The sequence below is a fragment of the Macaca fascicularis genome, chromosome 16, assembly GCF_037993035.2.
Source record: "Macaca fascicularis isolate 582-1 chromosome 16, T2T-MFA8v1.1".
Lineage (NCBI taxonomy): Eukaryota > Metazoa > Chordata > Mammalia > Primates > Cercopithecidae > Macaca > Macaca fascicularis.
The window spans coordinates 15,472,819-15,584,140 of record NC_088390.1 but is presented as its reverse complement, the minus strand read 5'-3'; the positions used below and the strand labels follow the sequence as shown (position 1 = coordinate 15,584,140).

At 45.4% G+C, this 111,322-nt stretch overlaps 2 protein-coding genes and 1 pseudogene across 5 annotated transcripts; 1 reads left to right on the top strand and 2 right to left on the bottom strand.

Annotated features, from left to right (window-relative positions):
• Positions 1-22,770: 22,770 nt before the first annotated feature.
• On the bottom strand, positions 22,771-24,841 carry LOC141408886 (uncharacterized). Its single transcript, XM_074021143.1, has 3 exons — positions 24,642-24,841; positions 23,551-23,695; positions 22,771-23,382 (listed from the first exon to the last, which is right to left on the bottom strand). The coding sequence occupies exons 1-3, from the start codon at positions 24,839-24,841 to the stop codon at positions 22,771-22,773; spliced, it is 957 nt and encodes a 318-aa protein (XP_073877244.1).
• A 1,482-nt stretch (positions 24,842-26,323) lies between these two features.
• On the top strand, positions 26,324-100,559 carry CDRT4 (CMT1A duplicated region transcript 4). Of its 4 annotated transcripts, none has more exons than XM_015437672.4 (4): positions 26,324-26,451; positions 82,688-82,772; positions 96,514-96,588; positions 98,154-100,559. In XM_015437672.4, the coding sequence occupies exons 2-4, from the start codon at positions 82,700-82,702 to the stop codon at positions 98,579-98,581; spliced, it is 576 nt and encodes a 191-aa protein (XP_015293158.3). In that variant the 5' UTR covers positions 26,324-26,451; positions 82,688-82,699; the 3' UTR covers positions 98,582-100,559. The 4 variants fall into 4 exon arrangements, with proteins under 4 accessions (XP_015293158.3, XP_045231254.2, XP_065388877.1 ...); XM_045375319.3 differs by having other exon boundaries at positions 26,324-26,647; XM_065532805.2 differs by lacking the exon at positions 96,514-96,588.
• On the bottom strand, positions 92,546-93,365 carry LOC102136920 (large ribosomal subunit protein uL6 pseudogene; annotated as a pseudogene).
• Positions 100,560-111,322: the final 10,763 nt, after the last annotated feature.

Genomic DNA, 111,322 nt, shown 5'->3' with positions numbered 1-111,322 from the left:
ACAAAAGCTGACAAAACTAAACGATTTAATAATTATTAACAATTAATTTACTTTTTTTTTTGAGATGGCGTCTCTTATCACCCAGGCTGGAGCGTAGTGGCGCTATCTCAGCTCACTGTGACCACCCGTTCCCATGCTCAAGCAATTCTCCTGCCTTAGCCTCCTGAATAGCTGGGATTACAGGCCTGCACCATCACACCAGGCTAATTTTTGTATTTTTAGTAGAGATGGGATTTCACCATGTTGGCCAGGCTGATCTCAAACTCCTGACCTCAAGTGAGCTGTCTGCTTTAGCTTCCCAAAGTGCTGGGATTACAGGCATGAGCTTCTGAGCCTGGCATAACAATATACTCTTAATAATTATTAATAACTAAATGAGATAATCCATGTGAAAGAGTCAGCATAGTCCCAGGTACATGGTAAGCACTTGATAATGATAATTCTTATTTAGAAAGAAAAACTGAGTTTCTTTGCTAGTTAAAGGTAAAGAAGTCAGAAAATCTAACAATAGTGGCTGCAGACATCAACACTTCATTTATAATAATGCATAGAAGTAGGCAGATGATCAACTAGGAAAAAGACGATTCAACAGCACTATAAACAAACTAAATCTGCTGGGCACGGTGGCTCATGTCTGTAATCCCAGCACTTTGGGAGGCTGGAGTGGGCAAGTCACTTGAGGTCAGGAGTTCGAGACCAGCCTGGCCAACATGGTAAAACCCCGTCTCTGCGAAAAATACAAAAATTAGCCGGGTGTGGTGGTGCATGCCTGTAATCCCAGCTACTCGGGAAGCTGAGGCAGGAGAATCACTTGAACTTGGGAGGCGGAAGATTCGGTGAGCCAAGATCACGCCACGGCACTCCAGCCTGGGTAACAAAGTGAGAGTCTGTCTCAAAAAACAAGCAAACAAACAAACAAAAACCAAACAGACATCTGTAGAGACTCTGTCCAACAATAGGATACACATTCTACTCAAATGCACATGGAACATTCTCCACGATAGATTGCATGTTAGGCCATAAAACAGGCTTCGATAAATTTAAAATAATTGAAGTCATAACAAAGTATGGCTAAATTTATTGAAGTCATACAAAGTATGGCTTCAATAAATTTAAAATAATTGAAGTCATACAAAGTATAATCTTTGGTCAAAATGGAATTAAATTAGAAATGAATAACACAAGGGAATTTGGGAAATTCACAAAGATGAGAAAATTAAACAACATACTGCTAAATAATCAATGGGTCAAAGAAGAAATCACAAGGGAAATTAGAAAGTATTTTGAGAGTAATGAAAATGGAAACACAACATACCAACACTTATGGGATGCAGCTATAACAGTGTTTATAGAGAAATCTGTAACTGTAAAGTTTGTTTTTTTTTTTTTTAAAGAAGAGATCTCAAATCAACAGTCTCACCTTTCATCTTAAGAAACTAGAAGATGACCATAGTAAATCAAAGTAAGCAGAAGGAAGGAAATAATAGATTAGAAAGGAAATAAAAAACATAAAGACTGGAAAAACAATAGAGAAAATCAACAAAACTAGAAGTTGGTTATTTGAAGAAAAGATTAACAAAATTGACAAACCTGGAATCAGATTGAAAGAGAAGATACCACTACTGTTTACTGAAAAAGCAACCCTTACTGAATGCTTTTGTAAAGTGATTGGTTATCCCAGTAGAATATACACCACTTTACACCTATTTTTTGTGTGAACATTCCGTTATGAAAGCATTCAAACGTTGTTGTGTTATGCCCAGACCGTTTATTCCCCAAAGAAGACCACCAGAGTCCAGAGTCAAAGCTAAGCAGCAAGGATCTTTATTACAGGTTCGAACCTGGAACTCTCCCTCGCTCGTGAAACGAGACGGGCAGGAGAGCTCCCCCACTGAGCTCTGAGCAGTGTTATACAGTCTAAGAAAAGTGGGCATAGAGTTATTATACAAATCAGATATATGATTGGCTAGTGTTTGAACAAGGCGATTTGGCTAACTATGATTGGTTCCCGCCATTTCTGATATTTTGGTTCAAACTTTGAGGCGGGAGAGCAGGTTTATGGCAGCAAGAGTTTATCTTACTTAAACACGTCTTGTGACCTTGCCTCAGAACTTACAAAATCTCTGGTATGTGCAAAACAAAATCTCTGGTACATGCAGAAAACCAGGTACTCACAGAACTTACGAAATCTCTGGTATGTGCAAAGATTAGAGAGCAGAACAAGGGTGTAGCGGGTGGGGGGCGGGTACACATCTATCTTTGTGTCCTTTCAGTTGTTTCTCCAAAAAGTGCTTTCCACGAATTGTTTCATCCTTGTGACTTTCTTAGAATGCAGAAGCTGTTGTGTTTAGTAAACTAATCATTAAGATCTTGTATTTGATTCAGGCAGATCTGAGTTGTGGATCCAGTTCAATATCCTTTTTTAGACTTTGAGAAAGTCACTTACCCCATTTTTACAGATGAGGCTGCAGGCTCAGAGTCATAAGCACAAATAAATACCCTCGAGATGGGAGGAGCTTGTGAGGATTAAATGAGATAACTCATGTAAAATGTTCAGTATAGTCCCAAGCTCACAGTAAGCACTCGATAATAGTAACTTGCTCAGGTGGAAAACCGAATTACTAAGCTAAAGGTGGAGCAGTCAGGAGACCTAACCCCTAGTTAAGTGGTTCCTCTTTAATTTAGATTCTCATCTAGTATATGGCATGGATAATCCAAAAGTAGCAAAGCAGTCAATTACAGGAAAGAATGCTGATTTTATTTTATTTTTTATTTTGTTTAGAACAAGTTAGAGATGATAGAAGAAAAACTTTAAACAAAATAAATTTAACGGAGCAAAGAATGATTCATGGGAGTTGGGCTTTGCTCTGAAACATGTGCAATGAGTATTTACAGGCAGAAAAAGGCTGAAGAATGCAGAAACAAAGAACACAAAGTGGATTGGTTGTTTCAAAATTACTTTCCTGGTAAAGGTTAAAGTAGAGGGGACTTCCTTATCAGGCAGGCTAAAACTGGCTGTTTGGAGATGTGGCTATTATCTCCCTCTCCTGATTTCTTGGAAGGTCAGGTAAACAACGTAGTTTTGGCTTGGTGGCTGGGAACTTTACCGTGAGTAACTCCATTTTGGTTTGGTCTACTGCGGCCTAGTGCAGGACTTAGTTCAAACCAATGACCTCCTATAAATTTTATTTAACAGAGATCATAAGTTTATGAGCCGGTAACTTACTATAGCATTCATTTCTAATTTATAGTTAAAACACATTCTGTTATTTATTTTTTTCACATAATTGTTGAAATCCAAACTGCTGCGGATGAGTCTTAATGTTTTTTAAACATTTCTTCTAGGATGTTTGCCTTTCTGCACAAGACCCAGTTCCCTCTTGCTTGTAACTTGCACTTAGTCCTCTAGATGGCAATATAGGAACATATGATGTAAATGAAATAAACGCGTACTGGAGCACCCAATATACTCAGTTTAGTAAGAAATGATGGTTTTCCTACAAGTGGTGGGTTAGGACTACATTCATGCATCTTATTGTGAAATTAGTCAAAATCAGTGCCAGGGAATGAATAGATGCTGAATAAATAAGTACAATAAAATACCCACAATGTACCAGACATCAAGACAGGTACTGTAGACCCAGAGAGACGTAAGAACTATGTGTGATACGTGTCTACTTTCCTGATCTCAGCAAACCCTGCCATTTAACAAGTGAGGAAACTGAGCATTGGGGTTTAGTAGCTTTCCCGGGGTCGTGTAACTAGAGAGAGGTGAAGCCAGGACTTGTCAATGGTGAGGCTTCGATGATGAGCTTGAATTTAAGATATGTCAGATTTGAAGCCAATGGATCATATCAAAGTAGCAAAGTGCAGTGGAAACCTGGAACTCAACCTTAGGATTAGGCTAAAGATATACATTTAAGAGGCATCTCTGTGGTGCAGAGTGGAAGCTGTAACAATGTAGGAGTGGTCTACGGCAACTGTGTCTGTTAAAGAACTGATAGCTGAAGTGTAATTCCCAAAGAGGAAGGTGATATGGCAGAGGGTAAAGGGCATACACAGTACACAGACAAGCCTGAGTTTAAATCCTGGCTTCATACTTACTTGCTGTGCTGTTCATGGGCATTTAACTTCTTAAATATCACAAGGTACTTAATCTCTTTGACTCTTTGCCATAACCCTACGAGGGAGATATTATCTCCATTTTACAGATGAGGAAACTGAGGGTTAGAGAATGTAGCAGTTGACCCAAGGTCATGGTGCATCTAGTACATGATGGATCCAAGGTTCCGATCTGGACAGTCTGCCTTAGGCTCACAGTGCTAAGTACCACACGCAGTTTGCCCAGTCATACCCCTTAGGACACCACCTTTGTATGTGGGTCTCCTTGTGCCAGAGATGAATGCGGGCACGTGCAGGCACGTGTGCACACACGCACACACACACACAGACAGATTTATTTATTTCAAGGAGCTGGATTACGTGGTTGTGGGAACTGACAAGTCCAGATTCAGTAGGGCAGGTCAGCAGGCTGGAACTCTCAGCAAGAGCTGATGTTGCAATCTTGAGGTCAACTTGCTACTTCCTCAGGGATATCTTAGTTTTGTTCATAAGGCCTTTAACTGACTGGATGAGACATTCCCACACAGTAAAAGGGCAATCGATTTTACTTAATGTTAACAGATTGTAGATGTTAGCCACATCCATAAAATAGCTTCAAAACAAACAACACCTACATCAGTGTTTGATTAAATAACTCAGTACTAGCCAAGTTGATGCAAAAAATTTACTATCACACGCCTCCAGTTGTCTGTAAACACTACGACAGCAGGAAGCCTATCTTTCTCATTCGCCTTCACATTGTCAGTGCATGGCCCAGTGCCAGGCACCTAATGGCACTCAATAAACATTTATTGGGCATGTACCCACCTTTTAACAGTATAGGTGAAAGTCACTGTATACATGCTGTTTTCAGCTACTGACCTGGGCTAGGTACAGATTTTCAGTGTGTTCAACTCACACATTACTTTGAAGGATTGATCTCAAAGCAGGAGACAGATACACCTCCTTCCTGGAGATCTGGCTTGGCCAACTGGGTAGTTTTCCTTTTCAGAAGATGAAGCAATGGTCATTGCCAGCAGCCATGAGGAGGGCTGCCGCTGCCAAGAGCCGAGTGGTGGTCCTGGTAGGACACTGCTCATACACTGTGTCTGTTCTTAGGTTTCAGCTGGCATCTGTTTCCAGCTCTTGGTGCTATTTGCAACTTTGTATCTTAGGATGAAGGCATAAAGGTTTTTCAAGCAGCAAAACCTTCCAGCGTTAGATAAGAGTGTTTCACTGTGGATCTGTGAGCATCTATAGCCACTGTGTGCATCCTTCTGGGACCCCAGCAGCTGCTTCTGAGAAAACAGAGGGATGGAGAAGAGGATGCCACCCAGATGGTGGAAACATCTATCAAAAGTTAGGATGTCCTCTCTCCTTCCTCATCAAAGAGAATGGCATCACCACCTCCTATTTGATGAGAATTTAAACACATCTAGAACATGTGCTTTTCTTTTCTCCTCTCTCTGGGATCACGTCATACTGCCTCCCAGAATCCTGTCCTTAACCCCCTTCCTTAGAATTTACAGCATAGCCTGGCAACAACCTTCTAAAGTACCTAGGACAGAGCTGGATATGTGACAGATGCTCAAAGGCTGTTTAATCAAACAGGAAAAACCCATATTGGGAGTAGGGAGTAGTGGGAGGCAAAATGGTACTCTCAGTGAATTATAATATTTTAAAATTTGTCTAATAGAGAATATAAAACAAACCAGAGAAGCATAAAGGAAGGTCATGCTAATTTTCATGAGGTATTTTCTAACTCCAGGAACAAAATGGTGAAAGGGCATTCTAAGTCAAAGGAATTTATTATGTAAAGATGTGAGAGTAACACACACACACACGCACACACCCCACTCTGTGCTACAACCGCAAGAAACACTTTGTTCTTCAAATGCACCAAGCTCTCTTCAGCAGCGTTTTGTACTGGGTATAGGACACCTTTGAAAAATTCTGGATATTTATCCTTTGTCTTCTTGGCATGTTAAAAATACCTTCTGGCGGCCGGGCGTGGTGGCTCACGCCTGTAATCCCAGCACTTTGGGAGGCCGAGGCGGGTGAATCATGAGGTCAGGAGATTGAGACCATCCTGGCTACCACGGTGAAACCCCATCTCTACTAAAAATACATAAAACAAAATTAGGCGGGTGTGGCGGTGGGCGCCTGTAGTCCCAGCTACTAGGGAGGCTGAGGCAGGAGAATGGCGGGAACCCGGGAGGTGGAGCTTGCAGTGAGCTGAGATCCGGCCACTGACTGCACTCCAGCCTGGGAGGCAGAGCGAGACTCTGTCTCAAAACAAACAAACAAACAAACAAAAAAACCAAAAAAACAAAACAAAACAAAAAAATTCTTCCGGCCAGGTGCGGTGGCTAATGCCTGTAATCTCAGCACTTTGGGAGGCCGAGGCGGGTGGATCACCTGAGGTCAAGAGTTCAAGACTAGCCCGGCCAACATGGTGAAACCCTGTCTCTACAAAAATACAAAAATTAGCTGGGTGTGGTGGCAGGCACCTGTAATCCCAGCTTCTTGGGAGGATGAAGTGGGAGAATCTCTTGAGCCCGGGAGGCGGAGTTTGCAGTGAGCCGAGATTGTGCCATTGCACTCCAGCCTGGCGACAGAGTGAGACTCTGTCTCAAAAACAAACAAACAAACAAACACACACACACAAAAGGCCAGGCAGCGTGGCTCACGCCTGTAATCCTAGCACTTTGGGAGGCCGAGGCGGGCGGACTTCCTGAGCTCAGGCATTGGAGACCAGCCTGGGCAACACAGTGAAACTCCGTCTATTAAAATACCAAAAATTAGCCTGGCGGCGGGCGCCTATAGTTCTAGCTACTCGGGAGGCTGAGGCAGGAGAATCGCTTGAACCCGGGAGGGGGAAGTTGCAGTTGAGCCGAGATCGCTCCACTGCACTCCAGCCTGGGCGACAGAGCGGGACTACGTCTCCAAAAACAAACAAACAAACAAAAAACAAACAACAAAAAAAATTTCTGCTCTATAACTTCACTTTTAACATTGTTTAGGGAGTTTTGTGTTTGTTCGGTTTGTTCTTTTTAGAGGGAATCTTGCTCTGGTGGTGCACAGGTGTAAACCACCATGCCCGGCTAATTTTTGTATTTTTGTAGAGAGGGGGTTTCACCATGTTGGTCAGGCTGGTTTGAAACTCTTGACCTCAGGTGATCTGCCCGCCTTGGCCTCCCAAAGTGCTGGGATTACAGGCGTGAGCCACCATGCTTGGCCAGGAGTCTTTGGACTTATATGTTTTAAAAACTTATATGTTTTTAAAAAATGTAGCCAAACTTACCAACTTTTATGACTTACTTGTCTTTTCAATATTCATTTAAAACACTCTTTCCTTATCAATGTAAAATGATACTCTACATTTTCTTTTAAAGTTATAAAATGCTGCTTTTCATATTTAGCTTTTAAAATTATTTAGAATTTATCTTGGCATATAGAGTGAAGTAGGGATCTCATTTTATCTTTCCCCATGTAGACAGCCAGTTGTATCAGCACCCTGTACTGAATAATCCAGATTTTCCTCACTGATTTGTGATGCCATTCTGCCAAATACCAAGTTCCTAGTGTGAATAGGTCTATTTTTTCCTTGTTTATTTATAGGGGTACTTTGTGTTTCCTGAATGCTAATTCTTTGCTGCTGATATATATTGTGAATGTCTTATCTCACTTTGATTTTCTCATGAATAGCAGCTCTTAAATAAGATTACCAATCTTTTATAGCTTCTGTTTTATGTTTCATATTTGTGAATCTCTTTCTTACCCTAAGAACATAAAGATATTCTCCTATATTCTCTTAAATGTTTCATAAGTTATGTCTTTAAGCCTCCTCAAATTGATTCTTTTGGTATGGTGTGAGTTAGCATCTGTAGTAATTTGTATTATTTGCTCACAATTCTTTCTTTCCTTCCTGCCTGTGCCATGATTCATTTTGGGCAGAATATACTCCACTTCCCCACTGTCTTTGAGCTTAACCACGTGACTTGTTTTGGTAATTAGAATGTGAGCAGATATAATGTATGTCCCACACAATAGGAAACTTTAAATGTGTGGTTTGATTTACTCTCGTGTATTCCTTACCTGCAACATGAGAAGTGCATGCCCCAGGTAGCCACATTCCTTCAGCTTGGGTCAGAGAATGAGAGACATGTGGAGTAGACCTGATCTGACCTGCAGTATGCCACAACTGACTTATAGACCTCTGTGTGACAAATATATGTTTGTTGTTATATGCTACTGAGATTTGGGAAGTTGTTACACAGCATAATTGCAGCAACATGGCTGACTAACACATAATCACATTCCTTTTTATTTCCCATATGGCTAACCAATTATTGAAATACCTGTCCCGTTCACATTGATCTCCAATACCAACTCTATCATAAACTAAGTTTCTCTACATATGTGGTTCTCTTTTATGCCTCTCTTTTCAGTTATATTTCTCTATTTGAATATCCCTACACCAATACCCATGAACTTAATTAGTATAAATTATAATAATTTTATAATCAACTTGTTAAGTACCAAAAAAGCTCTGCTGGAATTTTGATCATAACTCCATTGAAACCATATATCAAGTAGGGGGAATTCTCATCTTTGCAATACTGAATCTTCTGATCCATGAACATTGTATGTCTCTTAAGTCCTTGATTTCTTCAAGTAAAGTTTTTATAATTTTCTCTATAGAGGTCTTTTCCATTTGTGGCTAGCTTTATTTTTGGGTGCTTCACATTTTTTGTTGCTTTCATTAGCAGTATTTTATGCAATCACATTTTTTAAAGGTTCATTTTAAATGTATATACTTTAGGATTTTTGTGTAGATATTTTGGGATTTTTATCTAGACAAACATGAAACTGCAAATGATGACAGATTCTTTTCCTTCATTTCCAATCTTTGTATTTTTTTATGCCTTACTGCTTTCCCTAGGTACTCCAGTATAATTTTGTAAAGACATGGTGGTATCAAGCACCCCTGCTTGCCCCCAATATTAAGGGTAACGTTTATAATATCACATTTAATGGTAAAATATTGAAAGCTTTGTTTGAATATGTGTGGATGTCCAGTTTCAGCCATAATGTGATAACAAGAACTTCCCACTTATCCTCCCACTGTAAGTAACTAGAAAGTGGACAAGATACATAAAATAACTTATTTCAGGAAGTATATGATTGTGATCCCTGGGAAAATGGACATAAGTGAAATGAACTCTATAATTGCCTTGGCTTTCTACCTGGAGGCAATTTCTGACAAGAGGAAAAGGGAGGAGGAATCTAAACAGAGCCTGAAATCCTCTCTGAGTTGAGAAGATCAAAGATGACCCAAAAAAGGGAGCCCAGGGGAGGCTGGGTGATCTGAAACCATGTCATCTGGAAAATAGTTAGAAGTCTGGGGCTGTTTAACTGGCAGTAGAGGAGACTGAGGGGCAATATGAAAACCACCTATAGAGATTAGAAAAACTGTCATGTTGAACAGGGGTTGTTTGTGTTCTGTATGGCCCTGAAAGACAGAGTTTAGGACAGCTGGATGGAAATGAGAGGAAGAAGATTTTGGTGAAGTCCAAGGAAACACTTTCCAGCAATCATGGTTGATCAGGCTGGAGTGGGCAGCCTTCCTCAGCTGGTAGATGAAGGCACTGAGCAAGCATGCTGGGTTGTTGCTGAAGGAGCTTCCATAGTGGCAAGTGACCAAGCTAAATGGCATCCAGGGTCCCTTTTACTCTTAAAGTTTTTCATAGTTTGGTTTGCCTAGCTTGGCCTCCATAAAAGGCAGCTGTCACCAACTGACAGTACTTTTTTTTGTTTGTTTGAGACAGAGTCTTGCTCTGTCGCCCAGGCTGGGGTGCAGTGGCATGACCTCAGCTCACTGCAAGTTCTGCCTCCCGGATTCACGCCATTCTCCTGCCTCAGCCTTCCGAGTAGCTGGGACTACAGGTGCCTGCCACTACGCCCAGCTAATTTTTTGTATTTTTTAGTAGGGACGGGGTTTCACCATGTTAGCCAGGATGGTCTTGATGTTCTGACCTTGTGATCCACCCACCTCGGTCTCCCAAAGTGCTGGGATTACAGGTGTGAGCCACCACGCCCGGCCACTGACTGACAGTACTTTTAAGGCATGTTGAGAAAAATGAGTCCTTGAAGACCCCAACCTTTATAAAACTGAGTAGGCAGGGTTTTAAAAGAGAATTTTCCCCATGCTTACCACATAATTTGTGTGCGTGTGTGTGTGTGTGTGTATATATATATATTTGAGATGGGATCATTACTCTGTCACCCAGGCTGGAATACAGTGTCATGATCATGGGTCACTGCAGCCTCGAACTCCTGGGCTCAAGTGATCCTCCTGCCTCACCCTTCCAAAGTGCTGGTATTACAGGCAGCAGCCTCCGTGCTTGGCTTGTATTTATATTTTTGTTTAGTTTCTTACCTTTGTGTGTCTTTTCTTGAAGGCAGGGATCATGTCATATACATGTTTTCATGTTCTAGTATGGTAGTATGTGGATACCAGGTGCTTCTTCAATACCTAAGTGAATTAAAAGTATATTAGTCTGTTTTCACACTGCTGTAAAGAACCACCTGAGACTGGGTAATTTATAAAGAGAAGAGGTTTAATGGACAGTTCTGCATGGCTGGGGAGGCCTCAGGAAACTTACAGTCATGTGAAGGGAAAGCAAGGCACGTTTTACATGGTGGCAGGAGAGTGAGAGAGAGTGGGGAACTGCTACACACCTTTAAACAATTAGATCTTGTGAGAACTCACTCACTATCACCAGAACAGTATGGGGGAAACCACTCCCATGATCCAGTTGCCCTCACCAGGTCCCTTCCTCAACACGTAGGGATTACAATTTAAGATGAGAGTTGAATGAGGTCACAGAGCCAAACCATATCACAAGGTGATTTGGCCTGAGGAGGGATTGGAAAACCTTCATCTAGTGTTCTCCTCTCCCTCTTGTATCCCGGGCAGACATCACTAGTCAATCATGGAGCTCTTCTCTACTGAGCCCAGTCTTAGCCATGGAATTCTTTGGAAAACACAGATTCTAGACAGTCACTTTTAATTAATTAGAGTTAGCACAGACACTGTCTGTTTGTCATCCCAGAGCTAAAGGAATGGGAATGCTTAGGATTCTCTAAGGCACAGTGACAACCTGTCCTAGTCACAGTCTACTTTGTTGACCAGCTGCTGAGAGCCCAACTGTCATCTGCTTTCCAGATGTAGGAGTTACATGGGTATTGCTGGCATGCTGATGGTTCGCCAAGGGGGACATTTTGGGCTCCTGAATGCTAGGGATGCCTTCTGGATGATGCACATGAAAAGCTTTTTAGCTTGGATATGCTGTTGACACAGTATGCAGCATTGCAACCATATAGAGTAGGATTTGGGACATGATCACATCTCTGAACCCCCTTATATTTGGGTAGATCTTGATGCTGTATTGGCTTCACCTCCTGACTCTTAATGCCCATGGGGTTCTCTGTGACAGGCTGGGAACATTCTTTTTTTTTTTTTTTTTTGAGACAGAGTATTGCTCTGTCACCTAGGCTGGAGTGCAGTGGTGCGATCTTGGCTCACTGCAACCTCTGCCTCCTGGGTGCAAGGATTCTCCTGCTTCAGCCTCCTGAGTAGCTGGGACTACAGGCACGTGCCACCACACCCAGCTAATTTTTAAAAATACTTTTAGTAGAGACAGGGTTTCACAGTGTTAGCCAGGATTGTCTCAATCTCCTGACCTCGTGATCCACCCACCTTGGCCTCCCAAAGTACTGGGATTACAGGTGTGAACCACCATGTCCAGCTGAGGCTGGTAACATTCTTGAGTGAGAATTCTCTTATGGTGCAGTGGGAAGAGAATGGGCGTGGGACTCAGCCCTTCTGAGCTCACCTTCTGTCTCTGCTGCCTGCCAGCTGTGTAGTCATCTGGATGTTACTTACCTTCATCGGATGTGGCTTCCTTCTCTTTAGGGTGGGATGGCAACATCCACCTCAAACCATTGTTTGGAGGTTTAATGAGACAACCTAGGTAATGTGTCAAGCACATGATGGATATAAACAATTCCCAGCACTCATATAGGTTGACTGTGCACCGAGTGCTACTCTAAGCCCTCTACATATATTAAGTCCTTTAATGCTCACAACAACTTCATGAGGTGGATGATAAAAGTAATTATCACTCTTATTGGATAAGATGAGGAAACTGAGGCACGGAGTAGCTAATTCTACTCAGGGACGGTCACACACCTAATACTTGGTAAAGACAAGATGCAGATCATGGAAGTCTGTGCTCTTAACTACTGTGAACCTGTAAGAGATCAGTACCCACTTCTCTGCATAACTATTGATGCATATTTATTGACCCCTGCTCCCTGAAAGAAACTGTGTTAGATGCTGGGGAAGATACACGTATTAGTTAGGTACATTTAGGACTGAATGAAAAGAGCTATGAGATTGAGTGGGACACAGTCCCAGGCCACAGAAAGTTTACTACCAGTTGGGGAGTGACAGGGAGGTGGAAAGGGTAGACAGCAAAGTAGTCCATGGAAAGGTGTGACCTATGGAAATGACTGGTGTGCATTATCCTGCCAGGAATCTCTGTGGGTAAATTATTAAATAGACAGTCTCATTTATAAAGCAGCCTCTTTGGGGTTTGCTCGGCAAGGGAACTGACTGATGGGGGGCTTGTTCAGCACTTGAATAGATACAGTTGAGTTTCTGAGCTTGCAAACCTGGGGTGAGTTGCCATGCCTGTGTTTTCCCAGACAGCACACACCGTGGGATGCCCTGCTGAAGTAGGGCAAGCAAGCAGGATCTTCTAGTCTCCTGTAGCCAAGGCCTCTCTCCTGAAGTTTATGCCCAGGTCTGTGATACACCTGCTGGATGTTCATACTTGGGATGTGTGGCCATCCCCTCAAATGGAGTCTTTCTGGAATCAAACCCACCATAATATTGCTAACTTTTAAGGGATGAATTGTCCACCCCCACCCCCAAATTCATATGTTGAAGTCCTAACCCCACATTACTTTTCAAGGTGACTATTTTGAGACAGGATCTTTAAAGAGGTGATTAAGATAAAATGAGGTCATATGGGTAGGCCTTAATTCAGTCTGCCTGGTGTTCCATAAGAAGAGGATATTAGGACACACTTACACACAGAGGAAGGACCATGTGAAGACAAAGGGAGAAGATGCCATCCACAAGCCAAGGAGAGAGAGGCCTTAGAGGAAACCAGCCCTGCTGACACCTTGATCTTGGGCTTCCAGTCTCCAGAACTGTGAGTAACACATTTCTGTTGTTTAATCCACTCAGTCTAGGGAACATTGTTATGACAGCCTGGGCTGACTAATGTACTAACCGTCTCTTCCTTCTCCCTGTCACATCCGTTACCAAGTCCCCTAGATTTCCTTCACAACCAACACCTGTATTTCTTCTCCATTCTTGCTGTTGTCTCCTGTCTGGGCACTGCGGCAGGAAGCCTTTGGCCTTGCTGTGTGTATTAGTCTGTTCTCTCATTGCTCTAAAGAAATACCTGAGACTGGGTAATTTACAAAGAAAAGAGGTTTACTTGACTCACGGTTCTGTAGGCTGTACAGGAAGCATGGGAACATCTGCTTCTGGGGAGGCCTCAGGGAGCTTTTACTCATGGCAGAAGGCAAAAGGGGAGCAGGCATCCTACTTGGCAGGAGAAGGACCAAGAGAGGGGGTGGAGGTGCCACATACTTTTAAAACAACCAGATCTTGTGATAACTCTATCAGGGGAACAGCACTAGGGGATGGTGCTAAACCATTCATGAGAAGCCACCCTCATGATCCAGTCACCTGATACCAGGCCCCACCTCCATCTTTAGGGATTACATTTCAACATGAGACAGGCAGGGACACAGATCTAAACTCTATCACTGTGCCTGTCATTCACTCATCTTGCTCAGGTCTGCAATCCACCCAGAAGACATTTGGAGACCCTGGGGCAAGGGAAGGGCATGGTAAAAGCTGGGGTTTAGGATCATTAGGGTCTCCATTCCTTGAGTGTGGCATTCAGAGACTTGTCCTCTATCACCTGGCCTTCCTAGGTTCTGATTCTCCACTAATAAAAACAATTTATAACGATACCCATATTCGCACTCTCCTCTGAATCCAAAATACTTTTTCGGCATGAAAATCGTATCTCGTGTAGTTCAATTTTCATTGCTCACGTCTCAGGCTCCCAACTGGGCGTGTATGTTTCCTGAGTGGAGGGAGGATTCCCCTCTGAGGGGTTAATTCCCCAACAGTGTCTGGCCCGGTGCCTGGTTCACATGGATGCTTGTCTCAGGTCAGGTCCTCAGGACCAGATGCTTACATGAGGATTCCTACACAAATGATTCATTTCTGGTTCCAGGGGAATAGAGTTGAGTCGGAGGAGCATTAGGTAGGAGGGGGTCTAATTTTAGATTAAGTTCCAGGGAGTTCCAGGCTAAGTTCTGGATTGCACAGGTGGACTCTGGAGTGTACGTTATACCTTTGCACATTTTTCCTTTGTCCCTGGGACTCAGGGAGCAGGGCTTTCTTGCTCTCACATCTGTCAGTCATTGACTCAGGGCCACGCCCACTGTGGGTATGGGCACTTCTAGCCACTTCTGGCTTATGTATTCTGGCAGCTGTGTTTCTAATACAATCCCAAAGACAATCTTTGAAAAAGGAGTTGCACTTCTGGGTTGTTGGAAACCTAAAGCACACTGAAGCTGGCGAAAGGTGCCCCTAACCTGTAAAAGGGATCCGCGGGGACCTGGGTGGCACGCTCCTGGTGTCCGCTGCAGCCATGTGTAAGTCCCTGTCGTCTCATCCACCAGAGAAGGGGCTCAGGTTGGATCCCATTGCTCAGTTTTGCACTTGTGTTGTCCTCTGTGGCTTTTTGTTTCATGTGTATTTCCTGTAAGTAGCCCTTGTAACAGGAGAGGTCTCAAGTGCTGAGTAGTGAACCCTTTTTGACATGGCAAGATTTTGTGTTATTTTATGTGTTTAATCTTTGCCCCCAACCGTTTACATTGTAGAACTCTCTCCGTTTTGCCAGTTTTGCCATAAATTGCCTACATTATACTCCGCCACACTGATGTCAGCTTGCCTATTTCCCTGACCTTTGGAATATTGTGCTCCTTATTTCCATTTATTCCTTTCTTTCATGCTGTTTGTTTTCTATCACATACAGTTTAGCCGTTTTGTCATTCTTAAAAGTCATAAATAAATGCCAGAGCGTGCACGCACTTCTTTAACCATGTAAAGAAATCAGACAGCTATATAGGTCTTACAAACATTTTAACATGCTGTACTAAGTTGAAAAGAGGTAACGTGTTTAATGTTACAACAGAAATCCTAATATTTATTTTTAAAGATTGAGTGTCTGTTTATAAACATTTCCTATTCTTTTGAAGTGACCCTACTTAATTGTCGTTTGACTTGTTTAAGCCACCCAGGCTATGGTATTTCGTTATGTCCCAGCTGAGGCAGGACAGTTGAAAAGGCTGCTCCAAGCTGAAAAAAGATTCTTAGCTTTAAAAAGGGTGTTTGCTGCCGGATTGATGGGCCATATTCACCTTGAGAGTCCAGCATCCTCTCCTAAGCAGGTAGCCCAGAGTAAATGGCTGCACCCCACAAACGGTGATAAAAACGTTCTCTTGGAACGTGCGGAGGATGCTTCTCAATGCTGTGGTTTTCTGGTTAGTGACAGGCCCTGGGTCTCTGGGCCTCCCTCACTGTCCGCCCCTGCATTCAGAGCACGCTTGAGAAAATCATGGAAAGCACTTTCTATATCCAGCTTCTTCTGCTCTATGCTGAGATTCAGACAGTAGCTTTCCTTCACTGCCTTTTTTATGTTTCTGTATTACTTTAGAGTGAATTAGGGAAAGGTTGCACGGAGCCAGTGGGGTGGTGATAGTTAGGGACTCAGATATCCATTTTACTGGATGTTTCAGACCGTTTACAGATCTGCTGCTCATGTCTTGCTGGGGAAAGCCAGGCAATGCTAAGAGCTAAGCATTTGGCAGATACTAACCTCCTGGTTGAAAAGAACCCTTTGTCCTGCTATTTGATGCTATGAAAGAGAATCCTGAAACTGTCAGAAAGAAAAGAGAAAGCATTTTACCTCTTCGCTTTGAAAATGTAAATTGCTTGAGAGATTTAAAGTTATAAATCTTCGTCCCTTGCTATCGACGCTAGGACTGGACAGCCCTTGAACCATGACGTTCAATTCCCCATCTCAGGCTGGAGCTTCCTCTGTACTTACCAATTCCAGTTGTGAAAATCGAAGTAAAGAAAATGGATAACTGTTTTAAAGAAGAAATACTCAATTGTTTTCACATAGAAAGTTTTTTAAAGCCTAGTTTAAAATTCAGTCCACTTTCAGGGTATTTTTAGTCTCTTGAGAATGTTCCAGATCGCTGACTCAGTAAGCCCAGGCTCTTAAAAATGCATGTTTTTAAACTCCACAATGTGACATTGTCTAAGCTCCTTGCCATTTGAGTCTGACCGTATATTCTGAAGTCTGCCTTGGCTTCGTAAGGACTGTTCCTGGCCTTCTGGAGCCCCCAAACTCCCCCACTCAAATCTGATGATGGGGCAAGTTCCTTGCATAGTACAAAGAGAAGGGGCCCAGGAGTGGCATGCAAAAGAACAGAAAGTTACTGTGTTTACGGCCGTCGGAACCAAAAGTGCTTCTGAGAGAATGAAATCTAGCTTTCTAGAAGAAGAAATTAAAGCCCAGAGAGGAGAGGGGATTTGCCTAACGTCCTACATAGCCCATCTGTGCCATGTCCTCAGCCTTCCCAAGCAGGAGGGGACTCCATGGGGGTGGGTGTGTTATCTCTCTTTTGATTTGACATAGTCCTTAATCAGGCATCTTTCTTTGGCCCAATTAAGTTTGGTCATGGTAGTAGGATTGGCTTGCTTGAAATAAAATGGTTACTTTAGGAGTTGGTAACTTAGTATTTCCTGATCTGAACTATATATCTGTAATAAAGATATATCAATTATCTTCTATGGGCTATTTAAAATTTACATAGATATATACACACATATGTATAATATGTATATATATGATGTTCGTGCAGCCAGCAATATGCAAAGCAGAGAGCATGGCTTCTAGTAGTTTGGGGATTGTAGCAACAGAGATTGCTTTCCACTTGGGGACTGGATGCCACCAGATGGGACAACAGACTCTCCCTTCTTATGAACCTTTGAACGTTGCAGGGATTGTTTGGGTGTTGTCATAATTACCGGAACTGGTGACTTGCCCCTGTAGCCTTGTCCCCTTTGTTTCTTCTTCTTTTTTTTTTTTTTTTTTTTTTTTTGAGACGGAGTCTCGCTCTGTCGCCCAGGCTGGAGCGCAGTGGAGTGATCTCGGCTCACTGCAAGCTCCGCCTCCCGGGTTCACGTCATTCTCCTGCCTCAGCCTCCCGAGTAACTGGGACTACAGGTGCCCGCCACCACGCCTGGATAATTTTTTTGTATTTTTAGTAGAGACGGGGTTTCCCGTGTCAGCCAGGATGGTCTCGGTCTCCTGACCTCGTGATCCACCCACCTCGGCCTCCCAAAGTGCCCGGGTAACAGGCCTGAGCCACCGCGCCAGGCCCCCTTTGTTTCTTCTTATGGAAGGTCCTTTTGGGATCCCAGGGTGATATAGAGAGAGTTAGAGTCTGGTCTTGCCAGAAGGACTTTAGATCTCATGATTTCTTGCTCATGAGATAAAGCCTGGATTAAAGAAGGAAACTCTGGCAAAGATTTTAAAAACGAAACCTGTCATCCTGGCTTACAGTCTCTCCCAGTCACTTCCTAACCCCACCCACTTCAACACCAGAGCAACCCACATCCCAAGAAAGACAAAAGAGGAGGCTTCTGTGGTTTGTCTTTCTTGGCCCTTCCAATAACCATGTAAATAAGTGGATCTCAAGGGTGGTCCCAGGACGAGCAGCCTTCACCATTCCCTGGGAGTTATTAAAGGTTATTAAAAGTGCAAATCATGCTGTCCCACCTGGATCTACTGACTCAGCAACTGGGGAGATGAGACCCAGCAGCTTGTGTTTCAGCAAGTTGTCCAGGTGATTTTTGAGAAGAGCTGTTCTAAGTAACCACTAATTAAACCCTAATTTCTAATTCCTTGAGTCTTCCTGGGACTTCTGTAATTAATTTGTCTGCTAGTAAACATTAAAAATATCAGATTACTTAATTTTACATATTAGATATTGAAAATAATATGAAACTCTCATGAGATCATATCATATTAGATATTGAAAGTATCCAGTATTTTTCCAGAGTCACAAAACAAAATTGAAAGGAAAAAAAGAATATAACAGTGGTATTCTTGAGCCATTAAGTGGGGACAAGGGAAGCCCATTCCATAAACTTGGGGACATTTTGATTGAAGGAAGCATATGGACTGGAACAATTCTTGGATTAGAATAAAAAGAACTGGGAAAATGGAACCAATTAAAAAATCATCTGTCTTTCAGTTTCTTAACCATGTAGAGACCTAAACTTGTAGGACTACCAGAAACTCTATTAGTACTTTAAATTTCTTAATGATTCCAATTCTTTAGGACCTAAAACCAGTTGTTTGGATTCCTGGAAATGGCAGGAACTTTTAGGATGCTGCTCTATTAATGAATTACAATTTTAACATTTTCCGAAGGCTTCCAGTGGGGCAAAATTGATGCCTTTGAAATCAGGGACTCTGTCTTTATTATGGTGACACATGGGAGTGAAATAGAGCCCTTGTTCTTGATGGCACTGAGCACTTTCACTTCTGTAATGTCATTGTTTGCTCATAATAACCTCTCACATTTGTCTGGCTCTGTGGTTTTTAAAGCTCTTTGAATTTGGTCTTGTATTTTATTTTCATAAAACCTCTCTACTGTGGGTACCTGTGATTAACATTTATGATCCTGTTTCCTTAGCTATGAAATGCAGGAAGGGGCTTGTCCAAGATCCCATGACCTGTGGGTGACTGCCTCTTCCATTATCTTTCTTTTTTATTTTTTGAGATGGAGTCTTGCCCTGTCACTCAGGCTGGAGTGCAATGGCGCGATCTCAGCTCACTGCAACCTCTGCCTCCCAGGTTCAAATGATTCTCCTGCCTCTGCCTTCCAAGTAGCTGGGATTACAGGCGCCTGCCACCACGTCCAGTTAATTTTTGTATTTTTATTATTATTTTTTTTCTTTGAGACGGAGTCTCGTTCTTTCACCCAGGCCGGAGTGCAATGGCATGATCTCAGCTCACTGCAAGCTCCGCCTCCTGGGTTCATGCCATTCTCCTGCCTCAGCCTCCCTAGTAGCTGGGACTACAGGCACCTACAACCACGCCCGGCTAAGTTTTTGTATTTTTTAGTAGAGATCGGGTTTCACCATGTTAGCCAGGATGGTCTCGATCTCCTGACCTCATGATCTGCCCGCCTCGGTCTCCTAAAGTGCTGGGATTACAGGCGTGAGTCACCGCGCCTGGCCTAATTTTTGTATTTTTAGAGATGGAGTTTCATCATGTTGGCCAGGCTGGTCTCGAACTCTTGACCTTGTGATCTGCCTGCCTTGGCCTCCCAAAGTGCTGGGATTACAGGCATAAGCCACTGCACCCGGCCCCATTATCTTTTTAAAAATAAAAAGGGCCAGTGATACTGCTTTTCTGCTTTTTAAAGAAAATACATGGATATGTATAAAAGCATTGACATATTGCTAGAACTTGGTAAATGGTAGTTATTCTTATCCTATTGTCTCATTTAATATGGGGAATCTTAGAGGAATTAGTGGCTTTTGGTGACATACAGGCCATTGCAGAGTTGAAACTATGACTAAGGTGACTGGGCTCTTAGCCAGCTGTTCTCACCAGTCGTGTATAAGCATTCCCTTTTTTCCATAGACTGGCCAACATCTGGTATTTTTTGACTTAATAGTAGCCATTCTGACTGGTGTGAGATGGTATCTCATTGGTTTTGACTTGCATCTCTTTGATAATTAGTGATATTGAGCATTTTCTCATGTTTATTGGCTGCTTGTACGTCTTGTCTTGATAAGTGTCTGTTTGTGTCCTTGGCCCGCTTTTTATGTGGTTGTTTGCTTTTTTCTCGTTGATTTGTTTGTTAGCTCAAGTCTTAGTCCCTCAGGTCTCACCATCATCTTCCTCCAGCCCAGCTCTCCTCTCTACTTCCTCCTCTGGAACTCCTCACTAGAACCCCGAAAAAAGCAAACAGAAACATTTCCTGAATGCTTGCTGCAAATCAAACGCAATTCTAGACATGGGCGATGCAGAGACACAGGCCAGCTGGCCACCACATGTCATTCATTCTAAGTAGCACTTTTGCTGTTTTTAAAAACATGTCAAGGTCTCCGAAATCAGAGTATGTCTTACCACTCATAGCCCATTGGCAGGTTCTTTTCTTTCTTATAGGTACATAAAACAATGATGCATTTTACAACCATGGTATCTTAGGTTTGCTGAAATATAATAGTTTCTCCCTTCAAGGAACTTACAGACTGCCTTCAGGGTGAGGCAAGAGCACAGTAAGAGCTAAGTGAGGGCATGCCATGTGAGCCAGGGAAGGAGCACTTCCTTCTAACCTGGAGCATCAGCGGGTTCTCCCTGATAGGGGAGGATCTGAGCTAGAGCTTGAAGGAGGAGTGGATTTTTCTGTTTTTTCTCCCTTGCTCTGTCGCTCAGGCTGGAGTGCAGTGGCACAATCATGGCTCACTGCAGCCTCCATCTCCTGGGCTTAAGCGATCCTCTCACCTTGGCCTCCCAAAGTGCTGGGACTACAGGTGTGAACTGTGCCCAGCCAGATGAGTGGAATTTTAATAGGCAGAGGAAAGGTGGAAGGGCATTTTACTCTCAGGAATCTGTATAAGCAAAGACCAAGAAACTCGTAAAGGTGCAGGTGGTAGGAATCACCACTTGGAAGGAAGGTGCGGTCAGCGCTGATATTCAGCACTCCTGGCTGTCAACTTTCTAAAGTATTTCCTGACTAGTTGTAACCAGCAGCTGCTCCAGGCCTCCCAAGTGCATCCTGTCACCTGGGCTGTCCCCCTGCCATCTCCCCTCAGTCCAGCAACTAAGGGATTTACGTGGGCTGAGCCCGGAGCCTCCAGGTCCCTCTGATTGGTTGGTTGGTGCCAGGCACTTCCCTCTGTTAGAGGTTGTGCCTATTACTCTGGTTGGAGAACAACTCTGGGAGCTGATATAGCAAGGAAACCTCCCTGAAGCCAGATCAGAGAATGACAGACGGGTGCTGTGGGCCAGGACACTGGCCGCCAAATCTTTAAAATTGTGCCCTTCCACATTTGCTCATGCATCCTCAGTAACTGCGTATTTATTTATTAATGTAAACAGCTATTACTGTGCCATTATGTAAATCTAAAACATACCCCAAAATAGAAGTTAAAAAATGAGATAAATAACAATTGAACATTTTCTGTCCCCAGTGCAGGGACTCATCGGGGTCTCTCTGCCTGGCAAGTGCCCCCAGTTTACCAGGGGGTAAACACTGGAGAGGCTGGGGCTGCAGTGAAATTACCCTTCATGTTAGAGGCACGAGGAACACAGGGAAGGAAATAGCGATAAGAGACAAGACCAAGAAGTAGATCCAGAAATACCCAGCAGTGTTTTTAAACATTACAACCATATCTTGGCCAGTGCTTGTTGGTAAGCTCTATTAGTGGGTCATTTTCCTGGCCCCAGAGCAGCACCGCATAATGTAAATGCATGACTCAGTAAGGTGGTGGAGATTTGGGTATGGTGAGAAGCACCAGCGAAGCCACAGGGAGGGGAGCGAAGGCATGTGAGTCTCAACGGAAGAACGACTGGAAGTTGGGACTCCCTAGTTCCCTGAGAAACAGGAGGAGCGCTCCTGGCCAGGTGGGGGCAGGGTGTGTGAGTACCTACAGGATCTGAGCGGGATGCTGCCTACCTTGGTCCATTTTGGCCGGGCAATTACATGGGGTCTGGGTGGAGAGCCTCAGCCTTTGATCTCTCTCTATTCCTTCCAGAGGGCTTTGAGGACACGACAAAGACCACAGCAGCCCAGCTCTGTTTTTCCTTCCTTTCTCATCTGCAATGAGGGGCAAGTGGGGTGGCTGTTACAGGGAAGTGGGCAGGAGAATCAGAGTACCCCAGGGTGGGTGGAGGTCATTGGAGCCAGTCCTCACCAACTGAGAGATGCCTTCAACCCAGCAGAAGAGTACCTCCTAGGGATGCAGTCAGTCCATGGGACACGTGTGCAGCTTGGCCTCTGGGTTTATCTGACTGAATGGTCAGACCACAAGTGTTTACAAAGGTCCTGAGCCTGCCTATGTCAAGAGATGGTTCTCTTTGCCTGTCTAGTAACTAGCACTTAATAAACATTACAATAAGGCAGTCACTGCACTAACACTTTCACCTACTCATTCATTTACTCCTTACATGAACTCGAAAGAAGTGGTACTACTTTTATCCCCACTGTACAGATAAGAAGAGGGGGCATAAGAAGATAAAGGCTTTCTTTTTTTTTGTTATTTAATTTTTATTTCATAATAATAAACTTAACTCTGCAATCCAGCTAGGCATGGAAGGGAGCAAGGAAACATGGAACCCAAAGGGAACTGCAGTGAGAACACAAAGATGACAGGATAGTGCGAGCAAATGGGATGAAGGGTGCTCCCCTGAGCTACAGAAGGAATGGTCTGGTGGTTAAGATAAAACACAAGTGAAACTTATTAGAGTTGTCCACAGTCAGCTGGACAACTGGTCTCTGACAACTCTTCTTGCTGGTCTTGCCATTCCTGGACCCAAAGCGCCCCATAGCTTCCACAATATTCTTGCCTTCTCTCACCTTGCCAGAGACCACCCATTTCCCATTCAACCACTCTGTCTTGGCAGTGCAGATGAAAAACTGGGAACTGTTTGTATCGGGTTCCGCATTTGCCACGGACAGGATGCCAGGACCTGTATGCTTTAGGATGAAGTCCTCGTCATCAAATTTCTCCCTGTAGATGGACTTGGCACCAGTGCCATTATGGCATGTGAAGTCACCGCCCTGACACATAAACTCTGTAATAATTCTATGAAAGCAGGAACCCTTAAAACCAAATCCTTTCTCTCCAGTGCTCAGAGCATGAAAGTTTTCTGCTGTCTTTGGAACCTTGTCTGCAAACAGCTCAAAGGAGGTGCAGCCCAAGGGCTCGCCGTCGACGGCGATGCTGAAGAACATGGTGGGGTTGACCACGGCTGACAGTATGGGGCTCCTGGCGGTGGCGGCATGTGCAAAAGCCAAGACTTTCTTGAGTTATACAAGAAGGAAGCAACAGTGCTGGGATTTGAACCCAGGAATGTCTCGATCTAGAGGCTGTGCTCTAAACCACTAGGCGTCACTGCCTGAGACTGGTGGGAGAACTGACATGCGCTCCACAGCCTTGTAGGTCCACCAGCAAACTCCCAGCCCACCCACAGGCTCAACAACAGCACCTTGGATCAAAGATTTCCACGAATCTCGGAAAGATATATAGTCCAGATTTTTGCTAAAAACTGACATGCAGGGTTTTGTTGTTGTTGTTTTCGCCTCCTCTGTTTTGCTGTTTTGCTGGATAGGTTTGCTTTAAATATTAAAGGAATAAAACATCTAGGACTATAGCTCCATGGGCTGCCTTCAGTACCACTACCTCTTCAGTGCTGAGAACACACATGCATTGAATGTGTAATCAGAATATAACTGGGGGTCCATGTGGCCTGGGCTATGCGTGATGCTGACTCAAATAAACAGCGATTTTATTGGACCCTGTCCTTCTTCCAGAAGATCAATGGAAAGTACCTTCCAATTTTTGGTCCCTCAAGAAGCCCCCGAAGGTCAGAGGGAGGGGAGGAAAATACCTTCTTGATGCACCAGAAATCACCTTATAAACCTCATCCTCCGTGGGGCACAGTGGCTCACACCTGTAATCTCAGCACTTTGGGAGGCTGAGGAGAGAGGATCATTTGAGGCTAGGAGTTTTGAGATCAAGCTGGGCAAAATAGTGAGACCTTGTCTCTACAAAAAAATTTAAAAAATGAGGTGGGCGTGGTGGTGCGTACCTGTAGTCCCAACTTGAGCCCAAGAGGTTGTGGCTTCAGTGAGCTGTGATTGCCCCATTGCACTTCAGCCTGGATCACAGCACGAGACCCTGTCTCTTAAAATTGTCTTTATTGAAATGATTCTCAGTATCCCCTACGCTACTGCAGCTGATTTCCAAAGCCGCCTCATCTTCCGTGCTCTCAGCTCTTAATAAACCCATCTGAAGTGCAGCTCTTCTCTTCCAGCAACTCCTTGTTTTTATGTTCATATCCAAATGAATCTTAGCTTTGTCCAGAAGCAAAACCCCCATGACCAGGACTCCAATTCTGCCTCTCTTTTCTGGCCACTGCCTCTGTGTCACCAAACCCCAGGGACAAATTGGCAAAGACAAAGGTGGCTCTAAGAGGAAGAGGGAGGGAGAAAGGGAGTGAAAACTCACACATCACAAAGTCTTGTTCCTGTTGAAAATGCAGGAACATCAAGCCCAGTACCAGAGCTTCCCATGATTCAGGCCTAGACCCCTGGTTCCTGGGCTGTCTAGTGGGTGAGGGCCCAGGGCCTGGAGGTGTTTCGGGATCCTCAGGCCTGATTTGGTGGACAGGACCATGTTCAGGGGAAAATGTGGAGTCAGGGCTGCACGCTTGCTCTCAGGAGACTGGGCTCTTTTTTCTGAGCGTCCCTGAGAAACCATCCTTAGGTTTTGGTACTACTCACCGGGTTGTGCCTAGCTTCCTGGCTTTGGAACTTCATTCACTTCCTCCACCCTTCCTAGCCCATCCCTTCCCCCTTCCAACAGGCTGACACCCACTCCTCCTAGAACTCTACCATAACTCACCATCCTACAAGAGCTTCCTTCTGTTTGGGATAGAACTTCGGTGGCCTGCATGCTAGCCATGAAAAGCATTATGATGGCCTTTTCCTAACCCTAACAACTATTGATTTCCACTTGCTTCATTTACTTTACATTTCCCTCTCCTCTATATTAGATTTCACCAAACCATATACTTATAAATTAACTTGCACAGAATATTCTGATAGCTTATTTTGGTGAACATGAAACTGAAGGCAAAAATCTCCATCCTTCAAAGAATTTCACATTCTAATGTCACCAAGTTTTCGACATTCTAATGCCAGTAAATTTTTTTGAAAGTTGAAATAGAACATAATGAGGCAGCCAAACGAGACCAGGAGGGTTCTCTGCACCATGCTCCAACAATCTTCAGTCCCCGTTCACTGTTCATGTCTAGGACTGAGGAGTTCTAAAGCATATCACCTTTTGCCTCAAGGACTTTCTTTGAAACATGATCTTGCTCTGTCGCCCAGGCTGGAGTGCAGTGGCGTGGTCACAGCTCACTGCAGCTTCAACCTCCTGGGCTGAAGCGATCCTCCCATCTTGGCCTCCCAAGTAGCTGAGACCACAGGCGTGCCACTACACCTGGCGAATTTATTTTTATTTTAGTTTTTGTAGAGACAGGGTCTCGCCACATTGCCCAGGCTAGTCTGAAACTCTTGAGTTCAAGAGATCCTCCCGCTTCCGCCTTCCAAAGCGCTGGGATAACAGGCGTGAGCCGCTGCTCTGGCCATCCCTGGAGGATGTTTCATCAGGCAGACATTAATTGTTTCACCAGGATCACGGATCCGGCTCTTTACAGGAAACCTGCGCCCCGCCTTAGTCCTCCACCTCTTCGTGCGGCTCCAGGCAGCTGCCAACAGATGGCGCCCGCCCGCCTATTTCTCTCCCTGCGGCTTTTGGGCCCAGCGGGGAGGTGGGGGGAGTCCCAATTGCAGAGGAACTGGTGAGCCCGGGCCAAAATTTCTTCTGGCATCTGGAATGCATTAAAAACAACCCACAAATCTGAAGCTCCTCTTGGCGGGGGGAGAGAGAGAGAGGAGAGAGAGGAGAGAGGGAAGAGAGAGGAGAGACAGGGAGAGAGAGGGAGGAGAGAGGGAAGAGAGAGAAGACAGGGAGAGAGAGAGGAGAGAGAGAAGAGAGGGGAGAGAGGAGAGAGAGAGAGGAGACAGGGGAGAGAGTAGAGAGAGGAGAGAGAGAGAGAAAGGAGAGAGAGGAGAAAGAGAGAGGAGAGAGAGGAGAGAGGGAAGAGAGAGGAGGGACAGGGAGAGAGGGAGGAGAGAGAGAGAGCGGAGCGAGAGAGAACAAGAAACTTGAAAAACTAAGGGGAAAAGGGCGGAGGAGAGGCAGCAGCGCGGTCCCCGCAAGCGCTCGCTTTCCTGCATTGGCCGAGCAACCCCCAGCACGCCTGGTCTGCGGGGCAGGGCCGTGCGGCCCCAAGGAAGGATGCGGTGAGCCAGAGGGTTCCAGACAAAGGAGGGGATCCCCAAGGCTCCGGGCCAGCCAGTCCCTCTTTTACAGGCACCACAGTCCCTCCTAGGCGGGGACGAAGAGGGAAGGGGTGGAGGCCTCTACCCTCCCCTCTGCGTGTGGCTGTGTCCCTTTACAGAATGACAGGCTCCTACTTCCGAGGGCGGGGACTAATGGGTAAGGCTTAACAGATCCAGTTCCAGAAATTATCTGTGTTTTTTTTCAATCACCCTCTTGTGTCCCTCTCCCCCATTTAATTTCATCTTTTATCTTTTTCTGGGCCTTCGTAATGACAAGTAGTTTTATAGGTTGACCAGTTTTACTACTTAGTGTCTAACAGGCCCAGTGATGACACCGTTGAAGGAGGTCAGGGCGGGAAGGACATGGAGAGAGACTGGGGGGGCGGGTGATGAGGCCTGTGAGCTCCCTCCCGGGCAGTGCCTCAGTGGTGACCCCTCTCAGGCCTGGGGACTGAGATCTGGTTCTCCCTCCTCCTCTTGGAGCCAGGGGGCGCCTTCGTGACTAAGGAGGGAGAGGATCTGGCCTTGTGCAGCTCTGCCCACTGACAGGTCACACCTGTTCTCCAGCTGGGTGGCAGCTCCCTGAATCTGGCCAGTTTCTACTTTTTCACCTAACTCACATGATTTCCACTTCAATCCCACTACTGCTGGCTGCCCCACTGTGGACAACTTCATTAACCTCCGTTGCTCCTAAAGGCAGTCTTTTGATAGAAATGAGTGGCAGAAAAGGCTCAGAGCAACCAGGCCAGTCTCAGCCCACTTACTGCAGTTAGCCTCTCTGTTATGCCTCACTTTCCCCAAGGACTCTCTGAGGGGTGGCTATTAGTACTACAGCTCCTGAGTGAATACTGAGGCCAGTCCCACAAATGTGAGGTTCTCTTCTTTCCTCCGTGAGTCGTTGGGTGAAATAGAACTCTTGCTAATAGCTCACCAAGTCAATTAAAGATTGAGAAGGTAGGCATTGTGAATATGGGATTAAATAATGTCCAAGTGGTAGAATGAACTTCAAGAGAAATAGAGAGGAAAAGGATCTAGTGGTCATAGTGAATCCCAAGTTGAAATGAGTCAACAGGAAGGGACAGTGATGAATAAGAAGGGACAGTGGGAAAACCCTGACAGAAATGCTTTAGCTACATCCTGTACCTTCCCACTCTTATTAGAGGATGCTTGATTTTTGTTCTAAGAAATAGAAGGGAAATACATATTCTAGGTTCAACAAGTTATAAATTCCTTAAGGGCAGAAGTCTTTTGCATCTCTCACAAGGTTTAAAAATTAATAATTGTGGCCCGATGCAGTGGCTCACGCCTGTAATCCTAGCACTTTCGGAGGCCGAAGTGGGTGGATCATGAGGTCAGGAGTCCGAGACCAGCCTGGCCAACATGGCGAAAACCCATCTCTACTAAAAATACAAAGATTAGCCTGGTGTGGTGGCGCACGCCTGTAATCGCAGCTACTTGGGAGGCTGAGGCAGGAGAATTGCTTGAACCTGGGAGGCGGAGGTTGCAGTGAGCCGAGATCATGCCATTGCACTCCAGCTCTGGGCGACAGAGCAAGACTCTGTCTTGGGGTTAAAAAAAAAAAAAGAGCTTACAAGACATTTTCACACATGGTAATTTTTCAGCAAATTCTTAGTGGAAGAACGAATAAGTAAATTATACAATAAAAGTGATCTCACAAGTTCGAAGAGGTCAAATAGCAAGTCTACCATAATAATAAGCATTGCATGCATGGCCTGAATTGTCAAATCTTCCATGGCTGAGATCACTCACTTCCCCTCTTTATTTTCTTCCCATGTAACCTACCTCTCCTTGGCTTATGTAATTTTTCTCTCCTCCTGATGAAGCAGAGTGAGGTGTTAATAGCTGGGATTTGGAGTCAGGCAAGTCCTGACTCCCAGTTCGAATCCCAGTTGCTTCATTGATCTTGACCAAGTTGCTTATGTTCTGTTTTTTGTGCAGCAGTTCTGTTGTCTCTACAATGTTGGGGGGAGTGGGCTCTCCTGGGATAGCTATAAGGGTTAAGTAGGATGTGGGGGTGATAGAGCCTTGCAAAGTGTTCCAGGGTGGGCTGGTCATATTTCATAATATACCGCACAGCTTAACACTTTCTGCCCACCACATCCAATACAAATTGGCTGAAACAGGTGGTAACGTGCTGGGTTGATATGTAGGACAGTTTTTAAAAAATCAGACTGGGCCGGGTGTGGTGGCTCATGCCTGTAATCCCAGCACTTTGGGAGGCCTGGGCGGGCAAATCACGAGGTCAGGAGTTTGAGACCAGCCTGACCAATATGGTGAAACCCCATCTCTACTAAAAATACAAAAATTAGCCCATCGTGGTAGCGTGCACCTGTCATCCCAGCTACTCGCGAGGCTGAGGCAGGAATCGCTTGAACCCAGGAGGTGGAGGTTGCAGTGAACCAAGATTGTGCCACTGTACTCCAGCCTAGGCGACAGAGCGAGATGCCATCTCAGAAAAAAAAAAAAATCAGAATAGAAGCAGAGAAGGCACACAGCTGCTTCTTTCCTGGAGCTGGGACGATAGCCCAGGTTGGATCCCTGAACAAAATGTGGGCTCCGACCAGCAGAGGTTTTTCTCAGGAGAATTAATAGCCACCAGAGCAGGGAAGGTCTGTGACAGGGTTAGGGTGGCCTCTGTGATATTCACAGGCATCCTAGCATGTGGCAGAGACCGGCTTTTCATGTGTTAAAGGAGACCCCTGGGGCACCTGCATCTCTGAGGGCAAATTATAACCCCACATATCCTAGAGGAAGATTCGTCAGGGAGGAAGATTTGTCTGGAAAAAAGACTCAGCCTTGTTGAAGACACACAGAACTACCCAGAATTTCCTTGGGGGCTGGAGTCATAACATTTCTGAGCTACTTTTACTGTGGGGAAACTGAGTCACTGAGTGATTTGCTGGAGATCAAAGTTGTGGCAGGAGCGACACAAGAACACATGATCTGACAGAGTCTGTTTTCTTGCCCATGGACAGACTGTGGTCACGTTCAAAGGGGAGCCAGAACCGAGGTTGTTCACCCACTGGCTTAGAATATGATGCGGTGACAGTGGGGACAGTACCCTGGAGCCACCCACTGAGAGTTTTTCTACCTGGGTAAATTAGGTCCATTTGGCGTGGAGACCAGGACAAGTGGACTCCTTAGAAGGCAGCCCAAGGGGCTAGGGCATCAGAAGGGCCAGAGTGAGCCTGGAGGACCCAGCATACCACGGGGGCTGTTGCAGTGCTGGTGACTCTCGGAACCTGTTTCCAGGGCAGGCGAGTAGCTGAGCTTGTCCTGGGATGAAACAGGCATGAGCTCTGGGAGCAGTTGGGATGTGGGCAGGCCATGGCCATCTCTGTGGGGCTGACTTCTTCCCCGTTGTCATTCCAAGTTTAATCAAGGACAGGGACCAGCGTGAAAGGGGCTTCTCTGGGCATTGGGCGCTACCTGGGGTTTCTGAGTCCTCCATGCAGCAGTTGCTTCCTGAATGGCATGGCTGAGCTCCAATAGCCTGACTCTGCAAGCTCATTTTTCTTCACTCCCTTTTACCTTGTGCCCACCCTTCTATCCTGTCTGACTCTGCTTTCCCTGTACAGCCTCGCTCAGCCCCAGCCTGCTGCTCTTCTGCCCTGTCTTTACCTGGTGTGGAAAGCCTGCAGAGCTGGGAGTTGTCTCCCGTTTTCCCTCTAGGCCCAGCACAAGGTAGTGACGGACAGCACAGATTCTGGAGCCAGTGATGGACATCAAATTCCATATCTGACGCTGTGTGATTTGGGGCAGGTTACTCAGTCTCCGTGGGCTTCAGTTCATTTCCTCATCTGGAAAATGGGGATACTAATAGCATCTACATCACTGAATTTTTGTTGGATTTAATGAGTTAATGCGTGTAAACCGCTTAGCTGGTGCTGGACACAGGGTAAATTGTCAGTAATGCTAGCCCTTATTAACATCTTCCCATCTAGTCCTAAATCTGGCTCTCCTCAGGGAGTCCTGCTCTGTGGGAGAGGAATAGAGGCTGACAGGGTCAGTCTATGCCTAGTCTTCCAGGCTAGTAGTTTCCAAATGGGAAACCTTGCAGGATGCTCAGAAACTTTTCTGGGATATGGGGAGACTTGAATTTCTGTGTCAGGTTCACTAAACCTCATTGCCTTTTCCTCCCAAGCATGAGTTAGACTACATTTCCCAGCCTCCCTTGCTGGGACCACATGACTGCCTTTGGACGAATGGAGTCAGGGCAGCCTTGATGCCATAATGTTGCCCCTTCCAGGTCTAGGTCTTAAGTCCCCTTGCATCATGCAGGCCTCAAGTCTTGCTCTCTTTCTCCATTCTTTGGTTAAAAGAAGAGGATTCCAAGGCCTTAGAGGATGAAAGAGCCATGAGATAGAAAGACCCTGCATCCTCAAATGAATGCAAGGGGCCAACGCCCTCTCTACCAACCCCAACATGAGAAAGAAAGAAACTTTATTCTGTCAAGCCACTGAAATTTGGGAGATGTATTTGCTATAGTGATTCACCTGTACCATGTCACCTTCTATTAAAATTTATTTTAAAGGCCGGGCGCGGTGGCTCACGCCTGTAATCCCAGCACTTTAGGAGTCTGAGGCAGGCGGATCACGAGATCAAGAGATCTAGACCATCCTGGCTAACACGGTGAAACCCCGTCTCTACTAAAAATACAAAAAATTAGCTGGGTGTGGTGGTGGACACCTGTAGTCCCAGCTACTCGGGAGGCTGAGGCAGGAGAATGGCATGAACCCGGGAGGCAGAGCTTGCAGTGAACTGAGATTGCACCACTGCACTCCAGCCTGGGCAACGGAGTAAGACTCCATCTCAAAAAAAAAAAAAAAATTATTTAAAAAATACCATCTTTTAAAATTCCCTATCTTTGGCTATGTTTCTTTCTCTCTCTCTCTATATATATACACACACACACGTATTTTTTTTTATATATATATAGTGATTTCCAAATGTTTTGATCACATGTCATTAAAAAGTTTAACGTTCAAACTTTTTAATAACATGTGATCAAAACATTTGGAAACCACTGCTCCAGACTACTGGAACCAACTTAATTCTTCACTCGGGGGCCAGTGCCCACCTGAAGCCTCTTGTCCACTTACCACCTTCCAACTCACCCTGTTATGTTTTATTTCCTTGCTGTATCCTGCTGTCATATTGGAGAAAGTCAGTACTGGAAAAACAAACAGTGCCACCACTTTTTTTTTTTTTTTTTTTTTTTAAAGAATGATAGCAATGGATAAAAGCGGTCTGCACCAGGAATTAGAAGAACAGAGTTTTATTTTCAGTTTGAATTAACTTGGTAACAATGGGCGGGGCATATTGTCTTTGGGTGTCTGAGTCCTTATCTGCAGAATAAGGTCCCTAGACTGGATAATTTTGGAAGCACTTCTCAGTTCTAACATTTGATGAGCTCTGTAGTTGATTTCTGTGAGTGGGGTGTGTGCTTAATTTTGGGGTAAGCTTTAAAGGATGGCTCTAAAAATGATTGGAATTGTGTAGTTACGCCCTGTCCCCCTTGCCAGTAGAAAAGGACTTGCTTTGACTATAGCTATCACTTGTTGGGATTAACTTGCTGCTTTCTGGGAACTTACATCTGTATGGAAATTTCAAGATAGAACTTGTCTGAAACTGCTTATTTTCTTCTATTGAAAAGGATCCACAGGCTTCTCAGAACTCCATCTTCTTTTAACCACCTCCTCTTTCCAATTCCTGCCTTCACTCTGGTTTTTGTAAAGGAAATTCTAGTGCTTCTGAAGACCCCAACGCCCAAAGGATCTGTTCCAAGGAAATGTTCTGAATTACAGATGTTTGTTCTCAATGCTCTCCAAAAGTCTCTGAGGCCAAAGCACTTCTTGCATAGTCACTGAGCACATGCTTGTATGGTAGTTAGAATGAAAGTCTAGGCAAAAATCACTGTCCTCAGGTTTTGGTTTTTAATTGTCTGATGTTGGTGACTCCAGGGTAAGTATTTGCTCACTTGAGCTTTGCGCAATCTATAGAATAAAAATCCACGTTTTATTTTCAGCCTCTACATTTCTGCACAAATTTGATGTGTAGGGTGGGTGGGCGTGGGCTCGCATTTTCAAGCCTTGTAACTTGGCATTGCAAGAAAGGAAGCTTTGTTTATTATAATCAATATAGTATTACTATCATTGCTAGAGACTAGAGTCTCAATCCTGAGGTTCAGTTTCACCTGATACCAGAAAGCACAGTCTTACCCATTGAGCACTCAGTCACTTCAATACTTTTCTGCGTTTCTTTCTTAAATTTAAGTCTAGAATTCTTCTACCTCCCAGTGTCCTTCAGGAAAGGTATCTGAGTTCAGACACCTATTATCTAACACTGGGGCAGGGGTGGAGTGGGGTAGTGGTGAGAGATGTCAGTCATAGGGATGTAATAAATCTGCACAGGTACCCAGTGATGTGTCCTTATCCCTATCTGGTCTTGAGTCATGTGGTCCCCACTGTGTCTGCTTTGGCATCCTGGCCCTCGCAGCTCCATCCCTGCTCCCCTCTGTGCTACATGGGAGAACAAACATGTGGCTGCTCCCTAACCCTGAAGGGTGTGTGGGACTCTATGAGGTTACTTCAGGTTCAGAAGCCTGGGTACCCCATGCAGGATCGTCTGCTCCACTCTCCTGGTGGCTGGCCTCTTTCCCATTGTGGGGTGGAAATATTCTCACTTGAGATTAGAAGTTTCTTATGGAGGAGAGAAAGATGAAAGGGAAGCAAAACAGTTGTTAAAAGGTAAACTCAGGCAAGTTAAAATGTTAACACAGTTATGTGAGCATTCAGCAGTTCATGAACTGGGCAGCACCAGCACAGCAGGGGCTTCAGGAGAACTTTTCCTAAAGTGTTTAAGAAAGCAAGACGAAGAAAATATTTGATTGGTTAAAGTGGAGAGTCCCTAGATAGAGGTTAGTTGGCTGTTTCTGATTGGTTAGGCTTACATTTTGTTTCACTGCTTGCATTCAGTTGGGTTCTGATTTGCTTAATTAGGAACCCAAGATGCTGCAGCTGCCTCGGGCCTCCCAATTAATTATTTTAACACAGTTAAGCTTTGTTAGAAGGCCCCGCCCACCGCCCTCTCTCACAGGCTTAACTCCAAAGCACAAGGTTGGGAGGTGGATAAGAGAGGCCCAAGTGGCAGCAAGCCCACCTCTGAAGTCTATTCCCTCCCAGTGGGAATGTTGCTTTTGCCTTGAAAAATCCATCTTCAAAATATCAGTGTGGGCCGGGCGTGGTGGCTCACGCCTGTAATCCCAGCACTTTGGGAGGCTGAGGCAGGCGGATCACAAGGTCAGGAGATCGAGACCACGGTGAAACCCCGTCTGTACTAAAAATACAAAAAATTAGCCGGGCGTGGTGGCGGGTGCCTGTGGTCCCAGCTACTCAGGAGGCTGAGGCAGGAGAATGGTGTAAACCCGGGAGGCGGAGCTTGCAGTGAGCCGAGATTGCGCCACCACACTCCAGCCTGGGGGACAGAGCGAGACTCCATCTCAAAAAATAAAATAAAATAAAATAAAATATCAGTGTGATATATCACCCACGTTAAGCTATCTTGAAATGGTAAAAATGGCCTTTCCTGACATAACTTTCATCAAGAAAAAAATTGAACTTGAGTTCTCTTTTCAAAACCCCATGTGAGTACTTTTCCCTTTGAATAACTGCATTCTTCAGAGTGGGAAAGGAGAATCGTGAACTTGGGCTCCTTTCTTCACAAGAGAAATTTAAAAGATGAACTTTCAGTGACCACAATGTGACCGTATTCCCGGTTTTCATGATTTATTTCGACAGTCAGTTGTTGGGCTGACCTCTGCTAATCAAGCAGGCTGCACCAATATCTGGCTCGTCATCTTATGGAGGGCAAGATGCTTTCTGAGCTTCATGAATCAGACAGTAATCATTATCTTAGCTACAACAACCTCTCTTCTTCTACAGCATCAATTTTAAAAGAAAAAAAAGGTCTTCAAGCCCTTCGTTTATCATTTTCCCTCCTCCTCTCCTTTACCCCCCCATCTCTCTTCACACAGCTGATTCATATTCTGTGTATTCCTGGTTGAGATCAGAGTTTCTCACCTTCAGCACCACTGACATTTTGGGTCAGAAAATTCTTTGTGGCGGTTGGCTTTTTCACTGTAGGATTTTAGCAGATTTCCTGGCTTTGACACGCAGACACCAGCAGCACTCTCTTGTCCCTCTTCCTCTTTAGCTATAACAATGAAAAATATTTCTAGATTTAGCCAAATGTCCCCAGGGGGGCAAAATTGACCCCTGTTGAGAAGCACGGGCTTAGACAAATTACAAATGAAAACATCTGTGGTCACTGTCAGTAGTAAGTGCTCTTAGACTGATATTATAGTGTCCAACAATATCATCTGATAAAGGAATTTGCCTGTTAATAAATTAGAATAAAAGCCACCTGCTTTATTCTAAGCTCAACATTTATCACGGAGTCTCTTTTTCTGGCATTTTAGAAACAAGTGTGAACTGTTTTTGCTACTTGGGTATAATTTAGAAGATATGTCTATATTTTGGTCTCTTCTTTCAGTGACCAAATTAACGAGCTTTTTTCCTGGTAAGTATTATTTTGCACTTGTTCTATAGAAAATTAATTGACTTCCCAGGGAGTTATTTAATGGAATTTTTTTTTTTTTTTTTTTTTGAGACGGAGTCTCGCTCTGTCACCCAGGCTGGAGTGCAGTGGCCGGATCTCAGCTCACTGCAAGCTCCGCCTCCCGGGTTTACGCCATTCTCCTGCCTCAGCCTCCCGAGTAGCTGGGACTACAGGCGCCCGCCACCTCGCCCGGCTAGTTTTTTTTTTGTATTTCTTAATAGAGACGGGGTTTCACCATGTTAGTCAGGATGGTCTCGATCTCCTGACCTCGTGATCCGCCCGTCTCGGCCTCCCAAAGTGCTGGGATTACAGGCTTGAGCCACCGCGCCCGGCCTAATGGAATTTTTAAACTAACAATCCACTGGAGATAGGAGTGGATCATTGTTCCAATGATATTCAATCATAAGAGATAAATTGTCATAATTCCTATACAATTTTTTATTTTATTTTTTTGAGACAGAGTCTTGCTGTGTTGCCCAGGCTGGAATGCAGTGGCATAATCTCCTCTCACTGAAAGCTCTGCCTCCCAGGTTCATGCCATTCTCCTGCCTCAGCTTCCCATGTAGCTGAGATTACAGGTGTCTGCCACCACGCCCAGCTAATTTTTTGTATTTTTAGTAGAGATGGGGTTTCACCATGTTAGCCAGGATGGTCTCGATCTCCTGACCTTGTGATCCACCCGCCTCGGACTCCCAAAGTGCTGGGATTACAGGCGTGAGCCACTGTGCCCAGCCCATTCCTATACAATTGTTTTTGGCAGTGTGTAGGAAATTCCAGGACACATAAATTCTCAGTCTGTGTTCCCATGGAGGTCATATGTACCATAATGATTGTTATGTTATTCAAATATGTAGCTTATATTTCTATTATATTTATTGTGGTATTCTGAGTATATACTCTGTCACTGCTTTCATCACTATTTTTTAGTGATATTTAAAATAAAACATTTAAAAACCCATTCATTTTGTGATTTGAGGCTATCCCATGAGACAACAGTAAGTAATAATAACAAAAGAAAATTTAAATAATATAAGCAATAACATGCAAATCAGGAGAAAATGGTGGTTGAGAAATTATACTGTATCAGATGAATGCTGGCCAAGGTGAATAATAATGCAGTTCGTGTAACTTGTGCCGAGGCTTTAGATGTAATAAGTTAGCTTGTAAGAACTACTGGGTGCAGCCGGGTGCGGTGGCTCACGCCTGTAATCCCAGCACTTTGGGAGACCGAGGCGGGCTGATCACGAGGTCAGGAGATCGAGACCACCCTGGCTAACACGGTGATACCCCGTCTCTACTAAAAATACAAAAAAATTAGCCAGGTGTGGTGGTGGGTGCCCGTAGTCCCAGCTACTCGGGAGGCTGAGGCAGGAGAACGGCGTGAACCCAGAACGGCGTGAACCCGGGAGGCAGAGAAAGGAAGGGAGGGAGGGAGAGAGAAAGGGAGGGAAAGAGAAGGGGAGAGAGAGGAAGACAGAGAGGAAGGGAGAGAGGAGGGAGCAAGAAAGGAAGGGAGGGAGGGAGAGAGAGAGTGAAGGATGGAGAGACAGAAAGAAAAAGAGGAAGAGAGGGAGGGAGGGAGGGAGAGAGGAAGGGAGAAATGAGGGAGAGACAGAGGAAGGGAGGGAGGAAAAGAGGAAGAGAGAGAGGGAGACAGGGAGAAAGAGAGAGGGAGGGAGAAAGGAAGAAAAAGAGGAAGAGACGGGGTGGGTGAGGGAGAAAGGGCGGAGTAAGAGAGAGAGAGAAGGAGGGTAGGAGAGAGAGGGAGGGAGGGAGAGAAGGGGACTGAGAAAATCACTTGCTCTGGTCTCTTCATCCCCTTATAAGGGCACTAATCCCCTTCCTCAGGCTCCAGCCTCATGACCTAATGACCTCCCGAAGGCCCACCTCCTAATACCAGGAATATTGGTGGTTTCCACACCCATGTAAGAAAGACTCAGTTAGTGCTGTTAACATTAATTTCGATGAGAATGACAGACCCCAAGATAGACAGTATTGCAAATGCCTATGAGTTCCTTCTCCAGGCTACACAGCAGGCTCCTTGAGGGCAGCAGCAGGTTTCCGGATCCCTGTGAGTCTCCCCAGTGCTCCCAGCACAGGGCTCTGTCCCAAAGCAGACGAAGCTCTTGGCATGACAGGGTGAGACTGTGTGGCGTTTCTGTTCTGGCTGCCTGTGCCACTGGAGATTCACTTTCACCAAAGAGTGAAGCCCAGAGTTGAAATGCAGACAGACAGGTCCACAATGGCCAGCCCCTGTGGGGTTTAGCTGCACAAATCCATTCTTTTGACAAAGACTGGTGCTCCCAGGGCATAGCACAGTTCAGCAATGGAAGCTGACCCCCCGCGGTGGCCCTGGCAGCAGCCTGGGGCAGGCTGTGCACGCCATGCCTTGCTCTCTGGGAGGGCACAAGGTGGTGCTTTCTGGTCAGCAGCTGTTCCTCTTCCAGCTGATTAGCTTCTAACCTAGAACCAGGCTTGGACTGGGGGGCAGGGGGGAGGTAGTCTGCTCCTTCCTGTGACAAGTCTCCAAGAACACACCTGTCTTCATGTCCCTTGGCCCTGCTTGCTGTCTGATCAGTCCAGGACTCCACCCACGTTCACGTCCATCTCTGGGAGTTTGGGGGTCCTTCTGTGGGGGGCTTGAACATCGCTTCTCCTTTGGGTGACTCCCCATTGCCCTGCCCTAGAAGGAGCAGGATTGTAATTGATGGTTTTCTATCTGAAGCACAGGTACGTCTTGGGGAAATGGGGATGTGAAAAATAGAAGTAGTCTCATTTAAGAACTGTTTCATTTTGTGTCCATTTTTGAAAAGTTTTACTGAAGGATGTACAGCATTGGTTAGGAGGATGGTTTGGGTGTGGTTCTAGGGGACGACCTGCTGCTGGGAGACCTGGGTGGCAGAAACAGCAGCTGTAGCGATAGTGGGATTATGATGATGATGATGATGATGATGATAACATCTATTGCACACCTACTGTCTCAAAGTTGAGTAAATATACTCATTAATTCCCCACAATCCTACCGTCATCTTTCTTTGACAATTGAGGAAATAAAGACCTGAGAGGTTGAGAGGCTTGTCCAATGTCACGGACTGTAAAGTCAAGATGCCAGGCATTACTCTTGGCTACAGGACCTTAGAGAAGAAGCTCAAGGTGGTGGTCTCTATAGTTGAGAAATCAAAGATGGATTGGTTGACTCCCAGATGCTTTTTTTTTTTTTTTTGCTCTAGCAAATGTTGACAAATTTAGCCCAAGCTGCCTCCTTACATATTTTAAGTTCCACCTAAACATTCCGCTGTGCAGATGGTAACCTTACTGGATGTGTGCAGAGATTGTAACCGAGGCTTGTAGCAAGTAGCCCAGTGTCAGCCGATCAGAGCAGCTGAGTGTCGGCCAATCACAGGCGATCAACTGCCCAAACTGTGTTCAAATCAGGCAAACACGGAGCTGTAAGCAGCCCAGCTGTTTCTGTACCTCACTTCCGTTTTCTGTGGGTCACTTTCTTTTTCTGTCTACAAATCCTCTCTGACCATGCGCCAGAGTCACTGCGGGGGCCTGAGTCTGTCTAATTCTTGAATATTTTTTTGCTCAATTAACTCTGTTACATTTATCTAAAGTGTTTTTTTTAAACACAAATATTCTCTTATACTCTCTGAAAGTCCTTTTATTTAGGCCAAACCCTAAAAAATATGCATGAAGTGGAATCTTCTCTCTGTGCTTCTTCCCTTTCCACAACTCTCACTAGTCTTACTCCAGCCCCTGAAGGGAACCGGTGCCTTTGCATAATTTACTTTTATTTTTGCTTCCATAAGAAATCTCTTGGATTCTTCCCTTATACCAAGCAGTAAATGCATGAGAAAAGGTTGGAGCATTTCTTTTCTATGTAATGATGAAATGACAGGCAGCAGCCAGCAGGTAGTAGCAAATAAACGTCTAGCATCATTCCAGTTTTAAAACGTCTGTTTCTCCAAAGGTTTCCCATCCTGCCCCCATCCCCAGTTAGGAGTATGAGAACAGTAAGGCCTAGACAGGGGCCTCAACTATCATTATGAGTTGTCTGTAGACCTGGACCAGTGTTCAGGTCTCCGGATCCTCCATCAGGAAATCACAGGGTGGGGTGAGTAACGTGAAACCGGCTTCCACCCTGGGATGTCAGATTCCTGGCATGGGGTGATGCAGGGGGCTTGGAACATTCCAGAGGAAACAAAAGCGAGATGAGTAGAGACAAAGAGCTGTGAACATCAGGTTCCAAACGCATGGCTGAGGGTGTTGGAAAACTTCCCAGGGGTGGTGGCTGCCCAGGTCAAAGGACACCAACAGGAAATGCAAAGTCTCGGGGTCCCCGGGCTAGCAGGAAGCTTTGCCTCTAGGCCGTGGTGCTTGCAGGGCCTCTATGCTTCGAAGAGCCAGCCTGAGGTGACTCAGATTTCCTGAGAAGCCTCTTATCACAGCCAGCACAGACATCTGCGCCTTTCCTCGCCTAAGATGTCACCAGCTCAGGACCACTCCCTGCCCCAGCCAGATCAATGGGCCTTTCACGGCTCCTGAGGGTGGATCCTAGGATTGCCCCTGTGACGAGTGCTCAGATGACTGCCTCTCTAGGATTTCTGTTTGTTTCTGCTTTGCTGTCTTCCCTCCACCCAGAAGCTCCCGAATGTCCAGGAAGAATTGACTAATTCTCCCCCTGAGTTTCTTGCCTACAGGACAAATGGAGCCATTGCTGTAACAACCTTATTTTCCACTAAGTCAGAATAAGAGGCCTGGACAGAAAGAGGGTGACTGATGAGGCACAATCACCAAGTATTCTAAATCAGCCTTATGAATGTGCTCTGTGGATATGGTTTGCTCTGTGGTTTTGGGGGGTGCGAATCACACTCAAGGTGTCCCTGACTCGACTCACCAGTATTCTACAAACTTACTACAAACCTCTCAAAGGATCATCTTGGAAGACACTAGCAAGGGCATGAACAATCCCCTCTGACGTTGCTGGCTGGTGGTGGAGACCACGGAGCCTTCCTATGTGAGATTGTACTATATGCACTAGAACGTTTTGAAAGATAGTTCTCTGCAGGCCGGGCACAGTGGCTGACGCCTGTAATCTCAGCACTTTGGGAGACTGAGGCGGGTGGATCATGAGGTCAAGAGATCGCGATCATCCTGGCCAACATGGTGAAACCCTGTCTCTACTAAAAATACAAAAATTAGCTGGGCGTGATGGCAGGCGCCTGTAGTCCCAGCTACTCAGGAGGCTGAGGCAGGAGAACGGCGTGAACCCGCGAGGCGGAGCTTGCAATGAGCTGAGATTGTGCCACTGCACTCCAGCCTGGCCATAGAGCAAGACTCTTCTCAAAAAAAAAAAAAAAAAGAAAAAAGAGAAATAGTTCTTTGCAAATAGATATCCTAAGGGTTATTCTTTTTAAGTTGATCTTTAGTCTTAGAGCTGTGAAGGATCCCTACAATTCTTCCACTTTAGAATTGAGGAACTAGAGTTTTGGAAGAGTTAGGTGATTGACCTAAACCTTTATAATGCTAGTGACATTGTTAAAACTCAAATGTAAGCTTCCTGACTGTCAATCTGGGGTGCTTTCCACTCCCCACAACCCCCACAGCAGATGGACCCTCTTCCCACAGAGAAGGCAGTTTTTATTTTCCAAACAGCTCCTTTGCCAACCAGTAAGTTAATAGAAGATGCCAGACTCAATATGACACCATCATAGCCAGGCCAGGTTAATTCCAAATACCAGGTCCTCTGCAGTGGTTCACTCTTGTAATGTCAGTGCTTTGGGAGACTGAGGCAGGAGGATGGCTTGAGGCCAGGATTTTGAGACCAGCCTGGGCAGCACAGTGAGACCCCCTCCTCTACAATTTTTTTTTTTTTTTTTAATTAGCTAGAGTGAGCTATGATTGTGCCACTGCACTCCAGCCTGGGCAAGTAAACAAGATCCTATCTTTAAAAAAAATAAAAATTAAATTAAAAAACAGCCTTTTAAAGAAATTCCAAAGATAGAGAAAGAGAACAGCTATGAAAAAGACACCCAAGATCCTCACCCCTAAGTTTCCGGGGACTTTCTGTCCCTAGGCAGAGATACTGAGAAGAGGAAGCGGAAAGGATGCTACGTGAAGCTCTTTGCCGGCCTGCTTGCTGGGCGGCTCGCCCCAAGAAGGGAGGCCCACCTGCCTCCAAAGTGGCAGTTCCAGGGCATAAACATTCCCAGAGCCCAGCATCACACCATGCCCTTGGGAAACCCACGTGGAGGAGGCCCCATTGCTGCACCCGAGGGGCTTGCAGTCTGGTGTTGAAGACATCTCAGCAGTTGATGACAGCTGGATCAATGACCATGATAAGAGCTTTCATCATACATGGGATGTTCTGTAGAAACACAGGGGAATGAGGTGCTGAGAGTAGACAAGGCTTTGCAGATAGGGCACAAGTAGGACTGGCTTGTGAAGCATGGGTAGGGTTTCTACAGGTGGAGGAGGGGAGAGGATTCCAGCAGCTTGGGCTGGAGAGAGTTGGAGATGCTTGCTGCACAGCCAAGAGTCCTGTCTGATGGGGGCGACGTCCCTGGGACTTGTTCCTTCGAACTCAAGTCCTTGGAGATGAGCCACTGAAAGAGGAGGTTCTGGGGTCAAATATGTCAGGGTGGGCAGTCCACTATCTGGCCTTCTTAGAGTTCCACGATGTGCAAATCTTACTGCAGGCTCTTAGCAAACCAAACCAAACAGGACACAACCTGTTTAACCATTTTTAAGCACAGGGAATCCTCTCTTTTTGTTTCAGAGAACATCTCCTTTCATCTTGGGGAGTCAGGACTCCACTGGATTCATTTTGGCCTAGGGCAGCAGAAAGGAAGGGGAGGAACAGCTTTGACTCTGGAAAAGCCGGGGCCTGCTAAGGAGTTTAGGATTGCATCCCACAGGCAGTGGGAGCAGTCGTAGGACTTTTTCTCCTTATATGACATTTTTTCCTGACTACCTAAGTAATGTATATTCATTGTACAAAATTTGCAAGGCCCCAAAACCCCCTAAACAACAACCTCAGAAAAGAAATCTGGTTGCCCATAAGGCAGTGCCCAGAAATAACCACATACCCACTGAAGGTAAATGTCTATTGAGTGCCTTCTGGGTGCTGGCCTCTGTTCTAGGTCCTGTGGATTCAACAATGAACACACCCCATGAAAATTTCCAGCCTTGTGCAAGTTACCTTCTAGTTGGGGTTGCAGGTAATAGACAAAATGAATACTCATCTAGTGGCCTGAATAATGAGAAGGACAACAAAGAAATATGAAGCAAGCAAATAATTGGGGAGTGTATACCACCACCATGGGCAGGTGTGGGCTGCCAGGAGGGCTGCTTTGGCAAGTGACAAGGTGATGTTTGGATGATGACTTGAGAGAGGTAAAGTAGTGACATATGTCATAGTAGTGACATATGTCATAGTTATGACATAGATAAATGGAGGGAGAAGGAGGAGCAGGTGCAAAGAGTTGAGTCTGGAGTGTGCATGTTTGAGGCACAACAGGGAGGCTATGGTGGCTGGGGCAGGAGGAGCCAGGAGGGGGAGAGTAGGAGAAGTGAAGATCAGACATTGGGAAGACAGCGTCGGTAGGATGTGAGGCTTTGAATGATGAGGCTTCTGTCTGAATGGTAGGGGGAGCCAGGGCAGAGTTTTAAAATAGCTCTGCAGTGGTCCCTCCCCTTATTGACAATTTTGCTTTCCATAGTTTGAGTTACAAGCCATCAAATGTGGTCCAAAAATATAAAATGGAAAATTCCAGAAATAACTCAAATTTTAAATTGTACCTTTCAGCCACTTAGTAGCTGACTCAGTTATCAAATTCACTGTGGCGGCATCACAGTGCACGTGTTCAAGGAACCCTTATTTTACTTAGTTATGGTCCCATGGTGCAAGAGTGGCAGTGCTGGTAATTCAGATATGCCAAAAAGAAGCCATAAAGTGCTTCCTTCAAGTGAAAAAGTGAAAGTTGTCAACTTAATAAAGAGAGAAAAAAATCATCTGCTGAGGTTGCTAAGATCTACAGTAAGAACGAATCTTCTTCAAGCCTGTAATCCCAGCACTTTGGGAGGCCAAGGCGGGCGGATCATGAGGTCAAGAGATTGAGACCATCCTGGCCAACATGGTGAAACCCCATCTCTACTAAAAATACAAAAATTAGCTGGGCATGGTGGCGCATGCCTATAATCCCAACTACTTGGGATGCTGAGGTAGGAGAATCACTTGAACCCGGGAGGCGGAGGTTGTAGTGAGCCGAGATCACACTATTGCACTCTAGCCTGGGTGACAGAGCGAGACTCTGTCTCAAACAAAACAAAACAAAACAAAACAAAACAAAACACAACGAACCTTCTATCTGTGAAAATGTGAAATTGTGAATCAGGAAAAATAAATTCCTACTAGTTTTGCTATCGCAACTCAAACTGCAAAAGTATGGCCATGGTATATGATAAGTGCTTAGTTAAGATGGAAAAGGCATTATATTTGTGGGTAGAAGACATGAACAGAAACACGTTCTACTTTCTGACTAATGGCAATCAGGTTCGGTGCTATCCACAGTTTCAGGAATCCACTGGCAGTCTTAGAATGTAACCCCTGTGGATAAGTCGGGACTACTATATGGAGATAGAATTCATGTACCATAAGTTCACTCATGCACAGTGTACCATTCAGTGGTGGTTAGTATATTCATAGAGTTATGTAAACATCAACGTTGTGTAAATTCAGAAACTTCATCCCTATTAATAGTCACACCCATTCCTCTCTCCCCTAACCCTTGACAACTGTCAATCCACTTTCTGTCTGCAGATTTGCTTATGCTGGTCATATCATGTAAATGGACCACAGGATATAGGGTCTTTTATTGACAAATATGATCTTATTATATGGATGTACCACATCTGCATGCCCCTTGTAGGGTTTGAACAGAGGAGTGGTGGGATCTGATTTTGATGGGACTGCTATGCCTGCTGTGTGGAGAAAAATGGAGATTGGCAAGTGTGGAACCAGGGAGGCTGGTTAGGAGGCTGCTGAAATGTAGCTGAGGATATTTTGGGCCTGGATAATAGCAGTGGAGGTGGTAAAGAGTGTCATGTTAGAGCACCCCAGGACTCAGCCCTGGTTTCTCTTCTCTATCTATATATACTTCCTAGATGACCTCACCCAGTCTCTAAGTTTTAAATGTCTTCTTGCAATGGACTGAATGCTAGTGTGGTAGGAGTTATTAAGACATTATTTTAGGGCCGAGCGCAGCAGCTCACGCCTGTAATCCTAGCACTTTGAGAGGCCGAAGCTGGCGGATCACTTGAGGTTAGGAGTTAGAAACCAGCCTGGCCAACATGGTGAAACTCTGTCTCTACTAAAAGTACAAAAAAATTAACCAGGTATAGTGGTGGGTGCCTGTAATCCCAGCTACTTGGGAGGCTGAGGCGGGAGAATTGCTTGAACCCAGGAGGTGGAGGTTGCAGTGGGCCAAGATTGCACCACTCTAGCCTGGGCACAGAGTGAGAATTAGTCTCAAAAAAAAAAAAAAAAAAAAAAAAAAAAAAAAGGCCTGGCACGGTGGCTCACGCCTGTAATCCCAACACTTTGGGAGGCTAAGGCAGGCAGATCACGAGATCAGGAGATTGAGACCATCCTGGTTAACACGGTGAAACCCCGTCTCTACTAAAAATACTAAAAATTAGTAGTGAGCCAAGATCGTGTCACTGCACTCCAGCCTGGGCGACAGAGTGAGACTGTGTCTCAAAAAAAAAAAAAAAAAGAAAAAAAAAAAAAATTTAGGCAGATAGAGAGGAAAAGGGGTCTTTGGAAAATTTTCATTTTTAAAGCAGCTCCAGAAACATTTCTTGTCTAACAGAAAAGTATTGGCTCTTAGACCTGGGTCAGCAACCTTTGATAGACAAATGCCAGTCATTAGAAGCTGGGTGCACCCAAACATGGCGATTCCCACCCTTGTCCTCTTGCCCTTGCCCCAGCATGTGCCTAGCAGCATGGCCGCCCCCACATATCCCCACGTGTGTAGAACATCATGGCGCCCTTCATTTGCATGTTAAAAGGCAAGGGTGGGAGGGCCAGCTTTTTCATTGGGCTACGTGAACGACATGCCTGGTCAAACCAATCCCCTGAGCCCTGTGCAAATCAGCACCACCTCCTCCAGCCTACTCATAAAACTGGCCGGTATCCGTAGCACTTCGGGTCTCCTCTTTCAGTTTTGACCCCTCTCCCTCTGTCTCTGTACAGGGGAGCCTCTTCCTCTGCCTTCTCCCTTCTTTCTTGCCTGTCAAACTCTCTGCTCCTGAAAACCACTCCACGTGTGTCTGTGCTGTTTTATCTAATTCAACGTGAGACAAGAGCTCTGGTGTTCCTCCACTCATTGAAGCTGTATCACTAGTGTTCCTCCTAAATCTATATGTTGAATTCCTCATCAGGAGCTGGGGCCTTTGGGAGGTGATTAACTCATAAAGATAGCACCCTCATGAATGGGATTAGTGCCCTTATGAGAGGGACCCCAGAGGGCTCTCTTGCCCACTTTCTGCAACAAGAAGTCAGTAGTCTGTAGCCTGGAAAAGAGCTCTCACCAGAATCACGCTGGCACCCTGATCTCAGACTTCAGGCTTCTAGAACTGTGGGAAATGTATGTCTGTTATTTATAAATCTCCTGGGCTGTGGTGTTTTGTTATAGGAGATGAAGACACTTCTATATATGAATGACTCACAACTTCATCTCTGCCACCCATATGTCCTTAGCTGCTTACTTCTTCTTGCTTGACCTCTCTACTCACCAAATCTCTGGTAGACACTACTTTTCTAGGCTCCTTGGCTGGGCTATGAATTAAACTGACATAAGACAGAATAGCAGGAGAAAAACCACGTTTAATTATGTATGTACACATGGGAGTCCCACAAAATATGAGACTAGAGAGGTGAAGTGATTGAAGCTTGTATAGCATCCTCCGCTACAGAAAGGAATAGGGACTTGGGACTTCTGGGGGGCAGTGGCAGAACAAGTTATGGGAGGGTGAGGGGAGGAAATGTATGGCAAATAAAGATGGTCTTGTTAAACGTCTCTCAGGTAATAAACGTTGCCTGGGAGGAGCCCTCAGAAGAGTAAGTGATGGTCTGTCAGTGCTGGTGTCAATCTTATCTCCTTTCCTTTGTTCTTCCCTGGTTGATGAGATTCCTGGGGAAGGAATTCATGACAACTGAATTCCTTTTGGAGGATCTGTCCTTAGGCAGATAAGGGGAGCTCAGAGAAAGCCTCTGCCTGCATCTGCTGCTCCCCAAATGCCCCCAGTTCAAAGTAATCAGCACACCAAAGCATCAGCTTTCAGAGTGGCATTTCCTGAACTGCTTCACCTCACATTTGATGCATTCCAAACGGAACTCCTAATCCAATCCCACCCCAAATCTGCTCTCCCTGCATCCTTTCTTGTTTCCATTGATTTCAAGTCAACCCTTCCAGTTACTCAGGCCGAAAACATTGCAGTCATCTTTGATTCCTCTCTCTCTCACATCCCACATCCAATTCATCCAGAAATTTGTCAGTCTCATCTTCAACATACCTAGAACAGAACCATTATCATCCCTTGCTTGAATCAGTGCAAATATTCTTAAATGATCTTCTTCCTTCGTCCTTCGCAAGGGACCAAAGAAATCCTTTAAAAATGCAAGTCAGGTCATGCCGCTCTTCTGCTCAAAACTCTGCAACAATTCCCCATATCATTCAAGTTGAGTGCAAGTCCACACATTGGCCTGTAAAACTCTATGTGAGTTGGCTTCCTGTGACCTTGGACCTCACCTCTCACTCTTTTCCCTCCTTGCTTTCTCTGTTTCAGCTGCTTGGCCTCGTTGCTATTCCTTGAACTTTCCAGGCACTTCTCCGTCTCAAGGCCTTTGCACAAGCTGTTCTCTCTGCCTGGAACACTCTTCTCTCTGATACCCATATGGCTATTCCAGCTCATTTTTAAAAGATACTTATTTCACTGTTCCTTTTTAATGAAGCATACTATATTTTGCCTACCAAACATCACAAACTGGACACTTTCCTGAAGTTGCTTGACATTTTCTTTTCTCGTAGAGCAGTACCTTTAATATCCTATATAATTTACATTTTAGGTTTGTATTTTATCAACTATTTCCCCTTGCTGGGGAAATATAAACTCCATAAGAGCCAGGATCATTATATGTTTTATTTCTAGCTACTAGTATGGTGCCTGGCACGTAATTGTCACTCATGAGGTATGAATGACTCAATAAATGAATTTGTCACATGGATATTTACATAAATGCCACCACATAACATATTAGACATTTAAATCATTTATTCAATAAATATTGAGTAAACATATGCTCATCCTGAAGCACTGGATTAAACCCCGAGACGCAAATTGCTCCTCACTGCCTTCAAGAAAGGGATTTGGCTATGATATTTACTCTCTGTCAGAATAACTTGAAAGGCTTGATTTCAAAAATGATCCACCAGAATTTCAGGAATTAATTCTTCAGTGGGGCGAAGACCAAACTCTCACCACAGTCTGCAGGCCCCTGCATAGACTGGCCTGTGTCCTACTGTCTCTTTGCTCCAGCCACACGCTCTTTGAGTTCCTGAAACTCACCATGCTCCCTCCTGACCTGTGACACCTAGTTGATATTTCCCCTTGATGCCACAAAGACCCTTCAAGGTTAACAATGTCAGAATAAAACTCACCGGCTTCTATTTTGCAAAAGACATGCTAAAAGAGTAAAAAGACAAGCCACAGATTGGGAGAAAATATTTGCAAAAATGATATTCGATAAAGAATTTATATCCAACATATACAAAGAACTCTTAACACTGAACAATAAGAAAACAAACAGGCCAATGAAAAGTCAGCAAAATAACAGACACCTCACCAGTGGAGATATACAGATGGCAGATCCACATTTGGAGAGATGCTCAGAAACATATGCCATCAGGGGATTTGCAAATTAAAGCAACCAGGAGCTTGTATCACATACCTATTAGAATGGTAACAGCGCAAAACACTGACAACATCAAATGCTGGTGAGGATGATGAGAAACAATAGGAACTCTCCATTGCTGGTGGGAATGCAAGATGGTATGGCCACTTTGGAAGATAGTTTTACACAACTAATCAGTTTCTTACCACATGATCCAGCAATATTTATTTATTTATTTATTTACTTATTTATTTATTTTTTTTGAGACGGAGTCTTGCTCTGCCGCCCAGGCTGGGGTGCAGTGGCCGGATCTCAGCTCACTGCAAGCTCCGCCTCCCAGGTTTACGCCATTCTCCTGCCTCAGCCTCCCGAGTAGCTGGGACTACAGGCGCCCGCCACCTCACCCGGCTACTTTTTTGTATTTTTTTTTTTAGTAGAGACGGGGTTTCACCGTGTTAGCCAGGATGGTCTCGATCTCCTGACCTCGTGATCCGCCCGTCTTGGCCTCCCAAAGTGCTGGGATTACAGGCTTGAGCCACCGCGCCCGGCCCAGCAATATTTATTATTTTTATTTCTTGGTATGTATCCAAATGAGTTGAAAGCTTATGTCCACATAAAATTCAACATATGAATATTCGTAACAGTTGACTCATAATTGCCAAGAATTGGAAGCAGTCAACATATCCTTCAGTAAGTGAACGGATAAGCAAACACTTGTATATACATACAATGGGATATTATTCAGCAATAAAAAGAAATGAGCTATTAAGCCACAAAAAGATATGGTGGGATCTTAAGTGCATATCTCTGAGTGAAGGAAGCCAGTCTAAAAAGGCTACTTATTGATATGATTCCAACCATATGACATTCTGGAAAAGAAACTGTAGAGACAAAAGAGATACGTGGTTGTCAAGGGGGTGAGGGAGGGAGGGATGAATAGATGAAGAATAGAGTGTTTTTAGGGCAGTGAAATGATGTTGTGTGATACTTTGCACAACAGTGGATACCTGACATTATGCATTTGTCAGAACCCGTAGAACTGTACAACGTAGAGTGAACCCCAATGTAAACTATGAACCTTAGTTAATAGCAACATACCAGGAACCTTAGTTAATAATAACATACCAGTATTGATTCGTCAATTATAACAAATGTGCCACACTAATGGCAGATATCAAACACAAAAAACTCTGGGAGATAAGGTATATGGGAACACTACGTACTTCTCAAATTTTCTATAAAACTAAGACTTCTGCACAAATTAGTCTATTAATTAAAAAAATCAAACTCACCGACCAAATTCTCCAAACTGCTCTTCTTTCAGTCTGTCTTACCTCAGTCAATGGTTCCACCAAGTATACAAATATGGAAGCCAGAAACCCAGTAGTTAACTTTGATATCTTCCTCATATTCAAGTCTGCATCTAATAAGGCAAGATCTGCCACTTTGACCTCCTAGACAGTTCTGGAATTCATCCCTTTCTCTTTATATTTTCCCCCACCCTTCTAGTTCATCAGCCATCACACGGGCTGCTGCAAGAAACTCTTGAAGGTTCCGCCTGCTGCCACTCTTGACCGTGTTGTATCCACTGTGTGGCATCCATTGTGGGTTCAGAACACAAATCTGAGCGCATCACTGACTGATCAAAATGCTTAATGCCTTCCTAATGCCCTTAGGATGAGGACAAGGCTTCCTCATGTGACTTTTCCTCATGGTTTTTCCCAGGCTCATTTCCCACCACACTCCTCTTGTGCATTTCAGACTTGCTGAGTCTTGCTCTCTTTCGCTCCAGACCTTTGTACATTCTATTTCTTGTCCTGGAAATGTTCTTACTTCTTCTCTTCACCTGATACTTTCCACTCAATCCTTTAAATTTCAGTTCAGTTATCACTTTTTTAGAGAAGTCTTCTATGACTTCCCCTGATTGGACCAAATCTCCATATTTAGGCTCCCATGTGACTCAAAATCACATGTTTATCTGTGAGACTGATTGACAGCTGTGCAAACTGCAGGCTAGGTAAGGCCTTAGTGACCTCGAGGGTGGGACTGGGTATGGTTTTGCCTTTCAAGCCTCAACACCATGCTGAAAAAAGGTATTTGTTGATGAGCGAATAAATAAATGAATAAAAACTCACTGATGATTTTGAAGATGATAAATATGCACTAAGGCCTCCATCAAAGGTCTTTACCCTTGGATTAAAGCAAAGAGATTGCATTATTTGCTCATGAAGCAAGGTAATTCAGACTTTCAGAGGGAGCTGCAGAATTCAGGAAGCTGTTATTTTAGGACTCTCTTTTTCTGAAAGCTCACCAACTCAGCTGCAAGTGCTCACTCCATCTGTGATCTCATCCAGGGAGGGAGCGTTTTGGATTTAAACACACTTGGCTGTTGAAGAAACCTGATAGCAAAATATGGTGACTTCATGTCCTTCTCTTTTGTCCTTAGAATAAGCACAATTCTCTTGATGCTGGGGTAGCCTGGCGAGGAGTTCCCTGAAGGAATAGAAAAACAGTACTTAAGGAGCACACAGTTTTTTTTTTTTTTTTTGAGACAGAGTCTTACTCTGTCACCCAGGCTGGAGTGCAGTGGCTCGATCTCAGCTCACTGCAACCTCTGCCTCCCGGGTTCACGCCATTCTCCTACCTCAGCCTCCTGAGCAGCTGGGACTATAGGCGCCCACCACCACGCCTGGCTAATTTTTTGTATTTTTAGTAGAGACAGGGTTTCATCGTGTTAGCCAGATGGTCTCGATCTCCTGACCTCGTGATCTGCCTGCCTCGGCCTCCCAAAGTGCTGGGATTACAGGCGTGAGCCACCGCGCCAGCCAGGAGCATGCAGTTTTAATTCTATAAAAGGACCATTGTAATAGGGTTCATACATGTTCATTTATATATTTTTAGAGACAGGGTCTCACTCTGTCACCCACGCTGGAGTGTAGTGGCGGCTCTTGACTCACTGCAACCTTTGCCTTCCAGGCTCAAGCCGATCTTCCCACCTTAGCCTCTGGAGTAGCTGGGACCACAGGCACGTGTCACTGCGCCTGGCTAATTTTTGTATTTTTTGTGGCTACAGGGTTTTGCCATGTTGCTCAGGCTGGTCTCGAACACCTGAGTTGAAGTGATCCACCCATCTCGACCTCCCAAAGTGTTGGGATTACAGATGTGGGTGTGAGCCACTGTGTCCGGCCAATTTTAAAATTGGTTTTCCATGTGTTTGTCTAAGAATGACACATCACTAGGTATCAGGTTCTCCAGTGTGAGAGAAGTTATTATTGCCTTCCTGGGACTCGCAGATCCACCTGCCTCTTTATTCACTGAAGTCCCATGCTATGTAGCGTTTGAGAATTCTATAATCCCCCACTCCCCACTGCTGTGGGCTTCTGAGAGTAGCTGGAATTCAATTGGCAGATCCACTAGATCCCATTTCTATTCACGTACTCTTTCAACAGACCTTCTGAGCCCACAAGTTAGCATATTGGCCACAGTCATTTTCTTGACCTTCAATCACTGAGTCCTTTTTTTTCCACTGGAGTATAAGCTTCACGAGGGCAAAGGTCTTTGTCCATTTTTCTCACTGACATATCTAGAACAATGTCTTGCACTCAATAAATACCTGTTGATTGGATGGATGCACAGATCTCTTGTATTAAAATGTATTCCAGATACAATGTATTCGTGTGTTTGTATGCTTGGCATTCAGCCTCCACCCGCTGTTTCTTTGGTAATAGAACCCTGGTTTTCCACAGGGAAAAATCTTCATCCCCCTTTCAGACCCTGTGGTGTGGCGGAGGCTGGCCCGTTCCCCAAGATTCAAGTCACTAAAACTTGATTCCGGGTCTTTTGTGGAACTCCTGAGAAGAGAAGCCCTCCCCAGAGAGGACTTGAAACTGGAAAGTTGTAAGTAAGGGGCTCCTGGGGGCTACCACATAGTGACCATTTCCACCACGTAGTGACCGCTTGCCAGGGAATGGAGCCCAGACTGAGGAAAGCAGAACTTAGAGAAACCTAGATGAACTGAGTCCTGATGCTGCTGCTTTCTGTGCTTAAGCCAGCGCTTATCCGTATCATTCTCCTTGGGCTGCTATCACAAAGTACTGCAAGGTGGGTGTCTTCAACAAGAGCACTTCATTGCTTCATAGTTCTGGAAATTTGAGATCAAAGTCTTGGCAGGATTGGTTCCTTCTGAAGGCTGCCAAGGAGAACCAGTTCCGTGGCCCTCTCCTCGCTTCTGGTGGTGTGCTGGTGATTTTTGACATTCCTTAGCTTGCAGGTGCTTCACCCCAATCTTTGCCTTTGTCTTCACCTGGTATTTTCCCTGTGTACACATCTCTTTGTCCAAATTTGCTCCTTTTCTGACTCCATACCAGATTAGGACCCATCCCGATGACCTCATTTTAACTGACCTATCTCTGTAAAGACCCTGTTTGCAAATAAGGTCACATACACAAGTCTTGGGGTTGGGGCTTCAACATCTTTTCCCGGGACGCCATTCAAGTCTCTCTTGCAGTTGAGAGCCTTAATGCTTAACCTTTCAGTTCCATGTAGCAAATCCTGTATTTAATAGGAAACCATTCAAATAAAGAGAAGGAATTTCCATTTTTTTCATATAATTTTTTCATTGGCCAGAAACAAAACAAATGATCTGAGGGGAAGAAGGTGACATTGTATATTTCTTGCATTCTGTACCGTATATATCTTCATATATGTACACATATACATGCGAATACATATGTGTGTGTATATATATATAAATTCTATCTATGTAATTCTATCTATCTACCCATCATCTTTCAATCATCTCTACATATATAATATAGAATGTCTCACAGTTTTTATGCTTTCTTCCTCATGTGTTTATCCTGAACTAAAAACCATATCTAACCTGACTCCGGCTGGTCCCCCCAGAAGCGATTCTCCTTGTTTACCTGGATGCTGTTAAAACCTCCCCAGAGGTTGCCGGTTTCCCAGCCCAGCAGCTTCAGAGTTACACAGGGAAGGACAGAGGCTGGAGCTGGAAGCTGCCCCAGTATGAGGAGCTGATGTCCTCATTGGCATCTTCTCTGTGACAGATGCCCCAGGTGCCGGGTGGATAAATTTATGTCTTCACTTCTCTGTTTGTTTGGTTTCTTAGAGAGTAAACAAAAGAATGGCAAGTATCTCTTTTGTGTCAGGCACTTTTCTAGGTGTGAGGACACAACAATGTGCAAGGAATACACAGACTTGAATGTTACAGAGCTTATATTTTGATAGGGTTAGCAGAGTTCCTATTTCGGTTGGGGAAGCCAGTCCAATGCTGTAAAGATGCCTGACCTCATCATTGTTAGTGAGAAGTCACTACACGGTGGAGAACGGTGGAGAAGGGAGAAGCCTTGCTTTGATGTTGCTCTTGGGGTGATGGGGCTGGTCTCCCAGCCTGGTATGGATAATTCTGATTTTCTCCATCAGGAAGCCTCCAGCCTGTGTACCTCCAAATTAGGGGAAGTTGTGGGGACCAGTCCTGCGTGCCCTCTACCCAGCTGCGGGTGTAAATGTCATCCTTCTCATGCCGAGGCAGCATTTCCTGTCACCATTGTCATTTCCACTTGTCATAAACAGGGGTTGGGGGTCTGCCCTGGTGTGTCTCTTACCAGGCTTTCGTTGGATTTCATTTCACCTAGACACTCTTCCAAAAGGACACAAAACCCAGTGACAAGGCTGATTTTTAGTTTTCTTCTTTGGTTGCTGTGGTTCATATACTCTTGATGGTTTAACATATTTCTAGGGCTTTCTATGCCTGGAACCAGCATAGACCATGAATATCTTTGTTCTTTTATGTTCAGCAGCTTGTAGCTCCATGGCTGAAGAAAAAAATTCAGTCATTAAAGGTAGTACAGACATATTTGGAAATGTAATACATGCTTCAAACATGGGATGTTTTTGAAGTTTTCTAGAAAAATCTCTTTAGCTTTCAGGCTGGGTGGAGGTTGATTCCTCAGAAGGGAGTTGGGCTATTAGGAAAATAGAAATGATGTGTGCCTGTTCCAGGAAATGCAAGTTGAGAGCGGCTTCTCATCCGGCATTAAGCAAGTTTATTCGTGGCGGGAGTGGACAGCCCCAGGGTTCTCAAAGGCTCTGTCTGGGAAGGGGGTGCAGTAAGGTGGGAAAAGACTGTGGTTCTGGGGAAGACCTGGGGGACAGTCTCACTAGGCTCAGCTTCCTCATGTGGAAACACTGATTTAAAAAAATACCTACTTTGTAGGGCTGTTAGGGGTGGCACAGGAGGGACTCCACGAGAGCGATGGTGTTTGAGTGGGTACAGGCAGGGGCTTCTAGAATCAATGCCTCCCAGGGCAGCTATTCTGCTGAGCGCTGCTGCATCCGGTTCCCAGGTGGGCTTCACATGGTAGAAGTTCAGTCTGGAGATGCTCCAAAATGGCTTATCTATTGCTGGATGAAAATCAAATTGAAACGTATTGAAATGATGAGTGTTATGTTAGTGAGTGGGTTAAACTCAGAGTTTAGGGATTCAAAGCCTGGCTCTGCCATGCTCCAGCCATGTGTCTAAGCAAATAACTTTCCTTCTTTTTTTAATTTTTTTTTTTAATTTTTTTTTTGAGATGGAGTCTCGCTCTGTCGCCCAGGCTGGAGTGCATTGGCGTGATCTCTGCTAACCGCAACCTCTGCCTCCTGGGTTCAAGCAATTCTCCTGCCTCAGCCTCCCGAGTAGCCGGGACTACAGGTGTGCGCCACCACACCCGGCTAATTTTTGTATTTTTAGTAGAGATGAGCGTTCACCATGTTGGCCAGGCTGGTCTCAGACTCCTGACCCCAGGTGATCCTCCCGCCTAGGCCTCTGAAAGCGCTAGGATTACAGGCGTGAGCCACCCTGCCCGGCCAACTTTTCCTCTTTTGAGGGGGCATCAGGTCCTTCATCTATAAAATGGGAGAAGTAAGAATACGGATCTCATACAGGTGCTGCTAGTTCCTGAGTTAGGATTTGTAAATGTTTAGAAATAGGCCTGACGCATCATACATTTGCAATAATGTATTATTAGCTTGTGTTATAAATGCCTCATCCGGACACAAGATAGCTAGTAACTACTCGGGAGGCTGAGGCAGGAGAATGGCGTGAACCGGGGAGGCGGAGCTTGCAGTGAGCCGAGATCTGGCCACTGCACTCCAGCCTGGGTGACAGAGCAAGACTCCGTCTCAAAAAAAAAAAAAAAAAAAAAAAAAGATAGCTAGTAACCCCCTAAGTGGTTTTCAGCTGGGGAGGGAGAGTAGTAGGGGGTCATCTCGGAATCGTGATATTTAATGATTATGATTATTTTACTTATTTGGAATTTCAAATAAGATTAAAGGAAGGAATGAGATTTTCTTTTTTTCAGAAAATGGATTGTTTTATAAAAAAGGTTGCAAAAGCCTGTCCTACTAGAGAATACACTTGGGCCTGCCTACACCTCTGTGCATTATTAATTCTAGCATCATATTGTAGGGAGTATATGCTATGTCAAGTGTTTCTGGCATGCAAACGGGACTATTCTCCTTGGCAAGCCAGGCTCATCCACTTATAAAGGAGAAGTTAAGAGTGAAGCTTTTGCATGGCCCTTGGACAGTTTATGAACCTCTCCACAACTGTTATTTCTCTAGTTTAATACTAAAGGCATTCTTGCAAGGTGACTAGGGCAGACGTTATTATAATTTCCCTTCTATAATGAAGACATTGAGCTCTTAGAGAAGGAAAGGGAACTTCCTAAGGCTCACACATGGTAAAAGGCAGAACCTACTTCCTACTGTGCCATAAACTGCTTGGAACTGACATACTTACTGCCTGGGTCTCACAGGTGGTCAGTAGCCATGGGAGAAACACGCTAGGAAGAAATCACTGCAGCATGGCTCAGGAGGCTGGGACCTGCTTTATGGGATAAGTATGTGCATATGGTGCCCTTTCATCTTGGGCTGGAAAAGACAGAGAGAAGTAGCAAGTTTCTCTTCCTGTAGGGAAACCACTGGCTTCTGGCATTGGTTCATCTTTAAGGAATTTTGCAATGAAGTAGCAAATGATCAGTGGTTATTTCCTGAACATTTTCTGCATACGACTTCGATGTATGCACAGGGGTTGTTGGAGATCAAGAGAGCCACAGGTCACTTCAGAGTTCCTAGAACTGTGAAAAGCAGAAACAAGAGAACAAGGTTCCAAACTCACTGCGATATTCACAATGCTTACGTTGAAAAATAATGCTTCTCAGTCTACTAAAAATGCAGTGTCATATAATCGCACCGTCTTAAGTTAATTACAGGAGTTCTAAAAATTAATAATTTAATAGTGTATGGCAGGAGGCCTGCCAGCCCTGTGTGCCTCGCATGTGGGGCAACTAAAGCACACTCCCCGCTCTTAAGAAGTCATTGACCCACTGGAGTAAACAAACATGTGAACAACCAACAATATCACAACGAGATAAGTGTGAGTGGTATGTCAGTGGAGCCCACAGAGGGAGGATCAGAAAAGGCCTGACAGAGGTGAAGCTGGGCTGGGAGGACGGGGAAGTGCCTCTTGATTGAGGCTCTGCTCTTTCTCCTCTTCCCTTCTTCCCGTGTCTCCTCACTTTCTTTCCACCAGATCCTTTCCACTTCCCTAGCCCCACTATTGTCTGGTCTTAGAGGGAGGAAAAACGAAGTCTGCTTTCAGATTTTTTTTTTTTTAAGCTATAGAAGTGCTTTGGTTTCTTTGTGGTATCTTTGAGCTTTTCAGTGAGAAAGAAGAAGGCAGTGGGAATACATTGAAAATAAACTTATCAGTGCTTTGAAGTATAGCACCACCACCGTGGTGTGGTTGCTGCTTGAAGCGTGTGAGAGGAACGGTGGAGGAAGATGAGGCTGACAAGGTCAAGTGGGGCAGAGTACTACTGGGAGTGTAGGGGGCGGGGAACCAAGGGACATCATCAAACAAATCTGGAACCTGAGCAAAGGGAGTTTTCTGAAAGAACTCCAGCAGTGGTGTGGAGAATTCCTTTTAACTGCGAGAGACCAGATGCTGTGGTTACCTTGCAGAAGCAAGGTGGATCCCCACCCCAAATTTAGTTTGGATGTCAAGATTGATGCCATCACATATACCAAGAGAACATGCACATGTTTATTACTTACATCAAGCTTGTCCAGCCCACAGCCTGCGGATTGCATGTGGCCCAGGATGACATTGAGTACAGCCCAATACAAATTTATAAACTTTCTTAGAACATTTTGAGATTTTTTTTTGCTAGTTTTTTTTTTTTTTTTTTTTTTTTAAGCTCATCAGCTATTGTTAGTGTTAGTGTATTTTATGTGTGGCCCAAGACAATTCTTCCAGTGTTGCTCAGGGAAGCCAAAAGATTGGACGCCCCTGACTTACATGATGAGGCTTTCTGGGGAAGAACAGGGTAGACATACCAGGCTAGTTCAAAACAGCTTGGGAGAGCGAGAAAAAAGACTGGCTTGGGATTTGATTTTCATTTATTTTTATTTTTACAGATGAGGTCTCACTATGTCTCCCAGGCTGGTCTTGAACTCCTGGGTTCAAGCGATCCTCCCACCTTGGTATCCCAAACTGCTGGGATTACAGACATGAGTCACCACGCCTGGCCAAGGCTGGGAATTTTTAATAGTGGTTGCAGTATGAGCAGGGGCTTGTGTGGTTTGGATTTCCTGCTTGCACCAACAAAGAGCATCCAGACTTTCACATGAGCTTGCCCAGATATAGGGCACAAGGGGGATAGGGAAAGGGGAGGCTTAAAAGTTGTTAGCAGGCCGGGTGTGGTGACTCGAAATACTGTAATCTCAGCATTTTGGGAGGCCTAGGTGGGTGGATCACTTGAGCCCAGAGGTTTGCAACCAGCCTGAGCAAAATATTGAGACTCCTGTCTCTCCAAAACAATAAAAAATAAATATAAATAAATAAATAAATGGCTAAACATGATGGTGTGCACCTGTAGTCCCAGCTGTTTGGGAAGCTGAAATGGAAGGATCGCTTGAGACTCAGAATCTGAGGTTGCAGTAAGCTGTGATCACACCACTGCACTCCAGCCTGGGTGATAGAGTGAGACCCTCGTCTCAGAAAAAAAAAAAAAAAGTTGTCAACAGTCAAAAAAATAGATTTAGACTATTACAGCAGGAGGACAATTGGGTGCTGTTGTGGTCATCTAGGCCAATGGTTCCCAGACTTTTGTTAAAGATACAGCTTCCCATTCTTTTGGCAAATTTGAAATGTACAATACGTTATTATTAACTGTGGTCGCCATGCAGGGCAACAGATCACTAAAACTAATGAATTCAGTCTAACTGAAATTGTGTCCCCATCAACATCTGTCCTTTCCCTGCCTCTTTCCTCTATCCACCCCTGCTGCCCCTACCCCAGCCTCTGATATCAGCTTTCTTTTTTTTTTTTTTTTTTTTTTTTGAGACGGAGTCTCGCTCTGTCATCCAGGCTGCAGTGCAGTGGCCGGATCTCAGCTCACTGCAAGCTCCGCCTCCCGGGTTCACGCCATTCTCCTGCCTCAGCCTCCCGAGTAGCTGGGACTACAGGCGCCCGCCACCTCGCCCGGCTAGTTTTTTGTATTTTTTAGTAGAGACGGGGTTTCACCGTGTTAGCCAGGATGGTCTCGATCTCCTGACGTCGTGATCCACCCGTCTCGGCCTCCCAAAGTGCTGGGATTACAGGCTTGAGCCACCGCGCCCGGCCGATATCAGCTTTCTACTCTGTTTCAGTGAGATCAAGGCTTTCAGATTCCACTTATAAATAAGACCACACAGCGTTTGTCTTTCTGAATCTGGCTTATTTCACTTAGCATAATGCCTTCCAGGTTCATTCATGTTGTTGAAAAATGATGTGATTTCCTTCTTGTTAAAGGCTAGCTAGTATTCCGTTGTGTGTATGTACCACGTTTTCTTTATCCATTCATCTGTTGATGATGGACACTTAGTAGCTTCCATCTCTCGGTTGTCGTGAATAGTGCTGTGATGAACATCGGGATGCGGTTATTTCTTTGATATACGAATTTTAATTCCTATGGATAAATACCCAGAAGTGGAATTGCTGGATGATATGGTGGTTCTATTTTTCATTTTTTCAGGAACTTTTGTACCGTTTTTCATAATAGCTGTGCTAACTTACATTCCCACCAACAGTGTACAAGGATTCCCTTTTCTCCATATCCTCACCAACACATTAAGTATGAGGTGATATCTCACTGTGGTTTTAATTTGCATTCCTCTGATGATTAGAGATGTTACGCATTACTTCATACGCCTGTGGGCTGTTTGTATCTCTTCTTCTGAGAAATATCGGTTCAAATCCTTTGCCCATTTTATAACGTTCTCACCACAGAAAGTAAGTTGGTGAGCTGAGGATATGTTAATTAGCTTGACTGAATCTTTCTATAATGTTTACATAGATAAAAACATCACATTATGCTCCATAAATGCACACAATTATTATTTATCAACTAAAATTGATAAATACATTGATGCACTAAAAATATTTAAGAAAACACTCAAAAACCAAAATCTAACAAACCAAACAAACAAAATACAGCCTCTAAGACTTCACTCCAGATCTATTAAACCTGCATTCCAGTGTGTGACTTATGGAAATGGGTGTTTGTAAATAGCTCCCAAGTAATTTAGAAGTACCTTTCATGGAGTGACATTTGGGAACACGGGGCTATCGTAATGAAACAGAGAGCAAGGATTGAGAAACAATGGACAAGAGTCCAAGATATAAGACCCGGGGGAACCCTTAAAAATTTGCACATTTTGGGGCTGGGTGACCTGTGGTTGGAAGGAAAATGCTGGCTTATGGATTTTACGGAAGGAACAGAAAATCTCATGGGTCTATCTAGAAAACTGTGTGGATGTGATTGTGAACCTCCACACACATTTCCATGTGCATTACCCACTGTATGCATTAAAAGTGTGAAAACATTTCACAGCCTGCTCGACTCCTCCTGTCTCAGCAGGCTGTGTATCTCCAGAGTTACTTTGGGTAGTGTGAATTCATATTATTAGTTGCCAATGAAAAATGGAATTAACTATGAGACTCTCTTGCAAAATAAATTACGTAATGTGTTCCAAAGATGAAAGAAATTCCTAAGGGATTGCCTGCCCTTCTGGATAACTACACTGCCACATTCTTTCTTTCTTGAGTTGAGAGTTAAGGGTTGACTGGGTAAAATCTGTCTTGTACTCCATCATGAAAACACAACTCAGAGCTGGTTTTTGATGTACATCTAAGAGAAGTTATAAATAACTCAAAAGATTTGGGTCACCAGAACTGGTAAAAAAGTGCTGAAGGAGCCAATGGAGGGAGCACTTGTGTATCTGTGGCTTGGTGTTTAATTCTGTCTGTTGTTTGCCATCTTCTTAAATAACTTAGTAACTTACATAATTTGTTGATCAATCTCCAATCCTCTCAGGTTGCTAGTTGGGAAGGGAGAACATGAGAAAAATCAACAGGAAACTGATGTCTAAAACTATTCATCATCTATCTAGATAATCCACTTAGCTAAGCAATATAATTTGTCACTTTGTGTTATTTTCTACTTGTATTTTTCATCTATTTTCTTTCTCATCCTGCTTTCAGCATGTATTTGGAAAAAGAGAGTTCAATAGATATTTTGTTTTTAAACAGCTTTATGAGATGTAATTCACATTCCATATAATTTTACAATTTAATCATACAATTTAATGGTTTTTAGTGTCTTTACTAAAGTTGTACAACCATCATCACAACCAATTTTTAGGACATTTTCATCCACCCGAAAAGAAACCTCTTGGCCTTTAGCAGTCACTTTCCAAATATCCTATCCTCTCCCAGCACTAAGAACTCTACTTTCTGTCTCAATGGACTTGTCTATTCTGGACATTTCATATAAATGGAATCCTACAATATGTGGCCTTTTGTGACTGGTTACTTTCACTTAGCCTAATGTTTTCAAGGAAGGTTTATCTGCACAGTAGCCATTTTTTCTTGAAAAGAACTTGTGGATAAGGTAAGATGCAAATAAACACGACTCTCTGTATTGCCTTAATGGAAGGAGAGAAGGAAATTTTGCATTCTGTAGTTGCCCAAGGAAGTATTGTTGAATTAATTTTGCTTTATTTAAACCAAGGTGCTAGACACTGAATCTCCCAATAGGATTGGGACACAAGTCCTGTCTTTCAAAATAAAATGCTGGTCAAGCAGGTAGTTTGTGGAGCCAAACTGCCTGGGTTCCAATCCTAGCTCTGTCCGCCCATCCTGTTGCTAGCTGTATGAACTTGAACAAATTATTCAACCTCTCTGGGGCTCAGTTTCCTCATTTGAAAAATGGGGATTCAAAAATTGTACCTAGTTTCGAGGGTGGCTGTGAGGGCTAAGTGAGATCATGGACATAAAGCTCTTGGAATGTTGCCTGCCCACTGATAAGCCCTCAGTAAAGGCTGGCAATGATTACCATTCATTATTCAAAGAACTATAGTCCGTTACAATATAAGTGCATCAAAAGAAGTATGATCAAAGGGCCATGGGGCACAGCAGAGGGAACAGCAATTCTACACTGGGTGGGTAGTCAGGCAGTAGAACCCTTTTTATGTGGGATTGCAATCTGGAGCCTAGATCTAGATGTGGTCTATAAAATACATTTGGGGGCTACTGTTGTGCTGTAAAGATTTTGAAATTCAACACCTTTAGGCAGGCAGCCACCCCTGCCACTCCTTAATGGACCAAACTGGTTTGTTAGGGACATTAATGTTGCTTGAGTTCTGTGCCTCACGGTGGAAGGTGACCTTTGACCTGGAACTTAAAGGTTGGCTTTGAATTAGCCAGACAGAGAGCAAAAGGTGATTAGTGTCACTCTTTCTCATACTTTCTTTTTAATATTAGTTCTTCTATAATCAATATGTCACACAGGCATGTGGTAAAACATTCCTACAAGGAGCAGGCATCCCATTTCTTCCTCATCAGTTACTATGAGTGGAAAAGCACGTGACCCAAAGTGCTTTTTTCAATTCACCGACTCAATAACAACAATCAACACTGAAGACACCTGTGACCAAACGTGGGGGGGTTTCTCTCCACACACCCAACAAGCAGCCAGTTCTGCAGTGGCCACAGCTGGGAGTCCTGCAATTCAGTTTCAGCACTGTCTACTTGGAAACAGCGTCAGATCCCACAGAGTGAGGGGCTGGATCCCGCAAGACTGTCTCCCTTTCAGACACCAGTCACAAGTCTGGGCCTCTGGAACTTCTGGCTGACTGGCTTCAAGCTGGGGTTCCCAAGAACTCCTCTTTGGGTTTCATTAATTTACTGGAGCAGCTTACAGGACTCAGGGAAACATATAAGTTTATCAGTTTATTATAAAGGATATTACAAAGGATACAAACGCATGGGGCTAGGTATGGGGAAAGGGGAAGCGAGCTTCCATGCCCTCCCTGGGGCATCCTCCAGGAACTTCCATGCACTCATTTGTCTGGAAGCTCTCTGAACCCTGTCCTTTTGGGTTTTTTGTGGAAACTTCATTACTTAGGCATAATTGATTAAACCGTTGGTCAATGGTGATCAACTCAACCTTCAGCCCTTCTCCCCTTCCAGAGGTTGGGGGCTGAAAGTCCCAACTGTTTAATCCTGCCTTGGTCTGGTGACCAGTCTCATCCTGAAGCTACCTAGAGGATGCTAACCCTCAGTCAGCTCATTAGCATACAAAAGGACAACACTTTTGAAATGGTAAGGGTTTCAGGAGTTGTATGTCAGGAAGCAGGTTGAAGACCAAATATGTATTTTACAGTATCACAGTTCCAGTTGGAATTTCATAGCATTCCAGAGACCTGTCTTCTATGAATATCCAAACATTTAAATGTAGATTTAATCTCCTTTTCATTTTTCACATGGGAAGAATTTTGAAATATTTTAAATAAAGAATGAAAACAAAATGAAAAACACACTAAAAAGCAGGGCTCAGAACAAGTGGTTTTGTTTTTATTTTCATTTTTATTACAGAATTTTCTCAAACATACACAAGAACAGAGAGACTGGTACAATGAACATCTATATACTCATCACTCAGCACCCCAAAAGTCGTCCAATTTTGCCCATCTTATTTAATTTGCCATGTACTTTCTTTGACTTTGCTTGTTTTGGGGGGGTCCTGTAGTATTTTGAAGATCTTGCCATTTTTACTTAAATATATATCGTGATCATTACGCGTATAGATTCGCCTCATTAGTTTAGAGACATCGAATTTCCATTATGTGGATATTCCATATTTTAATCAGTCTCCCCTTGATCAGCATTTAGATTGTTTCCAGATTCTTGACATTATAAGCCATGTCACCAGGTACATTCAGTTTTATACCATTATATTACCTTTTTTTTTTTTTTTTGAGACAGAGTCTCACTTTGTCACCTAGGCTGGAGTGCAGTGGCGCAATCTCGGCTCACCGCAACCTCTGCCTCCTGGGTTCAAGCGATTCTCCTGCCTCAGCCTCCCAAGTAGCTGGGACTACAGGTGCCTGCCACCACACCCGGCTAATTTTTGTATTTTTAGTAGAGATGGGGTTTCACCATGTTAACCAGGAGGGTCTCAATCTCCTGACCTCATGATCCACCCACCTAGGCCTCCTAAAGTGCTGGGATTACAGGTGTGAGCCACCGCGCCTGGCCTATACCATTATATTACTATTAGAGGTGCCCATTTTCCTGCCTGGGCTGTCAGCCATCTGGTAGAATTAGCATTTCTCACCAATACCTACAAGTTCTAGTAAAGGCTCATATAATCCATTTTCATTCATTTTGATAGGTTTAAATGGTTGTGTTCTTGTCTTTAATGCAGAAAATGTTTATTGAGCATATACTATAAGCTGGAGATCCCTGTAGGCTCTGGAGCTATGAGAGTGACTGGGATATAAACTGTGTTCAAGGAACACATAGTTCAGTGGAGAAAAGATTGCATTGCCTTTTGCCTCTTTTCCTCCTTTACATGTGTTGTATCAGCTAGGATTAAATTTAGTTGTGAGTGGCAGAAAATCCAATAGCTGCCTTAAACCAGTTCACTGCAAGAGTTCACTACAAAAATCCTCAATCACTTTACCTACTTTTGGAGTTTGCAAATATTCAATATATTCTTTTGAAAACTAGCCAATAAAGGAGAAAATATGCAACATTTGTGTTGCCTTTCTCATAAACTGCAATGAAATCAAACAGTTGATGAGAAGTGTCTCCTTTAGAAGTATTCCAAGTAAAAAATGAAAAAGAAATGATAGCTTGAGAATATTACCAGTCTGCAACTGTTAATAAAATAGTGTTTCTAGTCAATAAATCATTAATAGCTGCTAACACCGCAAAAGGAGAGACAGCCCTGGATTCTGTACCTCCAAATATTTACACCATCATTTATGAAAAGCAAACCTAGAGTTGGTCACGGCTCTAGACATGACAGCTGCTTTATAGGGGGACAGAGACACTTGCTAAAGGACACTATGAAGATGTAATCAGTGCAATACAGACCATGGGAAAATCAGTTCCTTCTACAGATAAGGACACAGTATCAGAGAGCGAGGGGCGAACTGTACAGGCAAAGAGACTTAAGGAGTTTGTAGACCAATTTGCATCGAAGTTTGGTTTATCAAGACCTCTCGTGGCCTTTGTGTTCCTCACAGCATCCTCTGTGCTTTGGCTTCCGTGGTCAATTGCCTGTTCTTTTCCTTCTCCTTTTGCATTCCTGAGAGATAATTGGATTGGCCCTGGTCCTCTTTTTGTTCTAGGCTATAGGTCAGAGGTCGGCCAGTGGACTGCCTGATTTGATCATATGTCCTCCTTTGACTTACTCAGCTGGAGGTAAAGGGCCAACAGGACTTCATGAGGAAGGGGTGATGTGTGCAGCTGCTCAACACCCTGAAAGGCAATTTGGGGACCAAGAAGGAGAGTTAATAAACTGACCTCACACATTGAGATTTTTCTGTGATTTTTTTGTTCATATACAGCTTGAGCGTGGAGGCCAAAGGGATACACCTGAGCCCATTTGGCCAGTGATTTGGGGTTGTGGGGCAAGAGGAAGAGCAGCCCATGTGAGTTGGGGAGGGGTGGGGGCTCTGGGCAGGCTCACCATGGATTTCAGGGGGATTCTCAGGCGGGGAGAGCTGCCTGGTGGCCCCTTCTTAGCGGTGTATGTTCTGGAGTTTGCACTTTGATTCTTCTACTTGGGAACTGTGTATCCATGGGCAACTTACTGGACTGTGTGCCTTAGTTTCATCACTTTGTAAAATGGGGATTAGAGTAGTGGAACCTGCCTTGTAGGTATTCCTGGGAGTTTTGAGCTGGAGTAAGTTAGCGTGTGAACAGTTGAGCGCAGTACCTGGCATGGGGTGTGTGCGTGGGTGACCTGGAGCTGACTCTGGAACCCCAGCTTTTAAATTCTTTTTTTTTTTTTTTTTTTGAGATGGAGTCTCGCTCTGTCGCCCAGGCTGGAGTGTAGTGGCGCGATGTCGGCTCACTGTGAGCTCCGCCTCCCGGGTTCACACCATTCTCCTGCCTCAGCCTCCCGAGTAGCTGGGACTACAGGCACCTGCCACCACGCCCGGCTAATTTTTTTTGTATTTTTTTTAGTAGAGACGGGATTTCACCGTGTTAACCAGGATGGTCTCGATCTCCTGACCTTGTGATCCACCCACCTCGGCCCCCCAAAGTGCTGGGATTACAAGCGTGAGCCACTGCGCCCGGCCTGAATTCATTCTGCCTTGAATGAAGGGGCTGGCCGCGCTTAGTACCTGCCTGTGGGGAGGTTACCAGGCAGCCCAGTGCTGAGGCCAGCAAGGGACACTGAGGGACCTCAGAAGCACTGAGGTCAAGTCCTGGAGTCCCATGGGGCATCTCCGGGGTGGTCAGCACTGGGGTCACATTGCACGTTTGCTCAGCTTGCCCCTTCTCAGTGCCAATAGAAGCCCATGGTGAGCCCAGATACAGGGCCTGCTGACTCACGGGGAATTTGTTGCCCATAGAGGAGGGAAAAATGCACCTCCCCAAAGTCAACAATCAAAGGCCAGGCAAGCCCTGTGGGAGGAAAATAACTTGGGCTACAGATTTTCTTTTCTGGGCTTGGAGTCTTGCCATGGACAACACAGAAACAGACATGATTAGCATCATGGCTTCCTGAAACACCATCTGTGCACACTAGCAGGTGGTGGGCTGACGTCACTCTCAAATGGCTCTTTCTGCAGTCTGAGGGTCTGACTCCCTGCTGGGCCCTGGCCCATCGCACGTCAGTGCTAGGTATCAGCAGCTCAGAGAGTCACTTCCAGCCGCAGAAGACTTCTGGGGTGAGTCTTTGGAGCTTCTTGTGGAACCACAGGGGAGGTCCCCTGCTCATCCGCTACACTTCACATCCTGCTACACTTCACACACAATGATGTCCACCGTGACTTGCTGGGAGACACAGCAGAACCTTGTCAGACTGGACCAACCCAATTCCCTCCTCATCCCTCTTACCTGTGCATTCCCTGTAGTATTTCCAGACGCCCAGGCCGCCCCGCACCTCTGTGACTTTGCTCAGATCTTTCCCTTGTTTACAGCTTGCTTGAAGAACTGAATGGAGGTACTCAGGGCTCACGGACACTGAGCCACAAAATAGGGGCCCATGGAGAGGTTGAAGGCACGGCTCCGCTGACAAGGGAGCTCCAGAGCGAGAATGAATTCAGAGAGTTTAGGGCTGGACTTGAAGAGGATCTAGAGCCTGGAGAGAGCGGAGGATAGAGAAAGACTTTTTGAGAACCGCAGCAACGAGGGCTCTGCGTGAGGCTCTAGGTGCTGACTCATGGGCAGTGAGGAGAGGTAGACCTTTGTTGGGGAACCACTTGATGTATGTTTTCTTACAACTAAATGATAAAACTGAAGCTGAACACAGGTATTTTCTGCCTGGTCTTTTTCTAGAATGCACCTCTCTCTGAAGATTATAGAGAACTATGAAGAAAGGGAGATCATGGGAAATATATGATTGAGTCAGTAGGATTTGGAGGAGGCGCAAGAGCTTGCTGTGGTTGCAGAGAGGTGAGGGGACTTTACACTCCTGGCTGGACAGGTTGAGCTCTGGGATGAGAGAAGTAGTGGGGCAGTGGAGAGGAACAGACACGGGGAGAAACATTGCAAAGGATTGTCAACAGGGCTTGATGATAACACAGGGAGAGCAAGTCCAGCCTGTGTCCTGGGCACTGCCCCGAGTTAACGACCGCAATTAAACTGCCAGACTTTACAGCCTGCCCTGCATTGTGTCCTCCTGGCATCTTGGGGACTTCTTCACGGGGTCACAGGGGAGGTTAGAGGCTTCTCACTCTCTCCATTGCCAGGCAAGCACGGGCCGGTCAATGGAGTCGGGGAGAAGGAGGCTAATTCTCAACAGCCTGTTAGTGACAGTCATTCTCTCTGCAGCTTATGTAAAGCGCATTTTATTTCAGAAGAAGGGTGGGAGCTTGTTAGAAAGGCAAGTTCTTGGGCCCCACCCCACATCTACTGAATCAGAGACCCCGGGAGTGGGATGCAGCAATCTGTCTTAATAGACCTTCTAGGAGATTCTGGCGCTAAAGAAGGAGACCACAGGTCTTGTCTATCTCTGTAGTGGGCCATGTCTGGCCCAGAGTAACTGCTTGTTGAAATGATCAGAGATCTCAAATGAGGTCATGCATGTTGGGGTGTGTGTGTGTGCGCGCGTGTGTGTGTGTTGTGTATCTTTATGTGTGTGTGTCTGGTCTAGGGTTCGGCACATAGTAGGTGTTCACTCTTGGGGGTGGGAATAATCACTCCAATGTCCGTGTTTGAACACTGCATTGCTGGTGCCCACTGAGCCTGCAGAGGAGTAAGAGAACAGGGCAGAAGATTCAGGAGGGGATGCATGACAACTTCTGATGTCACAGTGCCCCCTTCACTCCTGACTTCTGGCTTGTGGGTCACTTTGGGGCAGGGACCAGAGGATGGTTAGGTGCAGCAAAGAGAGGGCCAAGGAGAAGTGTACAGGGGACAGCTGGAGACAAAATATAAACGCCGAGCAGGGAAACAGCCAAGATAGTGAAGGAACGATGGGGAATCACAGAAACTTCTCAGGTAACAGTCTGGGCTGGAACACTGGGTATCCCCAGAGAGGGAAGTCGAGGGTAGAGGTGAAAAGGCTCACACCCAACTTCCAGGAGAAGGTCAGGTCCTTCACTGAAGGATAATCCTGCCTTTAAAGGGTCTCCAGAATCCCCAGCATTACTTCCCTTCAGTGGATCCCAATCCTGGTCACCCAATGCCCTCGGGACTCTGTAAAACGTACTGATGCCCAACGCCTGCCAACAAGCTCGTCCCGTTCCTGGGTTTCTGATTTACTGTGTCTGCAGAAGGCTCGAGCTCAGGTGCGTCTATAATGACAGCCAGGTAATTCTATTGTGCACACACGGCTGACCACTCTACTTACACAAAACACACACACACACAACCAAACACACGCACAAAACACACTGAACAAAGCAACACACACACACAAAACAAAACACACACACAACAAAACACACACACAACAAAACACACACACACAACAAAACACACACACACAACAAAACACACACACACGCAAAATATATCCCCATTCCCCCCGCTTCCCCTGGGGGTGATGGACGTTGGGGACAAGGGTGATGATGTTCCCACAGATGTATGACCTCTCCACAGAGCTCAGGACCAAAGGAATGTTTAGCCAGAACTGGCAAATGCCTTTTCAAAAAAAATTATTCAGCACCTATAGAAACCTGTAGGGACAAAGATAGCTAAGAGGATTTTTACAAAGCAATAATAATCAAGTCACTTATTTAAAAATAATTAATCATGCTTGTAATCCCACCACTTAGGGGGGCTGAGGCGGGAGGATTGTTTGAGGCTGGGAACTCAAGACCAGCCTAGGTAACATAGCAAGACCCCATTTCTACAAAAAAAAAAAAAAAAAAAAAATTTGCCGGACATTGGTGTGCACCTGTAGTCCCAGCTCCTCTGGAGGCTGACGCAGGAGGGCCCCTTGAGCCCAGGTGTGTGTCTGTGTTGTGTGTGTCTGTGTGAGCCCAGGAGTTTGAGGCTGCAGTGAGCCATGATTGTGCCACTGCGCTCCAGCCCGGGTGACAGTGAGACTGTCTCTATAAAAATAAAAATTAAAAAAAAAGTCATTTAGAACAAGGAATAAAAGACACCAGTGAATGAAACAAAAAATTAGTAGGAAACCTTATGATCCATGAAGGCACCTTGGTGTAGATAGGGGTGGGGAGAAGAGAGCAGAAGAGACTCGTTTCTGCAGATGAGGCAGCCCTTCCCTTCTCCCCATCCTGGTGGAGGCCGGCCCGGCGCCCAGGCTCCCACCCCAGGCAGTGTTTCTGGAGGCCTGAGCCCCAAGCCCACTGTGCTAGAAGCTCTTGCTTTACACTCGTTTGAGCTACATTGAGTCAGTATGAGAGAAGCAGATAGGTGACGCAGGTTAAGAACATGGGCAGCCGAGTCCCTGGGTTCAAATCCAGACTCTGCCACTTGTCAGTTCACCCACCGGTCTGGGTCAGGGAGCTGACCTTCTGGGTCCTAGGTCGCAGGCTTCCTCCAGGCTTCCTGGTAGGCTCTGCCGTCCCTCCCACACCCTTTCCCTCCCTCCCTCTCCCTTTCCGTCTCTCCTTCAGGGATGTGTTCTAAGTGCTTACTGCTCGTGCAGGGCACAAAGAAGGTTTCCCCACCAGCTGTAGAACGCTCGGGCCCTGTAATACTTGACCTGCCCCCAGGTGTAGCAACTCCAGGATCCTCCCTTGCCCTCCTGCTGCTGCCACCCTTAGGGGTCTGGAGTCCTCATGCTGCGTGTCCTCCCCATGGTGGATGGCCAGGCTGCCTCCCCCTTTTCTCTGACCACAGCAAGAGCCCCTTGGCTGCCATGTTGGAAGGCGTTAGTGTGCATGTCTGTGCATGTGCAGGTGTATGTGGTGTATGTGTCTCCGTGGGTGTTTGTGATGTGTCTGTGTGTTTGTGTGTTTTGTGTGTTGTGTGTGTCTTTGTGCGTGTGTGTCTGTGTGTTGTATGAATGTTTCGGTGTGTATCTCTGTGCTGGTGTGTGTGTGTCTGTGTGTTGGTGTGTGTGTGAGTGTGTATGTACCCATGTGTCTGTGTTGTGTGTGTGTTGGTGTGTCTGGTGTTGGTGTGGGTCTGTGTTGTGTGTGTCTGTGTTGGTATCTCTGGTGTTGATGTGTGTCTGTGTTATGTGTGTCTGTGTGTTGTGTGTCTGGTGTTGGTGTATGTTTGTCTGTGTTGGTGTGTGTCTGTTGTGTGTGTGTGTGTTGGTGTGTGTCTGTGTTATGTGTGTCTGTGTTGGTATGTCTGGTGTTGACGTGTGTCTGTGTTGTGCATGTCTGTGTTTCATGTGTCTGTGTGTTGGTATGTCTGGTGTTGGTGTGTGTTTGTGTTGGTGTGTGTCTGTGTTGTCTATGTGTTGGTGTGTGTCTATGTTGGTGTGTCTGTGTGTTGGTATATGTCTGTGTTGTGTGTCTGTGTGTTGGTGTGTGTGCCTGTTGGTGTGTCTGTGTTGTGTGTGTCTGTGTGTTGGTGTGTCTGTGTGTTGGTGTATGTCTGTATTGGTGTGCATCTATATTGGTGTGTGTTGATGTGTGTCTGTGTGTTGGTGTGTGTGTGGGTGTGTGTCTGTGTTGTGTGCGTCTGTATGTTGGTGTGTCTGTTGGTGTGTGTCTGTGTTGTGTGTGTGTGTGTGTTGTGTGTGTCTGTGTGTTGGTGTGTGTGTGTTGTATGTGTGTGTTGGTGTGTCTGTTGGTGTGTGTGTCTGTGTGTTGGCATATCTGTTGGTGTGTGTCTGTGTTGTGTGTGTCTGTGTGTTGGTGTGTGTGTGTTGTGTGTGTCTGTGTGTTGGTGTGTCTGTTGGTGTGTGTGTCTGTGTATTGGCATATCTGTTGGTGTGTGTCTGTGTGTTGGTGTGTGTGTGTTATACCCACTTGCACTTTCTTGAACCCCGCTTGATGTCTGTGCCTCTGTTCCCTTGTCCCTGCTGGTTCCTTCCCATGCTGGCTGTCAGCAGAGCTGTGAGTGTGGATGCCAGGCTGGAGTGAGCGAAAGAGCAACCGCTGGTATGGGCCATTCCCTGGGGGATTTTGGCAGAGAAAAGGAGCAAAATAGAAGTAACGGAAGCTTGGGGGTCAATGGAAGAGCTTTTTAGAGGAGGGGAGACTTGGCAAGGTTTGAAAACAGAAGGGGAAGGGTGCATGAGGAGGGACATTTGGAAAAGGGCTGGAGAGGAGAGCAGAGGGAGGCTGCCAGGGAGGTGCGCCAGCAGGGATTGGGGTGAGGGCGCAGGAAAGGACGCAGCAACCCTACCCCAGGACTTGTTACCCAGCTTTCAGATTGCTAATGCCCAGAACCTAGCGCTGCCACTCTGGAATCAGCTCCAACTAGCAAGGGGTGGGAAGGGAAGAAGCAAGCTCGGTAAAGGCAGCCGCTGCCGCAGTGAGGGTGATATGTAATGCTCATGGACCCGTGCTAATCATTTCCTCCTTTGACTTGTGCCAGGGGCCAAGCCTAGTGCAGGTGCTGGCCTCTGCCTTTGATGGACTTAAGGTCTGTTTGGAGTCCGGATGCATGAGCTGTCAAACTTGAAGCCTTGCCTGGCCCAGGGGTCTCCACCTCTACCCGTTGGCATCTCCATCCCCATCCCTGGCCCTGTGCACAAGCTCAGTGACACGTCACCAGAGAAAAATGAGGCCAGAGAGATTAACAAGTTTCCCAAGGTCACACAGTTGGTCAGAACCAAGACTCAAACCTAGCACTGCCTGATGCCAACATTCGAGGTCTGCATCTCCATGCCATACTCCTAGAAGGCATTGGGTTCCTGGTCCCCGTGCTCTGTCTGACGTCTGACTCTGTTACTTGCTTGACCTTTGAATATCACTTTGCTGGCTTCTCTGCCCGCCTGACTTGGACCCTTGCTGATTTCACCTAGCTTGTGAGTCTCAGCTCAGACTTCCCCACCAGCTACTGGCCCCTGGCCAGACCCTAGCCCTGCATCTTCCCCAGGACCTTCTGGGGGCTCCCTCAGACCCCATTTCCTCAGGCCACCCACATCTCTGATGACAGGCAGGCAGGTGGGAGGATGCTCAGAAGACAGTGTTAAGGAGGAGGTACTTTAGGTTGGAATCAGCCAGCATAGCCTCTGGCACATGGCACGGTCGAGAGCCCACCGCAGAGAGGGCGACTGGGAGCAGCTTCATGGCTCAGAGGGTGGAGCTGCATGGAATGTGCGGGGAAAGTCAACGAGGAAAGTTTGGCCAAGTTACAGTGAGTGCCTAGCTGAAACCGGACACCAAGAATTTGCAGCAGGTCAGGCCTGCTGCCTGGGAAATAGTTGGCCTACTTTGCTTTTCAGTTTTCATCATTTATTTCTAAAATAAATGTTTATTTTACCTTTGTATTTAAGGTTTTTAGGAACATGGGAAAGAATGATTTTGTTCTGGCTTTAGACACTTACTTTTGGCCTCAGAGAGACACGAGCCAACTTGCTAATTACAGCCTCAAAGTCAGCGTCTGATGGTGGGGTCTTTCTTTGATAGGTGCGACTGCCTGGTGGCACATCTCCAGGCTTTGCGTTCTCCACCCCAGCCCAGTGATCCAGGATTTCAGCCCCACTCCTAAAGACCTTAGCCCTCCCCTACCTACTTCTTCATTGTTTCCCAACACACTTGATCTTTCCTCACCCTTAATCCAGGGCTCCTGACTGACACTGAAGTGAATGGCACACTCACACCCACACACGCATGCGTAGCCCTGCAGTCACGCTCTCGACAATCTTCATTTCCCTCCTCCTAGCAGTTTTTGTTCCATTCCTGTCCACCTCCTCCCACCCCCATCTCCTGCTCAACTATCTTAATGTCTTAATTTTTTAAAAAACAAATTTGAAATATAAAGTGCTCAAAGTGAGGCATACAGCTTACATCTTGGTGATGTGTCTAAAGTGAACTCAGTAACAATCACCCATGACAAGAAATACAACACTGCTAGCTTCTAGAAACTTCCTTCCTTCCTCCTCCCATCAATAACCCCTTTCTCTAATCCTCAGAGGTCACTACGCTCCTGAATTTATGGGATTCACACACTTGCTTTACACTAAATGTATTTCTAAACCCTATATTTTGTTGGTGTTTTGAACTTGATGTAAATCGACTCATGTTTACTATTTCGTGCCTGGCTTCTTTCACTCAGCATTATGTTTATGTGATTCATTCATGAGGCTGCACATATCTATAGCCTGTTCCTTTTCATTGCTGTATAGTATTCTACTGAATGAATGCCCATATATATGAGCAATTCTGTCTGCATCCTCCAGCTAAGGAACCCTCTGATTCCCCATAGGACCCAGCCCCAAGGTAGGGTCCCTTCATGGTTTCACTTCTACTTTTCTTTAGAATCTTTTCCTTTCCTTTCTTTTCTTTTGAGATGGAGTCTCACTCTGTCGCTGAAGTGCAGTGGCGTGATCTTGGCTCACTGCAAGCTCTGCCGCTCGGGTTCACGCCATTCTCCTGCCTCAGCCTCCTGAGTAGCTGGGACTACAGGCGCCTGCCACCAAGCCCGGTTAATTTTTTGTATTTTTAGTAGAGACGGGGTTTCGCTTTCGGGGTTAGCCAGGATGGTCTCGATCTCCTGACCTCCTGATCTACCCACCTCGGCCTCCCAAACTGCTGGGATTACAGACGTGCACCCGGCCTAGAATCTTTTCTTGCTAAAGACCTCTCCCCTGACCCTTGAGCACTCTCTGTATTGGCCACCGTTTCTGCGGTTCCCTAAGTGTGCTGTGCTCACCTGTCTTTTATGCAGCCTGGCCTCCTGCTACTAATTTTTTAAGAGACTCGAATCTGCTGCTTACTTCAGTCTCACCTTCAACCAGTCTTTGTTTTATGATTTATGCTTCAGCAATATTGAAATATATTTTAATGTTTAAGACTATGTACTACTTTGTCCTTTTCCTTGAGTTTTTCTGTTTTTCATCCCTTATTTGTTTCAGTAATGCCTACTCATTATTCAAAATGAAACCTAGGTTTCGGCTCCTCCAAGAAGTACCTACTGATTCCTTTTATTTGTAGCCTGTATTTATATATAGCCTATATTCCTATCACAGCAAATGGTACACAGCATTGCACTGAGCAATACTGATGGTGAGCTGTGACAAGAAAATGGTCCAATCTGGTGGTTCTCAAAATGTGGTCCCTAGATGACACTGGTCTTCACCTGGAGACCCGTTAGAGATGCAGATTCCTGGTGCTTACTCCAGGTCTTACTCCAGAATTAGAAACTCTGGGCATAAGACTCAGCAGTCTGTGTTTTAAAAGGCTCTCTAGGTGATGTTGGTACTAAGGAAGCAGACCACTAGTCTCATCTATCACTGTAACTGGCAGGTCTGGTCCAGAATAAATGTTGAAATAAAATAAACTCAAATCATCTACCCCAGGAAGTCTTCCCAGCATTCCTAGGATGGGTGAGGAATTGCTCCTGTCCTCGTGGCAGCCCGCATGCTGTAGTGGAACTGCAGATGCCGACTTCCTTAAGGGCAGGGATTCTGCTGCCTTCGCCTTGCTATCCCTATGCCTGGCACAGAGCTCCGTATTATAGTTTTAGGTCCTGGGATATACATGAGAGAAAAGACAGAACAATTCCTTCCTTTCATGGAATTTAAGTTCTAAGAGGGCAGGCAGAAAATAAATCGTAAACAAATGTAAAATAATTTCAGATAGCAATAAGTGCTGTCAGGGAAACAGAACAATGTGACGTGATAGAGTTGGATTGAGTGGCTAGATTGAGTAGGAAGTTAGAAAAAGCCTTTCTGAGAAGGCAACACTGAGCTAAGATTTAAATGATCAAATGCCAGCCATGTAAAAATCTGTGAAAGTCAATCTGGAGGGAGGAAATGGTTGGAGTTTGGTGAGTTTGAGGACCGAGAGGGAGGCAATGTGGCTGGAGGGTGGTTGGGGGTGGGGAAGGCGGGGGACGGAGAGAGAGAGATAGAAACAAGGAGACCTAAGAGGTGGACAGAAGTAGCCACGGAAGGAGTTTGGATTTCATCCCAAGGGCTCTGGGGGAACCCCTGGAAAGGGATGTTTGTGTTGGGGAGTGGTGTGTACTGGTGCAGGTTTTAGAAAGATCACTCGGGCTGCTGTGTGGATAAAACAAATTATACAGGGGCAAGAGTGGGAGCAGGGAGGCCAGTTTGGAGGCTGTGGGGGCAACCAGGAGGATATGGGGGCAGCACAGGGGCAACACGCTTGATCACGTGGAATTCTGCTTCCACTGTATTAGATGTATGGCTTTCAGGAAGTCACTGAACATTTATATACCTCAATTTTACCCTCTGTAAGAGAGAATAATCCAGCACTTAATGCACAGATTTGCTGGGAAGGCTCAATGAGTTAATAAATATAAAACATAAACACCTATGGTGTGAGTTATTTTTGTATTATTATTATTAGCAGCAGTAGTAGTTGTCATAATTGTAGAATAAAGAGAACGAAGGATTTAGGATATTTACAGGTTGCGTTGACATGACTTGCTGGTAAATTGGATTTTGAAGATGAGAGGAAGAGGAAAAGAGGATTCCTAGTTTTTTGGCAACAGGTTCATTAGGGGTGCTGGTTAACAAACTGGAGGAAGGCCAGTGGGGAAGCAGGTTTTTGAATGTGGTGGGAGAGAGAGGTGTCAGGAGCTGTTGGAATGAGGTAGGTTGAGGCACCTATAAAACATCTGTGAGGAGATGTCTGGCAGGGATTGGATATAAGAGCCTGCAGTTCAGGGAAGAGCCCATGGCTAGAGACACACGTTTGGGAGTTGGGGCACTGTGATGAGTTTGCAGATGAAGATGTGAAGGGTGCCGGGGCAGGGGCTCCCTCACCCTAAGTGGAGCAGAGGAGCAGGGGCCAGCATGGGGCCTGAGAAGAGAGGCCTGTGAGGTGCTAGGGCTCAGGAGAAAGGGGCCTGCTGGCTCCCTTTCCAACAGGTCAGATGAGATAAGCAGAAGAGGCAAAGGAGATCATTCCGTTTGGCAGCACGGAAGTCATCTGCCGAGTGAATGAATGGAATTCTACCTCATTGATTGGTGCATCTCTTTAGAAATCAATTCAATAGAGAAATCTGGCTGTATATGTTCCTTGATACCTACCAAGAGTGAGAGAATGGTGCGGGGAGGGGCCTGAAGACAACAGTGGAAATGGCCTTCTCACAGCCACCTTCAGAAAGGATGGCAGAGCCCCTGTTGGGATGGGTGCTACCAGTCAAAAGAAGCCCCATTTGTCTTGTTGTTCGTGAGTGGAGAGGAGGTTCCTGCCTCTTCTGCAAAAAAAAAAAAAAAAAAAAAAAAAAGTTTTACAAATCACCATGAAACAGTGGCCAAACTGAGGTGGAAAAAGTGTTCCTGAAACTGGAACCAAAAATTTCCAAACGACAGCTCAGGTTGGCATAGCTGTTCTGAGTCTAGGAGCATAGGAGCCCTCACGCCATTTCTGTGACCTGCCCAAGGCAAATCATGAAACTTGCAGATTTTGTTTATTATCAAGTGAGGCAGTGACAGACCTGCTCAATAATGATTCTTAAACTTTCATGAGCAACAGAAGCCCCAGGAAGGCTTGTGAGAATAGATTGCTGGGCCCAGCCCCCAGAGCTTCTAGTTCTAGTTCAGGCTAAGGTGGGATCCAATAAATTGCATTTCCAACAAACTCCCTGGTGCTGCTGCTGCTGGTGATGGTGGTCCCAGGACCACCCCTTGACAGCCTCTGGTCTGGATGATACAGGCTCCCCCAGAGCAGGGACTGTATCCCTCTTGCTCACCTGGCGCAGTAGGAGGCCCTCAATAATTCAGATTAAATGAGTGAATTAATAAGCCTTCGGTCGCGGGTCCCTCGGGGATCAGGAATGGGTGAATGCCGTGGCTGTCAGGGAAAGGCAGGAGTGACGGCCAGGACGAGATAGACTGTCATGCTGGACATTTAGCAGTTTGTTTCTTTGGCCTCTTCACAATGACCCAACTTCCTTCTGCCGCCGCCCAGCCGCCCTGCCACTGAGTAGGACTCTACTCAGAGCTTCTGGTGGCCAAGTGGTTATCTTTGGACTCTCTGCATTCTCCTCCTTGAACGTTCCTAATCTGAAGGCTGCCCCCTCCCCACTCTGACTGTGAGAAATCTTCCAACAATTCGGTTCAGGCCTGCATCTTCGTGAATGGAATTTAGCGGAATTTTAGGCAGAGGGACACAGTGACATAAAGGGGACACAGTGACACAAAGGTGACACAGTGACACAGAGGTGATTTAAGGTGCAGTGTCTAGGAGATTCCTCAGAGACCCCGGGGTAAAGCAAGTCTTTCCTCTCCACCCTCCAGAGCCAGAGGAAACAGGGTGGGATCCTGGCATACGGCTATTGAGAGATGGAATTCGTTAAGTCCCAGTAAAAGCGAAATGAATGTCGGTGGCCAAATCCCATGCAGCACACACATCTTTTGGTTAGAAGGACTGTACCCTCGCCCGGCACACAGAGCCTTCTTTCTTCCTCGAGGAAAAGTGACTCTTTCACGGCCTGCTGGGAGGCAAAGGAAATGGAAAAGTCTCGCAGCGTCCTGAGCCCCTCTCTGTTTCCTTCAGGCTTTCACAAGTTCAGCGGCCTTTGCACACAGGCTGTGTCCTCTGGGGGAACAGAGGGTTCTTTAGCTGGAGGCTGTGGACAGCACTGCCCATGTTTCCATGGGAGAGGAGAAGCCCGGTGCACTGACCTCCTAGCCTCATCCCTGTCTTGGCAGCGTGTGGAGTGTGTGGAGCCCCTCCTGGCCCTCCCAGTCTGTGGCCCCAAAAGCAGAGCAGCTTAGCGGGGGCTTTTTTGAGAAGCTGCTGAGCTCAGACCCTGCTGGCTCCACATTCCTGGATGATGAGGGAGGGATTCCAGTGTTTACTTTGAACAATGTTTTCCTGTGTCTGAATCGACTGGGTGTTAAATTCTTCCAGATTTCTGGCTCCACGTTGCAGCTCCAACGGGACAGAAACAGGTTTACGGCAGTTGGCAAGAGAACGAAAGCAGGGCCCATCTGGGCACCTTCTGTGTCTAGAATTTCCACTCTGTGGTTGGAAAGGCTGTTGAGCGCCCGCTCTGTGGGCTCCATGCCCAGGCGGGGTTTGTTGTGGTCTCAATTCACAGAGCTCTGCACTTGTGCCTTTCGCATTTCCCACCCTAGAGGGCAAAAGTTAGCTTTTCTCTTTTGAAAACGCATCCGGGAAAGAGAACAAGCCGAGTTTTTGGAAGGTCAGGGCTTGCAGTGTTTTCTTGGTGAGTACAAACCCAGAAGTTGGGCTCATAAGGAATTCATTTGGTGGGATGTTAGGAAACTTCAGTGCATTCCATTTTCTGGCGACTGCTGTGCCAAGAGGTTTCAGAGACATACAGGAGATTCGAGCTGGAAGGGAGACAGGGTACAGCAGACCTCAACCCTCATTTTTACCCAGGAGGAAACCAAGGTACAGAGAGGCAAAGTAGCGTGAGGGTTGGGATGTTGGACTGGAAGGGCCCAGCCCCAGTGCAGCCGGTTCCATCTCTTGGCGCTGTGCAGTGGGTAATCCCACCTCTGATCACACAACCATGCAAGGCTCTAGGAAACATTCTCCTCTTTATTAAGTGTTGGTAAATCAATGGCTTTAACGAAACAGAGAGCTTCAGAGAACAAATAGGATCGATTCCAAATTAAAGGCACTCTTTGGGTCCACCATGCACAATAGTTTCTGCGTTCTTGTGTTCTGGGTTGGTGAGCAATTCAGGGAAAACTCCCATCGGACCCCATGATGACCGGGGCTCCGTAGAGTCTTTAGTGGGGCGCTAGCCTCTAGGCAGGTAGCTGTCAGCCTGAATCAGAACAGCCCAAATCCAATCAGGCATGGGACGGATGATGGCCTTAAAACTTACTCCATTCTAGACCCTGTGCTGTTGGATTCTGGAAACTTACTCCTGAGCCCCGTGTGTGTGTGTGTGTGTGTGTGTGTGTGTGTGTGTGTGTGCGCGCGCGCGCGTGCACACGGGTGTGTGTGTGTAAGGAAAGGAAGATTAGTGGCAATCTTCCTGGCTTGAGTGCCTAGGTGGAGTCCAAACAGTGTTTATGTAGTAGGGTTGAATAAAATAGTCCCATGACAGAACCTGACATTTTGATCTGGCTCTTTCGCAAAGCCATTTTGGTGCCAAGAACATTTTTACTTAGTTTTTAAAAGAAACCATGAAAACGTCAGCTGTCTATACCTCTCAAGTAATGTGCAAGGCAAGCACCCTAACTCCACCTCTGAGTATCTTGGATACTTCCCCCTGTATCTTGCCCTCCATCCATACCCCACCTGTAACCCCTCTGGCCATATTAGTATATCCACTGTCTCAAAATGGCCTTGTCAAAATCTGCTTTGTTGGAAGGGCAGCTTCATTTTTGTGGTATGTTATAGGCTTAAATTCTTTACTTACATAGGTTCCCTTACGTTAGTAGAAATGGTGTCCTCTGGAGATGGAATGGTGAAGAAGGAATTATGCAGTGAAATTTCTCCCACTGCTGCCAGATTAGAAGCCCTTCTCTGTCTCAGTTTTGTGGGTGGGATTTTTCCTTGGTATGTCTAGTAGGGGCTTTGTATTGGTTATCTCTTGGTGGGTAACAAAGCACTCCAAAGGTTAATTGCTTTAAACAAATATTTGTTATCTCATAGCTTCTGTGGGGCAGGAATCTGGATATGCCTTAGCTGTCTGCTTCTGTCTCAGAGTCTCTCCATGAGGCTACAGTCATGATTTTGGCCGAGGATGTGGTCTCATCTGAAGGCTCAACAGGAGGAGAATCCACTTCCAAATTCACTCACTGGATATTGGCAAGATTAAGCTCCTCAAAGGCTGTTGCACTAAAAACCCCAGTTTCTTGCTGCCTCTTGGCTGGAAAACTCCCTTAGTTCCTTGCCACATAGGCCTCTCCACAGGGCAGTTTGTAACATGGCAGTTGGCTTCCCTTAAGATGAATGAGAAAGAGAGTGTGAGAGAGTGCTCAAGACAGAAACCAACTTTTTTTGTGACCTAATCTCAGAAGTGACATTCCATCACTTAGACCATATTCTGTTTATTAGAAGTGAGTCATTAGATGCAGTTCATACTCAGGGGAGGGGATTTCACAAGGAAGTGAATACCAAGAGGTGAGTTTATTGGGAGCCATCTTACAGCCTGCCTAGGATAGGCCTTATGGGCCCAATTGCTGTTCATCCTATAGGCTCTGTCACCCTTGCAGTTCTGTTAAGACATGAGTTGTGAGGGGCAGAGGAAAACCATTTCCATGTTCACCCTTACTCCTCCTGGGAGGTAGATAGCTTTGTTGGCATAGCATCTAGAGTTTTCTCAGGGGCAAAAAATTCTGAGTTTCTAAAGTATTAATAGTTACATCTACCCTCCACTCTCCCATCCCATCTCAGCTCCACTCCAAGGAAAGCAGATGAGCCCAAGACAGCAACCACACTGGTTTTCCCTTTCTCTGTGGTCTCTGTCACTCTCTGAACAATGTGACACTTTTGTTCTGTCTAGAGTTCATCTAGTCCTCAAGTTGGATGCCAATGTGATCTAGTTTTCTTGTTTCCAGAATGAACCCCCAGCCATAAATCATAGAATAGAATTTATATCAACAGTTCAGGGTTCTTGGTGTTTACCAGAAAAGCTAATGGTTACAAAGCTCCTCATGGATCATGGAATACTTTTACTTACATCAATTGGATCATCACAACATCCCATGGGGCAGGATGTTTCCCACCTTGGGGATAAGGAAACTGAGGTTCAGAAAGACTAAGGAACTTGCTCAAGATTAGACATAATGAGGTGAAGCTGGGTTTTAACGTGAGTTATCCTACTTCCAAATTCTGTGCTCTACCCTACAGCCGCTTGATGCTGTTTGCAGATCTAAGTCTCCAGATTACTTCCAGTAGGAATCTGGCAAGACTTCTTGGCTCAGTTTTGCTCCTTAAGTCATTCTAGACCAGGGCTGCAATGATCTGAGAAGAGAAATAGAACTCAGCTGGGACAAGGGATGTTACAGCTGGGACAAGGGATGTCAAAGCTGGGGTGAAGGAGAGCGGACATGGCTGGTGACTTAGGGAGTTACACAGGTGTGTGCCTGTGTGTGTATGCATGTGCTTGTGTGTGTACATATTCGTGCATGCATGTGTATGTGGCTTGTAGACTCTTTCTCATGCCAGTGACTATATGGATGTTCTGCTCAGGGCTGTGTGTATATGTGCACTTGTGTGTATTGCTGTCTATTGGCTGGAAACCTTCCTCAGTTAACATGTGCACATATGTGGCTGCAAGTGGACGCAACGCCTGGGACCAATGCCAGATGGCTGGGACCCATCTGGGCTGGGGGATGAACTCTAGAGAGTGCCTTTTAGTGAGCAGATGGTATAAACAGGACTCTTGGGATGTGAAAAGTAGTGTGGCTGGGGAGGGATGGGTGAGATGTAGGGATACCACTGTGGCAGCAGTTGTGTTGAAAAGTCCCCTGAGCATGTTTTCTGACCTCCTATGACTCCAGTCCCTTCCCCAATCTTCAACGCAGTGACTCAGTTTTGGCAAGATGTGTCTTGGTACTAATTTCTCCAGCCTGAACATTGGACTGCATTGTTTTGGCATTGCAGCAGACATTGCCACCCTGCATATTAATGATGATAACAGTCCAGCCAATAGGCTCTTACCATGTGCCTGCGCCCTCTGCCCAATGCTGTATATGAATTATCTCATTAAATCCTCATGGCACTCCAAGGATAGTTTCTCTTACTGCCTCTGTTTTACAGATGAGAACACAGAGGCTTCTGAATTTTAACTGTCTTGTTCCTTGTTCCTGGTCACGTAGCTAAGTCACTGACCTGCCTTGAACTCGAGCTCTGAATTCTATGCTATACTTTCCCCAAAACAATTGTTTAATGTGCGGTTTTACTGTTTTGGGAACTTTGGTGAATTCTCCTATCAATTGCCATCTTCAGATATTGAAATCCATACACAATAATATTGCAGAACCTCACTGGAACAGTAAAGAGAGGGTGGTTTTTCTGCAATGCTGCACGAGGGTGGTTTTTAAAGGCCAGGCCTTTGTTGGGGAGAGGATGCCACAGAACACGCTTCATGAAGGGCCGGTTCCCGGATTTTAAAAGTATTTGATGCATCTCTCCACCATGCCAAGAAGACACATTAAAACCCTTTTTGTTTAATTGGATTTCTGACTCAACAAAAACTCCTTTTGTCAGAACTTCAGGATTTCCTGGCATGTTACCCACACATATTTTCTATGTGGATAGTTATGTTTCATTGTATACTATTGGGATATCTTTGTGCCTAGAAAGACTCATTTGAAATGAATAATTAAACGTTTCTGCCCAATTTCAAGAGGCCTCTTTTGTGACTTCTGGGGAATGGACAATTGCTATTTTAATTTTTAATTATAGGCAACTTTTTTTATATATTTAAGTGTCGATTCTCTCCCTATCCCCACATCATTCATCTTAGTTACATTATATTACAATTTTACCAGTTAACCTTCCTGATTCTGTGTTTCTCAGGAACCCAGTGAAATGAGCTGCACCAGGGACTTGAAGAAAGAGTTTTCAGCTGGGAGAAGAGAGGAAGGCAAGATATCAGGACACGGTAAGCAAATATGGCCTTGGGTTTTGACCAGAGTCTATCCTCCCAGTGGGCCAAGAGTTGTCTGGAATGTAAGGATTTCACCTCTGAGCCTTAAAAACACAATTTAAGAAGAGAGGGAGAGAGAGAGAGAGAGAGACCAACTAAATAACACATAATGGGATAGACGGCCCTGATAGATAAGGTTCAGATAACATACTTGGGAGCAGAGAGGAGGGCCTGTCTATTCCACCTAGAGGCCTGGGACAGCCTCTCAAAAGAAGTATCACTGGAGCAGTCCTGGAAGGAGATATGAAGGGCGTATAGAGGAGGGACCATGTGTGTGAATTTACAATCATTATGAGGCAGGCAACTTCATGCATTTGAAAAAGCAGCTAACATTCATTAACAACATACAGAAGATACCCCTGGCGCTGCATTTGGTGGTGATGACACCTGGCCGTGGTAAGAACACATATTGGACCAGGTGAGACTAGAAATGGAGTTTCGAAGGGAAAGTGGAGTAGAGCTTGAGTTAGAATTTGGTACATTTAGGTCCCATGAACTTTTTCATATTAGACAAGGTTTCATTTCTTCTTTCAACAAAGCCTGAATCCTGTACTGTCACGGGTCTATGTGCTTGAATTCTTGCTCCTTAATAGGCACTTGCAATGTCTCATTCAGTCTTCACAATAAACCTACTGGGACATGTATCATTCTCATTTTATGGATGGGGGAAAACTTTAAGACTCAGAGAGAGATAGGGCAAGGGATTTGCCCACTTAAAAGCAGTAAAGAGCAGTGCTAGGATTTGAACCCAGGCCTCTCCATTAATCCTATTTGTTTGTCATATTTTTCAGGATAATGTCCCACCTTTTGCCATTTTACCTTCTCTAGTAGTGGCTACTGCCAAGTGAGCCAGTCTGTGTTTTTCATTTGTGTCCCATACAAGTGTGAAGCTGCTGGATATTTGGATTTCCAGTGATCCCTGGAGATTCCAGGAGAAGTTACTTATGGCAATTGCAGGAATGTCCATTTATCTGATGATTTTGACCCAAGGTCCTGGGGACAGAGCAATGAATGTGATGGATGAGATTGCCGCTGTCATGTGGCTTATAGTCTAGTTGGTTAAGAGAAAATAAATGAGTAAATCATAAGAAATGTCAGGCAGGGATAGTGTTAGGCAGAGTATTAACATAGGAGATGTGATAGTGACTGGTGGTGCTGTTATGTAGTCAGGGAAGGCTGAGGAGTTGACATTTAGGCTGAATCCTGACTTCTAAGAAGGAACAACCCATGTGAAGATCAGGGACACATGCATCCCAGGCAGAGGCAGTAGTTGGGGAAGGACCCTAAGGTGGGAACAAGCTTGATGTTTTTAAAGAAGAGAGGCAAAGCCAGTGTGGCTGGGCACAGTGGGTGATGTGAGGAGCTGCTCTAGCTAAGGCTGGGAGGGGAGGCAGGGGCCAGATCAAAGAGGGTTTGCAGGCCAATATAAGGAACTGGCATTGGCTTCTAAATGGAGGGTGAGCCATGAGAATGTTAGGCAGGGAGAAGATTTAATCTGATCATGTTTAAAAATAAATCACTCTGGGTCCTCTTTGGAGAAGGAGTTGTAGGGTGTATTAGTCCATCTTCATACTGCTATGAAGAAATACCCGAGACTGGGTAATTTATAAAGGAAGGAAGTTTAATGGATTCACAGTTCCACATGGCTGGGGAGGTCTCCACAATCATGTCGGAAGGTGAAGGAGAAGCAAAGCATGTCTTACATGGCAGCAGGCAAGACAGCATGTGCAGGGGAACTGCCCTGTATAAAACCATCAGATCTTGTAAGACTTATTCACTATCACAAGAACAGCATGGGAAAAACCCACCCCCATGATTTAGTTACCTCACACCAGGTCCCTCCCACAACAGTGGGGATTATGGGAGGTACAATTCAAGATGAGATTTAGGTGGGGACACAGCCAAATCATATCATAGGAGAACAAGAGTGGAAGCAGGGAGACCAGTAGCAGGTGTTCTGTAGTTCAGTTAATAGATGTTGACGTCTTAGAGGAGGCTGGTGGCATAGAGAAGTTAAATCATGGTGGGGTTGGGGAGGATAATGGGCTGGAGATATTGAATGAAGAAGCAAGAGATGTTAGATGTTTGAATTGGGCAATTTGATGAATGATGATGCCTCTTTCTGAGATGGAAGAGACCAGAAAGGAGCATTTTATGGAGTAAGGTCAAGAGTTTTTTTAAACCATGAAAAGTTTGAGAGCTTATTAGATATGCAAATAAAGATGTAGTATATTGGCAGTTGGATATATATATTTGGACTTTGGGAAAGAAGTCAGTCTAGTTAGATTTGGCAAATTGATGAGCTATAAAGCCACAAAACTGGTTCCCATCACTTTGGGGATATGTGGAGTAAAAAAAAAAAAAAGAAGGGGACCCAGAAATCCTCAATGGAGACTGAGAAGGAGCTTGCTGAGTGATGGTGGGATTCTACTCCTGGGGCGTCATGGAAACCAGGTAGGAGAACATTTCAAGAATGTGAGAGTGCGTGCTCAACTCTATCCATGACCATTGCATTTTGGAAGGTGGAGGGAGAGAGGCCTGGGTTGCAAGTGGAGAGGTGTTCTTTGACAGGAAAAGGGATGCTTCATTCATTGTAGCAGGAAGGAAGGCAAAGTGCAGTGGAGCATATGGTGGAGAGTTGGTACAAGTGATGGTGGGAGATGAGGGAGTTCTTGATGGATTCTTGGATTTTTCTCAAAGCAGGGCAAGACAAAGACATTAACCTACAATGGAAGGAGAAGGAGGTGAAGAGGAGGTTTGAAATAGTTGCTTGGTGGGGATATAAAATATTTAACTTCTATTGAAAAAAATATGAAAATTTCTTAAAGAACTAAACATAGAACTACCATTGGACACAGCAATCCCACTACTGGGAATCTACCCAAAGGAATAGAAATCATTTTATCAAAAAGACACCTGCACTCATATGTTTATCCCAGCACTGTTCATAATAACAAAGTCATGGAATCAACCTAAATCTCCACCAATGGTTGACTGGATAAGAAAAATGTGGCATACATATGCCATGGAATACTATGCAGCCATAAAAAAGAATGAAAGACTGTCCTTTGCAACAATATAGATGGAGCTGGAGGCCATTATTCTAAGTAAACTAACCCAGAAGCAGAAAATAAAATATCACATGTTGTCACTTACGAGTGAGAGGTAAACGATGTGTACACATGGACATAAAAGTGAAGACAATAGACACCGTGGACTCCAAAAGGGAGGAGGATGAGAGGAGGGTGAGGGTTGAACAATTACCTGTTGGGTGCAATGTTCAATATTGTGGGTGATGCGTTCACTAGGAGCCCAAGCTCACCATGACACGATATACCCATGTAACAAACAGGCACATGGAGCCCTGAATCTAAAATAAATATAACATTAAAAAAAGAAAGGGTTGCTTGGGGAGTGGAAGAGTGAAAAGAGTAGGAAGGGGGAAGTGTTGGTTGGAGTAGCTCTGTTGATTGACTTGGAGATAGAGGAGCAAGTGTGTGGAATTATAAAGAAAAGGATTCTGCAGCTAGACTGCCTGAGGGCAAATCCTGTTTTTTTGTCACTTTATCGTTGTGTGACCTTGGACAGACTGCTTAATGTCCCTACAGACTCCAGTTTCCGTGCCTGTGAAATGAGATTAATATAATAGTACCTAATGCATATGGGTTTTGTGAGGATTTAATTAGTTACTATAGGTAAGATGCTTAGCCTGAGCCCTGGTCATACCACATGTCATAGAAATATTAGCTGTTATTCCACGTGGGACCAATGGGCACGGTGGCGTTTTCCTCCTATCACGTTTAGTTTCTGAGATGACGGCACCCAAAAGAGCCCCATAGGTGGACTGAACTGGTATTAAGGCTTTGCCATGCAAATATGTGTTTGCCCGGCACATGGGAGAGGGATACTGGGTTAAGGGTGTTTGCAAGGTACTGTAAGGAGGAGCTGTGGGGTATCAACAAGATAAAGCAGGAAGCTGGGACACAAAGAGGACACTAAGGGGAAGGTGGGGTGAGTGAATTGAAATCCACAAATTGCTGGACTGGGAACTGCTTGGGGAGTGAGCTGGAGGGATGGAGGAGGGAAGAGTAAGAGTGAGATGCTCGCAGCTTAGATTTTGGACATAGTGTGGTTATTGGGGACGCTAAGAACAGTGGGCTGATCACAGAGGCAGGGGTGGTGGCGACTGAGAGGAAGACCTGGTGATTGGAAGTGAGCAGGTCGAGGACTGCTGGGCTGGAGGTTTGCACGGATCATTCAGGAGATGACGAAGAAGACACGGTGATGACAGGGTAACAGCACAGAGGAGGACAGCGTGCCTGGGGCTCAAGTTGTCAGGGACTGAGGGACAGAGGACAGTGCTCAGAAGCTGGCAGCAACCAGGCAGGTGAGGTGGTGATGTAGCCTGGGCACAAGCTTCAGGGGAGGAGAAATGGTTTGAGGATGGCAGTTGTGGGTAAGGAAAGTGACTGCCCCCAGGCTCCGGAACAACCCTTCCTTGAGAGGTCTGCAAAGGCCCAGGAGAGAGAGCACGTCCCCTGATGATGACCTGACAAAGTGCTCTTGGCAGAAAGTCCCAGGGGTGTCTGCGGCAGAAGGGAGAGAGGAGAAAGGGTGTATGTCTCCATATTTCAGCTTCTTATCCTCAGCTTTTCAGATTTTGAATGCAATTTCATCAGTTTACCCAAGGTGCGAAGTAAAGCCCCACACCTTTTTGCTTTCTGGCAATTTCTCAACATAACTGTGACGCACACTATTTATAATACAGCCACTCTCACCTTTCTCTGAGAGCGCATGAGTCATTCCCTTCCTGGAAGGGTTAGGAAAGTGGTTTCTGCATGGTCATGCTACGGTCCGGGGTATTTGGAGGATGTGCAGTTCCTTAAAAGTGGAGACTGGGGCCAGGTGTGATGGCTCACGCCTGTAATCCCAGCACTTTGGGAGGCCGAGGAGGGCGGATCATGAGGTCAGGAGATCGAGACCATCCTGGCTAACACGGTGAAGCCGCATCTCTACTAAAAATACAAAAAAATTAGCTGGGTGTGGTGGCGGGCGCCTGTAGTCCCAGCTACTAGGGAGGCTGAGGCAGGAGAATGTCGTGAACCTGGGAGGCAGAGCTTGCAGTGAGCCGAGATGGCACCACTGCACTCCAGTCTGGGTGACAGAGCCATCTTGCTCCGTCTCAAAAAAAAAAAAAAAAAAAAAAAAAAGAAGTGGAGACTGGGAAGAGAATTCAGGGCAAAGGAACAAAATGTGCCAAGGGGTAAAGGTATGAGAGCTTGGCTAGCATGGGGAGTGATGGGGCGTTGAGAGCTGAGTGTGTGTGTGTATGTGTGTGACTATGCATGCATGTGCACACATGTGCAAGTAAACATGTGTATGTACATGTGTGCGTGCATATGCATAAGTGCATGAAGGTGTGTGTATGTGTGCAGGGGGAGAGTCTTGGTGATGGGAGCTGAGAATGGGGAGACAAGATTTTGGGGGATGCTTATTACTCAAGAGTTGGGCGCAATGGATGATGCATGCATTTTCTCACATTCTGACATGCACTGGGGAACTGTGTGCTACTGAGTACAAGCTGTCAATAGGCTGATGGAATAACTGAATCATGTAGGAGGCAGCTACTTTCTTTTCTTCTAGGTAAAATCTCAAATGCAAGTCATGTTCTTCAAGACAAACACTGGCCTGGATTCCTAGTGCTTTGAACATTTCAAAAGGGGTGGCCTGGCCCACGGATTGAGCGCAGTCCTGGTAAATGCCTGGCTGTTTCCCCGAAGTGTTCTCCAGGTTCACAATGTCCCTATTGTTTCAACGGAGCAGGACTTCCTTTTTCTGATGGATTATTACATTGTGAGGCCACACATTTTAATGGTCACACTGCTCAGGAGCCGTCAGGCAGAGAGACGGTCTCTGGGCACAAATTACTTAAAGCCTTTCATGTTTGTTTTCCTGAATATGAGGTTGTAGGGCTATTTCTTGCAGCCTGTTTCTCCATATCTTTCCTACGTGTCCAGCCTGCCAGTGTACGAGCCTACCCCAAAAATGTCCATGGAAGAAAAAGGCTGAAAAGCTCTCCTCTGATTATGCCTGCCTGGCTTGTTCTGGAAATTCGATTTTTAAATTTGGAACTAGATCTGTAGATAATAGATCAATAGATAATGGCCACATGTGTTTTATGCTCAATGGGCCTTCCAATGTCATCTTAAAGTGGGAGTTTAATATTTATAATTGAATATTCCTTGGATAAATGTAAAATTCAGATTCATGGTTGTACCTGATAGGTATACAATGCCTAATGCTTCTTTCTTGCAGTGAATTTGTAAAGTGTTTCTTCAGCCAATTCAGCATTATAATTCACATGCAGGAAACGCACTGTTTGGAAACTGCCTATTTATCTGCATGCTGGGAGGAGAACATGGATCTTGAATGAGGAAGCATTTCACTCAGGATTTGGAAACATTGAGGTTGGCATTTAAACCATGCCCACTGCCCATCATTTCCTTTGTCCTTTGAGATTTAGCACAAACATTGTCTCTTCTTGAATCTGCTTCTTGACACCCCTCCCCACCCAGGTTGAGTTAGGAAACTCTGTCTTCCTCATGGGGCTGTGAGCTCCTTGAACCAAGGCTCAGTGCCTGCCTGGTGTATGAGATGCTTAGTCAGTACGTGACTGCAGAGTGGTTGATGGAACATGTATTGTCCTATGTACTGGAAGGCCTCTGCTTTTGTTTCTCATAACACAGATGGCAAGGATTCGTCTGGATTTATCAGCATGGGAAACCTGGATTGTGGACCCCTGACATTGAGAAGGGTAGATCCCAAAGTAAGAGGCAAATGCGGAAAATCCACAGTGGGTTCTGGGTGAGTGCAGGACCTGTGCCTCTCAGAAGAGTAATGTTTGGAGCTCAGGACAGGTTTTTTTGAATGTGTGCAAGTGTGCATTTGTGCATGAGTGAATATATGTTGAATGGCCATAGGTACTTGAACTGTTTTCACCATTGGACAATAAAATGCCCTCAATGTACACGTATAATCGATACAGAAAATAAAGTATAGAAGCATTATCAAGAAGCAACATATCCCCTCCTTCCCATCATAAGTGATGAATCAGTAATAGCAAGTCTGTGTTAGAAGATGAGCAATTCTGATTAGACTCCCACCTCCCCACCCTGATGTGGTTAGAGACAGTTGACCCCCCCAGAAAGAGGCACGGTCTGTATAAGAACATGCTAACACTACCAAATGGCCCACCGTATGCAACGTGACTTTTTAAAGGTAGTGCGGTAATGGACTTGTTTATCCTCTTCTTTGTGTGTGTGTTCGTTTCTGGGGAGGGGCGCTAGGGAGGAAGAGATGGTGTCCAGCAAATTATTGCACAGGGAGAAAGAGAGAGATGCCCTTCTTTCCCGAAAGAACAACTCGCCCCTCCCCACTCCCATTCCCCTTTGTCTTAACATTTCTGGGATTCCCAAGGCTCCCCATTGTCTGTGTCACTAAAGGCACAAGAAATGGTCATCTTCTTGTGTGCACCCCGCAGAGCCCATTTGGTAGAGGTGGGGCCATGGTGAGTTTCCATGGGATAGGGGCAGGGTGAAGAAGTGGAGAGAGTCAGAAGGGGGCGCCACTGAGAATCCGGAGGTGTGCACTCACTGTTGCCCCGCGTTTCTCAGTTTAAAGTTCAGGGAGTCGGTGCCTGTGCTGATCCTGTGAGATGGGCAGTTCTGTGGGTCTCCTGTCAGCCCATTTGGGTGGAGATCAGCATGGAAACCGCACGTTCTGCTAAGTGGATCCTTGCCCAGGAGCATCCTTCCAGATCTCAGAGATGAGCTTTTCAAGACACTTCTGGCTTTAGTGGCAGCTTCCTCTTTAGCCAAAAATAAATGAGGAGTGGCCAGAGGGTAGGAAAAAAAAAAAAAGAAAAAAGCTAAGGGCAGGGAGGAGGTGGAAGGTTAAAGAGGATAAAATGCAGAGGTGAAATGAGGCTTTGCATCAGGTTCCTGTTTGAGAAAATGTGATTCTCCTTCTGGGGCCAGGCAAGACACCTAGGGATGGCTCAGGGAGAAAAGTGAGAGGTGAGACAAACAAAAGAAGCCTTGCAGATTGGAGCAGAGAAGAGAGGAAAGAGGCTGAACAGAGGAACACGGGTCTTGTTTCTAGTGGAGCTTGTTCTTCTGCATAGGGACAGTTTTGGGGACTCTGCAGCTGATTTCAGAGGAGGTGATTCATTGAAGACCCAGTTATATCCCGAGCAAGTTCATCATTCTATCCTCTTACTCCATAACGTTCTCTGAGGCTTGCAATTCCAAAATAAGGGCAGGAGAAGAACATTGTTTCACAATCGCCACAAATGTGTCACTGGTTTCTAGCTCCATGAGATACCCCACACAATAAATGAATGAATGAATGAGTGATTCCTTGGTCAAATGAGATTAGGGGATGCTGCATATTCAGTCTTCCTTTTGGAGAATTACAGAACAAATTAACATACAACAGACTGAAAATCCTGCTCCAAAGGAATTTTTTTTAACGTGGCAATTTTTTTTTTTTTCTAACTTAGTTGACTGAGGACAGGCCTGAAATCTTGCACAATTTAGAAGATGTGGCGACTCCTGGGTTAAACAATCTATATGGCTTTATAGGGCGGCTTTTGCCACGGGCCCCTTCTTTTTCTTTAAGTAATACCTATTAACATCTTGAGGAGAGACTCTTGCATTCTGTGGGACATGGTTTAGGAAACACTAGATTGAGATAATAATCCACTCGTCATGACTATGTAAGTGGCACTACTTTCACAGCATCAGTGGGGCAAAAAGTCTGAGTGGGGTCGATTTGTGCCAGAGCACTAATCCATCTATCCTGCCTGGAACCCGTAAAATCCTTTTGCAAGATGGTTTCCTGAGATAAGGATGCAGCTTGTGGCCAGAGAGGGTGAGCTCATTAGATTTGCATGAGAATCCCATGGCGACCACAGTTTCCTTAGCTCTGGACTTTAAAGCCACCGCTTCTTCTTCTTTGATCTAAGTCAATTTTGTTATTGTCAGGTGGTGGTTGTGGAAGTACTCGATGGCCGTTTTAAATGTTTAAAAGCTCCTGAGATGCACTGCTGACTGTAATCAGGGATTCTTGAATGAAAGCATGTGTCTTAGGACTGCAAAGGGACTGAAAAGACCTTCTGGACCCGTTCTCTCTCTCTCTCACCCAGGCTAGAGTGGAGTGGGGTGATCTCGGCTCACTGCAATCTCCTCCTGGACTCAAGCAATTATCCTGCCTCAGACTGCCGAGTAGCTAGGATTACAGGTGCCGAGCCTGTGCTTGGCTAATTTTTGTATTTTTAGTAGAGACAGGGTTTCACCATGCTGTCCAGGCTGGTCTCGAACTCCTGGCCTCAAGTGATCCACTCACCTTGGCCTCCTAAAGTTCTGGGATTACAGGTGTGAGCCACCGCACCTGGTTCGTTTTCTGTTTCTAAGTAGTTAATAATAATATTTTATAAATCTTCAGTGGTATTTTGTTTTAGATTCTAGAAAAGCATTTCCCAAATTTTGCTGCACAAAGAAATTGTCTGGGAATCTTTTAATTCCAATGCCTGTACTGCATCCCATTCCAATCAAATCATGATGTTGGGAGTGGACGCCTACATTTGTATTTTTCCAAGATCCCTAGCGATTCCAATGTGCTGCAAAGTTTGGGGACCACTGGTTTAGAAGCACTTTAATTTCCAGACATTTTTTTTTTCCAAATCAATAGGTCTTTTATTGCATCTTTTAATATCACAAATAGGTCTTAGGAATCATCCAGCATCTTGTTTCTGTAGCTGGACATCTCTTAGATCTTATTCATCAGCCTGCTGAACAGTTCCTTTTCCAGAGACATAAATACCATCCAAAAATTTCCTGATATCCTTGATTTTAACTGTTGTGGCTTGCTGAATCAAAGCCGCTGAATTTGAAACAAGCTCAATGTCGTTGCCTTCAAGGATTAATTCATCTTTCTGGGCTTGAGATACTGAACAAGCAACACCTGGTCTCATCCAAGCCCTGTGGATGTGTTTTTCACCCGAGAAATTTCAGATTTCAACAGGAGACCCATTCTCCTGGATAACGACGTTGATGGGGAAGTGACCATACACAGACCTCAACTTGTAACGGAAGCCCAGTGTAACACCCTTGATCATGTTCTGTCCACAAGTACAAATAGTCCGAACGGTAGCCAGTTCCTTTCTGTTACCCCACGATTTGTCAACCCGGAGCCCTTTTTGTTTTCTTTCCAAGAAGACTGAGTTCTACATTGATGTGATTGAAGTCCCTCTGGGGCCCTTCACGATAACTGTGTGTCCCTTCAGAGTAATGTCAACATTTTCTAGAATGTTGGCAGTCTGATGGCTGAGAACGGTCTTCATTCTCGCAGTAGACGTGGCAAAGAAAGCAATTTCCAGATATTTTTAAAGCAACTGTGGGGTAGGTGTTATGATTCACACCTATAATCCCGGCACTTTGGGAGGCAGAGGTGGGAGGATCATTTGAGCCCAGGAGCTTGAGATCAGACTGGGCAAAATAGCGAGACCCCTGTCTCTACTTAAAAAAAGAAAAAATTATCCAGGTATGGTGGTGTGTTCCTGTAGTCCCAGCTACCCAGGAGGTGAAGGCAGGAGGATTACTTGAGCCCAGGAGTTGAAGGCTGCAGTGAGCTACGATCGTGCCACTACACTCCAGCCAGAGTGACAGAGTGAGGCCTTGTCTCTAAAAAAAAAAAAAAAAAAAAATTTACAGAACTGTGTCTCTCTGGGACAGGAGTTCATCCTCATCCTCATTTTGTAAGTGACCACTAGGGTCCTAAGAAGTTAAGGAAGGTGATCAAGATGGATTGTTTCACGTTCCAGGTAATTGAATGATCTAGGCCAAACCCAGTCTATCAGACTAGATTCTGAAAATGGTGGGATGAGAGATTGAGTGGGGGGAGTGGGGAGCTGGCCCTGAAAGCCCAGTGGTCTGAACATCGGCTTTGTGTCTGTAGGAAAAACAAGAAAGCCGCTTCAACACTCTGCCTCCTGCCCCTCCCGTCAATGCTGTTTCTGTCTGTAGACTGCTGGTTTGCATTTCATTTACAGGGACACAAAATGGAACCTTTGTGCTGGAATTGAAGGAAATTATAAAAGCCCACAGCTTCTCTTCAGACTTAATGTCAACTATTTGTCTCCTGTTATTTTCAAACAAACAAGTCCTTCCCATGAGTTCTGAGGCAGTCTCAAACACTCCCTCCCTTGGTTCTTTCTATGGTTTCCTAGTCCCTGCTTCAGCAGGCATGAGAAAAACCCACCATTTGTAGACTTGTCCTATCAGTCACACGGCACAGCTGTAGGGGTCAGGTGAGTCCTGGCCAGAGGCTCTGAGCAGAGTGGTGGGTCACACAGATGCACACAAGTCTGGAAACCAATGTTTGACCAAGACCGCGCTTTCCTCAGGCTTCAGGTTCATCAACTAGAAACTTAGAAGCAATGATGAAAGAAATGACTCCCAAATCTCCCAAATACTGCCAGCTGAAACATATTTCCACCATCTGGCATCCTATTTTACATATGAGAAGATGAAGAAATTGCTTTCTTTTTTTTCTTTTTGGAGACGGAGTCTCACTCCATTGCCCAGGCTGGAGTGCAACGATGTGATTCCAGCTCACTGCAACCTCCGCCTCCCGGGTTCAAGCGATTCTTCTGCCTCAGCCTCCTGAGTAGCTGGGATTACAGGCGTGCACCACCATGCCTGGCTAATTTTGTATATTCAGTAGAGACAGGGTTTCACCATGTTAGCCAGGTTGATCTCGAACTCCTGACCTCAGGTGATCCACCCTCCTTGGTCTCCCAAAGTGCTGGGATTACAGGCATGAGCCACCGCACCCAGCCAAGAAATTTCTGACAATGCTAAAATATGGAAGACAAGTAAAGAGTTCTATTTCCACTAGAGGTAGAGAGAGGCCCAAGTTGAGTGGCCACTTGCGTGTTCTGCTCTGTGTTATGGGGGACTTGGAATGGATGACTTTAAATTCCGAGGCCCTATAGTAGGTCTTAGAAGGAAAACTAAGATGCTTTACCTTACAATTAAAAAAAAATGATGACATGAAAGTTTCTCTAGGTTAGATGACTATTTGAGCATTATTTCTTCCCTAGCCTCAGAATAATGACATTGTGAATTCTTCTAGAACTGCACTGTTGTGGAAGATTGTCATTGATACCTACAGCAGGGACTCCGTAAGATCTGTCTGTAAATAGGTTTGACCAAAAAATGCCTTCTTTTTTTTTTGGAGTATGAATGAATCTCCGGGATGCCATCCTTTGTTAGATGTGTTATTAAAAAAAGGCTGAAATGTGTGAGTAATTTACTCTATAAAAATAGTGGAATTTATTTTTAATGACACACTCACTAGCATTCCACAATAGTTCCTTGATTAGGGAAAAAGGGGGATGAAAACCTGGGAAGTGTTTATCTCAGAGGAGTGTTCCATGCAGAAACGAGTCAGTCCTCACGAGTATGTGGGAGCTGATAAAAAAGGCTTAACACTCACTACTCAGTCTAAACCGGGGCTACTCAGAGTATGAACCACAGACCAGCAACATCAGTATCATTTAGGAGTTAGTTAGAGATGCGAATTCTCAGGTCCTCAAAACAGACCTACCGAATGAGAATCTCTAAGGTGGGACCTGGGTATCTGTGGTTGCACAAGGTCTCCAGGTGATTCTAGTGCTTGCTAAAATTTGAGAAGCACTGCCTTCGACCCATGGTTCTCAAAGTGTGGTCTCCAGACCAAAAAGCACCAGCATCATCTGGGAGCTGTTCAGAATCATCTGAGACTCTTTCTCAGTGGGCATTTGCAGGTGATAGTGGAAATGCTTCATGGCATTTTTAAGTGCTTAAACGCTGCAGAGACGGCAAAATTGAGTATAGAAATGTAATGAACTCTTAGGTATGTGCATTTGTCTTAGAGTTGGAAAGGAACCAAAAAGATCTCCTGGACCCATTTCTTGTCTCTAGGTAGTTAATAATATAACCTTACAAATCTCCAGTAGTTTTTTTTTTCTTTCCCTGTTTTGGTTTAAAACAGTGGTTGCTAAATCAGCAACTCTAGAGGTGGGCCCAGCAATCTGGGCTTTAACATAATCTCTCCAGGTGGATGCAGCCTCAAGATTGAGAAGCGCTACATCACGGTTTCCATTGGATTTCCCCCCCTGCATGGCCCCATAGAGCATTAGACTTCCATGTTTCAGCCTGGGCTTGGGGCCCCGGTAGCTGACTCCTGGCTGCTGCCCATCTCTGCTACCTTCTCTCCCTGATTCCAGGCTGAGAAGTGCAGGTTGGATGTCGTGCTTGTAGTAATGTGACCACTCTCGGAATCTGGTAGAGGAGATAGCAAGGTTTTGAAATGGGGACTTTTTTTTCCCACTTCCTCTCTGTGAACCAGCCTCCACACGGCCCCCAGCCTACCCAGCCTCTTTCCTGCCATGCCTGCAGGCCTTTGCGGGGCTCACCTGGCCTGTCTCCAGCTCCACAGAAAACATGTCCTCTTCTCAGGGCATGAAGTCACCTTAGCCTGATGCAGAGACCATATAGGACTTAGGACCTCCCCCTCAGGGTGGCTACTAATCACTTTCCTACACTCAGGCCAGTTTGAGGAGGCTCTGGCTAACAAGCGTATTTTCCCATAGGAATCCGGACCTGTGATGTTAAGAAATCAGTAAATATTAAAAAGAAGATGGATGCAAGAAGGATGAAGAAAGAAGGTAGGGTTGGGAGCGTTACCAATGGAAGCTCCTGCCCTGGGGCTGTCTAGGGTTGGAGGATTTGCAGTGGGAAGAGGCCACTGGGCGGCCACTCTTGTTATGCTGGCAGAGAACAAAGCATGTTCAGGAGATGGAAGGGGGTTGCTGCTCGTTTTTCTCCCGGCATTTGAGTTTGGACTCTGCCAGATTCATGCAAATGCCCTATCCCACAAGATCTTTACATTTGCTTGGAGGAGGCAAGGGTGAACAGTCTGTGCTTGGAGGCCTTGCCGAGAATTTTCTAGTGAGAGGTAATGTCACACATGACTTTTACAGGGAGATGGAATCCTTCTACAGCACATTCTTTACTGACAGCTCTGTCCCCAGACCAGCTCCAGCTCCTGGACATGCACGAGGTAGTGTGGGAATACAACCTACACTTCACTTGATTATCCCCACTGACAGCATTTTTTTTTTTTAAACTGCATTCAGTTTGGAGATGTCAAGATGACTCTTTTAACTCCCCTCCCTGCAAAACTCCAGTTGAACTGACCAAAGAAATAGAGAATTAGGGAAAGAATGCACCACATAAGAGCACAGAGGAAGGTAGCAGCTGCAGGAGAGAAATGGAATCATTTCTGCTAAATAGAGTGACGTTGCAAATGAAAGATCGGAAGGACTGACATGCCCATGATTTTGGATCTGTAAAGGAACAGGCTGCTTGATAAACTAATGGACTGAATTTCTAGCAACACCTACCCCTCTTGGCAAACACCCCAAACTTCTGGCCAGCAACCATAGTGAAAAGCTTTGTGTTTTTTTGAGCCTTGTTAAGCTTGAGTTCAAACCCACTACTTGTTAGTCGTGCAAGCTAGTCAGCCTCAGTTTCGTCCTCTATTAAATGGGGAGAATACCTACCTTATAAGGTGTAACTAGGATTAAATGAAACAGTTTGGGCTGGGAGACATAGCCAAAAGTTTTAGGTACCATTTACTGATTACTACATGTCATGTACTGGCTAAAAGCTTTACATAAATTATCTTTAATCCACAAGAAATTTCCATGAACTTTGTCTTGTTCTAATCACCATTTTACAGATGAGGCACTTGAAGTTTAGCAAGGTTAAGAAACTTGTTCAAGGTTCACAGCTACGAAAAGGGTAGAGTAGGAATCTGAAGCAGACAAGTATAGAACCCATGCTTTTAAGCACTAAGATGTACTGTTCCAAGCCCTTGAAATAATTATTTTCTTTAGTTGTCAGGCCTTCGATTAACCACTTTTATTGGTGAAAAAATAGAAGTTTAGGGGTAAAACAATTTGAGGTTATGCAAATATTTAAAATCAATCAGGTCTGTTTGATTCTGTCTCTTGCTCCTTACGATTCTGTCATTGTTTAATTGATATACTTTCTAGGATGTCATTCTGTTCCCCTACTTTGAATTGGATTTTATTCTGACTGAATACAAGGGGTGCAAAATAGGGAGGACTTCAAAATCTGGTTCCGAGGCCTTCCCATTGTGTGAAGAATTGAGCTATTGCATGTGACTGCCTCTAAATGGCCTGCATTTCTCTTTCTTTGCTGGTAGGACTCACAGAAAACACTGGACTTCCCCGGAAGCTGCTTGAAAAACACGACCCCTGGCCAGCCTATGTCACCTATACCTCCCAGACAGTGAAACGACTCATTGAGAAAAGCAAAACTAGAGAACTGGAATGCATGCATGCCCTTGAAGAAAGCTCCTGGGCATCTAGGCAGAATAAACCTTCCAGCGTCATTCAGCCAAAAAGGAGAAAGTCGTCCAAGTCTTCCGGCAAAGCTGTGTTCAGGGACATGCTGTCAGAATCCACGTTATCAATGTGGGGTGCTTATTCGGTATCGGCCATGGCTTCTACCATGATCCCAGAACCCACACGCTTACATACGGATTCCAGAGACTGTCCAGCTGAAAACTATAACAAGATCATCTTTGCCCGAAAGCCTGTGATGAGGATGCTCTCTACAGTTCGCTACTGACCAACAAGGAGAAACATGCAAATGTTTAGCTAGGGGTCCCTGCAGCCATCCCCCAAGAACATACAGCAATTAAGCTCCATTTACCACTCATTTCATGGTGTCCTTTAAATCTGAACTTGCTCTTGCTCATGCAGAGCTTGGTTGAGAGAAACCAGATTAGAATGTGAGCTGTAGGTGGGTGGGTGAGTGTGTGCCCTCCCACACTGCTCTCTGATGGGGTTGGGCAGTCCCTGGCTCTAGTTTCTGCCACAGATGCTCAGGACCAAAATGTGGGTGATTCGTCTGGGTCCAGGCAGGAGATAGAAATCACACCAGCTATTTTATTAGAGATAATATAAAGGATGATTAACCAGGTGACAGTAAAGGGCAGGAAAGGAATACAAAGGTATGCATGGAGGTAGCACCACAGGAAGCAGGCATCACACTTGAGACTTGGGAACAAGAGGAAGATGCTGGACTCATTGAAAGGTAGTTGCTTGGAGAAGGGACACGGGGCTGAATCTCAGACTTCTGAGGTGGGGGAGTGGGGATGCTGCTCAATGCAGCTGGTATCTCTGAGCTCCGAGGAGAGCCCCTGTGGGGATGGTTCCCCCGCCTTTGAATTGGGGAGCTGTTTTGTTGGTGTCTCTGAGGGGACCCCCACTGAGGCTGCTTTTGTGAGTGTTGGAAAAACCAAAAACTGCATTGAAACGTTTCTGGGAGGAGTTGCCACTGCCCGGGTGAAGAAAAAGTGCTGCTAAGGTTAGCAACCTGTCTGGCAGGGACAGGAAGCTGATAGAAAGTGAACAGGAAACAAACAGGAAGTGAACAAGGAGCCACTTCCTACTTCCTCCTTATCCTTGCAGATGCCTGCTAGCGCTCCCGAGGGCAGAGCCTATCAGGGCACGAAGCCAGAATGTGGTTTGTAGAATCCCAGCCCCAGCATCTCCAAGCATAGGATGGATTTTGAAGCCAAGAGAAAATTAGCTCTTGGTTGGGTTCTGAGTGATCCCATCCAGCTGCTCCTGGACCTGGTATTGAGAGGTTTTTCCCTTGGAGGGCAAACAAAGTGGCAGTGGGGACCAGGGTGCCCCCTACTGAGAAATGGAGAGCCCTTTTCCCCTGTAATTCTCTGAGGTTTGCCTTGTGGAGCCAAGTGCTTGGGGGAGGAGCTCCTGGCAGGACTCCTGCTGTTATTTGTCAGAGGACAGCTAGGATTGGTTCACCCATGCTCTGAGTTGGCCCCAAAGCGAGCTATGCTGAACTCTTCTCCATCTCCAAGAAGACAACCTTTGTCTTTACATGCAAGAGGGATCCAGTTATGACAGGCTGACCCAGTTGGTTTTGTGTTTGGGGTTTATCTACTGAGTAAGGCTGACCTTACCTGAGTTTCTGTATGTGTATTTGCAAGACAGTTAATACTAATCCAGCATCCTTCACAGAGATGTAGTAACTTATAGAAGTGTCATTTGGAAAAGTTGAATTTGCCCTACAAGGCGTGTTCTCCATTCAAGGGTCTTGTGTAAACGTTTGCAGACACAGGTGTGGCGTTGGAGAACTCACCTCTGGCTCCTCTGCTTTTGTGTTGGGACAGCTGCCTGAATTAGGAGCTCTAGACCTGTTCTTGGTTCCCAACTGTTGGTCAGAATGAATTTTTGCAAAAATATAGGTGGTTTCCAGGGAATTTGAATGATTGTATTTTGTGTCCATGGAACGTTTATAGACATGGAGGCAGGTGATAAATTTCTCCAGTACTTTTTTTTATCTCTTTTGTTCTTTTATGGTTGTTCATTTCTAGATTACATTTGGGAAAGTATAGATTATAGAGACTCAATGAGTGTTAGAGCTTATTGGAATTTGGGGTTATTTCTTTTAATACCTTGAAGGGCAGAGTAGTATGGTAATTTACTGAAGATTGCACAGTTTTTTAAAAAATTTCTAAGCATTTAATAGTTTTTACAAAAGTATGTACTCTATAAATTAAAATGATTTTTCTGTTTTTGTTTTTGTTGTTGTTGTTGTTGTTTTTTTTTTTTTTTTTTTTTTTTTTTTTGAGACACAGTCTCGCTCTGTCGCCCAGGCAGGAGGGCAATGGCACAACCTCTGCTCATTGCAACCTCCACTGCCCAGGTTCAAGCAATTCTCCTGCCTCAGCCTCCTGAATAGCTGGAATTACAGGCATCTGCCACCACACCCAGCTAATTTTTATATTTTTAGTGGAGATGGGGTTTCCCCATGTTGGTCAGGCTGGTCTTGAACTCCTGACCTCAGGTGATCTGCCCGCCTTGGCCTCCCAAAGTGTTGGGATTACAGGCGTGAGCCACCACACCCAGCAAAATAATTTTTCTATAGATATCATTGTTTAAATTAATTTAATTCTCAGTCTATTATAACAACACAAGCATGAGCCTAGGATATCATTAACATCTGATGTTGTGATAGAAATTGTCTGTGTTCCATGACTGTGGTCCAGAAGCATTACCTCCTAAGGCAATTTAACAAAGAAAAAGAGTCTAATTCCTTTTAATGGGGAACTCTGCTCAAGCCTGAGCTGGGACTCGCAGGTGTGGCTAACACTGAGACTTAACCAGCCATGACTACATGAATTCCGCCAGAGACGAAGCAGCTGGATTCAGTAATGAAGCCTTGGTCACTGGGGGAGGAGGATGATCCTGGGGGAGGAGGATGACCTGCCATGTCTGATGCTCAGATGTGTCCCTTGGTTCAGCTCTTTTTGAGTGCCATGTGGGTGGTAATCAATGATTCAAACTCTCAAACTGCCCTTTCACTAAAAATCCTTGAAAGCCCTGGGGTACACATACAAAGTGGGGAGAGGTCTTGACTTCACAATGCATCGACAAGCAGGTCCCACTGCTCTGGGTATGGACAAGAAACAGCCAGGTCTGGTAGACCCCATGGGTGCTTGGCAGGACCAGCTTTGTTCATGAGAAACCAAGAGACATCCTTGGCACTGCCAGAAATAGACATGGAGCCCTTGCTAAGGCTTCATCACGAGCAGCCAGGGCATGGAGTGGAATGCAGGTTATTCCTAATGTAACCTCATCTGTCTGTCCAAGCTGGAGAGGCCCCAGGGTATCTCAGATTACACTAAACATATTTAACTTACATCTCTCAGAGGGACCTGCTTTCCTCTGATGTTCCACAGCCCGCAGCCTCTTTTTATTTATCTCTTCTGCATATGGAATTTTCTGCTTGGCAGGAGAGCTGTTTCAATTAGTCTCCCTGACGTAGCAGGTTCATGAAACATCAGAATATGTATTTTGTTAGTCCGTCTGTGTTGCTCTGTAACTAAGGCCCGGTCTGACACATATTGAGCAGCTGCTTCGAGCGGATTCTTTGGCTCCCTGTACGGAGTATGGTATTTACCCATTTGCAGATTCCACGGTTGGCGTTTAAACAGTTGAAGTTTAACCTCTTCAGCATGACTGAGCCTGCTGGTCATTTTCATGTCGGCAGGAGCTGTTAGGACATCAAATTTCCACATTCTGCAGCCTTTCTAGCCATGGGCTGGGAGCATGTCTTAAAGGATGTTAGTCTGCGTGACAGATAAGACGCTGCAGGAGGCTGGGCGCGGTGGCTCACACCTGTAATTCCAGCATTTTGGGAGGCCGAGATGGGTGAATCACCTGAGGTGAGGAGTTCGAGACCAGCCCGGCCAACATGGTGAAACCCCATCTCTGCTAAAATACAGAAAAAATTAGCCAGGCGTGGTGGTGGGCGCCTGCAATCCCAGCTACTCAGCAGGGAGGTGGAGGTTGTAGTGAGCCAAGATAGTGCCATTGCACTCTAGAACCTGGGCAACAAGAGCGAAACTGTCAAGAAACAAACAAACAAACAAACAAAAACAAACAAAAGAGGCTGCAGGAAAGTCTTCAAGGGGGTAACTCATAAACAAAGGCACAGTGCAGATGTGGGCAAGCCACAGATATTTGGGGTGGCCTAGGAGCCCTCTGACTGGAATAGGAGGTCGAGTGAGAACTAAACAAAGAGCAGTTGTCGACTTTATCAACAGCAAGTCTAGGAACCCCTTTGGAATGAGACTAGAGCAGTAGGATCAGTCCCTTAGTCTTTTTTTTTTCGTCTTTTTTTTTTCGTCTTTTTTTTTTTTTTTTTTTAATAGAACAGGGAGAACAAGATGAGCACCCTGAGGTAGGGTTTTGATCCTTGGGTCCTAAAGGGGGTCTTCAGAGGCAGTGGAGGAGTTACGTGGAGCAGCGCAGCTCTCAGTGCTGGAATCCCAACCAGGGACTGACGATGCATCTAGGAAGACAAGAATCTAGGAGTAGGAATGGCAGCCCTGCAGCCTCACTCCATGTGAACAGCGGTTGCGAAAAGATTGTTAAAGTTCTTTGCGAGCTGGGTCCCAGCAAATGTACGTATCTGGACAATGTGGCTCTTTTCAGCCTCCATTGAGTCATTTATTCTTGGAGGCTTTTTAGAATCCCCACACTTTTAGACCAAAGGGCACATTTTCAGAGCCCACACATTATCAGTGCCAGATAAGAGTAGACACACTGAGAAACCAGGGGAGGTAGAGCCGGGGAAGGGGAGTAAACAGGGACCTGAGGTTTACTGTGATCTGATGTTGTCAGAGCCGGGGCTGAAGCTACGGGCTGGGCTTATGTTTGTCAAGCAACCAGGAAAATCTCTGTCTTTTTCTTTGACTACACATCTCCACATCCCCTTCCTGCTGTCCCTCACCCGGAACCCCGAGACTTCAGCCAGCTACTGTGGTGCTTGCAAACCCCACAACAGTGTCCTAGATCTGTAGGGCATGGCTAGGCTGGGCCTGTCCCCAGCTCTGAGGATGTGTGTGGGAACATGGGGGCATGCTGGGCAGGGCCAGATGGAGATGAAGAAATACCTCACGTTAGGTGGGGCTTGAAGCCACCCCATATTCTCTGCCTTGAGCCTGACGATGATCTGACTTCTGTATGAGGCAGGCCAGAATATACAGGTACCCACTCTTGCTAGCACACTGCTCAGGGCAGCAGATGGCATGGAAAGGACCTTCGACTTGGTGCTGAGACCTTGTCTTTTCTCCCAGGCCCTATATTCCAGGGCCAATGGAAATTCCACCCCCATCTATGGCCTTTCTTAGAAGCTTCTATTGTTGGGGGCCCGGCAAAGCTCATGGTTATCAATTCACGTCCTTTCTAGATTCAGTTGGTCAGTCACCCAGAGCATTCCATTATTTTTGGTAGACAAAGGGATGTGAGAAGCCACAGGATTTCAGGCAAGTTAAAAACCTGACCCTTGGGGTTGTTTCTATGTGTCTGCCAATGGGGAGGGTTTTTATGGAGAGCAAAGTTAGTCCCAGAAGTACTAACTTCTGGAAGGAAGACAGGTGGCCCTCAGTGTGCCAAGCTCTCTGCTCATAGTTTTGCATTTTGGAGCTTGTCTAAGCTCCCACAGACTTAGGCCCATGCTCACTACTTGATTACATAATTATGGAAGGAGGAGAGCCACTTTGAGATTGGAACTTGGGCCTCTCAACTCCAAGTGCAGGCTGCTTCCCCAAAATTCAGATCTCCTCTTCATTGGTGTTACCCATGACAACCCTGCTCGTGTCCTCAAGCAGAGCAGATGAGTTTGTCCAGTGGCTGCTGGCCCCAGCTTCAGTCATGGCTCCTCCATTGTGAAGCAGCCCCTCTGGAGACCCCTCTTCATGTGGCTGATTTACTGTGTGTCCCTGGACCAGCAGAGGTAGGATGGTGAGGCTGAAGGTCCCGAGACCTGGGCGAGGTCAGCTGTGTTTGCCGTCATATTTCCAGAGCCCTGCAATGGCCTGGCACAGAGTTGGTGCTCAAGTATTTATTGAGCAAGTGATTTGTGAGAACAAGTCTTAGCACCCAATCTAAAATGCACTGGGAAGAGGTGGTATCTTTCATCATGTCCAGAGGCTGGAAAAACCACTTGACTTTTATAAAGTTTGAAACACTGAGTAGGCAGCTCCGCTATGAAGGCTGTGATGGTTTCGTCTAGTCCCAAGAGTATGATTTGAGTGAACTCTTCAGTAGGTTCCTTTCATGTACCCTTCCTTATGGGATATTAGAGAGAGAGAAGGAACAGGAGGCACAAGTTCAAAAAAACTTAACATAGTGATTCTATTCTTTTAAATGACCAATCCATACCTATCTGATGGAATTCCAAGTAGATTTCCTTTTCTTTAGCCTTCATCAGAAGGGACGTAATTTCCCAGACCTAACCTATTCCTTGTTCCCATGTTTGCAGCATGCCAACAGGCGCTCAACAAATATGCACCCAGTGCTGCCTGTGCCAGGCTTGGTGCCAGGGCCCCAGCCGTGCACACAGGAGACGCAATCAGGCTTACGTCCCAGCAGTGGAGCGTTAGACAAGCGCATGATCGCATTGCAGTGGTGATGCGAGTTACGAAGTGCAGGGCTCTGTGAGTGTATTTGCTTTAGGCTCATGACGTGTTCTCTCAGTCTCATGAAAGAGGGATTACGGAAAGAGGCAGGATTAGTATCAGGACAGCTGCTCATAAAAAGGAGTGAGGTCATGGAGAATTTTTGGCCAAGTTGAATGTGAGTGGCTGGGTACGTTTTTAAAACTTTGCAAAGCTGCGTTCGGGTTATATTCAGCCCCTACATCCATGTTTGTTTCTGTAGCTCCATGGAGCGATCCCTGGTTCAGACAGGCTTTAGGTCAGGGCATCTCTCTCTGTAGCCCAGTGTAGTGACAGCACAGAGGAAGTGTCAAACATATGTACGCTGTTTGTTCCAGGTCTCTTATTCCCTGACTGACTCTCTATCCTAGAGGACTGAGCTGGGCAGCTGCGAAGGAGACCTCAAGGCCCCATCAATGTCCTCTCCAGACCTGGGGCAGGTGCCAGGTCTAAGCCTTTAGCATCTGGCTCCTGGCCTGCTAGGCCCCACCTCACATTTCTAGTTCTCCCGAGCAAAAGGGCTAGCTCTTCCTCTCATTTCTTGACTGTGGCAGATGGCCCCTGCTCCCAACTTGCTCGGTCAGGTTTCCGGGGGCCTCTCTGTAGACTGAGGTGTGGGGTGCATTTCAACCGTGACCTTGCCCTCGTTCTATCTCCTTCCAACTTCTTTGGTTATAGCCATAGTACTCCTCACTCTGTCTTTTATTCTTTTACTCTTCTTTCCTTCCTTTCCTTTCTTCAACTTTCTTTCTTCCTGTTGCCTCCCTCCCTCCTTTCCCTTCTTCTCTACCTTTGGAGCTTCATTCATTATTTTTTAAATTGCAAAATTAAATGATGCTTGTTGCAAGTAACTCAGGTTTTCTTGAAGTGTGACAAGTGACCCTGACCATGTCAAACCTTAGGGGGAGCATATATTCTTTAATATTCAGATATTAGGAGTAGGAGCTCCAGCCTGAGGACAAAGGAGAGTTCCCACATACTTTCTGGGAAGCGCTAAGAAATGTTTGTGTATTCCACAAAACCACCCTAATGGCCACTGGTCCCCTCCGGCCACCCATCTCCTCCCTGAAGCAGCGGCTGCAGGATCCCAGGTCACTGCTTTTCTGCCCCTCCCCACCGTAGCTATTGGATCCCCCTGCAGCTTCCCAAAGCACAGCTCTGCTAGGTTCGCCAAAGCCAACCATGTCTGCTGTGATGGATTGGGGACATCAGAAGCTAAACAGAGTAAATTACAATTGCTATCAGAAGTGGCTACTCTGGATGGGGTGGTGGGGGGTGGGGTGAGGGGTGGCCTAAATCACGACCTAAACGTGATTTCTGTTCCCTGGTGAGGGCCGGCTCACCCTTCAACATGGATCTCAGTGTATCTGCATAACTCAGAATCCAGGACCAGTTCTTCCTTAATCCTGGAGATATTGGGGCCTCCTGCACCTTACTTTGCCCTGTCCATAGGCTCCCTCGTTTCTTGATCATAGACAAAATTACCCTGAGAACAACAACAGCCTCATCCATGAGATGTAGTTTAGTTTTCCTGGTATGGAAAAGACAACCACAATATCCAACAGTACATTGTCTGTTGCATGACTTGTTCAGTCAGGAAATACAGTGTATTTGGAGCTTCAGAATGATTTAACAGGGCAGGGGGCTTTTGTTTGGTCCTCTTTAGAGTTCCACTGCCAGAACATGGGGTAAGTTAAGCCTTATAATCACTCACAGCTTTCAAATAGAACACACACAGCATCTCCACCACCATCGAGATGACCACCTTCATCATCTTCACCTGCAACCCCTTCACTACGGCCATGCCTATCACCACCATACCACTACCATCACCATCACCTCCACCATCACCACTGTGACCATCACCTCCACCTTCATTACCACCATCACCATGACCACCACCACCACCTCCATATCCACCTGCAACCCCATCACTACCGCCATGACCATCACCACCATCACTGCCATCACCATCACTACCATCACCTCCACCACCACCACCACTGTGACCATCACCATGACCACCACCATCACCACCAGAAACACTGAACAAAATAATGAAAGTGCAGCCTTAGGCTGGGCACGTTGGCTCACACCTGTAATCCCAGCACTTTGGGAGGCTGAGGCGGGCAGATCTCTTGAGGTCAGGAATTAAAGATCAGCCTGGCCAACATGGTGAAACTCTGTCTCTACTAAATGTAAAATACTAAATGTACTTCTCTCCTTTGACATCTACCCCAAGGAGTAACCACTGTTTACAGCTTGGCATATATCCTTTCAGACTCTTCTTTTTCAGTACAAATACACATATATATTTAATGTATGTATACACATAATACACACAGTTATTTTTAATGATATCTCTATACATATCCTACAACTTGCTTTTCCCGCTTAACGTCTCTCCCTGTTAATGTAAAATTGCCTCGATTTTTTGGATTGCAGAGAAATGCTGGAGCTCATGTATCCATTCCTCCTCCTGATGAGTACTCAGCCTGGTTTCACTTTTTCTCCACTCCAACCATTGTTGCAATGAGCTTCCTGAGGCAGCTCATCTCCTTGTCTTCCCATGCTGCTTCCCTGAGTGTCTCAGTGGCTTTCTGGGGCTCATTCCTGAGGAAATTGAAGCAGTGGGATGTATGGGCATCTCATATTTGAGCTTCTTTTCCTGTACGTTCTTTAGAAACCTATGTGTGTGGTGGTGGGAGAGTCCTGGCTTCTAGAATGCACAAACAGGACGATCAGAGATCCTGGTGCTTGAGTGATCTCAAAATATAAATCATGTTTCAAATTATGAAGCAAAACAGGGGTAATGACTGCCTCACTCTTTTTTTTCCCACATCCTCCAGGTCTCTGCATGTCTTATTACAGGATTCCTTGTACAGTTGCACATGCTGAGCACTGCACAATTTCAGAATGATGGGAGTGGAGACACAATTTCACATAGACCATAATGAAAATGAAGTTATTTGGAATAGTGTAACATGACAACCCTGGCTTCATAGTAGAAATGGTTAAGTAAATGTTCTCTTTTTAAAAAAATACTGTTTTTACAAAGAGGAGATCTTACAAAATAACTTTCTTTTGACTCTCTCATGTAACAGTGCATCATGGATATCCTCAAAGTCAACGGATAGAGCTATAACTCACTCTTTCCAATAGCTGAGTAGTGCCCCATAGTAATCAATGCTTCCTCATTTGATTTGATTTATTTGATTTTGGCAAGTTCAAGTCCCGGATCTCTAGTGTTACTTTCCGCCTCCTCACCCTCAGACTTGGCACAGTTCTGGAGTCTGGGAAGTCCAAGATCAAAGTGCCAGCAGATTTGGTATCTGGAGAGAGCCTGCTTTCTGGTTCATAGATGGAATCTTCTTGCTGTGTCTTCACATGGCAGAAGGGGCAAAAGGTCTCTGGGGCCTATTTTATAAGGGCACTAATGTCTTTTGTAAGGGTGCCACCCTCATGACCTAAGCACCTCCCAAAGGCCCCACCTCCTAGTACCATGACCTTGGGGATTAGGATTTTAGTACATGAATTTTGGGGGTATGCAAATATGCAGACCCTAGCAACACCCTCTATTTGTATGGAATGCATTTATCCTCAGTGTGTTCACCTTTCTTACTTGATGCCCCAACCACTGTCAGCTCAGGAAGACTTAGGTTAAGAGAACACCCTAAGTTCACACAAGCAGAGAGGCCTCAGCATTTTTTTACCAGACAGCATGGCCTCCCCATGCAGGCCTCATCATCATCACCCCTGCCTGTCCCACAATACTTGCTTTTAATCATCCTTGGGCTGGGAGCTCCCAGCTTCCTCCACGAGGGCATGGCGCAGCCCCCGTGCTCCAGGACACATGCACCTGGCAAACAGCCATAGAATTCTGCCCTGTTAGAACCAAGGTGGGCTGTGGGGTTCCTGACATGGGGCTTCACCTGTCTGCAGGCGGATGAAGATTCCCTGTTAGCTGGAGTTGGGACAGATCTGATGATGTGAGGCCTCTTACATACCACCATTACAATAGTAGACCGTTCTGAATGCACGTGAGGTTTATGTTGTCAATCACCTGCTGTAAACGGTCTGAATAAACACACAAATCTACAATGGCCACCAGGTGAATGGCACCACCTGGAGCTATACGATGGCACCACCTGTGCCACCACACGGGGTAGTTCTGAAAGGAAGTGGTGCTTGATTTCATACCTGAAGGGCAAGTATGATTTAGCCTAGCAAGTGTGTGTGTGTATGTGTGTGTGTGTGTGTGTGTGTGTTGGGGGTAGGGGACGTTACACTTAGGAAAAACAGCGTTGGAGAAGGTGTGGAGGTGGTGTAGTATTTTGAAAATTTTGTCCATAGATTCTTTGATACCCCTCCCTTCCAGAGGTGGAGCTTAAATTCCCCTCTCCTGGAGTGCAGGCTGAACTTCGTGACTCACTTCTGATGAACTGAATGTGGCAGGAGCGATGGGATATCACCTCCAAGATTAGGTTATAAAGAGACCTTGGCTTTAACAGTAGGCGCCCACTCTTTCTGCCTCAGATCACTTGCTCTGGGGGAAACAGGCTGCCATTTCACTCCAGCAGTCCTGTGGAAAGGCCCATGCTGGAGAAACAACCGAAGCCTCCTGGCACCAGCCGTGCTGTGAACTTGAATGCAGATTCTGTGGCCCCTTCAAAGGGCTGAAGCCCTGGCCAGCATCTCTGCAACCTCACGAGAGATCCTGAGGCAGAACCACCAGCTAAGCTGCTCCTGAATTCCTAACCTAACTATGACATAACAAATGTTTGTTGTTTTAAGAGGCTAAAGTTTGGAGTAATTTTTCATGCAGCAATAGATAACTAATTCAGGGAGGAAGGAGGTCAGTTCATTCAAGACATTAAAAGGAGGTCAAAATGGCCTAGTGGAAGCAGTGTTTTTCAAACTTCAGCATTCTCGCGAATTGCCTCATGCACATGCTAAAAGTACAGATTCCTGGGGTCCACTTTCAGAGTCTGATTGGTAGATCTGATGGGGGCCCAGATATTTGCCTTTTAAACACACATGTTGGGTAATTCACATGCAGCTCACCTGAAGACGACACTCTGAGAGGCCCCCGTGTGGGAGGGCTGGTGGGCTGGGTGACCCACGTTGTGGCTGGAAGGTAAGAAGAGGTCTAATGTGCATCACATTAAAAAGCAAAACAAAACGAAAAGATAAACCTTTTTTTTTTTTAACTTTAAGTTCTAGGGTACATGTGTACAACATGCAGGTTTGTTACATATGTATACATGTGCCACGTTGGTGTGCTGCACCCATTAACTTGCCATTTACTTTAGGTATATCTCCTAATGCTATCCCTCCACCCTCTCCGCACCCCACAACAGGCCCCAGTGTATGATGTTTCCCATCCTGTGTCCAAGTGTTCTCATTGTTCAATTCCTACAAATGAGTGAGAACATGCAGTATTTGGTTTTCTGTCCTTGCAATAGTTTGCTCAGAATGATGGTTTCCAGCTTCATCCATGTCCCTACAAACGACATGAACTCATCCTTTTTTATGGCTACATAGTATTCCATGGTGTATAGAAAAATGAACAGCCATGCAGGGTTTTGGGCAGGACAGGAGCTAAAGCTATAAGCAGAGGATAAAGCCTGCTTGGTTTTCTTCTCTCATTGACCTGGCAATGTGAATACTGGCTTATCAACAGCTCAACACAGAACCTTAAATACGGAGAGGTGAAGACAAGCAGGATTTAAGGCCTGCCTTTGAAGGACTCACAGATAATTTTTAAAAGTATACACAAGAACTTGCATCCCCAAGTGAGAGCCGTCTACTTCAAAGTTACCAGCATGAAAGGTTGTTCTCATTCCAACAAAGCGGGCGCCGCCCAGAGCGTTTTTTGAACCCCACTTCTGGTAATCATTTTCTGAGTCAGTTCATGGTCGACTCCCAAAACCAGTTGCTTTAAAACCATAGAAAGATCAAGTGAGTAGAAGGATTGATTGTTTGAGATCATTTTACAGAGATCCTTTAATTTCACCAATCATTTTGAAGATGACGAGACAGGGTCAGAGAGCCCCAGTGATTTTGTTGAGTATCTGGATTCAATACATTCACGTTTTTCAGGTTCACTGCGGATGCCTGGTGACCCGTGTGCTGAGCACCTCCTGGTAGACTGGATGGGAGCAGGTGGATTTCTTCTGCTATGGCTTCCTGAAAGAGACAGTCATTTTAGTGCTGGGCTTGAAGAAGCAGAGTGACATGAATGGGCGTGGAGGGGAGGGTGGGGCATCCCAGCTGGATCCAAAAGTGCATGGCTATCTACAATTTCTTTTCTTAAAAAAATAGTGAACCAT

Excerpts from the sequence above, each read along its gene's own strand:
- CDRT4 (XM_015437672.4), top strand. The coding sequence starts at position 82,700 with ATGAGCTGCACCAGGGACTTGAAGAAAGAGTTTTCAGCTGGGAGAAGA. Across the intron at positions 82,773-96,513 it reads AGGCAAGATATCAGGACACG|GAATCCGGACCTGTGATGTT; the intron begins GTAAGCAAATAT and ends ATTTTCCCATAG. Across the intron at positions 96,589-98,153 it reads AAGAAGGATGAAGAAAGAAG|GACTCACAGAAAACACTGGA; the intron begins GTAGGGTTGGGA and ends CTTTGCTGGTAG.
- LOC141408886 (XM_074021143.1), bottom strand. The coding sequence starts at position 24,841 with ATGGTTTCTCAGGGACGCTCAGAAAAAAGAGCCCAGTCTCCTGAGAGC. Across the intron at positions 23,696-24,641 it reads CTGAATCATGGGAAGCTCTG|CAAACCTATCCAGCAAAACA; the intron begins GTACTGGGCTTG and ends TAATATTTAAAG. Across the intron at positions 23,383-23,550 it reads AAGGTGCTGTTGTTGAGCCT|AAAGTCTTGGCTTTTGCACA; the intron begins GTGGGTGGGCTG and ends GTATAACTCAAG.